This window comes from Adiantum capillus-veneris, chromosome 27 (assembly GCF_014529385.1).
Source record: "Adiantum capillus-veneris isolate H3 chromosome 27, ASM1452938v2, whole genome shotgun sequence".
Lineage (NCBI taxonomy): Eukaryota > Viridiplantae > Streptophyta > Polypodiopsida > Polypodiales > Pteridaceae > Adiantum > Adiantum capillus-veneris.
In genome coordinates this window covers 79,240,363-79,351,619 of record NC_140957.1, presented here as the reverse complement: position 1 = coordinate 79,351,619, position 111,257 = coordinate 79,240,363, and the positions used below count along the sequence as shown (strand labels likewise).

Genomic DNA, 111,257 nt, shown 5'->3' with positions numbered 1-111,257 from the left:
GAAAGTAGTAAACTCCTTAAGCAAGGATCCAGCTATGTTGGCATCCAAGTTTGGTGTGCCACTATTATCTTCAAACCAGCTGAACTTGTAAAATTGTCTCACAAAACAAAAAATTTGAGTGATCAACATGCTATTGCTTATGCTACTAGCTTGGGGTATGGTCGTGGTCATTTCATTAGCGGAGTTGCAGCAAAAGCATACATATCAAAGCTACAAAAGGCCTACTTAAGCTTATGGGTAGGACTCACTTTAGATTTATCAAAAAATATAAAAAATAAAATCAATTTTTTATCTAATCTAGCATATTTGTTATTGCAGGTGGAAGAAAACAACCAGTAAGGGATTGGCGTGCGCGTTGATTCAATTACCTGGAATATTCACATACATCTAGAGTGGTGGAAATGTGTTAAGAAGATTTTGACAAAAACAATGTGTTGGGCTCTAGTATTCCGGCCAAAACAATGTGTTGGGTCCAATTATTTGAACATGAACCAAATATGTACACTTTTATATTTCATCAACTAGATGTTATTCAGCCTTGGAAAAGAAGTCTCTCTTTTATCTTTGTGGTTGGAGCTCTTTGTACAAGATTTCTTCTGTGTATTGAAGAAAAATATTTTCTTTTGTTGTCTTCTCAAGGTTTAAGTCTATATATATCATGGATATAAATAATGTTGGTGCACAGTGTGTTAATTGAAAATAATATCTCTTCCATTGACCATCATGCCTTTTTTTGGAACAGGAGATTCTGAAGCATATAAATTTGATTTCAAATGTACAAAGCATTTACTATTGAGGTGGCACATGTCATTGAGGACTCATAGGCCTAGAAGGAAATTGATTCCACCACCCTTAGATACTATACGGAAACAAAGAAGAGTATTGATCCTTGAACTCAATGGTGTTTTACTTAAGACCATTGAAATGCAACATGGTGATGTATGCCCAGATTGGGGAAAACATATGCATCTCGTTGAAGAGAGTACAAATGTGTGGCATTTTATTGGCAAAGATGCATTCACTTTCCTTGATTTTTGCATGCAATGGTTTGAGGTGTGGATTTGGAGCACTAATAGATTGCAAAGGACTCGTCATATTCTTGAGTTATGCTTTCCACAACACCATCAAAAATTTAATGTCATAGCAGGACAGGCAGCATGCCAAAAGACAGATCTTCTAATTGGATATCGATTTGTATACCACAAGAACTTGGATGTAGCATAAAGAATTTTTCATGATCTGGATGGAAATAATACCTTAATTTTTTACGAGGCCCTTTACAGTGTAATGTGGAATATGCCCGGAACCTACTTGATTTTTCCAAAAATGTGGAATCAATCAAATGAAGAGCTTGAAAGTTTTTTGGAGAGAACAATCACTGCATGGTTACTTGGTTGGATCTATGCAAGGGACAAACGAGAGTATACTTGCAATATGTTGGTAAATGAAGCAGCTTGTGATAGAGAAACCTTGTACGTATTGGAGCAATACATGAGAAAACGCAAATTTTAATGATGTATTTATAGTCATTGAGCCTCTTGACATAGTATCATTTCCTCATATGAGTTGTACAATACTTGGATCCATGTAAATATGTGAATTGAATTTTATTTTTTATCTTGGTGTTTCTAAACACCACACTATTTTGAGGTCCCTTCAATTCTAAAATTTGTTTTTGATTATTGTAGATTCTTTTTATGAGTGTTGATATAGCCAATTCCTTAACGTTAATGTCTCAAATCTGAGCTACTGATTCAAAGAACTTTTTCTACTTGAATAATGTAGTATAATGCAAATTGAGTTAGTGCCATGCTTCCCTCATTCTTTTGATGTCATTGTAGTTGATGCATATAAGTATGTATATAAATACACATATCCCTATAGATATGTATTAAGGGGTATATGAAACATAGAGTGTAACCATGAATAGATGATAGCTCAAACTACACAAAAATACTAAGTTTTTTAATAGCGTTATAAGAAATGGGACTTGAATAATTCCCAAAATTCCTAAATAGGTCTTCAAGAGGGTAGCCCTTTGCGCCTATTTCTCTTCATCACCGTCTCTTGCTGCTATTTGGTTTATTATCTATTTTATATTTCCCTTTATTTGGTCTTGTTTCCGTCTCTTATTTGATCTCTTTCTCCTTATCATGCGTGGCTTTCTTATTGGCCAAGATATCCACATCTTACTGCTCAAATGTTGATAGCCCAACCTTCTCCATTCGCAGGCAATGGCTAAGGTTGTTGTCACTATGGTGGTGCTAATAATACCTGCTCTTGATTATTTTCCTCCCCTTTTCCTCGACTGCATCCATATAAGGGATACATCCCTCCTCACTCTCTTGGTGGTTCAGGATAATCGGGGGTATAGTGACCCTCTTCACCACAATTGTAGCATCTTCCTTACAGCTTGTGTCCCCTCCCTCTCCCAGCTGGCCACTCTTCTCTTTGATTTCTATCTATAATGTTAATCCTCAACTCTTGCAATTTACGCAAGATCATGCAAATCCCTTGCTGTTGTAATGGGATCAGGATCTTGTACCACTCGCTCCACTTTGTTATACATTGCCATAGGAACTATTGGTTGCACCATCAGTAGCTCAACATGCATCATACCTTGCTCCCACCTTTGTTTGATATTTTTACTCTTGGTCTTGCAATTTCCATTACTCTTTCAAATGTAGCATGTTCCTCTTGATCGACCTTCTCCCATACACTTGGATGTGGGTAGTCCATAAATTTTGATGCACTTTGAAGAAATCCATTGGAGGTACTTGGGATGCCACCTCTAATTGCATCCAAAGTCCCTTGAAGTGCTGAAAAACTCTTGAAAAGTTAGAAAGAATATCTTGTTGCAAACCTATCAAGCAAACGTATCAAAAATTGCTTGCCTCACCTACTCCGATGTCTGCTTTTTGTCTTCCTCCAATCCTTTAAACCACTCACGAGCTTCCCCTTTTTGTGCAAGAGGAAACACATGAAGTTTTGATTCATCATTTATAATATGCATGCCAAGGGTATGCCACTCAAATTCAACAATCCAATCCTTCACATCTTCCTTTCCTATAAACATTGGCCTACTAGATGCCATCTATTTGGAGTCGGCTCTCCTTTTCTTGAGAAATTCCACAAAAGTTGAAGTTTGGTGCTTCAACCACATTACCACCTTCTCTTTAAGGATGCCAAAACTTCAGAACAAAACCACTTCACTTGGGTGCACAATTGGAAAACTTTTGCTCCCCACCACGATCACCAAAAGATGATGGAGAAAAAGACACCATGCGCGTGCGCGCGCACACACACACACACCCTTACACCTTAACACAACACAAGGAACTCCCTTACTTTTTTGACCTCACAAACAACCACTTCCAGCCACAAAAGGCCTCTCTCAATCCATTGCAAAAGATTCACCAAAAGGCCTCTCTCAAGACACAAAAGGTTTCTCTCAAACCATTTTAAAGGTTCACCAAGCTCCACTATATTGGATTCTTTGGTGTAGCCTCAACCTTAATGGCAACAATGCAAGGTTAGATGTCATGCAAAAAGCTACACTTTCTTCCCTCAATTTCTCACACATACACATCAATGGAAAAATTGAAGACAAGGAACCCTAATTTACTCCCTTACACCCTCGAAAACAAGAAGCAAACTAGTCGCGACTATACTAGACGACCCTATAGAAACCCTCTTGTGTCCTTTTTCAAATGAGAATTACAGGTTTTTGACAAAGAAAGTACCACTCAGGTTGAGCCACCATGGCCACCATTTTTGATGTGGCAAAAAAAGCCCCTTTACACCCTTTTGGTCTTTTTTGACTTTTATATGGCCATTTTTGGCCTGTTTTGATGCCCAATGGGCATTTTTTGTGGGACGGGCCCCAAATGGACTCCAGTTTTCTTCAAATTTTGTAAACTTTATCCTTGATGCTCAAATTCAATGGAAGCATACCAATGTTTTTGAATTTTTTACCGCTTTTAAGGTAGTTCATGCATCACTACATATTGAGCACGGCAAATAGACAGTTACCGCACGTGTCTACCTTTCAGGGTGAGATGAGCATGTCCACACTTCCCACTTACATTATTTACATTCTAGAAATCTCAAAGAAATATCCTAGAGACAAAAGAATCCACTTGACACCACATCCAAGGCTCCAACACCCTGTCCAGGTATGTACATATGTGTGACTCTATTGACACGCAAACCTGACTATGTACAATCTGTACATGGTCCATCATATTTGAAACCCAAACTCACATTGGAAAATATTAGAATTGAATGTATTTATACTTATTTTTACATATGTCCATGCAAATATCCGGTACTATGTACATGCCAAAAGTAGCTTATCAACATCTTTCTTGGAATTGTTGACAAAGTTACCTAACCAATGGGCAAGAGGTTAATGATTTGATTGCACTTTTGTACCAAATTGTGGATTATGGATGATAGAGGGGCATCTCTTTCCTTCTTGAAGTAGAGGATAATATTTGTTCTTTTATACCAAATTGTGGATTATGGATGATAGAGGGAAGCAGAGGCTGTTCTTTGTTTTTTTTCTTTTCCATCCAAGGATGGAGGGTCCAATCCTAGATTTTATGGTATCTTGTTCATCCAATATGCAAAAAATCAAGTGCATGTTTGGGTGCATGTGCTAGAGTTGGCTTTGACAGATAGAGGAGCATACTTCTATCTCCATAACAACTTCTTGTTTGATCATTTAGTTTTTGTGGATGAAATTAAGTGGTGGAGCATGTGGGGCCAGATTCTTAGCCGACAATGTCAAGAGTTCAAGGAGGTTTTGTTGAAGTGCTCACTAATATCTCCATGTTCTCTCTTCACCGATAGTAGTGTGGACCTATAGATTTGGTCATTCCTTTGCCATTTTATGAGCTTGTCAGTACCAATGGTGGGAGAGGTTTACAATCTCTTGTCAGCCTATGAGTACCAGTTGTTTTCTTGATGTTCAATAGTAGATTTGTTGAGATATTTGGATCATAGGTTTTCACATAGCGTCGATAGTTGGTAGGGATATCTAGTTCCTACTCCCACATGTAGCAACATTTGGATTCTTCTTTCATGTCTCTCTTTGTAGAGCTCCGACCTTGGGGTAGGCCATTCCAATCTTTGTTGGCATGTTGCATTTTCCACATGCGGTTTTTGTTCTTCCGTTGAGTATTGGTGTCATGTCATGTATTGTCACTATAGGCTTGGACACTGCCAACGAGAAATCAATAGCAACACATGAACCAAATATGCAAATAGTTGAACTTGGAGAGAGAGAGAGAGAGAGAGAGAGAGAGAGAGAGAGAGAGAGAGAGAGAGAGAGAGAGAGAGAGAGAGAGAGAGAAGATGAGAGTCAACACAGAATGGTGGAGTTTCGTTCCCAAATGCACTCGTCCCAAAGACTAGTGCCTCTTTTGGTATTTCTTTATTATTGCTTTGCAAGGTATAACTCTCAAGGGTCCTCTTCTATGAGAGTCAAAATCTAGATGGTCTTTGAGAAGGAGCCCTCTAGGCACATAGAAACTTACAAGGGATTCCCAAAAGCAGAGCCTCAATAGGATCCGATCCAAAAGGATCCACTCCCAAAAGCTCTGACCCAAAAGCCTTGTGCAAAATTACCAGCACAAGATTGGAAAAAATTTGTATAGCAGTGCCACATGGCAGCCAACGCGATTTATGAAAGTTAGCCCAGAGTCCAAGCTTTTGACTTTTTAGAGTTTAGGCCCCTCAATTGATGCTCCATAAGTTGGATAGTTTCTATTAAATTGCTAATCTCTTCAGTTTAGGCCCCTCGACCACTTTCTAGGTTCAGTTCTTCTTGTCCGCGTGGAAACTTCTTTCCAATTGGGCATGCCATGTCATATCTTTGTGATATTAATCCCTCTTGAAAGAATTGTAATTGCCCTTGATTACACTTGCAAAACAACCAAAGGTTAGAAATTTTCTTCATTAGACACTAACTCTATGTACCGATGCACTAAATTCCACAAATCTAGCAATTTCACAAAGACATTAGTCATCACATATCGATCATGTTTTTGTCAATGATCTAAGATACAAATCATGATTGTTGTAACCTATTTATCAATCATACCTAGACCACACTGATCTTTTCATGGATGTCTTGATCTACTAAATCTTGTTATTATCCGATTCATATCCTTTCTTTTTACATTTCAATCAAGCAAACCATGCCCATGACCATGCCAACAAGATAGTACATGCAATTAACAAATCAAACACTTAGTTCACATTGAAAACTGATGCAATCTTTTAATCTAGCCATCTCATCCCATCCAGAACACTTGATGCACGAGATCACTATGCAACCATCTCATCCTTTTGGAACTCTTGATGCACTCACAATAGTATCCACTCAAATAGAAATCTTGATGCACTAGAATCTCATTTAGTTCTTATTCACTTAGCCATCACATCTAGATCTCATTGATCTTTTATAGATGTTTAGATGTACGAAGTTCAAATAATTCATTTAAAAGAATAATGTAGACATTTCATCTTGTCATCACACACTCTAACAAAACACACATGAAACAACATGTTCAATCTAGAAAATTTCCAATTCACTGTAAATATGTTCATAAAGTCATTTTGCAAAATACTATCAGCCTATCAGTATCCTTAAAATCTTAAAGAGAAATTGGTGACTTTATTTGATCTAGGAAATCTCCAACAAAGGAGTGAAGTGGCTCCCCTCTTGTACAATCTGCACCGCACTAGATTCAACCTACTAATTTATCAATAACTTTTTACATAGACAATACTAATAATCGAAAAGTGCGCATGCGCGGCTGAGCTCGCTGCTCTGCCCCCCGCCCCCCCCCCCCGCCATCGCTGCCCTCCCTGCCCTTGTGTAGCCTCATCCCCCCTCACCTCTTGCGTGTAGCCTCTTAGCCCCCGGCCCCTGCGTTCTCTACCCTGGTTGTTCACAACGTGCTGCCCCCCCGCCCATACCTGCAACATCCCACTAGTCCCCGCCCCCTTGGGTTGACTGCAGCAACCTGCCAGCCCCCCTCCTCGCTAGCCTCACACTCCTCTTACCGTGCTCACCCGGTCCCTTCTCCCTCTTCATGTTGTCAATGTAACATTTAATGCACTAATAACTTGTGTGTAGCAGAAATTGATAACATAGTGAGCATGTCATTAAGAACAAGTTCCTAATGAGCATAGAGAGAGTACTTAATTGAGAAAGCAACATAGCAATTTACATTTAGCTAATTTGGCATTGACAAATTAGCTAGGTGTAAATTGCTATGTTGCTTTCTCAATTAAGTACTCTCTCTATGCTCATTAGGAACTTGTTCTTAATGAAATGCTCACTATGTTATCAATTTCTGCTACACACAAGTTAGTAGTGCATTAAATGTTATGTTGGTATCAGAGCTATTGGTTTCTCTTTTCTTGCTCAAGAAGAGAGGTCCTCAAGCTTGCTACAAATGGTTGGTGTTATTAATTGCAAAAGAGTAAGTAGAATAGGGATTTTTCATCCTTGAAGCATGCCTGCTTTATGCAATTAACAGGGACATCGCCGAGAGCTATGGTCTTAATAATGGAGTCCTATGGGGCTTGCTTATGGCTTAACCATTATTGAGCTATTAGAAGCTTGACAGAAATCGGTGCTCTCTTGGCTCTGTTGAACCCTCTCTTCTATTCCTTGCAATTAATAATATTCGAGCCACGGGTATAGATGCTTGAGTGCTTATCTTTGAAGGTAAAGAGGAGTAGCAACTAGGGCTTGAAGTGCCAAAGTACAAATTTACACCTAAAATTTGCTAGCATGTCTGACAAAGGAAAAGAGATTGAAATGAATGTTGATAGCTTTGATTTTGCTAACGAAAGAGAAACTAATGATGCCCCTATGCTTGTAGACTATCTTGTTTCTAGGCTACAACAAGCCCTGGGCAACCCATCCCTCCAAGGTGAAGTGCTATAGTAATTGCGCACCCATGGTATTCTCCAAAGTGCTTACCAAGAAGAGAGAGTACCTAGGAAGCCTCCTAGTGAGACTTCCAAAAGAGGACTATCTCTGATGAGGGAAGAAGAAGAGGATCTGTACGAAGGGCTCAAAAATCTACTACTCAATGACTCATCTCCTTCCCAAAGGAGAACCCAAGTTTCAACGGTAGAGCCCCCATCAAAAGAATGAGAAAGAAGTGATTCTCTTGCCACCCTTGTGGAGATGGCTCCACGAAGACGGCGGGAAAAACGCTCTCCAACACCCCCTAAACGGAGAAGACCATTGCATACTTCTCTACACCATAATTCAAAGAGAGACGAGAGAAACAAGAGAAGAAAAAGGAAAGAAAGAGGTTACCCTCTTCTCCATCCTCCTCATCCTCTTCTTCTTGTGAAGAAAGTGATGGTGCAGCTATTGAACCACCTAAAAGAAGAGGCCATAGGAAATCCTATGCCGCCTGAAAGAGACCGTCCAAGCTCAAAAAGTTCAAAGAGGGAGAAAATTCGATGCGGTGTTTGGAGATGAGGGATTCATGGAGTCCTATAAGCTACGTCATGTAGCTATTTTTCAAAAGTCCGCCAGGCAATGGTGGTCTAGCCTACAAGCAAACGGTGAAGCTCCACGAACGTGGAAAGCTTAAGAGCTTCCATCATGAAGCAGTTTCTGGCTACTGATGCAAAAGACAAAGTACTCACTGAATGGCGAAGCATGAATCTCTCTCCCTACGTATCTATTCACAAATATGTAGACAAGTTTTGATTTACATCTCAAAGCCTTTGTCTTCAACATGATGGATTTTGGAGAGCAAAAACAACAATTTTGTGTGGGTTTAACTGAGGATATGGCGGAGTATGTTAACTCCCAAAGGCCATGCACCATATCTGCGGCCATACACCATACCATGGTGGGTCCACAAATCAATTTCCAACAAGGGGCTAAGAGAAATCTTAAGCCCACAGAAAACAAGGACCGTAACGGGCCTAAGGGGAAGAAAAATGTCCAAAAGACTCCCAAAGGCAACGCCAACAACAATAAAGCTAAGGAGAAGGGAGTTTATAAAGGCAAAAATAAACTCTCTCCTGAAGAGCTACACCGTTATCGAAAAGATAACCGTTGTTTCAAGTGCGGGGAGCAAGGGCATGTCTATCGTGCTTGCCCCCCATAAGAATACATGTAATGAGCCTCCTAGAGCTACGTTGGTCGGAATTCAAGAAGAGGATGCTCATCACAAAGGATCTCTTCTATGCCATGATTGGGGAAAGGTAAGAGAACATGATGCTTTTATTCTCTTTGACCCTGGTTCTACTCACAATTTCATATCCACAGAGTTGGCCACCAAGCTAGGCATCCAAGCCTATGAGATGGGAGATGCCCTACCTGTCGATGGTGATTTCAAGGGGCAAGAAGCCTCAGTCACTCCCTTAATTGGGAAATTGAGGCTCCATGTCCAAAGCTATGTGGATGAGGATTTGTTTATCTCTCCTCTCAAGCAGCACGAGGATGTAATCCTAGGGGCACCATGGTTTGATCGCATGGCTGCCAATGTTAAATTCCTTGAAAGGCAAATCTACTTTAGGTTCAGGGAAAAAGATATGTACATAGATGCTAAGGAGTTGGGTAGTACCATACCTCTTGTACATAAGAAAGCTTTCAATAAGTCAATAAAGAGCTCTATTTCGGTGTACATGATTTTTGTTAAAGATTCTCAAAATGAACCTAATGCTTTAGCAAAAGAAAATATAAATATACTCAAAGGGCCATGTCTTCAATTTAAAGTTACAATGCTTGTTTGATTCGTGGACAGAGTTATGCCATAAGAAGCCGCCTTAGCGCAAAGAAAGATCGTTCCCGTATAGCTTAATACGTAGTGGGTATTAAAGGAATTAGAGTTATCCAATTTCATCATGGGGTTTCAAGATGCTTTTATTGACGATATCCCTTGTGAACTACCTCCCAAACGAGGCAATGACAACCATGCAATTGAACTTCTTCTAGGAAGTTCACCACCTAATAAACGTCCTTATAGAGTTTCTCAAGCTCAACAAGAGGAGATTATGCGGCAAGTGCATGAGTTAGTTGATAAAGGCATGGTTAGGCCTAGCTCATCTCCATTTTGTTCACTTGTGTTATTAGTGCAAAATAAAGACGACACATATCGTATGTGTGTTGACTATAGAGCACTAAATGGGATCACTATCAAAAATAGGCTTCCCGTTCCACGGGTAGAAAACCTATTTGATAAGCTACAAGGGTCGACCTAATTCTGTAGGATTGAACTAAAAAGTGGCTATCATCAAATAAGGATAGTTAATCAAGACATTGTAAAGACCACATTTCGCACTACGTTTGGTCTTTACGAGTACATTGTCATGCCTTTTGGATTGACCAATGCACCAGCCACATTTAACCGCTTGATGGAGAAGCTATTCAGGCCTCACTGAACCTTTACTGAAGTGTTCTTTGATGATATAATCATCTACTCTAATTCATTAGACGAACACAAGCAACACCTCCAGGTAATATTTCAAGTTTTACGAGAGAATAAACTTTATATTAATCGAAAGAAAAGTGAAATTTTCTTACAAGAGATTCAGTATTTAGGTCACATTATCTCTCAAGATGGCATCCAAATGGATCCATCAAAGCTAGAGGTAATAAAAGGATGGCCTAATCCAAGGAATCTACATGAATTGAGAAGCTTTATAGGTATATGTGCATACTATAGAGTACATATAGTAATGTTTCCATCCCTTTTAGTACTCCATTTCCTTTTGCAATTTCATTTTCATATTGCTCACATTGTTGGAAAGCATAATCAAGTAGCTGATGCACTCTCAAGACGACCAAGAGTGAATGCGGTTTCCATAGCAACTCACAATGATCTATCATCTATGATAGATGAGTACGCTATTGATACCGATTTTAGAGATGTGATTTAGTCCTTGCACTAGGGAAGAAAGAAGAACCATTTACCCTACAAGATGGTTAGCTTCTCTATGGCAATTGACTATGTGTTACTAACTCACTATGTGAGAAAGTAATGTATGAATATCATGCTCCTCCTTATGCGGGGCATAGAGGGATTCAGTCTACCCTAAAAGGGATGGAAACATATTTCTATTGGCCTGCCATGAAAGAAAACATACAAGAGTATGTTTCAAAATGTGTGGTATGCCAAAAGACGAAGTTTGATAGAGGGAAGTAACCTGGATTGCTTTGACCTTTGCCAATCCCTAATTCACCGTGGGAGAGCATATCCATGGATTTTATCTTTGGATTGTCCAAGTCTATCCATGGGAATACAGGAATATGGATGATAGTAGACATGTTTAGCAAACAAGCACATTTCATACCTGTCAAAAAGACTATCAAAGCCCATCAAATGGCAACCCTCTTTATATCACAAATCTTCAAGTACCACGGCTTGCCAATGTCCATAGTGTCGGATAAGATTTTAGAGTGACCAGTAATTTTTGGAAGGGTCTCTTTGAGAATTTAGGTATAAGGCTAAACTTCTCTTTGACCTATCATCCCCAAACAGATGGCCAATGTGAAATAGCTAACCTAACCATTCTTGATCTACTAAAAATTTATGTCCCAGAAGTAGATCCAAAGTCCCAATGGGAGAAGTACTTACCCTTAGTGGAGTATGCTTACAATAACAAGGTACATACTTCAACGGGAAAAGCACCTTTTGAGGTGATAGAGGGAAGAACAAAAATTCCCTTGCTACTCAAGGTATATAGGAAGATCTTTGATGCAGATGAATATAGCCGAGAGCTACAAGAATATTTCCACAAGCTTAAGGATGCTATATCCATCTCTTAGCAAAAGCAAAAGGCTGCTGTTGATAAGCACATAAGAGCCCTAACCTTTAAACAAAATGATTGGGTCTTGCTTAAGTTTTCCAAGGCTCGATTAAGTCACACAACGGGAAAGAATCCTACGGGACACCAAAAGTACTATGCTAAGTTAGCAAAAAGGTACTATGGTCCCTTCCAGATTCTTAGACCAATCAATGAGATGGCCTATCAACTCAAGTTGCCCAACCATTGGCTCATACATAATGCTTTCCATGTGAGCCTACTAAAGCCTTACAAAGGAGAGCCACCTCAAGAAGAAATTATTGAAGACCCACCGGAGATCAAGGACCAAGAAGAGGTGCTACAATCCGAGTCCATTCTTCGACACGAAGACAAGGTATTACGAGGCGGTAAGACTATCCGATGATATCAAGTTTAAAAATTATCCTTTTGAAGATGCTAGATGGATGCAAGGCATACAATTAAAAAATAACCTAAACCTTGTCAATGCTTACAATGATTCCCTAGAGTAAGCAAATGTAAATATGTATAAATGAACAAAGTTTCTGTCTTATAAGACTCTCTATCATCCATTTTGGGATGATGTTGTAGGGTAAAATAGGGGTCCTCTACCCGCTAGCAAACGGACTAATGACTAGGCTTTACCTTCTCTACCTCATAGTCAAGGACGACTATGATTTCAAGAGAGAGGTAATGTGACAAAAACTAATATCTAATACTCCCAAATGATTTTCTCATGTTAAACTAATCATTTAATATGGGGAAGTACTAGAGGAGTAAAAGCTAGAATATTGGTAAGGCTGCCCGACCGGTCTCTGTCAGGGATCCAAAGGAGGGAAAATAGAGATCCAAAGGGGGACAGCCTGCAAAAGAGAAATGTGCTTCAATGGGGCTTAAAAGACCTAAGGTTCAGCTCCATTAAGACTTCCATAGGTTAAGGTTCCAAAAATTAAATCTTTTATCAAATGGCCAAAGCAATGGTAAATTGAATGGTCATGGGAAGACTAAAAAGTCTTCCCACATCCCTAGGAAGGAGGGGGCGAGCCCATATTGTAGGGGATGAGAGAGAAACATACACACACACACACACACACACACACACACTCCAAGGCTCCCCCTTTACACAAAGGGAATACTGGACAAATGTCAAGCTCCTAGGACAGTTGCCCCCAACCTCCCCTCAAATCCTATTGGATGGCCATAGAGGTGGACCCATGAGAATTAGGCTAGAGTAAATTAGTCTAATCAATTTAAAAATGCTTGATAAAAGAACCAATAGAAATTAAGCTTCCTAGAAGACTATTGGACAGTCACTGGACAGTCTACCAAGGGGTCCAATGAGCATCCAACCAATGGCTTGCTTGATTCCTATTGGCCAGAAGAAAAAAAGGTCCATGAGAGTTTAGATGAATTACTTAAATACCTAAAGCTCTCACAAAAGGAGAAAGGGGGACACTTGTCCAAAAGGCTATCAACTATACTTCTAATTTGTGATTGGCTAAGCTTTACAGGAGCCAATGGGAGGTCAACATGAGCATTTAGCAAGAGGGGTCGACCAAGATGAGAGAAGGGGCTGTATTTTACTCTAACATAATGCTACACACACACGCACACACAACTCATGTGTGCAAGAAGAACTCCGTCTCCTTCTCCAAGCATTGAGAAGTAGAGGCCTACACCAACAACTCTTGGCTATGGAATGCAAATTCAACCAAGAGCCAAGATTCAATGGCATGCTCATCTCCTCTACCATGCTAATTACTAAGCTAAGCTATGATATTAGAGTGATTATGTGAGGAGAATACTTATTTCTCGTAAGATACCTCTTCTTCCTCTCAATCTATCTTCATTCCCTGCTAGCTCTCGCCATTTTTGAAGGTGTGTGAGGTCTTGGGACTGAGGCTAGGGACACTAGGTGTGATTTTTCAAGCATAATTTTGTGCATGAAGCTTCCATCTTGATTGCACCAACAAGTTTTGTCGAGGAACACAAGAATTGTATCGTACAAAAGTCTCCTTTGATGGGAGAAGCTATAATACAAATTTTCAAGTATTGTCAATGCCAAATTAGCTAGCTGTAAATTGCTATGTTTCTTTCTCAATTAAGTACTCTCTCTATTCTCATTAGGAACTTGTTCTTAATGGAATGCTCACTATGTTATCAATTTCCGCTACACACAAGTTATTAGTGCATTGAATGTTATGATCAACCTCCCGGCTCACTTAATTCACCTCGCATTCAGTGACGCCCTTGACCACCCTCTCAGCAGCAGACATAGAATGGTGGCTTTGCTAGAAGAGCAAGCGACCTTGACGGCCGAAGTGGAGCACTTGCAAGCCACTTTGGTTATCTATAAGATCATTGGCACTCGGCCTAGTCGGGATTTACTTCAGGCCCGTCTTCTCTCCGATGTGGAAAAGATCACCGATATCTAGATCCTCCGGAGAGGATACTACCAGGTAGAGTTTGAGTCTGTAGATATAACAACCAAGGTGGTTTTGATGAGCCCGCTCGGCATCCGAGCAGCTCAAGCTTACTTTTGGCGATGGCATCATGGTTTTGACCCTACTACAAATGTGCTCGAGGAGGAGGCAGACTTGCCGATTTCGGTCTGTTTCCTAGGACTGACCTCCCTCTTCTCCCCAGGATTGGTTCCATGTTCGGGATAGTTTTGGAGTCTCCTCGCACTGCAGCTTCAGTTGTGGCCAAGGCCGCATTTTTACCTACTATACGGGTTCTTGTCTGCGACACACACTCCCTCCCCAAGGTGGTACTGCTACCTTGGGTGAGTGAGGGATGGATCAGACAGAGTGTGGAGTATTTGGATCTCCCAAATTAGTATTTCATTTGCAAGCAAATGCGCCATTTGGAAAAGGGTTGTCCTTGCAGGAGACCTTGACCCACAACGTATGCGCAGCCTCCAAAGGCGGAGCAAGCCAAGTAGCCAGATACACAAGCTTGTACCTTGACAGAGACCAGTAATCAGGCAGCTCACGGTTGGCAACAGGTGCCTGGTTGCTGTCGACAGGGGTGGGCTCGCACCTCCGCTCCCCCAAGGTGGCCGACCTTCTATAGCTTAGTAGCACTAGGTTCCGACTGGGAACCATTTTGACCCCCTTCAACAGGACCTGCCTGAGGAGGTCCCGCCCACTTCAGTGCCTCCAGCACCGCCTCCTCCTTCCTCATACATAGTACTTCCTTTCGATGGTGTGACTTGTGCAAGGCTATAGAGGCACTCATTTTCCTTGTTGTTTGCATGCTAACATTGTTTTGGTGACCCCACTGAGCAGCAAGGGCCCTTGTGCTCCAATTTTTATTAAATATGTCTATTCTGCATGCAGAGAATGTAAAGGGGATGTGGTTCCTTATGGACAACCGGCTATGTATGTGCAAATTGTGGACAACACTTGAGGCGGTCGTGTAATTGGATTGCAGCCTTTGGAGGGTTGTGAGGTTTTGTGAAGCCAAGCACTGGGGGCCGGGTTACCCAGTGTGAGGTGGATTAGGTACTGGAGCAATCCATCAACATCCCTTGAACTTTCAACGTCATATGTAAGTGTTTTCATGGCAATCGAACATGGCGGACGAGTTTCCACAGTTTCATGGATTGCCTAGTGAGAATGCACGGACTTTTATTGAGAAATTGGAAGTCAATTGCTTACTGCAAAATATACTAGATCAAGCTATATTGTTGCGGTTGCTGCAATACAGCTTACAAGATGAGGCAAAAGTTTGGTTACAAAATGATGAAGAGCTAGTACATGCACAAACTCCAGGGGTGGTTTTGGACTAAAATCGTGTGAAGCAAGCTTTTCTTGCACAATACAGGAACATCGAAGTACTTGATGAAGTTTGGCATGAAATTTTGGGGTACACTCAGAAGGATAATTAAAGTGTTGATAATTTTGTCATGCAGTTCACCTGTTTATGGGATAAATGGACCCAAGCTTTGGGAAATGAAATCCCTCCAGCCATGTTAAAGAAGGACCATTTTGTGGCAAACTTAAAGGAAAGACTGAAGTTCAAAGTTGAACTAAAAGCACCTGCTACCTTCAAGGAAGGAGTCACTATCGCCAGGGAGAAAGGATGGAAAGCTCAAAGACTCAATGAGTATGGGAAAGCAGCCTATGTGCAACGTAATGGTGGCCAAAAAAGAGAAAAATCAAGAAGAGACTGGAGCCCAACCTGCTCAAAGAGTTGCGAGCACTAAACAACTACAGCGAAATGTGCAAGACATGATGACCATGATGTAGGAATTATGGCTCAGTGAGGTGGTCGTGGTCATGGTCGTGGTAGAGGTATGGCCCGGTCGTGTGAAGCTCAGCCTAATTCTAATGCACGTCGCAAACAATGTGTCTTTGAGCCACAAAGGAGGTTCATCCCTACGTGTTATAATTGTGGTGAACTTGGTCATACCAGCACTTATCGTCCAAAGCCAACAAGGATGGGAAAGGTGATATGTTTCCACTTCCTCAGCAAATTACTAGCAAGGCTATTGATTATGCATAGGATATACAAGGAGATCAAGGTACTGAACAAGAAACAAAGCCTCAATCTCTAGTGGTCATTGGATATTGTGCGGGTTGAAAAGAAAGAAGCAGATATGATGCCTGTTGGCAAAAGAGAGAGGGAAGGCGATGCCGCTCCAGGTCCCAGCAAGAAGAAAGGGAAAGAGAAAGAAGGTGAAGATGCAAAAGTCAAGAGGAAGAGAAGACCTTGTAGACGGTTTGAAGTAGCAGATCTACCTTTGGGAGGAAAGTAGATTGTACTTTTGGATAGTTGATGAATATGGTGCCCAAACTTAAGAGGCTGTAAAATTAGTGAATCCAGAGAAGAGCCGAAGCATGGACAAGTCGGAGTGTTGGCTGTGGGAGAGTTAACCGACATTTGTCCTGCGGTGAACACTTGGCACAAAGGTGTGGGCATGGGAGAGGCCTACATTGATGGAGGTGCTCAAGTTTGTGTGATCACACAGTCATGTGTCGAGAGACTGGGTCTCATTACATGCGGGAGCTCTGGGTTTAGGATTTGACTAGCAAACCATGCCAAAGTGAAGTGTTTGGGGTTGATTAAGAATTTGGAAGTTGAGATCTTTAACGTGAAGGTTATAGTAAACTTTCATGTTATGCCAGCTGGCCTAGGAGCTTTTCCTCTCATTCTGGGATGACCTTGGTTGAGAGATGTTGGTGATGTGCAAGATTGGGGCAAGGGAACAATTTGTGTGTATGGCAAGAAGGGTGAAAAGAGGGTGTTTGATATGACTACCAAGCACCCTTTGGCACTAGAAGATGTGATTGAAAATGATGAATTCGAGGTTACCAGTGAAGACAGTTTGGAAGATTCGAAAAATAGCACTGCTTCTAGTTCCAGTGATGAAGGTGAAGTGTCATTCTTGTTGTTGAACGAGTACTGATTTGACACAAGGAAAAAGAAGGGAGTACTTAACAATGTTGGACAGGTTTCCAAATCTTTTCATCACTTCATATCAAGAAATAAGGGGTTTTGTTGGAGATCCTGTGAAGATTGAACTAGTTGAAGGGACAAAGCCAATAAGATAGAAATTAAGAAGTATGGGTAAGGAGCAAATGATTCTTTAAAGGAAGAAGTGGATAAACTTTTGGATGCAGGGTTCATTGTGCCATTTGATAATGCTAAATGGGTGAGCCCTGTAGTGATCACTCCAAAGAAAGATGGGTGTTGGAGAGTTTGTGTTGATTATAAGCCATTAAATGCAATGACCAAGAAAGATCCTTATCCTTTACCTTTCACTCATCAACTTTTAGATGCAATGACTAGCTTTGAAAGATACAGTGTTTGTGATGGTTATTCAGAACATTTCCAGTTTATCTTTGCTTCTGAAGACCGGAAAAAGACTACTTTTATCACTCCATAGGGTTATTTCTGCGTTTCCTGCCTTCCTTTTGGGTTAACAAATGGGCCTAAAGCTTTTGAAAGAAAAGTGGATTGGGTCCTTCTTACCCCGTTCCTTGTGGGAAGTTTGTCAAAGGATTCATAGATGATTTCTGTGTATAGAGTTCAAGGAGAGAGCATGTTCAAAATCTTGAAATGACTTTTGCAAGGTATGATGAATGTGGGGGTCAGTTGAACCCTAAGAAGTGTCATTTAGCGTAGCCGAAGATAAAGCTTCTTGGACATGTGATCTCAAAAAATGGGATTGAAGCAGATCCAGAGAAAATAGAAGCCTTATTATTGCTATCATCTCCAAAGGATACAAGACAGTTGGCCACTTTCATACAGAAGGTTAAGTATGTGTCTTGATTCATACCTTTGGCATCACAATCATTGTATCCATTGTAGCAAGTGGTTAAAAACGATAGATTGGAGTGGACATGTGATTGAGAGTCAAAGAAGTTTCTAGTACATTACCCATTATTCAAGCTCCTGACTGGGGAAAAGGAGTTTTATGTTAACCCATCAGTGGGAGATGATTCCATTGGGGCCATGTTGTTGCAAAGGGGGAAGGAATCTCAGCATATGAAGCCTGCTTGCAGACAACTCAGACATTACTTGTTGCAAAAGTCGTTCACTTTTCTCACCAGTTATTCATTGCTTCCTTGACTGTTCAATAATTCAAATATATCAAAAATAGTGACTGAAATGGGTTATTGAACTTCAGGAGTTTTAGTTCACTTTTTTGGTAGAAGAGAGTACTCGAGCTACCCTGGCAGATTTACTCACTTATAAAGAAACTCCTGTTTTGGTTAAGGAAGAGGTGGTGCGAAAGAAGGAAGTCGAGACTCTTTCCATATTCTGATGCTTATATTTTAATGGCTCTTATCGAAGAAGTCATGATGCTACTTCTGAAGGAATTGTCATTTATGATGCACAAGGAAAACTTGTAAGGAAACAAGGGCTGAAACTTGATGCAAAAAGTAACAATGAAGCAGAGTACATGGCTCTTGAAAGTGGCTTGCACATCTGTTTACATTTTGGAATTAGACGCCTATAAATCAAAGGAGATGCCTTGTTGGTCGTGAAGCAAGTATTGGGAGTATGGAAGAATAAGAATCCTAAACTAAAAAAATTATGTTTCAAGGTGAAATCATTACTCAAAAAGTTTGAAGCATGGATTTTGCAGCATATTGAAAGGTCTCAAAATGAGGAAGCTCATGACGCTACCCAAGAAATGATCACTCAAAGCATGGAGTTTGCAGTATATTGAAGGTCTCAAACTGAGGAAGCTCATGACGTTGCCAAAGAAATAATCACTTGTGTGTTTGTGTTGAGGGCTAATGCCCCATCATATCATGGAAGGGAAGTATTATCAAAGGAGGTGGATTTTCTGTTGACAGGTGCTTTACCTAAGAGTCTACCGTCATCCAAAAAGTATGCTTTTATAAGAAAAGATAGAAAGTACAAAATGCTTGATGATGTGCTTTACATAAAAGGAAGTGATTTAGGATTGTGTCGTGTGCACCTGGAAAGAGGAAATCTACAAGATTTTGGAAGAAAATCATGAGGGATCTTGTGGAGGCCATTTTTCCATGAAAATTACATTGCATAAGATTTTGCAAGAAGGCTATGTATGGCCAAGTATTTAGTGAGATGTTAACCATTGGTACAAGTCTTATTTGTCTTGCCAAAAAATGGGGAAGAGAATTTTGAAGCCTGAGTGTTTGAAAAATGGGGTCTTGATGCTATTGGACCCTTAACCATGACTAGTAAAAGAAATGCTTACATCTTGACAGTAGTGGATTATTTGTCACGTTGGGCAGAAGCTAAAGCTATCAAACAGATTATCAGTAATAAAATGGGAAAGTTTGTATATGAACATATATGATGCAAATTTGGTGTGCCACTAGAACTACTTTCTGATAGAAGACCGGGATTTAGAGGAGAGCTGTTTGATTTCCTATATGCAAAGAGCTTAATATACAACACACGTACAGTCCTCAATGAAAGGTTCAATGGAGAGTTGGTGAAAATCTTGACAAAGATGACCCAAAAATATGGGAAGACTTGAGATTCAGAGTTGCTTTGTGCATTATGGGCTTATAAAACTGCTATCAAAACGAGCACATGATTTTCTCCTTACCACTTGGTCTATGGAAAGGAAGCTTTATTGCCAATCAAAGTGGAGATTCCTGCACTCAAATTGTTGTCATTGTGAGATGAAGAGCAAAGAGATACTTGGCAAAGAGGTTGTTGGACTTACAATGTCTGTAATTGGACAGAGTTTTGGCTATAAGATACTATGAGAAAGCATTAAAAAAAACTCAGATAAAGGTTAATGAATGTGTGAAAGATAAGGGAATTGAAAAAGGTGATCTTGTGTTGTGATACAATAGTAAGCTAGACAATACTTTCCAGAAAAAGTATCAAGTGGAAAGGTCCTTTTACGATTGTAAACAAGTTTGACAATGGCACATATCAGTTGGCAGATTTGGGTGGTGCACAACATAAATACCGTGTTAATGGCTATAGACTGAAGAAATATCTAGCACGTTCAATGACAATTGTGATAGATGAGATGTTATCAATGGAGGAAGACAATGTAAAGACTAAATTTGTGAATGAGGTTAAAGGGGGTGCACCTCAAGCACCTTAGTCAGCAAGCATGACAAGCACCTCAAGCACCTTAGTCAGCAAGCACGACAAGCACCTCAAGCACCTTAGTCACCAAGCATGACAAGCACCTCAAGCTTGGGCCGGGTTCCCACCTCAAGCACAGCCCTAGCTTGCATAAGGTTTAAGGACTTTTAACACTAACCTTTGGAGGTCTTTAATGAAGCTAACCCTAAGGTCTTTTAAGCTTCATTAGATACACGTTGTTCTTTGATAGACTAGTCTAAGGCTAGTGAAAAGGGATGTTGTGCCAATCTATTTTCAGCAGAGGGCCTCTCTCCAGATGCAATCACCTACGTATGAATTCATGTGGCTCTATGCAAGATGCTGATGCGAAGCGAGGGCCTCTGTCCATATGCAATCACCTATGCATGCATCTAGAAGGAATGTGACTCTACGCAAGATGTTGATATGGGCTTAAAAATTTACTCTGATATTATTAGTGAGGGGTTGTTGCAAAAGATTGTTGTGCTTGGCAATGCCTTGGTTGATATGTATGCCACATGTGGTGCGCTTTGTAAAGCACAAAAAGTTCTTGAGGACCTATCCAGAATGTCGTCTCTTAGAGTGCATTGATTGCGGGATATGCACAACAAAAATAGGGCCAGAGAGCTCCAGACTAATTTCAGGCGGCGGATGCAAAGCGAGGACTTCTCTCCAAGTGCATTCATATACACGTGCATCTTGAAGGCATGTGGCTCTATGCAAGATACTGATATGGGCATAAAAATTATGGTTGATATTGTTACTCAGGGGCTATTGAAAAAGGGTATCTTTCTTGACAATGCCTTGGTTGACATGTTTGCTAAATGTGGTGCCCTTAAGAGAGCACAAAAAGTGCTCGAGGAGCTTTCTGTTCGGAGTGTTGACTCTTCGAATGCACTGATTAAAGGATTTTCACACAAGGGTAGGGCCAAAAAGCTCCAATCTGTTTTCAGCAAATGCATAGTGAGGGCCTCTCTCCAAATGTAATCGCTTATGTATGCATCTTGAAAACATGTGGCTCTACGCAAGATGATGATGTGGGCACAAAAATTCACAATTGTATTGTTCGTTAGAGGCTAGTGAAAAAGATGTCGTGCTTCGCACTGCCTTGGTTGATATGTATGCCAAGCATTGATTGTGGGATACACACAACAAGAGCAGGGCTAGAAATCTCTAGGTTGTTTTCAACGGATGCAAATGCCTTTGTCCATATGAAATCACCTACGCATGCATCTTGAAGGCATGTGGCTCTATGCAGACGCTAATATGGGCTTCAAAATTCAGTCTATATCGTAGTCTTGGGTTGTTGCAAAAAAAGCCATGCTTCGCAATGCCTTGGTCGATATGTAGGCCAAATTTGGTGTACTTTAAGGGAGAACAGAAAGTGCTCAAGGACATTCTTGTCTGGAATGTCCTCTCATGGAGTGCAATGATTACGAGATATGCGCAACGAAAGCATGTTGAAGGCATGTGGCTCTACACAAGATCATGATATATGCATAAAAATTCACATTGATATTGTTAGTTAGGGAATGTTGAAAAAGATGTCATGTTTGGAAATGCCTTGGTTGACATGTTTGCTAAATGTGGTGCACTTTAAAAACTCACTTTTGATATTGTTAATCCAAGGGTTGTTGGGAAAAATGTCGTGCTTGGCATTGCCTTGGTTAATATGTGTTCCAAATGTGGTGCACTTCAGAGAAAGTGCTTGAGGAGCTTTTTGTTTGAAACATCCTCCCTTGGACGTATGGATTGCGGGATATGCACAACAGGACCAGGGCAAAAATCTTTGCGCTATTTTTAGCCGATGCAAATCGAGGGCCTCTCTCCTGATGCAATCATGCACGTGCACATCTTGAAAGCATGACTCTATACAGTGTTGGTATGAGCATAAAAATTCACGTCCATATTGTTAGTCAAGAGTTGTTGAAAAAGATGTGCTTGGCAATGCCTTGATTAACATGTTTGCTAAATGTGGTGCAATTTAGAGAGCACCGGAACTTCTCAAAAAGCTTCCTGTCAAAAGCTGGAATCCACCGATTGCAAGATTTTTCCCATAGGGGCAGTTTTTGGCAAATGCAAAACGATGGCCTCTCCTGATTGCAAGATTTGTTCCACAATGGCAACACTAGAAACCTCTAGGTTGTTTCCAACAGATGTGAATTGAGGGCTCTTGGAGAAAGATGTAGTGCTTGGCCGTGTTTTGATCAATATGTATGCCAGATGGAGCACCCCAAAGACTGTGAGTTTGTGTATGTGTGTGAGCTTATGGACGGACAATCTGACAGATTCAACCTACCCTAAGATCAAGAACATCAAAAGTAATGCAGGTAATGGTAGGCATGATAGAAAAAGTGAATGTGACAATCGACATGTTGACTAAAGTTGTGGAAGGGATGACGATGACACAACACATATTGGTGGAAAGGTGATGCAACAATGCAAGGGAGGTCTAGCAACTGATCCATCAACATTGTGCTTCAATGCAGACGACCAATAACAAAGGTATACTTAAATTTCGTGTTTTGATTTCCTTTATGTGATCTCAAAATTCTTAGATTACATCATGTATACAATAAAGCAATAAATTTATATCATTTTTATTGGAAAGATTTCAAATGAAGGTGGCAAAAACTTGTTATGCCAACAAAGGGACACACGGATAATACACCAACACATGGCAACATGGAATGATATATGTCTTTATAAAACATTGGTAGTGAGTTCTTCCTTGTATAATTATAATATTTTTACAATAAAAAGTCCCTCCAACATCGGAGAAGCAATGTAGACTAGAAATGCAGGTGACAACGACTTATTGCACATGGGAAAGGTTGTAGGGTTAGCAAATATGACAAATATACAATAGCCATGCACCAACGGTGTTGTTTTTTGCTTTTTGCCTTGGCTACTGCCTCAACCCCTGTGGGTACAATGCTAGTTCTCACACAAACTTTGCTTACACTCACAAATAGGCTTTTTTTAAAGGTCAAAGTCCTTGACAACGAGATTCTAGTGCTTGGCATGGAAGGCCCATGCATGTCTAGAGCACAAGACATTTTGGATCGTGTAGGCAATTTTTACGACAGATTAATGAGGCAGCAAATAATTCTGTGCAAAACAACCGACCCTACATGTGGACTGTGCCAAGAGGAGATAGAGAGTGTGAGGAGCACTATGTTTGAATACAAAGCATACACAACCATCAGAGAAAGAGAGATTCACATAGCAGCACCCAACATGTTACACACACACACACACACACACACACACAGACACACACACACACGCACGCACACACACACACACACCCAGCCAGCTCCGTCCCACATGACATTGTAGGAGTACATTTTGTTCTCATACTACTACGGGAGTGACCAGACCATTGGCTTTATCCACAGAATGAAATGGATAAGCAAGAGGACATTATTTACAAAGCTTGGATGGAATCTAGAGCTCCAGTCAAGCAGGGCAAATGAAAGAGGCACTATGCCTCGCTGATGTTGCGATTGTTCTCACAGAGCATGGGATAGACCAACCCCCACCTCTTTAGTATTAAGTGCCTCCCCATGTAATGTCTATCCCTGTATTCGACTATAATTTCTTGTAGGTTTCTCGACACACTAATACCTAAGTTGTATCATATACGCTCTTCTAGAAAGCCACTTTGCATGCCTTTTCTGTACGTTCTCTCTGCAGGTGCCATGGTATCAACAGACTATCGTGGTAAGGTAGGAATGTTGAGGTTGCCAATTGACGTGGTGGTTGAAGCAGATTGCTTGAAGACCTCGTCGGCATTGTGAACCACGACAGCACCAGCTTCCACCTGCTCAGAACAAATATCTTTGGAAGACGCACTGGAAGAGTCCTTATTCCCATCATTACCATGATTAGCCTCCTCCAAGGCACGTGCTATATGGCGGAGCTCATCAGCAACGGTGCTCATAGATGGGCGGTCAGTACCCTGAATAGAGAGGCATTGAAGAGCAAGAGCAGCAACTGCCATTATAGATGAGCGCACCTGCACCTAAGCAAAAAGCTCATGTCAACTGGACGTGTGTGCACACGTGCGCGTGCACATACACACAAAAAAACACATCCATGTACATAGACTTACACATACACACATACATTTACACATTAAAAAGTGGCATACATTATATACACACACACACACACATATTACACACATACATAAACATTTGCACACTAAAAAGTGGCATTACATTACGAACACTGTCAAAAATAAAAGATATATCTACCGTCATCCCATCCAACGCCTTGTGACTTGATACAGTTGACGGCTCTATAAGGAAAGGATCAATGAGCTCTTCCACTCTCCCGTCTTGCATGCACTTTATGAAGAGAACAGATAGACTTGTAACTTGGGGCTCCCGACACCTATCAATAGGCTTCTGGCCACTGATAAGCTCCAGAAGCATGACACCCAAGCTGTATACATCACTCTTATCCGTTAGTTGTAAAGTTTGAAAATACTCCGGATCCAGATAGCCAACTGTGCCTTGCACAGCCGTTGACACATGCTGCATTCCTTCGGGGACAAGACGAGATGCGCCAAAGTCTGCCACCTTCATCCACAGCATCTCTCTCTCTCTCTCTCTCTCTCTCTCTCTCTCTCTCTCTCTCTCTCTCTCTCTCTCTCTCTGTGTGTGTGTGTGTGTGTGTGTGTGTGTGTGTGTGTGTGTGTGTGTGTGTGTGCGCGTGCACGCGTGTATGTGGAAAAAGATAACTGACATGCTATTACTTGACCCCCCTTGGAGTGGCCAAAATGGTGCTGACCCCAAGGGGAAGTAAAAACTGTTACAAGAACATTGTAGGCAATCATAAAGGCCACACCAAAACTTGAAAATCTGACAATTCTATAAACAAGAAACCCCTCCTGATGAGGGTAAAAAGTGCCTTGGCAACATCTGCACCGAAAAGAGGCATCTCCAAGCCGCTATGAAGAGGAAAACCACCCAGGCAACATATGAGGCGTCTCTGAAAAGGCCCAAGACAACATCAAGGATGCATTGAGAAGCAACTACTGCACAGGAGGGTGAAGGATGAGCCACCAGCGAGGAAGAAGCAAACCATCCTCATGTCAACCGATAGGTAGCCGCTAAAAAGCACCACTGAAAGATGGTCCAGCAAGGTCGATGTTGACACCAACAAGGCCACCAGCTAGTGGAGGATGACTGCAACAGCAATGTGTGGAAACCACCGGTCCAAAAGCGTGAGTGGAGACTCTCATCCCAGCCAAACCCAGCAAGCCACCTTCGTAGAGAGCAAGCAGCAACACATCAAAGAGAACTGGGGCAGCCTCTCCCAAGAAAAAAAAAAACAAAGACCAAACAACAAAAATAGCAAACAGAAAGCAAGCAATAGACTCATACTCAGGTGCACACACCCACCCTACCGGGACATGAGAAAAAAGGAAAATTCCCTCTCGCAGAGACACGCAAACCCCCAACCACTCACACACCCTCTACCAAGGAATTCAAGCACACCCATACAACTAGTATAGAGCACACACAACGAGCATAAAACCAAGCCAAACAAAAAGAAACGAAGAGAAAAATGGGAAAACGGAGGGAGGTTGCCCATGCAGAGCAGCAACTCGTAGTGGACAGCTTGGTCATGCGAGCAGCAGCAGGAGCAGAGCAAGAACGCTTAGCACGTAATGAACAGCGTGTCAGGAGCGAGGAACTGCGTGCAGACTGGTAGCTCTCTCTCTCTCTCTCTCTCTCTCTCTCTCTCTCTCTCTCTCATACTTTATGGTTATGGCCTTTAGTAGCCTCAGCTATGTTGTATGCGGTGCAGATATGGGGACCTTCTGTAGGCCAAGATGGTTGGAGACGTATGGAGAGACCCTTGGTATCTATGATCTCTCGACTGATCAGAGCCAAGACCTCCGTACCCCACGCTATCATTCGAGCAGAGCTAGCTGCCCCTCCTATGGAGATTGAGGCGCTTACCAGATCAGTCTCCTTTGAGCACAGCTTGTGGGACACTACTCGAGACAGATATGCTAGACTAGCCCTCGAGTCTTCCAGACAGTTAGCTCTTCAAAGGGACACTTCATGCTGGTATGCACAAATGACATCATGGTTTCAGATGCATGGCTTCACCATGGACAGGCTGCCCCCTTTCCAGTACTCTCTTCAGACATCCTCGATGTCTCTTACACGGGTGGAGATTACTAGACTCATTCGTCAGTACCTGATCCAGTAGTATACCAGGTGTTAGGTCCAACGGAATGAATGTTTGCGCTTTGCTCAAGATGAGTGCTCCAGCCTGTGCTCAAGGTTCCTTTTTGTTCTTATCGAAGGTAGAGCCTTCCGTTCTTAATGAGAGAGTGCTATGATCACAAACAAAGTGAATGGACACTATGTGTGCAAGTGTATGAGACTCAGAGATAGAGAGAGAAGAGAGATACGACACCAGAGACGTTGTAAAACCCTCCTCCGAAGGCCCCACTCTCATCGGCGAGAGTGGTCTACTTATGATTGCACAAACCGGTACAAACTGAATGCATGTGACTGATGCAAGTCTAGGCTATGTCAACGATGACGACGGGGATGGCGACACCGACCTAAGGGCTGAAATCTGCAATCTTTTATCTGCTGTCCAAAAACGCTATGGGCTGAAATCTGCGACTAGTCCAAAAACACTAATTTTGGGGTTGTTTCTGTGGGTCTTTGTCGCTGAAAATCTGCAGGTTTAGGGCTGAAAACTGAGGTTCTTAAGGCTGAAAACTGATGGTCTTTTCGGGCTGAATCTGCTACTCTTTTAGGACTGAACTTGCAGGCTCTTCATGGCTGAAAAATGCTGCTCATACCTGCAGAAAACGCTAGGCCAGAACTGATGTCAAAAACGCTAGGTTGCTGAGCTTTGCAAAAACGCTAGCTGACGGAATCTGTGGCGATGGTATCCTGATGCAAAAACGCTAGTGGCTGGAACTGCCTTGCGAGGATGCTTGTTGAAGAAAACGCTAGATCTAAGTCTTGCTTGGAGGGAAGTCCAACAAGGGTCTTGTTGAGAAGTTGCATGCTGAGCTTGGCTCCTGTTGCCTCTTCTGCCATTTAGTGCTAGTCTAGGTTTGCTTATATACAAACTTACTCAATTTTCCCTACCTACTTTCCAACAAAAGTCACTTAAAAATAATAAGTGGGTCTACGAATAGACTCACAAAAGTGCCAGATCACTTCTAATCTAGACTAACTGGACTGAACTGAACCCTGGTTATGTTGTAGCTTGTCTACGGACACATAGAGTTGGAGTGTCATGTGACGTCCCCTCCTTTTCAAAGTGAGGTACTGGTACCGAACTGTATGGCGTCGAGGGAGATCGCCGACAGCATCTGGAATCCTAGAAGGGACTCTTTGCCGGCCCACTCTGATATGTAGGTCGTGTGGTACTTGAACTTCATAAAGGTCTGCAATGCCTTCTTCTTTGGGCCGCGCCGAAAGCGACACAAAGTCTTCTATGGCTCCTTCAATGCTTCAACTTCGTCGAGAGTCATGCTTCTTTCTTCTTCAAGAATCTCCATGGCTGAAAATTCCTGAAACCATTTCCAACACAAAACCATGAATATACCTATTCCATGTAAAGTGAGTGGAAAAAATCTTGTCTTCCTTAAAGACTGTGCATACAATGTAGATGAACCAATAGACGGAGTGCCAAACCGTTCACCACACACAAGCAAACAATGAGATCGAATCTTGTGTTTCTGATCTAAATCAATCAACTGTGGAAATTCACAACGGAAATGCCCATGCTTGGTGCTCATACTTTTATGTGCTCTTTCTACAACCGTGTCTTGCCAAGGAAGAGACATGGAATGTGACTTCCTTGAATGCATACTTTTCAGCTTTTCATGAAAAATCCGCATATACTCCTGCTCATCCACCATGAGTGAAACGTGCTCAACATACAATATGTCATGCCTAGTAAAAGGGATCACATAAAGATGCTGACGAAAATACAGGAAACGATCACGAATGAAACACTCGAACAATGCGTGCGTATCAATCATGCGAACACATAATACTTCCTGTGAGGGTTCTTTGGACCTAGGCTCGAGAGCCAAGATCGATCGTTCGTGAATGATCAAATCGTCCTGTGGGGGTTCTTTGGACCTCGACTCGAGAGTCAAGATCGGTTCTTCGTGATTGATCGAATCTACTACGAGGTTAGCTTCGCTAGAAAAAGCATCCACTAACACATCATCCTTGTGAACAATCACATCATCTTCATGCAACTAATCATGCTTGTGAGAAATCACATCTTGATCATGCAAATCATCATGCTTGTGAGAAATCACATCTTGATCATGCTCATCATTAACATCCAAATCATCGTGCAAATCATTGTCACTCAAATCATCATCATTCAAATCATGTGTGCCATGCTTGGGAGAAGAAGAGACTAAGAGAGTCTCCTTTTCCCGAATCTCTTGCATCTGTTCCTGCACTTGAGAAAAAAGTCGCAAGAACTCTTGCATGCGTCACTCGCTCTATTCTTGTCCTGCCTTTCTTTCTGCTTCTCTTTCTGCTTTGTCTTCTGCGTGCCTGTGATCCATTTCTGCTTTTCTTTCTGCGTGGCTGCGATTCATTTCTGCCATTCTTTCTGCATTTCTTGCTTCGCGTTCTACCCTCTTTTCTAGAAACATCTGGTCTAAAGCCTCCATAGGAGTTAGTGCAATTCTTGACGTAGATGGGGAAGGGGGAGGATTGGAAAAACCTCCTGGTGGGGAAAATTCTTCTTCGCCTCTCTCATGCTCATCACCTCCAAGCGAAGTATCCATTCCGCTTCGAGTGATGACCATCCACTGAAGTCGTGGGTTCTTGTGGTCTTGGGTTCTTAAGTTCACGAGGAACTTGGATTCTTGGGGGTCTTTGAGTTCTTGAGGGTCTTGAGGTTCTTTTTTTCGCTTGCAATTTGTGTTCGAGAAGGATCTTCTCTTCACCCGAGTTCTGCTCTTTTCCGCGGGCGCACCCTTAGCGGCCTTGCGCTCACACCAAGGTTGCTTTTTCCCGCCTCACGTCGATTGGCCGGCCGCTAAGTGCACGGTTCGCTCTCAATGAGTGAAAAGAGACACAAGGGGAGGCTGGACAAGCCCTTCTTTCTTGGGTTTCCTGTCACTCTTCAAAAACACGACACGCCCAAGCAAACTTGGGTTCATGCGACCTCAACAAGCAAAAAAAATTATTGTGATTCTTGTGGTTCTTTCCTTGAGTGATACAGAACACTGCCAAAGCTCTGATACCAATGTTAGGTACTGCAGAATAATGAATGTTTGCGCTTTGCTCAGGATGAGTGCTCCGAACTGTGCTCAAGGTTCCTTTTTGTTCTTATCGAAGGTAGAGCCTTCCGTTCTTAATGAGAGAGTGCTATGATCACAAACAAAGTGAATGGACACTATGCGTGCAAGTGTATGAGACTGAGAGATAGAGAGAGAAGAGAGATACGACACCAGAGACGTTGTAAAACCCTCCTCCGAAGGCCCCACTCTCATCGGCGAGAGTGGTCTACTTATGATTGCACAAACCGGTACAAACTGAATGCATGTGACTGATGCAAGTCTAAGCTATGTCGGCGATGACGACGGGGATGGCGACACCGACCTAAGGGCTGAAATCTGCAATCTTTTATCTATTGTCCAAAAACACTATGGGCTGAAATCTGCGACTAGTCCAAAAACGCTGATTTTGAGGCTGTTTCTGTGGGTCTTTGTCACTGAAAATCTGCACTTTTAGGGCTGGAAACTGAGGTTTCTTAAGGCTGAAAACTGATGGTCTTTTCGGGCTGAATCTGCTACTCTTTTAGGGCTGAACTTGCAGGCTCTTCATGGCTGAAAAACGCTGCTCATACCTGCAGAAAATGCTAGGCCAGAACTGATGTCAAAAACGCTAGGTTGCTGAGCTTTGCAAAAACGCTAGCTGATGGAATCTGTGGCGATGGTATCCTGATGCAAAAACGCTAGTGGCTGGAACTGCCTGGCGAGGATGCTTGCTGAAGAAAACGCTAGATCTGGGTCTTGCTTGGAGGGAAATCCACCAAGGGATCTTGTTGAGAAGTTGCCTGCTGAGCTTGGCTCCTGTTGCCTCTTCTGCCATTTAGTGCTAGTCTAGGTGTGCTTATATACAAACTTACTCAATTTTCCCTACCTACTTTCCAACAAAAGTCACTTAAAAATAATAAGTGAAAAATGTCAAAAATAGGGAAAATAGGCTAAATGCACTGGAAAATTCCCCTGAAGGATTCTGATGGATTTTGATGGGAATGCTTATGATCATGTTGTGTGCAACCAGAGGATATGCATCTACACTAAGTGACTGGGCATGCACAGTCTACGAATAGACTCACAAAAGTGCCAGATCACTTCTAATCTAGACTGACTGGACTGAACTGAACCCTGGTCATGCTGTAGCTTGTCCACGGACACATAGGGTTGGATGTGTCACGTGACGCCAAGAGGAGATGGATAGAGCCGCCACAGGAGTTGGGTCCGAAGACGGCTTTCTATAGAGAGCATCTTCTCCACCTCACAGGAGATGGGTTTGTGATTCGATCTAGCTACATGGATACACATATGTCTCATGGTTTGCGGTGTGCCATTAGTCAGATACGCACATCCTCACATCAACTGGAGATTGAGACTGGTAGATTTAGAGGGATACCAGCAGACAACAGGATATGCCGTTTATGCCAGCTAGAGCCAGAGACAGAGCTACATTACATATGTCATTGCACAGTGTACTATGAGATTCGGGGTGTTTCCACTGCTTATTTAGAGAGGGTTTCGGTCCTTTCTCTAGGGTCATGAGTTATGAGGATCAAAGATGTCTTGGGCTGTATCTTCTTGAGTTACACAGATTTAGAGACACTTTACTAAGGAGAGCTAGAGAGAGAGAGAGTCCCAAAGACGGATTATAGATTTCTTTTCACTAGATATGGGACAGCCAGAGGAGCAGCCATCATTGTAGAGCTCCGCTCACACTCATTCGACCACTACCGGCACTCTCATTGACCGAGCACTGGAGCTACGGAGATCCAGACGGCCACGATTGAGGAGAGAGGCTACACAGCATCGACGGAGACTACAACAAAGGATTCGAGCCATACTCTCTCGACATCCAGAGTGCAGATGAGGATGGATCCTACTAGTAGTAGTATTTTTGTTCTAGTCTTTTTGTATCCAGACATGGTATTAGATTCACAATTTTGTAACAATTTGGTCTCATAGGTCATTTTCGCCTTTTGAAGACGTCAATATAACATTTCATCTGTGTGTGTGTGTGTGTGTGTGTGTGTGTGTGTGTGGGGGGGGGGGGGGGGGGGGGGGGGGGGGGGGGGGGATAGCTAACATTCTATTACTTGAGTCCCAGGGTTGACACGTACAGTCACATATGACGGGTACACATACGAAGACGTGTGGTACTAATCGAACTAAAAAAATTAAGACGTACGTTGACGTAACATACGATGCAAAAAAAAATCATGTCTTTACACACTACAAGAGAGACTAAACCAAGAAGTTTTCAAACTCAGAAGTTAGAACATGATAGATCATATGAGTCATGACATAGATCTTAGTACTTAGTACTAAGTACTTGCAACTTAAGTCTTACAAGTTAGAACATGAAAGATCTGCCCATGGACATTGGAACAGCAATGTCCGAAAAAAGAAGAATCATGATCTCCAAAGTGGTGACCGCCATAGTAGATCCGCTATCCGAGCCTCGCTGCACATAGGTCATGGTTGTTTGAGCCAATGCAACCATTGGGCTCTTGGTCAAATGCAATCAAAATTGCAAAACGATCCCACCCCACACCACAAACACACCACCACATTATAAAAATAAAATAAATAAATAAATTTTTTAAAAAACGGACAAGTCATCTACGAAACGTACGAGTCGTACGGTACAGTACGGAACATACGGATTGTCCTATACGTCGTACGACGACAACCCTGTACTTGACCCCCCTTGGAGTGCCCAAAATGGTACAGACCCCAAGTGGAAGTTAAAAACTGTTACAAGAACACTGTAGGCAATTATAAAGGCCAGAGGCGAAAACTTGGAAAACTGACAATTCTATAAACAAGTCAATGGAAAAAACCTCTCCTAATGAGGGTAGATAGTGCCTTGGCAACTTCTGATAGGGGATAGAAGGAGAGGGTATCTACCAGAACCTCTGAAAAAATAGGCACCTCCAAGCCGCTATGAAAAGGAAAACCACCCAGGCAAAGTGTGAGGCATCTCTAAAAAGGCCCAAGACTAACATCAAGGATGCACTAAGAAGCAACCACTGCACGGGAGAGTGAAGGATGGGTCAAGTTGAGGAAAGCAGCCACCGGCGAGGAAGAAGCAAACAACCCTCGTGTCAACATGCTTTTCATGTGAGTCTCTTGAAACCTTTCTAGGGTGAGGTGCCAATCGACAGGAAGCTTGAGGAGCAACCTGAAATAGAAGAGAGTGAGGAGATTCTTGTTCCAAAATAGATACTGGCTCACAAGGAAAGGAACGAGAAAGGTAAAGTGAACGACAGTTCTTAGTCAAGAACTATCCGGCATTGAATGCGAAGTGGATGCAGGAGGAGGACCTAGCAGATACTCCTCAGATATTAGAACTTTACCTTGAGATTTTTGGTCTAGCTTCGACTATTTCGAGAGATCTCATGGATCAGCAAGGTTGAATCTAGTGCAGACAGGACTGCACAAGAGGGAAGTAACTTCACTCCTTTGTTACACTTACCCAGGTGGAATAAAGTCACTGATTTTTCTTTGGATTTCAGGGATACAAATGGGCTGACAGTATTCTGCTGGATGACTTTATGAAATAAGTACTTCGACATGGGAATTCTCGAAATGATTTTGATTGATGGATACTCTTAACATGTGACTGTGTTCGAGTGCAGGTTTGAAAGACGAAATGACTATTGCATTTCGTCTTGAGAGTCTATAGACATGATTGCAATAAGGATTAGTTAATCCGACATCATTGAGGTCCTGTGTGGATCTAGATGCGATTACTAAATACGTTGCCAGGAATCATGGTCCTAGATCTCCATGAATTCTCTCTATGATTTCATATGAATGTGACGTGAATGTTTAGTGATTATCATCTTTGTGCAAGTGCTAGATTGGTGTCATCTAGTGCGTCAGTACTTAGAGTCACTGTCTACTGAACTGGTTTATGGCTTATGTTTGTTTTTGCTGGCATAATCGAGGGCGATTATAATTCTTTCAAGGGGGGTTATGTCACAAATAACTGATGACGTGGTATCACTATTCTGGACACCAGAGTCACCTTATAAGTTGTTCCAACTTCTAGGTACCTGGCGACAGGGCCCAAGGAATATGAGATTAAAAAACGCTCCCTGGACAACTGTACGAACACCCGAAAATCGCGTTGACATGCTGACGTGGGTAGGCCGTACGGAAATCTAGAAAACACGCTGACTGTGCTGACGTGGCAGTTGTACGAAACTCCACGATTTGCGCTGGCAGCTTTTTGCGCCAGTTTTTACACCAAATGCTTTTGAAACTTGCAGCTTTTGAACTGATTGCTTTTAGGGCTCTGCTTTTGGTATCCCCTGTACTGTTTAAAAGAGCCCTTAGGGCCTCACTCGACAGAGCATATGGACGCACAGTCTGAGAGCAGAGGTCCCTCGGGAGTTGTACTTCGCAAGATCAATGATAAAGAAATACCGAAAGGGGCGCCAGACATTGGGGCCAATACCTCTGGGCACGACGCTCCGTCGGGCCGTGTCAACTCTCTCTCTCTCTCTCTCTCTCTCTCTCTCTCTCTCTCTCTCTCTCTCTCTCTCTCTCTCTCTCTCTCTCTCTCTCTCTCTCTCTGCCCTAGCAACCCGTTTTCGCCCTGTGTCACAAGACAGGCACCACGTGCCCATAGAAAAGAACAGACTGAACAAACTTTTAGTACTTTAGTAACAACTGAAACTGAAAGAGAGAGCACACGCGACGCGGAGTGGCGGAATTCCACCCCAGAGAGTATTGGCCCCAAACCTTGGCGCCCCTTTCGGTATTTCTTTATATTGCATCATCAAAGTAAAAGCCGGTACTCCAAACTTTGCACCTTCTCCAGAAAGCATGCCAAAGAATGAGCCCTAACCTCATATTTAAAGGCGCTAGGCCCCAAAAGCAGTTTACAGTAAAAAGCCTTCAAACTCAAAAGCATCTAGTCCAAAAGCAAAGCCAAAAAGCTACCAGCGTAAATCACGGAAATCCGTACAACCTACCACATCATCAGCTAGCGCAAAACGCAAAAATCTGTACAGCTTGTAAAAAGCCTTCAAACTCAAAAGCATCTAGTTCAAAAGCAAAGCCAAAAAGCTGCCAGCGTAAATCACGAAAATCCGTACAACCTGCCACGTCATCAGCTAGCGCAAAACACGGAAATCCATTCAGCCTGTCACGTCATCATGTCAGCGCAATTTTCAGAAATCTGCCACGTCATCAGTTTGTTACATCTCCTCTTCTTGAAAGAGAGTAATCGTCCGCGATTACAGCATATCTGCAAAACAACTCGAGTTAGCTCAAAAATTTCCAAGGGTCATTCCGAGGGACATTCCAAGGGACAATCAGTTTGCTCTTTTTGTTAAGGAGTTCACTTCTCCTTTCGGCTCTTTTGATCAAGGAGTTAGCTTCTCCTTTCGGCTGTTTTGATCAAGGAGTTAGCTTCTCGTTTCGTCCAGATCGAAACTCTTGATATTCCGGCATAGTAAAATTAGCCATCACACCCATACCGTATTGATCTTCCACGGGTGTCTTGATGCACTAAAATTACATACCCAGGCAATCTCATCCAATTAGGAATACTCAGTGGTTGACACATCACAATGCAACACAAATGCTCACATATGCATGTTACAAGACATAGAAACATAAAGCCACCGATGAACACTCCTCCCACATAACCTAACAAGGTCCACGCCGGGAGAGATTCAACGACTCTCTCATCACTCCTCCGGCAATAACCTAAAAAGATCCGGGCCATGAGATATAGAGACCTTTTACAACCAAACGCCCCCCAGACCGCAGCCTACATCGTTTGGAGGTGCTGAGAGTAACCACTGCTCAGACTTCTTAATACTCCTCTCGCATACCATCCAAGTCCGAGCCGGGAGTCGCAACAACAATACTCCCCCCGTAAATAACCACAAGGGTCCGGGCCATGAGTAAATTAAAAAAAACAACACTTTTTAAATACTCCATACTCCCCCCGCAAATAACCACAAGGGTTCGGGCCATGAGTATGAACACGCATTCTCAACCTTATTTCTCACTACTCCACCTGGGAGTAAAATCACCAATCATTGAAACCAGTATTAAAACCAGAGTCGATGTAACAGACTTGGATACTCCAAGTCAAGAATCAACCGCGACAGCACCAAATAACCACTTCAAAACAATTCCCAGATCACAATAGATTTGCACTAGCCCGGCGGAGTTCCGTGCCTAGAGATATTGGCCCCAAAGACTGGCACCCCTTTCGGTATTTCTTTTTATATTAATCAGATAAAAGTACAAGAGAGTGGCTAGGGTTTCATTCTCAGACTCTGCATCCAGATGCTCTGAGAAGTGAAGCCCTCACCACGTATTTAAAGGTACAAGGGATGCCCAAAAGCAGAGCCCCAAAAGCTTTTAAAATAAAAAGCATAAGAGCTCAAAAGCTCTTCTCTCTCAAGTTCTCCTTTTTTTTGTTTAAAAAAAGGCATTCTCTTCAAAAGAGAAAATCGCGTCGCTCATCATTTTTATTTTATTTTTTTAATTTGATTTTTTTTCAGCCTCCGCGATTTTCGGAAATTAGGGTTTTTGGCAGAAATTAGGATTTGCAGGAATTTTAGGGTTTCTGGCAAAAATTAGGGTTTCTGTTGTCCGCCACGTCATCACTTTGTGACATACCCCCCTCTTGAAAGCATTGTAATCGACCGTCATTACGCTTGCAAAACCGACAAAAGCCATAAACCGTCTTAGCAAACACTAACTGTTAGTACCTAAGTACTAGGAACACACATCTAGCACATGTACAAAATTGACAGTCACATCACACGACATCACAGGACATCACCAGACATCTCAGGACATCACATGACATTCAACATTCATTCGGATCTTAGACCATGATTTATCGGCAATGTAGCTAGCAATCACATCTAGGTCCAATCGGGACCTCATCGATGTCCGATTGACTAACCCCTATTGCAACCATGTCTATTCGAGATCAATCAGACCAAAATGCTGCAGTCATTTCATCTATCAGTTCCTGCACTCACAAGAAGTCAAGAACAAATCAGTATCATAATCAGGAATTCCATTTCATAAAGTCATCCAACAAAATATTGTCAGCTCTCAGTATCCCTGAAGCTCAAAGAGACATCAGCGACTCTAGTATCTAAATCAAGGCATCTGTTGACAAAGGAGTGGAGTGACTCCCCTCTTGTGCATCCCACTGCACCAGATCTCCGGCCAAGCTGAAATCTGGGTTCCATTTGGAGTAGACTATGCTAAACCAAAAGCATCGAGGTAAAGTTTCACAATCTGAGGAGTATCTGCTAGGTCCTCCTCCTCCATCCACTTCACATCAAGTGCAGGATAATTCTTGAACTTAACCAAGAAAAGCCTTCGGACTTTACCCTTATTCTTCGTATCCTTATGTGCCAAAATCTAATCAGGAACAAGGATCTCCTCGTTCTCTTCCACTTCGGGTTGCTCATCAGGCTCCCCATCATCAGGCACATCTCCTTTAAAAGGTTTCAAGAGACTCACATGAAATGCATTGTGAATCCTCCAAGTATCTGGCAGTTTCAGTCGGAAGGAGACTTCATTTATCTTTTCAGTAATCTGGAAAGGGCCGTAGTATCGCATACTAAGCTTTGGAAAAAGCCTCTCCTTTCCCTTTTTCTTTCGTAGGCGTGCCTTCTCAAAACGTAAGAGCACCCAATCATCCTCCTTCAATTTCATGTCGCGACGATGGCGATCCGCTGCCTTTCGTTCTTGAGACTTCTGCAAAGTCTCGCGAACCTTGGCAAAAGCCGTATCCAGATCTCGCGTATATTCATCCGCTTCAAAGATCTAACCTTTCGTGCTCAGGAAAGATGGAACCTTCGCAGCACTTTAAACAATCTCACATGGCGTCTTCCCCGTCAAAGAGTGTATCGTGTTATTGTAGGCAAATTCCACCAAAGGTAAGTTCTTTTCCCATTGAGTCTTCTGATCTGAGATACAAGACTTCAATAAATCTAAAATCACTGAATTGGCAATCTCAAATTGCTCGTCAGTCTGCAAGTGGAACGATGACGAGAACTGCAACTGCGTGCCAATGTTCTCCCAAATTGCCTTCCAAAACAAACTCATAAATCTGGGGTCTCTGTCGGAGACAATCGTCTCAGACGTGCCATGTAATCGGAAAATCATCGTGATCATTCTGTGTTCTTGGGAGATCAAAAATGAAATCCATTGCAATACTTTCCCAAGGGTGGGTGGGTATGGGTAAAGGCTGTAACAATCCCTGTGCTTTATGCCTGTCAAACTTGACCTTCTGGCATACCAAGCAACTCCGCACAAACTCTTTCACATCCTTTTTGAGTCTCGGCCCAAAGAAGTATCTCTCTACCCCCTTCGTGGTGGTAGCAATGCCGCGGTGACCCGTAAAAGGTGGACAGTGTCATTCAGTCATAACCTTATCCCTCAACGGCTGTGTAACGCACAACAGAGTCTTTTTCATCAAGTAGCCTTCCCGAAGGGAGTATCCAGCTACTATCTCCCCATCCCGTATCCGTGTGAAAATATCTGCAAAATCTGTATCTGTGGCATACTGATCGACCATATCCTCGAAGCTCCTATGATGTATCGCGGAAATAGCCAGAACCAACGGTTTCCGAGCCAAGCATCTGCCACCACATTCTTCTGTCCCTGCACATGGACAATCTGGAAGTGGAACTGTGACAAGATGTTCGCCCACCGCATCTGCTTTTTCGAAAGCTGCTCCTGTGACAAGAAGTAGCGCAAACTCTGATGTTCTGTAAAGACAGTAAAATCCGCTCCGAGTAGGTAATGCCACCACTGAGTAAGAGCATGGATAACCGCCAAAAGCTCCTCATAGATCTGTGTTGTCATCTCCGGCCTAGAGAACAAACGGCTCTCGTAAGCTATGACATGGCCTTCTTGCATCAAGACCGCACCCAGACTACTACCACAAGCATCACAATATACTTCAAATGATGTCTGCAAGTCCGGCAAAGTCAAAATAGGTCCCGTAGTCAATTTCTCTTTCAATGTCCGAAAGGCAGTCACCTCTGTGGGTCCCCACGAAAAAGGTACTCCTTTCTGTGTCAAGGTATGCAAAGGGGAAGCAACCTCTGCAAACTTTCTACGAGCCGCCTGTAGTACGAACGCAGTCCCAAGAAGCTTCTAACTTCATGGACATTCCTCAAATCGGGCCAATCACGGATGGTCCATTTGCACTCCTGATACTAACACAATGTGTCCCAAAAAGTGTATCTCTGGTAGGAAAAATTCACTTTTCTTTGCATTAATCACTAATGTGTGATCTCGTAATGCCTGAAAGACATGAAGCAGATGATCTCTGTGTTCTGCCTCATTCTTGGAGAAAACAATGATGTCGTCAAAGAAAGTGCCAACAAATAGCCTGTACTCTCGAAAAATCCTGTCCATCATCCGGTTAAATGTCGCAGGTCCATTGGTTAAGGCAAAAGGCATCACCAAAAACTCAAATAACCCAAAAGTCGTCCGAAAAGCTATCTTGTAGACATCTCCTGGCACTATCCTGATCTGATGATATCCACTCTTCAAGTCAATCCTCCTAAAGCACGAGGATCCCTGTAACCTGTCAAGTATATCATCGATCCTAGGAATCGGAAATCTGTTCTAGATGGTGATTTTGTTGAGAGCGCTATAATCGATGCATATTCTCCAAGATCCGTCTTTCTTCAAAACCAACAACACTGGAGAGCAATACGGTGAAGTACTAGGCTGGACAAGACCCTTTTCCAAGAGGTCTTTCACCGGGTTCATAATCTTTTCATTCTGTACTCGGCTCACACGATAAGGTGGCCGATTCGGTGGCGTGCTTCCAGGTATCAGATCAATGGTTTGATCTTCAAGCCCTCTGAAAAGCAATCGGCATGAGTGTAGAGAAAAATCTTGGCGTTCTTTTGATCAGGTCAAAACATATTCAACCTTTATCCAGCGTTCAGTTCTCTCCCAAAAGAATGAGTAAGAAACTGAAGTTTATCAAGTACAATCTCTAAGCCCTTCATTTATCAAAGTAGCTTTCTCAGCCCGGTAGTCAACCACGGCGTAGTTCTTGTGGTACCAAGGGATCCTGAGTAGAACGTCACTCGCCTGCCCTGAACACCCCTGTCATTGCAAACAAAGTTTGCCAATGCTCGGTGTAATGGCAACATCCCATCCGGGTGCCAGTCGAACTACCTCCGCCTGTGGCGTCAATCTGTCGGGCATAATTCCAAATCGAGCCACCAATTCCAAGTGAAAAGAAGTTGGCCTTGGCTCCTTCAAAAGAGCTTTCCGATCCTTCACTTTGCCCCAAGAGCGGCAAAGTTTGTACTTTCATTCATTATCGGTGCAGGTCCCACGCCATGTGGTACCAATTCTGCTTTTCTATGTGTCTTTTCTGCCACATTCCTCAGCTGCTCTCGAACTCTCAGGCTTGTCATCGTCTTTATCATTCTGTTCTTTCTGTGCCTTTTTAGGGCACTTCGCGGAAATATGTCCATGTTCCCCGCATCCAAAGCACTTCCCCTCTCTGATGAAGCGAGCTCTCCCCTCGGGAGTAAGCTTGGGTTGTGCATCCTTTTTCTATGGGTTGCTCTTTTTCTTTCTACTTTCATTCCCAGAAGTCTGTTCGGCTCGTTGTGTCATGGCCTTATCTGTGGGGTAGGTCAAACTGCCAGAGTGAATGGCAAAGCCCCGCTTCGCATGACTCATCAACTCCTGAATAGAAGCTGACTTCTATTCCAAGCAGTGATCTCGGATCTCTGTAGGTAGACCCAAGATAAACCGCTCAATCTGTTCTCTGAACGAGATCTTCTTGAATGAAGAGGCGGGTAGAAAAGAGCTCCAGAATCTTTCACAATAAGCATTGATTGTATCTTTCTTGGTCATCCGAAGATGGTTCCAAGCAGCTCGTATATCTCGTTCATATTCTTGCGTCAACCAAGAAGAAATAAAAAGCTTTTCAAATTTCAGCCATTTAACTCGCGCACTCTTGTTCAAAAGAAGCGTGGACCACCAAGTACGAGCATTTCCCTTAAGGTAAGAGGTAGCTCTCCGAATCTTGGAGTGCTCTGAATAGCGTCCTCCCGCGAAAGCGATATCAAACTGCTGTATAAAAGACAAAGCCTTCGAAGCATCGGAGTATCCCGAAAAAGTATCAAACTTAAGTGCTTGGCCACCTTCCTTAAACTCTCGGACTTTCTTGCTTTTATCTTCGAGAAAGTCATACTGGTTGGCTTTGTAAAGATTCTTCTTGTTCGCATAAAAGTTCCCGTTGTCAGAGGTTGAACTGTCCGTAAACAGTCCTCTGTAGAAGTGTCACTCTCTGGGCGAGACTTAGACTTCCTTGCCTTTTTCTTGCCCTTTCCGAAGCGTTGTTTCTTGCTTCGCTTTTTGCTTTTCCTGTCTTCTTCGCTCAAGTCTGAAGAGCCAGAAGATCTGTCAGAAGAAGAAGAAGAAGAAGAACTGGGTAGGCCTTCAAACTTGACGCGCTTCTTCAGTTTCTTTGCCTTGTCGAATGTCGACCGACGACCCAAATATCCCGGGAAGTCAGTGCCTTTCTTCTGCTTTTTGCCGTGCTTTTTGTCCTTCTTTTGCACGTCGAAAAGCTCAGCAATCCGTGCATCAACCACGTTCTCTAGTTCCTTCTCCGTATATTTCTTGGAGGCAGAAGATTTCTTGAGAGCGGGTTTCGGGAGTGGTGTTGTGGTTCTCTGCCACTTTGTCTGTACCTCTTCCAAAGAGGTCTGGTTCATATATTTTGCCATCTTCGGGTCCTTGGCAAAATTGAGCATCATCTTTGTTGCATCACCAATTAATTGACGACGCTCCATCTCTTGCTGCTCCGCTTAAGTAGGCCTAGGCGGGCCATACTCTCTGTCTGAATCTTCGTTGTGATCCCAGCCCGCATCTCCAGATACAGAGGGAGTCAACTGATCATTGCCAAAAGCCATAGGTGCCGCGGAAAAAAAAATTCGGGGATCCGATTTCCCGTAGAAGAGAAATAGGCCGTGCTCTGATACCAGTGTAACAGACTTGGACACTCCAAGTCAAGAATCAACCACGACAGCACCAAATAACCACTTCAAAACAATTCACAGATCACAATAGATTTGCACTGGCCCGGCGGAGTTCCGTGCCTAGAGATATTGGCCCCAAAGACTGGCGCCCCTTGCTGTCACAAAGTGATGACGTGGCAGACAGCAGAAACCCTAATTTCTGCCAAAAACCCTAAAATTCCTGCAAACCCTAATTTTTGCCAAAACCCTAAATTCCGGAAATCGCGGAGGCGGATTATTAAAAAAAAAAAACTTTTTTTTTTTTTGGAAAATGATGAGCGACGCGAATTTTGCTTTTGCTTTTTTTTATAAAAAAAAAGAGAAAAGACTCTCTAAGAGAGAGAGAGAACTGATGCTTTTGATTTTAAAAGCTTTTGGGGCTCTGCTTTTGGGCATCCCTTGTAACCTTTAAATTAGTGGTGAGGGCCTCACTTCTCAGGGCATCTGGACGCACAGTCTGAGAGTGAAACCCTAACCGCTCTCTTGTACTTTGATGATTGATTAATATAAAAAGAAATACCGAAAGGGGCGCCAGTCTTTGGGGCCAATATCTCTAGGCACGGAACTCCGCCGGGCGAGTGCAAATCTATTGTGATCTGTGAATTGTTTTGAAGTGGTTATTTGGTGCTGTCGCGGTTGATTCTTGACTTGGAGTGTCCAAGTCTGTTACAGTGGTATCAGAGCACAGCCGATTTCTCTTCTACGGGAAATCCGATCCCCGAATATTTTTTTTCCGTGGCACCTATGGCTTCAGGCAATGATCAGTCGACTCCCTCTGCATCTGAGATGCGGGCTGGGATCACAACGAAGATTCAGACAGAGAGTATGGCCCGCCTCGGCCTACTTAGGCGGAGCGGCGAGAGAGAGAACGTCGCCAGTTGATCGGCGATGCAACAAAGATGATGCTCAATTTTGCCAAGGACCCGAAGATGGCAAAATATATGAACCAGACCTCTTTGGAAGAGGTACAGATGGAGTGGCAAAGAACCACAACACCACTCCCGAAACCCGCTCTCAAGAAACCTTCTGCCTCCAAGAAATATACGGAGAAGGAACTGGAGAACGTGGTTGATGCACGGATTGCTCAGCTTTTTGACACGCAAAAGAAAGCCAAAAAGCACGGCAAAAAGCAGAAGAAAGGCACTGACTTCCCGGGATATTTGGGCCGTCGGTTGACATTTGACAAGGCAAAGAAACGGAAGAAGCGTGTTCGATTTGAAGGAGTACCCAGTTCTTCTTCTTCTTCTTCTTCTGACAGTTCTTCTAGCTCCTCGGATTCGAGCGAAGAAGACAGAAAAGGTAAAAAGCGAAGCAAGAAGCAACGCTTTGGAAAGGGCAAGGCAAAGAAGGCTAAATCTCGCCCAGAGACTGACAGTTCTACTGAGGACTCGTCTACAGACAGCTCAGATTCCGATGACGGAAAGTTTTATGCGAACAAGAAGAATTTTTACAAAGCCAACCAGTATGACTTTCTCGAAGATAAAAGCAAGAAAGTCCGAGAGTTTAAGGAAGGTGGCCACTCGATCAAGTTTGATACTTTTCAGGATACTCAGATGCTTCGAAGGCTTTGTCTTTTATAGAGCAGTTTGACATCGCTTTCGCGGGAGGACGCTATTCAGAGCACTCCAAGATTCGGAGAGCTGCCTCTTATTTTAAGGGGAATGCTCGTACTTGGTGGTCCACGCTTCTTTTAAACAAGACTGCACCAGTTAAATGGCTGAAATTTAAGAAGCTTTTTATTTCTTCTTGGTTGACTCAAGAGTTTGAGCGAGATATACGAGCTGCTTGGAACCATCTCCGGATGACCAAGAGCGATACAGTGAATTCTTATTGTGAAAGATTCTGGAGCTCTTTTCTACCCACCTCTTCATTCAAGAAGATCTCATTCAGAGAACAGATTGAGCGGTTTACCTTGGGTCTACCTGCAGAGATCCGAGATCACTGCTTGGAACAGAAGTCAGCTTCTATTTAGGAGTTGATGAGTCATGCGAAGCGGGGCTTTGCCATTCACTCTGGCAGTCTGACCTACCCCACAGATGAGGCCATGACGCAACGAGCCGAACAGACTTCTGGGAATGAAAGTAGAATGAAAAAGAGCAACCTAGAGAAAAAAAAGGATACACGACCCAAGCTTACTCCTGAGGAGAGAGCTCGCTTCATCAGAGAGGGGAAGTGCTTTGGATGCGGGGAACATGGACATATCTCCGCAGAGTGCCCTGATAAGGCACAGAAAGAACAGAATGATAAAGACGACGACAGGCCTAAGAGTTTGAGAGCAGCTAAGGAATGTGGCCAAAAAGGCAGATAGAAAAGTAGAACTGATACCACATGGCGTGGGACTTGCACCGAATCAAATGAATGAAAGTACAAACTTTGCCGCTTTTTTTTTGGGGCAAAGTGAAGGATCAGGAAGCTCTTTTGAAGGAGCCAAGGCCAACTTCTTTTCACTTGGAATTGGCGGCTCGATTTGGAACTACGCCCGACAGACTGACGCCACAAGCGGAGGTAGTTCGACTAGCACCCGGATGGGATGTTGCCATTACACCGAGCATTGGCAAACTTCGTTTGCAATGACAGGGGTGTTCAGGGCACGCGAGTGACGTTCTACTTGGGATCCCTTGGTACCACAAGAACTACGTCGTGGTTGACTACCGGGCCGAGAAAGCGACTTTGATAAATGAAGGGCTTAGAGATTGTACTTGAAGAACTTCAGTTTTCTTACTCATTCTTTTGGGAGAATTGAACGATGGATAAAAGTTGAATATGTTTTGACCTGAAGAAAAGAACGCCAAGATTTTTTTCTCCACGCTCATGCCGATTGCTTTTGAGAGGGCCTGAAGATCATACCATTGATCTCATATCTGGAAGCACGCCACCAAATCGGCCACCTTATCGTGTGAGCTGAGTACAGAATGAAAAGATTATGAACCCAGTGAAAGACCTCTTGGAAAAGGGTCTTGTCCAGCCTAGTACTTCACCGTATTGCTCTCCAGTGTTGTTGGTTTTGAAGAAAGACAGATCTTGGAGAATGTGCATCGATTATAGCACTCTCAACGAAATCACCATCAAGAACAGATTTCCGATTCCTAGGATCGATGATATACTCGACGGGTTACAGGGATCCTCGTGCTTTAGCAGGATTGACTTGAAGAGTGGATATCATCAGATCAAGATAGCGCCAGGAGATGTCTACAAGACAGCTTTTCGGACGACTTTTGGGTTATTTGAGTTTTTGGTGATGCCTTTTGGCTTAACCAATGCTCCTGCGACATTTAACCGGATGATGGATAGGATTTTTCGAGAGTACAGGCTATTTGTTGGCACTTTCTTTGACGACATCATTGTTTTCTCGAAGAATGAGGCAGAACACAGAGATCATCTGCTTCAAGTCTTTCAGGCATTACGAGATCACACATTAGTGATTAATGCTAAGAAAAGTGAATTTTTCCTACGAGAGATACACTTTTTGGGACACATTGTGTCAACAGCAGGAGTGCAAATGAACCCGGCCAAGATAGAGACTATCCGTGATTGGCCCGATTTGACGAATGTTCATGAAGCTAGAAGCTTCTTGGGAATGTGTTCGTACTATAGGCGGTTCATACGAAAGTTTGCAGAGGTTGCTTCCACTTTGCATACCTTGACACAGAAAGGAGTACCTTTTTCGTGGGGACCCACAGAGGTGACTGCCTTTCAGTCATTGAAAGAGAAATTCACTACAGGACCAGATTTGACTTTGCCGGACTTGCAGAAGTCATTTGAAGTATTTTGTGATGCTTGTGGTCGTAGTCTGGGTGCGGTCTTGATGCAAGAAGGCCATGTCATAGCTTATGAGAGTCGTTTGTTCTCTAGGCCGGAGAGGACAGCACAAATTTATGAGAAAGAGCTTTTGGCGGTTATCCATGCTCTTACTCAGTGGCGGCATTACCTACTCGAAGCGGATTTTACTGTCTTTACAGACCATCACAGTTTGCGCTACTTCTTGTCACAGAAGCAGCTTTCGGAAAAGCAGATGCGGTGGGCAAACATCTTGTCACAGTTCCACTTCAAGATTGTCCATGTGCAGGGACAAAAGAATGTGGTGGCAAATGCTTTGTCTCGAAAACCGTTGGTTCTGGCTATTTCCGCGATACATCATAGGAGCTTCGAGGATATGGTCGATTAGTGTGCCACAGATACAGATTTTGCAGATATTTTCACACGGATACGGGATGGGGAGATAGTAGCTGGATACTCCCTTCGGGAAGGCTACTTGATGAAAAAGACTATGTTGTGCGTTACACAGCCGTTGAGGGAAAAGGTTATGACTGATTGCCACTGTCCACCTTTTACGGGTCACCGCGGCATTGCTACCACCATGAAAGGGGTAGAGAGAGATTTCTTTTGGCGGAGACTGAAGAAGGATATGGAAGAGTTTGTGCGCAGTTGCTTGGTATGCCAGAAGGTCAAGTTTGACAGGCATAAGGCACAGGGATTGTTACAACCTTTACCCATACCCACCCGCCACTGGGAAAATATTGAAATGGATTTCATTTTTTTGATCTCCCGAGAATACAGAATGATCACGATGATTTTCCGATTACATGGCACGCCTAAGACGATTGTCTCCGACAGAGACCCCATATTTATGAGTTTGTTTTGGAAGGCAATTTGGGAGAACATTGGCACGCGGTTGCAGTTATTGTCATCGTTCCACTTGCAGACTGACGGGCAATCTGAGATTGCCAATTCAGTGATTTTAGATTTATTGAAGTCTTGTATCTCGCATCAGAAGACTCAATGAGAAAAGAACTTACCTTTGGTGGAATTTGCCTACAATAACACGATACACTCTTCGACGGGGAAGATGCCATGTGAGATTGTTGAAACTGCTGCGAAGGTTCCATCCTTCCTGAGCACAAAAGATTAGAAATTTGAAGCGGATGAATATTCGCGAGATTTGGATACGGCTTTTGCCAAGGTTCGCGAGACTTTGCAGGAGTCTCAAGAACGACAGAAAAAGGCAACGGATCGCCATCGTCACGACTGGAAACTGAAGGAGGATGATTGGGTGCTCTTACTTTTGAGAAGGCACGCCTAAGAAAGAAACAGGGAAAGGAGAGGCTTTTTCCAAAGCTTAGTATGTGATACTACGGACCTTTCTAGATTATTGACAAGATAAATGATGTCTCCTTCCGATTGAAACTGCCAGATACTTGGAGGATTCACAATGCATTGCATGTGAGTCTCTTGAAACCTGTTAAGGGTGATGTGCCTGATGATGGGGAGCCTGATGAGCAACCCAAAGTGGAAGAAAACGAGGAGATCCTTGTTCCTGAACAGATTTTGGCACATAATGATACGAAGAAAGGTAAAGTCCGAAGGCGGTTCTTGGTTTAGTTCAAGAACTTTCCTGCATTTGATGCGAAGTGGATGGAGGAGGAGGACCTAGCAGATACTCCTCGGATTGTGAAACTTTACCTCGATCTTTTGGTTTAGCATAGTCTACTCCAAACGGAACCCAGAAACTCAGCTTGGCCGAAGATCTGGTGCAGTGGGATGCACAAGAGGGGAGTTACTCCGCTCCTTTGTCAACAGATGCCTCGATTTTGATACTAAAGTCACTGATGTCTCTTTGAGCTTCAGGGATTCTGAGAGCTGACAGTATTCTGCTGGATGACTTTATGAAATGGAATTCCTGATTATGATATTGATTTGTTCTTGACTTCTTGTGAGTGCAGGAACTGATAGACGAAATGACTGCAGCATTTTGGTCTGATTGATCTCGAATAGACATGGTTGCAATAGGGGTTAGTCAATCGGACATCGTTGAGGTCCCGATTGGACCTAGATGTGATTGCTAGCTACATTGCCGATAAATCATGGTCTAAGATCCGAATGAATGTTGAATGTCATGTGATGTCCTGTGATGTCTGGTGATGTCCTGTGATGTCGTGTGATGTGACTGTCGATTTTGTACATGTGCTAGATGTGCGTTCCTAGTACGTAGGTACTAACAGTCAGTGTCTGCTAAGACGGTTTATGGCTTTTGTCGGTTTTGTAGGCGTAATCGCGGTCGATTACAATGCTTTCAAGAGGGGGATATGTCACAAAGTGATGACGTGGCGGACAGCAGAAACCCTAATTTCTGCCAAAAACCCTAAAATTCTTGCAAACCCTAATTTTTGCCAAAACCCTAAATTCCGGAAATCGCGGAGGCGGATTATTAAAAAAAAAAAACTTTTTTTTTTTGGAAAATGATGAGCGACGCGAATTTTGCTTTTGCTTTTTTTTTATAAAAAAAAAGAGAAAAGACTCTCTAAGAGAGAGAGAGAACTGATGCTTTTGATTTTAAAAGCTTTTGGGGCTCTGCTTTTGGGCATCCCTTGTAACCTTTAAATTAGTGGTGAGGGCCTCACTTCTCAGGGCATCTGGACGCACAGTCTGAGAGTGAAACCCTAACCGCTCTCTTGTACTTTGATGATTGATTAATATAAAAAGAAATACCGAAAGGGGCGCCAGTCTTTGGGCCAATATCTCTAGGCACGGAACTCCGCCGGGCCAGTGCAAATCTATTGTGATCTGTGAATTGTTTTGAAGTGGTTATTTGGTGCTGTCGCGGTTGATTCTTGACTTGGAGTGTCCAAGTCTGTTACACTTGCGGTATTTCTTTTTATATTAATCAAATCAAAGTACAAGAGAGTGGCTAGGGTTTCACTCTCAGACTCAGCGTCCAGATGCTCTGAGAAGCGAAGCCCTCACCACGTATTTAAAGGTACAAGGGATGCCCAAAAGCAGAGCCCCAAAAGCTTTTAAAATAAAAAGCATAAGAGCTCAAAAGCTCTTCTCTCTCAAGTTCTCCTTTTTTTTGTTTAAAAAAAAGCATTCTCTTCAAAAGCGAAATTCGCGTCGCTCATCATTTATAATTTTATAAAATAAAAATAAAAAATCAACCTCCGTGATTTTCAAAAATTAGGGTTTTTGACAAAAATTAGGGTTTGCAAGAATTTTAGGGTTTTTGGCAAAAATTAGGGTTTCTGTTGTCTGCCACGTCATCACTTTGTGACAGTCGAACAATTCAAATCGGCACCAAGACAGGTTCAAAACAAATACCATCCATTTCAAACAAATTCCAAACAAGATCACCAAACAAGTTCTCAAACAGATTTCAAACTTAAAAAGCAATCTCGTCATCAATCGAGCTCGAAAAGTCGATTGACTTTTCATCCTGAAACCTGCACCAAAAATTAGGGTTAGATTCTTTCCATAAGGTCGTAGCCGAGCACAGCATGATCCATCAACTCTTGAACAAACAATGTTTCTTTGGCGGCAATGGTAGTCCCAAGATAGCAATCGCATTGGATCTCCAAAGTCATCTGCTCGTGAAGAGAAATCTACTGAGAGATGTCGAGAAATTTCAAGTTATAATCTGCTAGGGTTTCCATGGCAAGCATTTCATGATACCCCACTCCGCCTGAAGTTGCACTCCGAAGGAAGATGTCAGAAACCATATAGCTTCGGGCAAAATTTTTCTTGAAAGCTTGCCAAGTACTTGGAGTATGCTGCTTGGTAATTATCATCATCTGCATGGCACTGCCTCTAAGAAAAACAACAGCTCGAAACAAATCTTGGATCCTTCTCTTGTAAGTGATCTTAATGGCTTATGCCCTGGAAGACATGAGCGGTGAAGACGGGAGCACACCCGATACACGATGAAGTAAGGGTGGAAGTGGCTAATAGGTCCGGATTGGAGGGCGAATATACCTCAAATCTGCTCTTTTGTAGGACCGGTACGCTTTCAAAAAAGCACACGCCTGGTGCTCTAATACCACTGTCACAAGACGGACACCACGTATCCATAGAACAGAAAAGACTGAACAGACTTTTAGCACTTTAGTAACAACTGAAACTGAAAGAGAGAGAGAGCACACGCGACGCGGAGTGGCGGAATTTCACCCCAGAGAGTATTGGCCCCAAACCTTGGTGCCCCTTTCGGTGTTTCTTTATATTGCATCATCAAAGTACAAGCCGGTACTCCAGACTCTGCACCTTCTCCAAGAAGCATGCCAAAGAATGAGCCCTAACCTCATATTTAAAGACGCTAAGCCCCAAAAGCAGTTTACAGTAAAAAGCCTTCAAACTCAAAAGCATCTGATCCAAAAGCAAAGCCAAAAAGCTGCCAACGTAAATCACGGAAATCCGTACATCCTGCCACGTCATCAGCTAGCGCAAAACGCGAAAATCCGTACAGCCTACCACGTCATCATGTCAACGCAATTTTTGGAAATCTGCCACGTCATCAATTTGTTACGCTGTGCAAACCATGTCCCCCGCTGGGCGAGGGCAGCCCTTGGGAGGGCGTTAAGACCTTAGCCCTGCCCCCTTGCCTCAGTTCGACAGGCCTGTGTTGCCGCTTGTTGATGGTGCTGCTCACCTCGGCTGTAAGGTGCAGCGGAAGTGAATGTTGAACTTTGCTCAAGATGAGTGCTCCAAACTGTGCTCAAGGGTTCCTTTTACTTACGGAAGGGAGAGCCTTCCGTTCCTTTAGTGAGAGAGTGTAATGGACACAAACAAAGTGATGAACACTGTGAATGAAGGTGCATAAGACTGAGAGATAGAGAGAGAAGAATACGACACTAGAATGTTGTTAAAAACCCTCCTTTGAAGGCCCCACTCTCTATGGCGAGAGTGGTCTACTATTGATTGCACAAATCTCTACAATGCTTGGACTTGCCAACGATGTTGACGATGATAAGGACGACGACGAGACGGGCTGAAATATGAAAATGCTAAAGGCTGACACAAATCTTTATCTGCTGAATTCTGACTCTATGTCTGTGACGATGTCAATGGCGACGATGCAACGACGACGCACTGAAAACGCAGATGCTGAAATCTACGTTTTTCGGACTGAAACTGCAAACTTCGATGGATCTGACCATGCGGCGAGGATTTGCATCTGCTAATGCTGGGTCTGATCTGCAATGTAAAACGCCAAGGCTGGTTCTGCCATGTAAAAACGCTAGGCTGGGTTCTTGATGGAAAAACGCTAGGTCTGTTGTGTTGCAAAACGCTAGCACTTGATGCGAAAACTTGTTGGCATGCAACTAGATGAGTCCAAGAGCGCGGCAGAGCACTTGTCATTATTCACAGGTACTTTGTCGCAGTTACAGGATTCTGCCTTGCCCCGTTTGATGATAAGCTAAAAGCTATCTTCTTGATTTTGACCTTACCTGAGTCATGGGAAACTTTGGTGGTTTCGTTGTCCAATAACCCCAATTTGGCCTTTGATGGTGTTAGGGGTTCTATCTTGAATGAAGAAATCAAGAGGAAAGCAAGTGGAGAGGGAGGCAGCTCTGCCAACATGGTTAGAGGCAGGACAGAAAAGAAGAATACTTATGCACAAAGGAGTAAGAGTAAGAGTAAAGAAAGAGGAAATGCAAGCAAAGGCAAGGGTGATGTGACTTGCTATCGATTTGGCAGGAAAGGTCACAAGAAACCCGACTCCAGGTACTATAAAGCTGAGTTAGAAAGGAAAAAGAATGGCGGAGACGAAGAGAAAGAGAAGAAGGAAGTCAAGGCAGATGCACAAGATAGCTCAAAGGACAAAGAGAAGGCCAATGTGGCTTCTAGTGTCGTGATTGAGGAGCTGTCAGATGTGGAGGACATCTTGTGTGCCACTTTGTCAGATGATGATGCTTATGACTTTGATGCCTCTCTAAATGTTCATTCACAGGACATGCAGATTCTTGGTGATCTTATTGATGCTTTGTTGACTGTCAATCATGCATTGTCCCAGACTTGGATTGTTGATTCCGGTGCTTCATTTCATGTGACTCCTATCAAGGAGTGTTTCTTTACTTTTGATGTAGGCAAGCGTGGCCATGGATACCTTGGAAACAATCATGCATGTTCCATTGAGGGTATTGGCACTGTGCATCTTTCCATTGATGGCACAAATGAGCTTGTCTTGCATGATGTTAGATATGTGCCAGGAATCAAGAAGAGTCTGCTTTCTGTTGGTCAAATGGATATGTATGGTTACAGCATCTTGTTTGAGAGAGGATCATGGAAAATGACCAAAGGCTCAAGGCTGATTGTAAGGGCACACAGAAAGGGACACTTTACTGCATGCATGGAAAGGCCGTGTTGGGCAAGTTTATTGCATTGGCTGAAATTAACTCTCACATGGAGTTGTGGCACAAGAGGCTTGGCCATATGAGCCAAAAGGGCCTTTCTAAGTTTTGTACTTTGAACAAGCTTGATGCTAAAGGCACAATGTTAGGTGCAACGGAATGAATGTTGTATTTTCTCAAGATTAGTGATCTTTACTGCTCAAGGTTCCTTTTAGTTCTTAGGGAAAGAGAGAGCTTTCCGTCTTGTAGAGTGTTGTGGTCACGAACAAAGTGAGTGGATTGTGCGTGCAAGTGAAGGAGACTGAGAGAAGGAGAGAGAAGAGATACGACACCGAGGGGTTGTAAAACCCTCCTCCGAAGGCCCCACTCGTCGGCGAGAGTGGTCTATTCTTTGATTGCACAAAGGTGTACAATGCGTATGCAATGGACAATACAACTTGGTCTATGCCGATGACGACGACGATGACGATGACGACGACGACGATGGCTGAAATCTGAGATCTTCTAATCGCTGAATTTCGGGACTGTTTCGGTGGCTGAAAAGGACTGTTTTGGCTGCGTTTTTATGGCTGAGATTGGGGGATCAATCTGCAACCAATCTGTGGGGAATCTGCTACTGTTGATCTGCTGAAAAACTGCGTTGTTCTGCTGTGTTAATGCTGAAAATCAAAAACGCTGGCTGATTTTATCTCTTGCCAAAAGCGCAAGGCAAATCTGGGTCAAAGAACCAAAAACGCTGGGCCTTGGGCTGAAAACGCTGAGCTTTTGCAGGGGTTGTCTAGCGTTAGTAAAAGCCTGCTGCTGCTGGTAACTAGGGGAAAACGCCAAGCCCTTGGGAATGATGGGGATGGCTACTGATGATGAAAACGCCAAGGATGAGGGAGGTATGGCGATGGGGGGTCTTGAGGGGGGTACTGCTGAGAAGTTGCTTGTTGAGCGGGAAGCTCCTGCTGCCTCTTCTGCCAGAAAGTGTGAACTTTGGTTTGCTTATATATTAACTTAGCAAAATTGCCCTACCTACTTTTGTTGGAAAGTCACTTAAAAATAATAAGTGAAAATCCCAATAAATAGGAAAATAGGCTAAATGCACTGGAAAATTCCCCTAACTGATGCTAATGGAGTCTGATGGGAATTCCGATGATCATGCTGTGTGCAACCGGAGGATATGCATCTATGCTAAGTGACTGGGCATGCACGGTCTATGAATAGACTCACAAAAGTGCCAGATCACTGCTAATCTAACTTGATCGGACTGACTGAACCCTGCTGTGGTGTAGCTTGTCCACGGACACATAGGGTTGGGATGTGTCACGTGACATCCCCTCCTTTTCAAAGTGAGGTACTGGTACCGAACTGTATGGCGTCGAGGGAGATCGCCAACAGCATCCGGAATCCTGGAAGGGAGTCTTCGCCGGCCCACTCTAATGTATGGGTCGTGCGGTACTTGAACTTCATAAAGGTCTGCAATGCTTGCTTCTTTGGGCCGCGCCGAAAGCGACTCAAAGTCTTCTGAATCTCCTTTCTTGCTTCAACTTCGTCTAGAGTCGTGCTTCTTCCATCTTCAAGAATCTCCATGGCTGAAAATTCCTGAAACAATCTCCAAGACAAAACCATGAACATACCCATTCCATGTAAAGTGAAGGAAAAAAATCTTGTCTTCTCTAAAGACTGTGTATGCAATGTAGATGAACTAATAGACGGAGTGACAACCCGTTCATCAAACACATGCAAACAATGAGATTGAATCTTTTCTGTTTGATCGAAATCAATCAATTGTGGCAAATCACAATGGAAATGCCCATGCTTGGTGCTCATACTATCATGTGCTCGTTCGGAAACTGTGTCATGCCAAGGAAGAGACATGGAATGCGACTTCCTTACATACAAACTTTTCAACTTTTCATGAACAATCCGCATACATTCGTGCTCATCCATGAGAGAAACGTGCTCAACATACAATATGTCATGCCTAGTAAAAGGGATCACATAACGATGCTGACTAAAATGCAAGAAACCTTCACGAATGAAACACTCGAACAATGCGTGCGTATCAATCATGCGAACACACAATACTTCCTGTGAGGGTTCTTTGGACCAAGGCTCGAGAGCCAAGATCGCTTCTGCGGGATCTATCGAATCTTCTTGTCGGGGTTCTTCTTGAGTGGATTCTTTCTGAGGGGGTTCTGTTGACCTAGGCTCGAGAGCCAAGATCGATCCTTCGTGAGTGCTCATATCTGCAACGAGGTTAGCTTCGCTAGAAAAAGCATCCACTAACACATCATCCTTTTGAACAATCACATCATCTTCATGCAATTCATCTTGCCTGTGAGAAATCACAGCTTGATCATGCAAATCATCATGCTTGTCATTGTTATCCAAATCATCATGCTTATCATTGTCATTCAAATCATCATCATGCAAATCCTGTGTGTCATGCTTTGGAGAAGAAGAGACTGCGAGAGTTTCCTTTTCCCAATTCTTGGGCATCTGTGCCTGAGTTGGAGAAAAGAGTCGCAAGCCCTCTTCCCTTCTTGCTTTGATCTCGCGATCAAATTCTGTTTGTCTTGCTTTGTTCGCTGCTTGTCTTTCTGCTTCGGCTTCTGCGTGTCTGCGTTCCATTTCTTTGAATTCACGATCAAATTTGGCTTGTCGTTCTTTGGCTTCCAAGCGTGCTTGCTCGTACTCACGCGCTATGGCTGCCATTCTTGCGGCATGTCTTACTTTGCGTTGTAAAGTCTGTTCCATACACAACAGCTTTAACTCCTCCATTGGAGTTAGTGCAATCGTTGCCGTAGATGGTGAAGGGGGAGGGTCGGAAAAACCTCCTGGTGTGGAAAATTCTTCTTCGCCTCTCTCATGCTCATCACCTCCGAGCGAAGTATCCATTCCGCTTCGAGTGATGACCATTCTGAAGTCGTGGGTTCTTGTGGGTTCTTGTGGTTTGGGTTCTTAAGTTCTCGAGGAACTTGGGTTCTTGGGGAGTCTTGGGTTCTTAAGTTCACGAGGAACTTGGGTTCTTGAGGTTCTTGAGGTCCTTGATTCGTGAGAATCTAGGGTTCTTGAGGTTCTTGAGTTCCTGGGGTCCTTGATTCGTGAGAATCTAGGGTTCTTGAGGTTCTTGAGTTCTTGGGGGTCTTGGGTTCTTGGGGTTTTCTTTCGCTTGCAAATCGCGTTGGAGAAGAATCTTCTCTTCACCCGGGTACCCCTAAGTTGATGCCATATAAAAAATCTGCTCAAGGAATTTTAGGAGGTTGGTTAACTCTTGAAGAACGAGCCGAGTATGCACAAGACAAAAGATGTTTTGAGTGTCACACTAAAGGTCACATGAAACGAGATTGTCCTAAGAAAGAAGACCCTAAAGAACCCACAAAATCCACATCATTTGTGAATACACTCAGTGAGCACACTAATGTGTCTAAAGTTTCTCATGATCATGTCGATGAGTCTCTCATGTTGTGTTATGGTCTTTTGAATAGTACACGCATTGTGATCTTGTTTGATTTGGATAGTATGCATGATGTGATTAGTGCCTCTCTCGTGAAGAGCGCACGTTTAGAAGCTCTTACCATAGATCCCATAGTGATCTCTAGATTTGTTGCTGGCATGCACTCTTCTATCACGCATGAATATTCTAATGTGACAGTTCGTTCAAAATGTCGTTTTTCGTCGTCGTTTTGTAGTTTCTCCTCTCAAAGGATGTGATTTGATTTTTGGCATTAAGTGGTTTAAAGGTCATAATCTGCAAGTTAGTTAGAAAGAAAACACTCTCTTTCTCGCAGTTGAAGGAGCACCTCCCGTGGTCCTTCGCTGTGACAAGAACATTCCTTCTTTGCCATTAGTCTCTCACTCTCATGATTCGAAAGAGGTTAAACCACATAGTATGATTGTCTCTCTCAGTACACAGTCCCATAATCTAGAAAAGCATGAGTCATTGCATGAAAAGAACTCTTTTGCTGTCATGTCTTCTCTGAAGAAGACACACATTTTTTGCATAACAGAGATGTAAATGTTTGCAAGGATGATGGTTTAGATAATGATGTCTCTAGAAAAGCTAACCTCATTGCACATACAATCAGTCACGCAGGACCGATCTTGGCTCTTGAGTCGAGGTCCAAGGAACCCACTCAGAAAGTATTGTCTTTGCATGATTCGTCAACACGCATAGTTCGAGTTCCTCATTCGTGACGGTCTCTTGTCTTTTCGTCACCGTCTTTATGTGTTCCGTTTTCACAGGCATGCCGTATTGCACGATGCACATAATTCACTCACGGATGAGCGCGGATGTATGCGGATCACTCTAGAAAGGAAAGAAGATTGGTTTTCAAGGAATTCACATTGTTTCCTGATTGTCCATTTTGTCAATCGCTTTTGCATGTTTATTCCTTGGCATGACACACTCACAGAAAGAGCACGAGTACGATTGTCCATCGAGCATTGGCATTTCCATTGTGATTTGCCACAGTTGGTAGATTTAGGTCGAAAGGTCAAGATTCGTTCTCACTTTTTGCGTGTGTTTGGTGAATGGTTTGGCACTCCGTCACTTTGTTCATCTGCATTGCATGCAGAGTCATTTAGGGAGAATGGTATTTTTTCAATCACTCTACATGGAATGGATATGTTAATGGTTTTGTTTTGAAGTGGTTTCAGGAATTTTCCTCCTCGTAGATTCTTGAAGAAGGTGGACCCACAACCATAGACGAAGTTGAAGCATTGGAGCCGCAGCAGTTCATTCTGTCGCTTTCGGTGCGGCCCAGAGAAGCAAGCATTGCAGACCTTCATGAAGTTCAAGTATCGCACGACCCACGCAACAGAGCGGGCCGGCGAAGAGTTCTTCGCAAGATTTCATAAGTTGTTGGCGCACTCTCTCAACGCCATACAGCTTGATACCCGTATCTCACCTTGACAAGGGAGGGATGTCACGTGCACATCTAACCCTACGTGTACGTGGACAAGTTGTTCCTACTTCTAGGGTTTAAGAAGCCTAGGAAGTGTTCTAGCACCTTTGTGAGCCTGTGTCCATGCCGTGCATGTCCAAGCACTAAGAGTAGTTGCATACCCTCTGATTGCACACAACATGATCATTGCCATCTTAGTATTCAGTACCCAACATGAGCATTTTCCACCGCATTGACCCAGTTTTGCAACAGTGTGTGAAACACCTCTTATAAATCATTTTATTAAAAGTGATTTTTGGAATTCTTTTTTGCAAGTTTGTTGGGAAGCTTGCCCTACCCAACATATAATTCCTATAAATGAAACCCATTGGGCACTCAGTAGAAGCAGAACACAGAAGACAAGCTTAGTGCACAAGTGCAGAGTGCAACCAGACAGCTTGCCCCAACGTTTTCTCACAAGATCAGCCAGCGTTTTTGAAGATCCATCCTCAACGTTTTCAGCCTTCATCAGCATCTCAGTTTTCAGCCCTTACCTCGCAAGAACCAGCTCCCACCTGGTTGCAGATCCTCGCTGGTTTCCCCGTCAAGACGCAAATCAACCTAGCGTTTCCGAATTTCAGCAGATCAGCCTAGTGATTTCAGATTTCAGCCAGATCAGCCAGTGTTTTTGCATTTCAGCCCTAGCCCGGCAAAGCGGATACACTATGCAGATCCAGGCCACAATACCGCCACACTAGCACATCCCCAGCAGACTATCTAGCGTTTTCAGTTTTCAGCCTTAACGACATCCTCGTCGACAACATCGTCGTCGTCGACATCATCGTGTCGTCATCGCAGATCCCTATCTTGACGACGACACATTCGTCGCCATCGTCGCAGATCTCAGACTTGACGACGACACCTTCGTCGTCATCGTCACAGTCTCCATCGTCGTCATCGACATGGTCATCATCAGTACCACAGCATCTAGAAACATTGTACCAGACTCTGTGCAATCTAAAGCAAATACCCTTGGAGGGGGGTTTGGGACCCCATCTGGTGTCGTCCCCTTTTCTCTCTCTCTAGTACTCAGTCACAGTTTCCATTTGACTCACATGTTTGTTCATTGCACATTCTCTCATTAAGTCAAGAAAGGCTCCCCCTTCCCATCAATAAAAGAAACCTTGAGCAGTATTGTTCACTCATCCTGAGCCATACACCATCATTCAATTCCGTTGCACATTACATCCACGATGAGGGATACCCAATTCTTCTTTTATAAAGCCCTTGTGGATGCACATGCCGCCTCCACCATCATCTTCTCCCTATCAAGATGAGTGGTGCGCAAGCTCTCTAAAGTGGGAGGGACATATGTGGGTCCAAACTCTCCAATCTTCTGTGCCATTTCTTTAAAATATGGAGACCTTTTGTCAAAAAAATAGTGTACATTAGTGATATACATTGTACAAACTAAAGATTAAAGCTTAAGCCTTATAAGTTATAGTCTATAGAGCTTACCGTACTGCATTGAAAGCAATATGGTCGTGGTAGAAAATTCTTGCCACGGCCACATCTACCTCCTCTTTCAAGGCCGGTTTCCAGCTCTCTACAAGAGTTGCTTGCCGCTTGGGTGGACGAGAATGAGGGAAAGACGACGATGAAGGGTTGGTAGAGGGTGGAGGTGGGCGGTCGCAGTCTGTGCCGATTGATGCACAAAATGATGCCGAAGAAGGGGATGTCGATGCTCGGATGAAAGCCGCTGTGGCCATCTCCCTCGGATTCACCGTGCGACGCTTGGTGCCATTCTTCTTGGCCTCTTTGATACCCTCGAGTCTTCTCAAGGTGTAGGAGCTTTTGCTTCTCCTCATCGGACATGGTTTGCGAGCAAAATCGATGCCCTTTTTTCGTAGAAAAAGTGTGCGCGCACCTTCCTCATGGAACCATTGCATTCGTAGCCACAACGGCGGCACTTCCATGGCTTGCTTCCACCTCCAACATCGGACTTGGGATCAATCACCTCACTCCACCATGTCCATGTGAAATTGGCGCAGAAAGAGGGTTGAGAAGCCGCGGTGGGGCCGGAGGGAGGAGAAGGAGGAAGGCTTAGAGAAGCGTCGGATCCATCTTAATATGCCATAGATGATAGATATTAGAGAAAGCTCGCCGCTCGGAGAGAAGGAGAGAGGGGTAGGCTTCAAGGAATCGAGCCTCAAGGCTCCAAAGTTTCGACTTGGAGAGAAGGAGAGATGGGAGAGATGGGAGAGAGGAAAGGAGAGACTCGAGAGGGGAGGGCAAGGCTCAATGCTTGGGTATGTAGTACGAGGCTATGGTGACTATGAACCTTGAGGGTTGAGGTGAAACCGGCCCGTAGGGCAGTAGACTTTGGCTTTCACCCGATTCTTTACTTGATAAACTTTACTTGAAGTTTATAACACAGAGAAACTTCACGAATGACGAGGAATTACACTTCAAACAAAACATGGCTTGGTAGCTAGAGCGCTTCCAAGCAAACGACAGCCTGTAGGCCCCAGCCTACATACTGGCGCCCCTTTCGGTATTTCTTTATTCTTATTACACTTGAGAAAAACCTGTAGACTTCTACAAGCTGTCCCACTTTTATCGGGCTGAAATTCCCTACTCTAACTTGATTTCGATAGCACAACCACCTAAAAGTCTCCATGGACAAAATCCCAAGTAAACAGTGACTTTCCACGCAGTTTAGAGCACTTTATAAAACCTGGCGAGAAATTACAGCACGCTGAATCTTTGTTTTTGCGCCAAAACACCTGTTCGGTGATTCCCTAGCTTCCCCGAAGCTCCTAGGACCTGTGGGCATCAAAACAAGCGAAAATCCTGAACCTGCAAAAAATTACAACAAGCTGTGATTCTGTTTTGCGCTCCGATTTGCGTGTCGATCACTCTTGTGGGTAGCCCTCGAGCTTGCCCTTTGAATTAGACGAGATTCCTCGCGGGAAATCTCTCTAGATTGACCCGTACTAACACCCACTGCTTTCCCAAGGCTCCCCTGGCGATAACTTGAAATTTAGATGCGAAACCTTGAACCTGCAAAAAAAACACAGCAGGCTGTAATTCCCTGTTTCGCATTATTTTGAGCGGAGCAAACACGTCTACGCATGTCTCAAAAGCTCTTGCACGCAATAGGACAGTTCCCCTATCAACTGGACAAGTTTTCACACGAAAAAACTCTCCGTTTTCGCATTCCTTCGCGATGGAACTGTGCGTACTTGAAGGAGATAGCAATTAGTTAATCCGGTTCCTATATAGAAGGCTCTTGCCTTGGCATTGTGGCAAACACGCATAAAACCCCCAGAACTGTACATGGTCATCTAAGAAGCCCAACTAGAGGGGCATTACCATATGTGCAAAGGGGAGAGAGGGATGTGCAAGAACAAATCATCACGCTATATAGAGCAAGGGAAAAGGCAAGCTTTCCATTAAAGCTTTGAGCACCTACACCCGCTACTCACACACGCTCTGTAGTCACTTAATAAAAATCAGCCTCTAGTCTCATTTTTGGGCGCCCCCTCTTGATATGACCTTCTGGAGAAAGAGTTGACGAGCAGGTTGCTCTCCTACTGCCATGTGTCCAGTTTGCTCCTTATGGTTTAATTCCTAGTACCCACCAACTTATAAAGTCCTGGCGAGGGGCCTAAATGACTTTACTTGAGACTAGCCACTTCTTTACAAGTCGGATTCCAGAGCCGATCGGCCAACCATCTCGTGGCTACTTGGCCTTGGCTCCTGCGGGTGAAACTCTCGGCCAGCAGTTGTCTCACTCTAGCCACGCAATGTCTGGGCATTTGTGATTTAAACAAGAGGGTCCCAAAAATTAAATAAAAATCAAGGGAAAGAAACCAACGAATATATATATATATATATATATACACACACACACACACATACATATATATATATATATATATATATATATATATATATATATATATATATATATATATATATATATATATATATATATATATATATATATATATATATATTGATATTGGTTAGTCACAATCTCGTGACATGAGGCCTTGCCGCCTTGGGCCCGATGGCCATGGGAAAAAGAGGGGAAGGAGAGTCTTGGCCCTTGGGCAACGGGTAGCCTTGGGCCCGATGGCCATGGGAAAGAGGGGAAGGAGAGTCTTGGCCCTTGGGCAACGGGTATGTAGTATCATGTATGAGGCTTGCCCCATGAGCCACTTAGTCTTGGCCCTTGGGACCTTGGGTCCTCTTACATAGAAAGCCCCTCCCCTGCCAACTTCCAAGTGAAACGTCCCCTAGGGCCTAATTCCCGCCCGCTGTCCATACGCCCCCTACCTGCGTCTCATACGGATCTGCCACTAGGGGCGCGTGTCTCGGGACGTGTCCTGCCCCCGCTCCTTGTGATGAACATCTCAACGTCCCAAATTCACGTCTCGTTCAGCGACCTGACGTCCTCCGTCTCATCCCCACCGTTAAGGCCCGCGTCCCCCCATCCCCTGTTTCTATGCAATAAACACAAGGAGAAACACGCACGCAAAACGCACACATATGATTGCTGTAATTTTCTATACATAACCTAAAATTATGCAGGTTCCAATGCCAAAATGGAGGCCTTTTTTGAGATGGAATTGCTTGCGAATACGTAGGATAGGTAGAGAAGAATGAGATTCTATGAATGCTTTGCTGAAATTTACCCTAGCAGAGGTGATTCGAGACTGATAACAAAGAATTTTAGCCACTTCACTCAAGAAAGAGAACGTAGGTTGCAACTTTTCAGGACAAAACTTCTAGAGAATGTGGCTATGGATGTGAGAGCCCTTGTTCTAAACTATGGGAGCTCAAAGCTACGACATACGTCCAATGGTCTGCTCTCAAGCTTCAACGGAGAGCTCCATCGCATAGGGCATACTCACATTTGGGGGGTAGGTGCACTGCCAACCTCTCAAGTGAGAGAGAGGCTACTCTCATATAACCTGCAGGAGTACGACAAAGAGGGCAATGTCCTGACAAATGGAACTTGCTCTCTTCAGCGGAGTCTTCATCTACATATGATGATGATTTTTGAGGATGGGGCCATCACCCATGTCACATGGGCTAGCTAGCTATTGAGTGCTCTTTGCTACTATATAGACTTACCTTTTGAGTAGGATGGTTTCATTTATGACATTTGTATGCTCTATGATGAGCCTTTTGTTATAGCTTGGCCCTATAGGCTATCACCTCTTGGTACTTTGATGTTTTTAGTATTGGTGTGTTCATTCTTATTTCAGATCTCATTTGAGCTTTGATATCCCTGTTCAATCATCATTGTTGTCTTAACTTTGAAGTCTCTTGAAGTAGTTACACAATATGTGGTTGTCTTGTAAAACATGTCTTTGAATGTCTCTATAAGTTGTTGCCTTCTCTCTTGTTTTTTAAATTTAATGTCCTACAAAATTTAGTAAATTGAGGGTTTTTTACAAGAGTGTGTATTTTTACGTACATAAATATTTTATCTAACCTGCACATAGCTCTGCATACATCAGCATGGCAATTGTCCAATTGATTCTGTAAATGTCGCTTCACATGCAGCAACTTCAAAGATTGCCTTGGAACGGTTACACAAGCAGACACTAGACAACACAAATTCTCCATTCTTCACAAATCTGTTGCCAACTCTAGTGGTCAATCCCTAGCTTTCACCACTTCCACTAGTAGTCATGTTGTGCTCTTCCTTCCCAAACACCATCCAGATCAAAAACGCTAAGGCTCTAAACCATGTCAAAGTGAACATCGTGAAAGGGCATTTAGAGTGAAAAAGAAGAGACAAAAAGTTTGAGAGACACAGAGACCAAGAAACATACAGACGCACACAAGAGTGAGAGACCTCAACTTATACAAGCAATGAATTGATGATTGCGATAGGCACAAGGAGTTTCTGCATGCATGCATGTGAATTTACTAATGTATACATGTATGTGCATGCCCACATACACATACACGCATATTTAAATACTATAAAAACTACATGCATACGTACATATGATCTATCCATACATATGTACACGCGCACACAAAAAATAGATAGGTAAGTATGTATAACATGTAACACTTATGTACTACACATTTGTATATGTCTGCACAAATACAATTATGCACACAAATATTTAAAAATCATGAATAAGTAGGTCAATAATGCATCTGTGCATAAGCATGTACTTACATACTTTTATATGAGTGGACATTTGTATACTATGTGAATTGGTATGTCTAATCGGAATAGAAGTACCCATGTATGTATGCGAGTATGTATTTATATATCGATGATGAATGCATGTGTATATGAATGTGTTTGCTTGCATTAATGTCCATCACATAGTGAAAAGGCTTCCTTAAGTGTTACCTTAGCATCCAGATTGTCATCGAGTAAGACGTTTGAGGACTTAACATCACGATGCAAGATGGGGGGGAAGGCAGCAGCATGAAGATAAGCAAGTGCCTCTGCGGTTTGCTTGGCCACTTTAAGTCTTTGCTCCCAACCCACAACACCTGCAACTTTGGCATCCAAATTCTGTCTCACGGTTCCATGAGACACATACTCATAGACAAGCAAAGGCACTGCTGTCTCCATGCAACATCCAAGAAGCCGGATGATGTTCCTGTGATTGATATGCAGCAAAATCTTGAGCTCATTCAAGAAATCCTCATTTTTGCCTGTGCCGAGGTTCGCCTTCTTGATGGCGACAAGCTGTCCATCTGCCAAGATACCCTTGTAAACGGTGCCGAAACCACCAATCCCAAGTTTCATATGCTCGGCATAGTTCTCTGTGGCCGACTTTAGCTCCTCTGCTGTAAAGAGCCTGCTCTGCCTCCTGCCCCCGGCCTTCGCTATGACGTCTTGAAGCTGCACGCCTCCATTCTGCAGAAAGTATTTCCGCTTTACCCTTCGCTTCCACCATACTGCTAAGACTGGCACCCCACATATCACCAAGCCCACAAAGACAATGGCTACAAATTACAGCAAGAGGATGTTTTAGAATTTTTGTCGTATATATACTGCACATGTATTTTATATGTATATCATTGTATTATGTATACACATACAATATATGCATATATATATATATATGAAAATATAAATATGTGTGTGTGTAAGAGTATGTAAAATACATACATGTGTCGTTTGGAGAGAGAGAGAGAGAGAGCACTCCTTTTTAATACTTGCATTACACTCATACGCACTCACACACATGTTTTCACGCCCATGTCACCATAATTGACACATTATTGTATACAGACAAACAATACCAATGCTCTTCCTATAACTGAGAAAACCTTGGCTGAGATTGCTATTAGGAATAACTAATCTTGATTGTTGAAGTTTAATGTCTTTTTCAAATTGCATACCACAAACAATAGCGATGACCATAGGTGAAAAAGTGCAACCAGATCCGCTTTTTAAGCCATCCCCAACATGAAATATTGAATTGCACTTGCATGTGTAAGCTCCTTCTTTTTCGTGGCATGTACTTTTACCAATAGTGCAATTATTCAAAGAGGCACTCGCACATTCATGTATATCTGTATGGCAATAATAAATGCATGAGTTCTCAAAAAGCTTTTTTTTTCAAATCTATAATACATAAGTAACATAAAAACCAAGCCTCTTGAAGCTACAAAATACTTGTGGTGGATACTCTTGCCAACCAATGAAAGTTTAGTAACTTTATGGTTTCTAAGCAAAACCCGCTTTTCAATTGATAAGAACAATTAATGATGTTTTGCATAATGCTACAGCAAGTTGAATCAATGTGGCTTATTCTCTATCGTCCATGCCTTGATATACATATTCAAGGGCATGTTTACAACACCTAGCAAAATTAATAGCTACTCTTAGTTTTTATCTGGAAGGAAATCCCCACAACTCTTTATGTGCAAGGGGTCACAAACTCTTGACATATATAAAATTCATACTAGCATGGCATGGGGCATGCGCCTCAACAGTATATACCACGGGATATTGAATGAAGTCTATGCAGTGGGATCCATGTCACTAAAGTGAGGAGGCATGCTTCTCATGACACGTCAATGTTGTCCGAGTTGTTCAGATTTACTTTTCACATCGAGTTTACTTTTGCCCTTGGCTTTCCTTTTTAAGTTCTCTTTATAGGAAAGTGGAGTGGCTAGGGGGACAAGGAATCCCATGTCGTCATGTTATTTGAGTAACAAGTTGCCAAGCTGGAGGTCCTGTGTTTGAAACTCAGATGCAAGTGGGGTGGGTGAACTTGTTGACTTTTTTGGCTATTCATCAATCTCGAGATCCCCACAAATAGTCATCCACCCATCAATGCCACCTATCTGAGGTCATTAAGACCGCACGATTTATAGTGTCGTGGGTGTGAATCTTTTTTGCTAGTCTATCTTGAGTCTTTCAACAATCTCTCTCTCTCTCTCTCTCTCTCTCTCTCTCTCTCTCTCTCTCTCTCTCTCTCTCTCTCTCTCTCTCTCTCTCTCACACACACACACACACACACACACACACACACACACACACACACTAGTATACTAGTCATAAGTGGTCTTTTTAAGAAAAACTCCCCCCCCCCCCCCCCCGCCCCATGGTTGCATAATAAAGACAATCTGGGACTTGGTCCCCGCTTAAACCAAAGCGTGAAGTAATATCATTACAAGGGGGAGGCAACCCCTGTCCACTCTCGATCACCTTCCCTAGGCTATGGCGCCTACAGGCTCGCGCAGATTGAGGGCGACCGATTGCATTCAAAACTGATGGCTCTGGGAGCGTGCATGACATCCTTTATAATGAGGATAAACACCTGAGGGAATGGTGTTAGCTATACAAATGGCCATTTTTTGTTTGTTTCTACCGCAGCGTTTTGTGGTAAGGTACCTGAGCATGGGTTTTTGGTTATGGGTTTTTGTAGTAAGGAACCTGGTTATGGATTTTTGCATGGTTGGCTTCATTTGGGAGCGTGTTGATATAAACACGGCTAACTGGTTTCTTTCAAACTGCTGGGTCGGGGCATGATTAGCATGTGCCTTAAGGCCCCGTATGCATAGATTGGGATTGAGCTACTGTCAAACACATGCTTGGACTGTCTCTTGCTACTGGGTGTTATACTGGCTCTTTCTCGAGCAGTTGCAGGTTTGTAGCTACTGGTTGTTTATGGCGCTACATGTTGCGCGCTATTGGCTGTAATACTGGCGTTTGTGCGTATACTGGTTGATTGGGGCTCTGTTGTTAACTATTGTAGGACATTAATTTACATTTTTTAAAAGCAATATGACATATTGCATGACGTGCAGGGTTGGAAGTTATGTGTTAAAAACAAGTTGTGTTAGCTTGGTGCGATAAATTGTTGGGCTTAATATAGCTGGGCACTTGTAATTTCATATAAAAACAAATGGTTGGGGTGTTACTCACTGCATCTAGTACCTCTGGTTGATAAACAAGTAAGGTATCTTACTCAGTCAAGGGCCGGACACTGTCGTTCTTTAAAAATTGATAATGACTTGTGGATATTTTGACATTATGAAGGTAAGTATATAGCTGGTATTTTCAGCTTTGGCATAGCTTCCAAGCTATGAATTCAAAAGGGGATTCCATATTAATAAGAGGGAGTCTTGCTACCCTGCTAACTGGCTATGCTAGTGGTTTCAGCTGATATCGTCTCTTGCCAAAAAATAAAAATTAAATGATTATGCATCTTATACAGAAAAGGTCGTACATGACCTATCTTTGTCTAAAGGGATACCAATGATACCATGGGATTACTAAGTTTGAAGGTAAGTATATGGTTGCTATTTTTGGGCTTAAGCATAGCTACCGAGCTATGGATCTTGAAATGTTTGGACTCTTGATGGACTTCACCACTCGCATTAAAAAGTAAAATATACCACTCATTTTTTTTATTTTTTTTAAAGGACTACTAAAAAAAAAAACCTAGCTTGTCTAAAGTAATTAAATCTGGTGTTACTCACTGCATCTAGTACCTCTGGTTGATAAACAAGTAAGGTATCTTACTCAGTCAAGGGCCGGACACTGTCGTTCTTTAAAAATTGATAATGACTTGTGGACATCTCAACAACTTCTTCTTCTTCACTAACTCAAGATAAGAGGTCTACAAAACATAAAAGGAACCTAGTACAACGGGCTAATAAAAATCGCTAGTGAGTGAGGTGAGTAGATAAGTGTGCCATCACTCCAGTAGGTAGACCAACTCGGTGCAGTACGACTGTAGTATCAGTCAATGTGGAGATATGCGTATTCACCAAGGTACATTAGTGATGGTGCAGAGCTTCTCTGCTCCGAGGGGTATCAGGCCTAAGGTAAGATAGGCCGAGGCGAGGGCCAGAACTCGTGTGCAGTATGGGGGTCTATATGCAACTAAGAGCTAGAGGGCCAGGGGCCTATATATAGTATGGTTAAGAGGTTATTGTGTCAGAGTCTTACACTGGCATCAAAGCTTAAGGAAGAGCAACTATGGAGGAGGGGGAAAGCTTTGCATGAACGTTGCATGATGCATGCTCTCCCTCTCTCTCTCTCTCTCTCTCTCTCTCTCTCTCTCTCTCTCTCTCTCTCTCTCTCTCTCTCTCTCTCTCTCTCTCTCTCTCTCTCTCACATGTCTCTCCCTTTCATGAGAGGTCTCATGGCAGGGGTGGAACTACATGAAATTCCTCCTAGCTACAAGGTACAATCGCTTGGAGCTCACCGAGACCAAACCCTAAGGGAGAGTACATCGTGCCATGGACCTTCATGAAATAGACATCTCTCTCTCTCTCTCTCTCTCTCTCTCTCTCTCTCTCTCTCTCTCTCTCTCTCTCTCTCTCTCTCTCTCTCTGGTTTTGCCATGGCCCAAGGGGTATTTACTTCTTTTGAAGGTGGTTTCAAATGGTGGGTGCCCAAGGCCACCCAAAATTTATCCTACTTTCAACTAAGGGTGCATGTCCACCCCGAACACACATCCTTCCATAGCCACCAAGGCAAGGCAAATCCTTCAAAGTGAAGGAATTTTGCCAATTGTCAGCGATCATCAAATTTTTTATGACCAGCATGCATGTTTAGGCCTCGAAATTTTCTTGTACACAAAATTCTAGTTTGAGGGAAAGTATTCCAATTGAAGTCATACAAGCAGACAATTTGCAACATTTGGAATTTCTTGCAATGGGAATTTAGGAAGCCGACAGGTGTCTCTCTCTCTCTCTCTCTCTCTCTCTCTCTCTCTCTCTCTCTCTCACTCCCTCTCCCTCTCTCTCTCTCTCTCTCTCTCTCTCTCTCTCTCTCTCTCTCTCTCTCTCTCTCTCTCTCTCTCTCTCTCTCTCTCTCTCTCTCTCTCTTTCCATCTCGCAATTTTGGGTGTAAGGCAATGACGATATTGGTAATTAGTTTGAGAATTATGGAAGCTTGAACGTCCTGGCCATGCTGTCCAAAGCAAGTTGCTTGAGGTCATTTATGACGTAAGTAATAGATTTCAATTTTGTTTATTATTTTCCTCAATAACATGTTGTATCAAGGCACAAGCAAGGCTTGTGCAAACAATGTTGTTATCAAATCCTTGTACAAGCATGTCTTGTCACAAGCGTAAGACCCAACAAGGCTGGACCACGTAGAGGTTTTTGTTTAGAAAACTTTGGCTATCCAATGACCAATGATTGGCTTGAAGACCAAAATCAAGCACGGCTTGAGTACGAAATGGTCTCGATTAGAAGCACGACTTCTCACCATAAATGGCACATGCCGTGGAACTTCGTGGGAGAGGTTTCCAAAACCTTATATTTTGATGCAACGGCAAGGCCACCCGGTAGTGCTTGAGAATCTCACGAAGATCGGCACAGCCGGTGGCTGGACTTGATGAAGGCTGTCCAGTATGATCGACCATTTGTTCGTCTTTGAGACGTCGACAAGAGTCTCTCTATTTCACGTCTGGATTTGCATTCTTGCTAGGATATGGTTCCTAGGCATTTTTTTTTTTGAGTTGCAGTCCAGATCAAGACAACCCTATATGGTCAAGGGCAACGGAAATCACGCTAAGAAGGTACAACTTACTTAACTTGCAATTGTTTTTCTGCTTCTCAATACGATGTACAATTTGACAAGATTTACATTGTTATGACATCTGTAGTGACCAAGAGTATCTGTTAGCTATGAGCAATGGTAGCATCCAAAGTGGGGCTATTGAGATGTATCATGCAAAGATAAGACTTCCCACATTTGGAATATGCTATGAGCATATGAAGTTAGGGGAGGACTTGGAAAGTGTATGTAGATTATTTCATTATGTGCCAAGATGACGTATATGGTGCATACGACAACTCTCTCTTGAGCAGTAGATATGGCTATGAACTAGATTCAAGTGAGTTTTTATTTTGAAAACTCAAGACAACTGGCCACAATAGAGTAACCATGCTAGGAAATTTCAAGTTTTCTTGTTTTTCTACATTTTAACCTTTAAGCCGACAAGGATTTCCTAAATTGTACAAAGAAAAGTGCTTTGACAACATTCATGAGAAGCAAGGCTTCTAACCCATGCCAAGATCTTGCCGTTGACTTTGAATCAACACCATTGGCACAATTGTGGAAATTTGTCAAAGTGAGGGTATAAGCTCAGAATTTACGTATGACAACGACAAATTGTGATGTATCCATGCCCGCTTGTGCAAGGACTTCTGGTATAAGCTCAATCTATAGGGGCCATCATTGTCACCAAGGGTTTACACCTGTGCGTGCACAACATGCTAGTGAGGTAGTAGTGAGGTAGACATAATTCCATCTCATTATTATTTACGCTTTTTCTATAACACTAGCTACTCTATCAAGTACGAGCTAAGTTATTGATGTTTTAAAACATTTTTTAATTTTGTTTATTCAGAGGCAAAGTGCCATATTTAAGTCACCTTGGTACAATCACGACCACATACAAGGTAGGTGGGTCAAGATGTGACTTATGTTACCTCTCTCTACAAGAGCCTTGTACAAGCACACTATTGTTCGCTTCCTTGTAGCCAAAAAAGATCTCTCTTTCTCTTTTCTAATTCTTTGTAGGAAAAGTAAAATTAGGCATGATTTTACTAAAATCTTTCTATGTCGATATGGGAACAAGAAGGGCTCAAAGCCATCTATTTTTGAAGGGCTAAGAGTCCTCTATTTTGGAATGGCTAAGAGCCATTTGTTTGTAATCCATCAATGATTGCTTTCAAGACCAAAAAATTCTATCCAGTTGAGTACCCATCGATTCTTTATGTGTGAAGATCAAGTTGAGTTTTTGAAAGTCTTAAACTCGTAAAGGCTTATCTCTACCAAGGTGTATAGATGAAGAAAGCATTTTGGACAACACGACTGTTTACAAAAACCCAAGATTATGAACTTTTAGGTCTACAAAAGATCGAGTTGTGAATATGATTCCAACTTGAGCCAATCTCCTATTTTGTTTATAGCACTAAGAGTGTCTATACGAGCACAATTTTAGGGGAAGACCCAGCTCATGATTACTTACTAAGTGTTGATGATCAATTCTTGGAACCTTCACACTTGCACTTTCAAGGAAAGATGTCCACAAGCTACCAAGGGATAGTGGACAAGTTCAACTTTGACTTCAATCACTGTTAGACACAGTAGACTGTGTTGGTCATTGTTGGCTGCTAGTTTGTGCACTTTTCATGCAAAGTCCAAGCAGTTGGACATTGCAGAAGCTAACCAAGGGGTTTGGATTGCAAAGGCAGCACCCATGGTTTTTCCAGTTGTTTCTTTTAGGTTTGGAAAGTGCTCATGGCTACAGGTAAGTGAACATTATGTTCAACCTCCAGGTATGCATATGATTTGGTTTTTTCCACTTTCATACATTTTTCTCTTCAGAGACATGTCAAGGTCATGTAAGAGCAAAGAATTTTAGACCTATATATAGTGTTTTCTTTGGCACATGTTGTCACATGGGATACAAAATGGCATAGGAACTCGAGGAGTTTGTTTTAGCCAGTGTGGAACAAAGTATATGAGGGTCCCTCTCACTCATGTCAGTGAGTGTTTGTAGTTACCTCCACACACAAGTACATCTTGTACTTGTTAGATGTCACTTCTTCTACCATCATTTTCTGAGACATATTCCACATGTGGAGCATATGAGTCTCTGGGACTGACATTGGCACCCGCTATTTCAATTATGTGTCGCGACAAAGTTCCTAGGTGCTGGTCAAATCCGTTTTATAGACCATTTTGAGCATGTAGTATAATGAACAATTTTAGTTGCCAAAAATTGTCGAATACTTAGAATAACTTCTTAAGGTTACAAGTACTGCTAAACAACATTAATGGATGGTTGTTCATACATGTAGCAAGGCTTTGTTCTGCTGATGAACATGTTTCATTGGTACCTAGGCGTGATCGATTTTCACATTCCTTTATGGCACAATGTTAAGCCAAGGGCCAGAATGAGCACCTATATGCAGGTTCAGATCTATTTTTGCAAAGGCTGATTTGGAGCGACATACATATTCACCACATTAATTGCTTATGAATCATTTTGCACTCTTTGTGCAGTATCTCTATGAGATTATTTTTTGATCTACCAATCACCAATAGAGGTCATGACTTGGTTTGGGTGCTTGTGGATCTATCAAGTTAAGCAAGATGGTTATTCATATCATTGTTGTTACCTAGAAATAATGTAAGGAATTTTGATCTACCAATCACCAATAGAGGTCATGACTTGGTTTGGGTGCTTGTGGATCTATCAAGTTAAGCAAGATGGTTATTCATATCATTGTTGTTACCTAGAAATAATGTAAGGAATTTTGATCCCTCTTTACGAGTCATTTTGGAAGCGTGTCTGTAAATAGTGGGGAAACACAGCTCAGTATTGTCATTTTTCCAAAGAGGATAGGCAAATTACAAGTGTAATCTTGTGCTAAAGGATATGCAAAGCACGTACGTCAACACCAAGAAATCCAATAAGAAAGCATGTTTGTGATTAAGTTAGTCTCATCATGTTGAAGTCACGTTCTCAACCTTGAACACAAGTTATGGTGGGGTTGTTTAGTAAAGATTGATGACAAGTTAAGGACTTATACTTTGCTGATGAGTTATATTAGCCAACTACTTTCATGGAAAGTGAAAAGAAAGCCAATTTACTTTCATGGAAAGTGAAAAGAGGTACTCTTTTGGATACATCTTAGTTGTGATAACTCGTTTAGTATACTCAAGTGAGTTTTCAATGGAGTCTATACACTATGTTATTTATGGGCCGGTTACGCAAAGTGGTTGCAAAGAGACAATAGTGTGGACAATCAAGATGTTATTCTTGATTTCATTGAATCTCCTACTGGATCATATTTTAGCCAAATAAACAGCTAGATCCATGAAGAATGCCACTGTTGAAAACATTAGTCTTCTTATGAAGATACCACCACTTTTGTTTTCGAGGATGAAAATGATTCTCTAAGGGGGGGAGTAATGACAGGCCTAAGGTAAGACCGATCGGGGCCAAGGGCCAAAAATCACATGCAGTATGAGGGTCTATATGTAGCTAAGAGTCAGAATAGTATGGCTGGGAGGTTATTGGATGTGCAGTTACCTAGAGTCTTTACAAGTGCCTTTATGAAAATATCTACAATCTGCTCATCCGCTGCCTCGTACTCAAGGTCGAGGTCGCTTCCTAAGACCTTCTTTTTGATGAAGTGGTAGTGTACCTCAATGTGCTTTGTCCTAGCATGAAACATTGGGTTTGGTGCCAAGTATATGCTACTGAGGTTGTCACAATAAATGACAATTGGCCTTGCACTTGTACTCCAAAGTCCTAAATTAGCAATTCCAACCATGGTTGCTCACATGCTGCCACTGCAACGCCCCTGTACTCTGTCTTTGTATTCAAAAGAGAAATGTAGGTTTCTTCTTGTGTCTCCATGTGATAGTAGTACTCCCAAATGGAAACATGAATCCACTGGTAGACCTACGATCGTATGGACTACCAACCCAACCCGTATATGTGTAGCCATATAGCTGCAACTCCACGTCAAATCCCTATAAAAGAATGCATAATCCAAAGTAGCACTCAAATAGTGCAATATGCGCATCACACATCCAAGTGTGGTTTCCTAGGAGACTGCATAAATTGACTCACCAATCTAGCTGTTTAGCTCAAGTATGGACGTGAGATACTCAAGTAGATTAAGCTACCCACAATCTTCATGTACATGGTAGCATTATCAAGTACTATCATTCCCCAACTTCAAATTCTAATATAAGGACATTGCAATTGGCTTACAATCAGCCATACCATGTTTTTTCAACATTTCCAAAGCATATATTGTCTTTGTGATAGCCATACACCCTCTTCTGTGAGAATAATTTCAATGGCCAAAAATATCACAAGTCTCCCAAGTATTTCATCTCAAACTCTTGCATAAGTAGAGCTTATACACCCTCTACCTCATCCACATTATCACCTCCAATGATTAAGTCATCCACATATATGCATATCACCACAATTCCTCCCTCATTCTTCTGCACATATAATGAATGATCTACATCTGACATTTTAGAGCCTAATGAAATGAGGAATGCCACATCCTCTCATACCAAGATCCAAGTGCTTTCTTCGAAATCCATACAGTTCTTTCTTTAACATGTATACAAGGTCACGTAGCCTCATATATGCATAACCTTGTGGCTGCTCCATATACACAATTTCCTCCAAGTCTCCATTCAGACACGCATTCTTTATCCATTTGCTTCAGCACCCATTTTAATGCGACAGCCATTGAAATAAACACACAAGCTATAGCCATCTTGGCTACGAAGTTGAATGTATCCTCATAATCAGCATCCCATAAGTCTATGCATAACCTTTGGCCACAAGCCTAGCATTATACTTGCTCACAATGCCATCAACATTATGCTTTATTTTGTACTAACCCATTTACATCCAATTGCCTTTTTACCTTGGTAATGGCACCAATTCCCATTTTCTATTTGCATCAAGTGCAACCATCTCTTCATCCGTAGCTTGCCACCATTTTTCATCTTTGTTAGCATCCTCAAAACATGTGGGTTCTACCTCCTCTATAATCTTTGCCATATATGCACAATGACGAGCTACATATCTATCATAAGTCAATCTTTGCACATGATTTCTTACTCTTTTAGACCTGCGTGGTCCACGATCACTTCCAAGAGCCTTATTCCATGCTTGCATCCTTCTTGCACCCAGAGTCTTCACAGAGGGTATGCCAAACTCCTCATCTACTATTGCCATCATCATGACCATTACTCAAATTTGGCAACTTAGGGGCATCATCGACTTTTTCCTTCCCTTTCATTGATGCATTTGAAGAGTTAGCATGACTCACTCTTTCATGCAATCTACCACACCATGGATACTCACCATGACCTTCACTACACGACCCTTGCGGCCCACTCAAGCCTTGTGACTGTGCTCCTATATTTTCTGCAGCCACATTCTCTCTTACATGAGCCCCCAAATCATCTTTTACATCAGTGTACCGACTTTCCATTTTATCGAAAACAACATCCTTACCCTCACTTTCTCCGTGACAAGATTGTAGCACTTGTATCCTTTTTTCTCAAGAGAGTAGCCAATGAACCACATTTTTTTGCTTTCGGATCAAGATTACTTCTTAGCTCACCTAGCACATGGACATAAGCAATATATCCAAACACTTTAAAATCTAATACATTTGGTTTTTCACCATTCTCTTCAGGTGTCATATCATGTTCTACAATAGTAGGGGTCCGTTCATAATGTAAACACCTATAGCAATAGCCTCAACCCAATAACAATGAGCCATGTTATTATCATTCTTCAACTCTCTAGAAACCTTTGCAATGTGCTTGTTCTTTTGCTCAAAACCACCATTTTACTACGGAGTATACCTGCATGAAAACTACCTTTGAGCTCCATGATTTTTCAAAAAACCATTGAATTCATTGGAGAAGCATTCTCCCCCTCCATCTGACCTCAGGCACTTTACATGTTTCTTAGTCTGAAATTCTAAAAGTACATAAACACCTCACTTTTTTGTTGCATTAGATAGACCCATACCTTCTCGTATGGTCATCAATGAAACTCACATAGTATCTACATTCACCCATAGATGCAGTCTTTGCTGGACCCATACATATGTATGCACTAAATCCAATGCATTCTTGCTTACATGCTTATCATGAGAAAAGGATGATTTTACCTCCTTTCCAACTTGACAAGCTTCACAAACTTTCCACATTTTAGCAACTTTACATGCTAACAAACCTATAACCATCTCTTTAGTTTGTGTCATTTTTAGCCTCTGCAAATTTACGTAACCAATACGTTTGTGCCAAATCTCATATCTGGAACAACACTTGCACCACGTGCAAACATGGCAACATTCATCTTAGACACATTTACATCCAAATTGAACACTCTTCCCACTTTATTTCCTTGTGTAACTAGCCTTCTATTCTTCTTATGATCTTCGACAAAGAGACCATCGGAGTTAAATCTGACCCGCAAATCCTGCTCAACCATTTGTCCAATAGATACCAATAGATACCAAATTCTTTGTAATATTGGGTACATGCAGTACATTAGCCAGGTACTTCACTTTGTCATCTGTCATAGACAATGACACATTTCTTGTATGCATAATGGGATGTGCAGTATCATCCCCAGTCTCTACATAACTAGGACTTTGCAAAGTCTGCACTTGCTTGAACCACTCACCATGATTGGTCATGTGATTCGACGTACCAAAATCCACATAATATACATTATCAATGGATTTTGCCACATATTCAGACATAGATCATGTGTTGCACCATAAACCTCTCAGGCTCATCTACATTTCTACTAGTGGTTGCATAATTGTTTTGCTACCTCCTATCTAGACAATCATGTTCAAAGTGACCATGTCTTCCACAACCCCATCATATTGTGTTTTTATGTTGAAATGTAATGTTGCGCTGCACATTTCCATGACCTCTTGGACTCCCCCTGCATTGAAAGTTTCCTAGACCACCTATGTTCTTGAAGGTGCCGCGGGAAGCGTGTGCGAGTGCAAGTATGAGAGCCGCGAGAGAGAGAGAGAGAGAGAGAGAGAGAGAGAGAGAGAGAGAGAGAGAGAGAGAGAGAGAGAGAGAGAGAGAGAGCGCTACTATTGGGTGGAGCACACAGCAATGTTATCTTGTTGCAGCTCCTTATTCTCTTTTGTATTAAAGAATAAGTGTATTTGGTTAAGTTAGTATATGGGTTAGTAATAAGTGGGATGTCCGGCCAGTTGGCCTGAATCCCAACAAACTCCCACTTGAAGGCCAACGCAGCCCAAGTGACATAGTATGTACAACCGTGAAGCAATCTAGTGGCTTCAACCTATACCCATCAACTTACTGCAATGTGTAAACCGCTCCAAAGCTAAGCCTTTTGTCAAAGCATCTGCTGGGTTGTTGTTAGTGTGTACCTTGACCAAATCAATGAGCTTTTTGGCCAAGAAATTTCTCATGAGATGATACCTAACTTCAATGTGTTTCAATTTGGAGTAAAACAAGGGATTCCTTACCAATGCAAGAGCACTCTGACTATCACAATATATCATTGGAGTCTCATCAATGCCAAGATTTCTGACCAAGCGAGATAACCATACAACCTCTTTACCTGCATCTGACAACGCAACGTACTTTGCTTTTGTAGTGGAAGACAACGTACAATCTTGAAGACATGACCTCCAAGATATTGCTGCTTTAGCAAATATGAAGACATAGCCAGATGTTTATTTTCTATTGTGGACACAACCCGCATAGTGTGCATCCGCATAACACACGATGGATGCATCACTGTTCTTGAACCGTAAACACCTACTGACCATACCTTTGAGGTACCTAAGAATATGCTTCACTTCTTCCCAATGCTTGCTGCCAAGATTTTCCATATATCGGCTCACCACTCCCACTGCAAAAGCAATGCCTGTCCTTGTGACTACCATAGCATACATGCGACTGTCCACTGCCAAAGAATATGGTACCTTAGCCATTTTTACTCGCTCAGCATCAGATTTGGGTGCATTGTCCTTGCTGAGTTTCAAGAATGCCTGCATTGGGGTACTCAATGCTTTCCCCCCTTGCATATTGAAATGCTGCAAAACTTTCTCAATGTATGTTTCCTAAGATAACTCAAGAATACTACGTTTGCGATCTCTTTGATTTGCATGCCAAGAAAGTGTGTAGCATCCCCTAATATTTCATTGCAAATTATTGCTAAGTGTTTTCTTCAAGTTGGAAATCTCTGCAATGGATTCCCCAACTATAAGCATGCATCAAATTTATGATACCACTGCCTTGAACCCTGCTTTAAGCCATTAAGTTCCTTTTTGAGCTTACATACTAGCTCCTCACGAGATGCTTTCTCTTGAACAAACCCTTCAGGCTGCTGCATGTAAACATCCTCATCTAGATCCCCGTGAAGAAATGTTGTCTTCACATCCATTTGGACAAGTTCCATGTCCTCAATTGCTACAAGACAAAGTACAGTTCTAAGCGTTTTCATCTCGACCACAGGCGAGAAGATTTCATCAAAATCGACTCCCTTTTGCTATTTGAACCCTTTGGCTACAAGTCTAGCTTTGTACTTTGGCTAGAAGTTTAGCTTTGTACTTTGGATTTGGATCACCTGAGGTAAACTTCTTCTTGTAAACCCATTTGCAAGGTAAAGATTTCACATCATTTGGCAGTTCTACCAAGTCCCAAGTGTCATTAGCCAGAATTGAGTTATACTTAGATTCCATAGTTTGCTCCCACTTTACCACATCATCCGTCATCATGGCTTCTTGGTAGTAGCTTGGCTCACCGCAATTGGTCAACATGATGTAATCAAGACCTAGCTCAAAACGTGCAAGTGGATGAGAGACTCTTATAGACCATCTCACTCTTTGACCATTGCTATCTGCTCCCTCTGGAGCATTGCTAGTGTACATCACTAGCCTGCTAAGTTGATTTCATTTTCTCTGAGGCAACATCCTCAAAAGTGACTCTTCGAACCTCTATTTTCTTGATAGATTGTTTATGCATCTTCGACTAATTGAAGATCACATCTGAACTATGAATGACTTGGCGAGATTCTGGGTGCGAGAGATGATATCCCATCTCTCCATCTGCACCATATCCGATGAAAAGACATTTGTGTGACTTTGGCTCTAACTTATGTCGAAGTTGTTTAGGCACGTGAGCATAAGCTTCACAACCAAAAACACGTAGATGGTCATAGTGGGACTTCTGTTTAGACCATAACTCTTTTGGAATCTCATAGTTCAATGGCATACTAGGCGAACGATTTATGATGTGCACTGCTGTCAAGACGGCTTCCCAAAAGCCTTGTGTGAGATTTTCCATAGAAAGAATGGCTATGACTCTTTCCTGAATCGTATGATTCATGTGCTCAAAAACTCCATTTTGAGCTAGTGTGTATGGTGTAGTACACTGCCTTTTATTCCCCCTTTTAGCACAGAAATTGTCAAACTCCTTGGAGACATACTCTCCATCGTTGTCAATCCGCAACCTCTTAAGTTTCTTGCCAGACTGATTCTCAATGTGCGCCAAAAAATTTTGGAATACAGGAAGAACTTGATCTTTATGTTTCAAACGATATGCCCACACCTTTCGAGTAGAGTCATCTATGAATGTCAAAAAATAGCTAGCCCCCCCTAGAGTTTTGGTTGACATAGGACCACAAACATCACTATGTACTAAATCTAGAGGTTCAGCTCACTTTTGACCCAATGATAAGTGGACAAACCTCGTTTGTTCCCTATGAAGAAGGAGCCTGCAAGGGGGTCTATGTAAGTTCTATCTTTGAATGAGCTACCTCATATATGTCCCAATTTGGATGCATCGCATACGAGGAAGTGCATTGGATAGGCTTATATTGATGGAGGTGCACAAATATGCTGATCACTCAATCTTGTGTATGAAAGCAGGCACTCAACATGGTGAAGAATGCAGGTTTTTGTATAAAGCTTGCAAACCAATCAAGGGTGAAGTTCTTGGGAGTTATAAAGGACTCGGAGGTGGACGTGTTTGATGTTAAAGTGCTGGTCATTTGTCATATTATGCCCATGGGTATTGGTGCATCCCCTCTTATACTTGGAAGACCATAGGCAACCAAAGCTATACAGGTACCATCACTCTCCACAATAGAAGGGGTGATAAGATGAGGTTTGACATGGCTACAAGATATATTTGGATGCTACTTTTGATGAGAGATGAAGAAGATTACTCAAATGAAGAAGAAGACAATGGGGGTGATGGCAGTGAGATGGAAGATATCAACAATAGTGATGTAGATGTTTCCTCCCTGTTTCTTGAAGAACAACATGATGAGAAACAACTATTTCTTGGCCTTATGGAGAATAAGGACATCTCTGGTCCTTATGAGAAAATTGAAGAGATGATGCAACCCAAAGTTCAAACTAATGTCAAGAAGGAGCTGATTCAAAGCATGCTATCTTTGGATTTGACTAGTCCTGAGAAGGGTGAGTATCTTGCCGTGATACAACAATTTTCCAATTTATTCATCACTTATTATGAGGAAATTAGAGTCTTCAAAGGAGAGAAAATCCACATTCTAATCAAGGAAGGATCTCAATCCATACGCCAAAAGCTAAGGAGAATGGGAAATGTACAACTTAATGCTTTAATTAGGGCTATCCTTCTTCAACGAGGTAACAAATCCCACTACATGAAGCCTATGTATTGTGCTAGCAAGGTGAAACTAGGCATGGAAAGAGGCTATACTAAGGAGGAGCTCATTATGGTGAGTGTAATTTATGTATGTAGAAGGTTTAGGATCTTCTTCCCAAACCTTTCACATTTCTCACGAGCTACACTCTTCTACCTCAATTGGTGAGTAGCCCTACCTTATCAAAGAGACTCATGAAGTCCATGGATTGTGGAGATACAGGAATTCCAATTCTCTTTTCTTGTTTAGCAGAGTACAAGGGCAACATTGGTTGATTTTCTTACTTATAAGGAAAGCCCTCTTTTTATTAAGGAGAGCACACTGAAGAAGCTACATGTAGAAGCTCTTGACATAGACAATCTCTATCTATTGTTTTTGGATGGCTCTTACATGAAAGAGTATGGTGAAGCTTCATGAGGTATTGTAATTTATGATCCTCAAGGTGATTTGGTAACAAAAGGAGTTTGAGGCTTATGGCACAAAGCAACAATGAAGCTAGATATGCTACTTTGGAGAAAGGACTCAACCTTTGCCTTGAGCTTGACATCCATTGTGTGAGGGTAGGAGGTGATGCTCTTTTGATGGTTAAGTACTTGGGGTGTGGCAAAGTAAGAATCCAAGGCCAAAAAATATGTATTCTAGAGTGAAGAATCTACAGACTTAAGCGTTTTGAAGCTTGGAGTTTAAGGCATGTGGACAGGTCTCAAAATGAAGAAGCACATGACAAGCTTCAATTGGCCAATTGTATGTGATAAGGGCTGATTCTCCACTTTATTTGGGAAGAGAAGCTTTGGAGAGAGAAGAAGAATTTCAACAAACATGTATGCTTCCATCTGAGTTGGAGAAATCAAAGAAGTATGCCTTCCTTCATCATGTCAAAATGTATGTACCGCTTGGTGATGCCTTGTATATGAAAGGGGTTGATCTTGTGATGATAAAAGTACCTTGGAAAGAGAAAATTTATGAAATTTTAGAGGAAAATCATGAGTGTTCTTGTGGTGGTCACTTTTCTTCAAACATCACATAAAGTCTTGCAGGAGGCGTATGTATGGCCAAGCATTCAACGGGATGTTCATCATTGGTACAAGTCTTGTAAAGAGTGCCAAATCATGACAAATAGGGTTCTCAAATAAAAAATTAGAGGCACTAGTGTGGCTTATGATGTGTTTGAGAAGTGGGGTATTGATGACTTAGATGGTACCCGACATAAGGCACGTGTAAATGGTTACAGGTTCAAGAAGTATGTTACAAGATGAATGACTGCGATTAAGGATGAGCCTTATTTAGGAAGAATTTTTTGATCATATGGCTGATTTTGAAGATGAAATGAAGACTCCCTCATCTGGTTTACAAGATCTCTTTTTTGCTACTGATCATGAATGATCTAGCATGCTAGGTTGGGCGCATATGGAAATGGACATGACTTTCGATATCAAAAGGGTATGTGGGGTTTTTTGTAAATTTGTACATATGGACATGACTTCCGATGTCAAAAGGGTATGTGGGGTTTTTAGCTTGCTTTAGCAAGCATATGTACATGCAGGGTAAGTTGCTAGTGTAGCGCCAACTATCAGTTTATTGTAAGTGCCTGTTAGTGAGTCTTTTGAAGTGAGACTTGTATATAAATAAAAGTCATGTAAAATTACTTTTAAAAAAAGCCAAATTAAAAAATAAATAAATTTTGGGTTGTTGTTCCTCCTTGATGCTTTTGGATGCAGCTTTTTGCCCTCGCCTTTCCTTCTCCATGTGTAGTTGTATCGGGATAGCTCTCTATTCGCGTCAATTTTGCACATAGCGGCCTGTAGAATCAATTTTGATCATCTTTAGCTTTCTTGTCAGTCGTTTTCAAGATTTTTCCCAAGCTTTAAAGTGCCCCAATTGGAGTTATGCTCCTCAGGTTATGACTAATTCTCTGCAGCATTATGGCTATGGCAGCCTAGTGGCATATTGATTGCAGACAGATTGGGAGGGCATGTATTTATGAATTGTGGAGTTGATGTTGATCGGGTTATTGTAAGTGCCCATGAGTGAGTTTTTTGAAGTGAGACTTGTATGTAACTAAAATTCTTGTAAAAAATTAAAAAAGTTTAGCCAAATATAAAAAATATGCACATTTTGGGTCATTGTGCCTCCTTGATGCTTTTGGATGCATTTTTTTGCCCTCGCCTTGCTTTCTCCACGCGTAGTCGTATCGGGACAGCTTTCTCTTTGCATCAATTTTGCACATAGCGGCCTGTAGAATCAATTTTGATCATCTGCAGCTTTCTCTTCAGTCATTTTTCAATATTTTTTCCAAGCTTTAAAGTGCCCCAATTGGAGTTATTCTCTTCAAGTTATGACTAGTTCTCTGCAGCGTCATGGCTATGGCAACCTAATGGCAAATTGTGTGCAGACAAATTGGGAGGGTTGTGATGTTCAATTGTAGCCCTTGTCTTCATATGCATTGGCCGATGTGTGTGCTGTAAATCTGTGCTTGACAAGGTTTTGCTCCTATATGCTATGGTCCTTTGGGTGGGCGTGTGATTGTAAATTCCCAAGGGAGCATATGCCTTTTGGTTTGGGTATACTAAGATTTGTTTTGGTATAATTTTTGGTGCTGAGATTGAAGTTTGAACGCTCTTGGGCTATAGAGCTATAGAGGTGTTCCACTTTTTCTTTTGCCCAACAACGTCTTTATTTGCACAACACTCGTACCTTCCTCTGGTAATGTACGTAGGTGTTGTCTCATGCTCTCCATCAATGTAATATTAGTAACATCTACCCATAAAGAAATTTGTCATTCTGAACTTCCAAGCGTGGAAGTTGTTCTTGTTTAGCTTCTCACTGACAATCTGGTTAAGCCCATCATTGTTGGTCGACATGTTTCCAACCCTTCACCAAGTCTCTGAGCAATCTGCTCAAATTACCACCTATAATTAGAAGCTAATACATACACATGTTTCACGGTGTCAAATAGTATATATGCACACTATAGTCAAACCGAAGCTTTATGCACCACCAATATGCAGATCTGTAGAATCCCGAACCTTAGCATTTTTGCGTGCAAACACACTGTAACTCCAAAACGAGGATCAAAACATGCCCAAAATGAAATCATCCTGTACAATCTGTATCCAAAGGACTGCATATAGCCGTGAAATGCACAATCTCCAAAAGGAATCACCTCAAATGGACATCGTTGATGATGGCTCCCAAAAATACCGAGGCAGTTTCCTAGGCTGCTCCTGCTTGTTGCTCCAAGATCCTCAGACACAACCAAGCTTTGATACCATGTCAAGAGATAGAAAAGTCTAGAGCTTGAGCTCTTGCAAGTGCGCATGCGTACACACACACATATTCATGCAAAATATTGTACTTCTTCTTCTTCACTAACTCAAGATAAAAGGTCTACAAAACATAAGAAAAAATACAACATAAAAGGAAACTAGTACAACAGCCTAATGTAATCGCTAGTGAGTTAGGTGAATAGATAAGTGTGCCATCACTCTAGTAGGTAGACCAACTTGCTGTAGTACACTTGTAGTATCACTCGTGAAGATATGTGTATCCACCAAATCGTGCCAATGATGATGACTATCGGTGGTAGTAATCCAAGAGTCGTTTATGTTGAACTTGTCATCTCAATAGGGACTAGTTGTCGCAACATTTCCAATCAATAGTTTGAGTTTGGGACTAGTTGTTGCAACCTCTCCAATCAATAGTTTGAAGACTATCACTCAGAATTTTGAACAATTATAAAGAATTCTGAACAATTATAAAAGCAAGTGCCTATGAAAGCACAAGGGTAGGGGCAACTCCATGTTCCACCACTAGCTCAACCTCCTATGGCCCCAAGACAAACAACAATTGGTGCACCATAGAGGGAAAATGGACCAATCTTGAGACAAAAGAGTGCTATTTTAGGCCAAAATATGATGGGAATGTACAATATGTGTCCATGAGGGAGTAGGGGTAGCCTGTTTACAAGTACCCACCAAACCGAGCACATGGCTATAGAATAATTGCAGGAATGGAAAGATCTTAGCTAGTACTAGAGCAACAACCTACAATACCACACAATAATCCTATTCTAGTCAAAATAATAGCGACAAATGCAATAAAGAAAGAATACTCACATGCACTTATACATGTAACTTCCTATGAAGAGCATAGTTTTGCATCAAGAGCGATAGAGGAAGGTTGGTAAGACCCACAACCTATCCCAATCTATGAGCCAATGTACTACAAATTACTTTGTAAACACTCTTGTTTACTTTATTGCCAACCAGGGGACTAAACCACCCATTATGAGAGATTCTCTACCTCATCAAAGAACTAGGGGGTCCCATAAATGTGGAGGACTTGATGACTGGAAAAATGAGTGTCCACAAGAAAAAGAAGGATTGGTGCCACCACTAGTCTATTGCACGGAATGTACAAAATACCTGAAGATTGCCCAAAATACCCTAGTGAGAAAGGAAATATGCCTATGAATTTGGTTGAAATGATTTGAACAAGCTCATTAGAGAGAGAGCCCACGATACTTATCAAGGTAGTAACAAGGGCAAGAGGGAAGCTGCAAGAACAGAGAAACGAAACAAAACACTCAGGTGAAAGTGTCAAGGCTTCTCAGAGATGCAAAGAGATAGAAGATAGAGGTAAGAGGTGTTACCATATACATGTGGTAGTGATGTGTGTGAACACACTAGGACCGCCGGGGCATTCTTTCCCTCTTTAGGAGGTTTTTCCCCCTGAGCATTGTATATACGCCCATCACTCTAGGGCTATCCATCTTTCCACTGCACACTAAGTAATACACTCTCCATTGTGTGCCTTGAGCTTCCTTCGTCTTCTCCAAGCTGTGTGCGTTTCTCTGCAACCCTAATTCCAACAATTGGTATCAGAGCAGGTTGCATCCTCCTGGGCTTAGTCGCCAGCTGCTCCAGCACACGCTTGCTCACTTTCTCCAATTGCAGTGAGCTCTAGCAAGCGTTCACAGGTCGACAAATATTTTGGGAAGGCTCGTAGAGCTTAGTCTGCTCAGGTTTTCAATTTGGGCTCATTTTGGCCTCCGTTTCCACTACAGGCAGGTTTGCACAGGCAATTTCGTCATTTTGTGCAGAATTTCTGTCAGTGCCGTTTTTTGCATAACAGGTGCCTTACAGTCTTCTACGGTCTGTTCTATATAGCACGTGTTGTTCCCGTTGCGTTTCTTCTATTTTTGGGCAGCTTTCACATCAGGTGCAGCATTTACCATGGCTGACAACAACAACACAGATGTGTTCAAGATGTTTGCTGTTGAGGATAGGTTGGATGGGGACAATTACCCTATGTGGGCTTATATGATGCAACACGTTCTTGTGTCAAAGGGCGTCTGGAATATTGTGCAGGGCATTGATGTACATCCTGGTTCTGAGGATGTAGGCGATGTTGAGGATGTTGCATGTCTTGCTGCAAGGATTGCTGCTGTTAGAGTTGTTTTGCCTACGATAGAATAAGCTCGTTGGGATGTTAAGGATGCGCAAGCTCATGCATTGATTGCGTTGTCTATGAAGTGCACCATTGTTCGTCACATCCGCTGAGCGAAATCTGCAAAACAGGCTTGGGATATTTTGGCTGGTCTTTATGCAAGTCGCAATGAGGCTAAAATTGCTTTGCTACGTAAAGAGCTGGAGTCGAAGATTATGCATGAGGAAGATGATATGGACACTTTCCTTGCTAGTGTCAAGGATATCAATGAACAACTTATTTCTGCTGGAGAAGTCATTTCAGATAGTTTCCTTGTGCAGACTGTTCTTGATGCCTTACCAGATTCTTACCAGACTTTTGCTAGTACTTGGAGACTTATGACCCAAGGAAATCGAGAAGTTGTCAAGTTTGATGCATTATGCACATTGCTGTTGCAAGAGTCACTTTCAAGAAAAAACAGGACTAGGCAACGTGCACTTCAACAGGCTTTTATTGCTTCTCAAAGAAAGGGTGGTAACAGCAATGCAGCCACTTCTTATGGTTCTTCTGCGAGTGGAAATTTTTTTGTTCCTAATCCTTCTGCTAGCAGAAATTCGTTTGAAAATTCTGGTGATAAGGGCAAAAAGAAGATATGTTGCCATTATTGTAAAGCTAAAGATCACTTGATCAAGTCGTGTCCTAAGTTGAAGGCCAAAGAGGCTAAGAAGAAAGAGGGTGGTTCCACTGGAAATGCTGGTATTACTATAAATGCAGCCATTGTTGAGTCTTCTGTGAAAGGAGACTGTGTTGTTGATGTTGATGCAGAATGGGCTTTTAGCGCAGAGTGCACTTAAAATCCTGCTGTCCATGATGCATGCTTGTCAGTTGCTGCAGATTCACATGTGTGGTATTTCGACAGTGGTGCTAAAAAGCACATTACCTCACATCGTGAATTGTTCACCTCTCTCGAGTCTGTCCCTCATGGGAATTCTGTCACTTCTGCCAACAATGCCTCTTATCCAGTTCAGGGAGTTGGAAAGATTGTGCTTACTGCTGCTAATGGCAGTTCTTTCACACTTGTTGATGCACTTTATGTACCTGGGATCAAGAAGAATCTCTTGTCTGTATCCGCACTTGCTAGACTTGGACTTGTAGTCAAATTTGTGGACGACAGATGTACAGTTCATGATCTCAGTTTTGGTGATGAAATTGTTGCATCTGGCCTCTTGTGCCGTGGGCTCTATAAGCTCACTTTGTATGACAAGTGTGGACAAAATTTTGCAAATGTTGTTGCAGATTCAAGGGCTATTTCAGATGCAAAAATTTGGCATGCATGTTTTGGTCATCTGAATTTTGCTAGAGTGCTGCGTTTGCAGAAATTTGAGATGGTTGCTTCTTTGCCGCCTCTTGAAGCACCTATCAAACATGTTTGTGAAGGCTGTATTTTGGGTAAAATACAACGTTCTAAGTTTCCAAAGGATGGTTCAGTTCGGGCCACATGGAGGTTGCAGCTTGTGCATAGTGATGTTTATGGGCCCATGCAAACTCCGTCCTTGGGAAATTACCTGTACTTCGTGACTTTCATTGATGATTACTCCAGGCATGCATGGGTATTTCCGCTTAAAGTGAAGTCCGAAGTTTTTATGTGCTTCAAACAATTTCTGGCTATGGCTAAAAATGTCTCGAAATGTACTATGGGCACCCTCCGTTCCGATCGAGGGGGGGAGTATATGTCTCATGAACTTAATGCATTTCTGGCTAGTCGTGGGATAAAACACCAATGTATAGTGCCTTATACACCTCAGCAAAATGGTGTTGCTGAGAGGAAAAACAGGGAACTGACGGAAATGGCACGATGTATGGTCAAAAGTCAAGCTTTGCCGCATTCTTTGTGGCTTGAGGCCACCATCATGTGTGCCACTTATGTACTTAACAGGTTGAAACGCAAGCGGGATGGTGAGATCGATCGCCATAAGGCTTGACTTGTTGCAAAGGGTTATGCACAACAAAAATTATGAAGAAAATTTTGCTCCCACTTGTCGTATGACTACTGTGCGTTTTCTATGTGCATTGGCAGCTCATTTTGGTTGGGATGTACATCAATGAGACATTGTTACTGCTGTCTTGAATGGTGACATATTTGAGGAAGTTAATGTAACGCAGCCTCGCGGTTTTGTCATAAAAGGACAAGAGGACAAAGTGTGCAGATGTAAGAAGGCTTTGTATGGGTTGAAGCAATCTCCTCGTGCTTGGTATGAGAAAGTTGACACTCATTTGGTTAAACGAGGCTTTCGTAACAGTCCAACAAAAAGCACACTGTATGTAAAGCGTGAGGGTGATGTACTTCTCATTGTGGTTCTTTATGTCGATAGTTTGCTAATCACTGGACCAAATGAGAGACATATTGCTGAATTTAAGGCTGATTTGTATGCTACTTTCAAGATGAAAGATTTGGGGCTGCTGCATCATTACTTGGGTATATAGTTTAAGCAGTGTGATGGTGGTATTGTCTTGTGTCAGAAAAGTTACATAGAGACATTGCTATGTAAGTTTGGACTTGAGGATTGAAAACCTATTGCCACTCCCATGGAAACAGGTTTGAAGTTGACTATACATGATGCTGGCGATCCTACTGATGTCACTCTTTACCAAACTACTCTTGGCTCTTGGCTGCCTCATTTATGTATGCAACACGAGGCTGGATATTCAGTTTGCAGTCTCACAGGTCAGCAGATTTATGCATAGCCCAGGGTCTAAGCAATGGCAGGTTGTCAAGAGGATTTTCCGCTACCTTAGTGGCACTTTACATCTTGGCTTGTTTTATCCCAAGGGGGATCATTGCCGCTAGATTTACATGCTTTTTTGGACTCAGATTGGGCTGGTTGTTTTGACATGCGAGTGTCCACAAGTGGTTTTTGTTTCATGCTTGGCAGTTCATGTATATCATGGTTGAGCAAGAAGCAACCTACTGTGGCCACTTCGAGTTGTGAGGCTGAGTACAGGGCAGTCTTCACAGCTACGGTTGAGTGTGTATGGCTCAGATGCCTTATGGATGATTTGGGTGTTGGACAGGACACTGCCAACACTATCTACACTGACAGTTAGAGCGCATTGGCAGTTGCGAGGAACCCAATTTTTATGCTTGCACAAAGCACATTGAGGTGCATTACCACTATGTCAGGGAGAGGCTCTCAGCAGGAGAGATTAGCTTGGCTTATGTGCCAACACAAGACAACCTTGCAGATCTTTTCACAAAGGCATTGTCTTGAAGCTTTCCGCAAAGCTTTGGGCTTACTCCCCTTTGTGGACTGATCATGTCCTCAGGGCATGGAACTTCCCTTTACTCACGTGCCAGCTCTCGTTCACCGCATCACTCCAGGGGGGATTTGTTACCATATACATGTGGTAGTGATGTGTGTGAGCACACTAGGACCGCCGGGGCATTTTTTCCCTCTTTAGGAGGTTTTTTCCCCTGAGCATTGTATATATGCCCATCAATCTAGGGCTGTCCATCTTTCCATTGCACACTAAGTAATACAATCTCCATTGTGTGCCTTGAGCTTCCTTCGTCTTCTCCAAGCTGTGTGCGTTTCTCTGCAACCCTAATTCCAACAAGAGGAAAGGAAACGAAAACTCCAAGGTCAAGCAGAGACTAAAGCTCAGGTGATTGTCAAACAACGAACCAAATCGCAATCTATAAAGAAAGCAGAATCATTAGCTAAGTCGACAAAGTGTGTTTTGGTAGATAAAATCTATAAACTATAAATGCAACCCTAGAAGCATGTCAAGCAGGCCTGGACACTCACAAAAAGCCAATATGTGACCTTTCGAGCTCCCTGGTTCCAATCCTTATAGTCCTTTATCTGCATAGTAGTTGCACCTTGCTTTGGTGATGTTGGTGCTGTCTCATGCTCTCTATCAATATACTCCCAATACCCTTTATCCATAAGGAAATTGATCATTCTAAACTTACAAGCATGGAGGTTGTTCTTGTCTATCTTCTCTTTGACAATTTGGTTAAGTCTATCATTGTTAGATGACAAGTTTTGAGTAGCTTGCTAAAAATAGTCATTTACCACCTATAACTAGAATATGCGTACATGCACCTGCTTCACAATACTAAATAGTATTTATGAACTCTATAGCCACAATATGCGTACATACATTTGCTTCACAATATGCAATAGTATTTGTGAGCACTGTAGCCAAACTGAAGTTTTTTGCACCGCCAAACAATAGATCTATAGAAGCTTGAAACTCAACGTTCTTGCATGCGAATGCACTCTAACTCAAAGATAGAAATCAAGGAATGGAAATCTAGCTATACACTCTTAGTCCAAAGGATTGCACACGAACCTGAGATGCACAATCTCCAAACAGAAGCATTTCAATCGGAGATCGTTGGGTGATGGCTCCCAAAAATATGGAGATTGCTTCTTCTACTGCTCCCGCTTGTTGCTTCAAGCTTCTTAGACAGGATCAAGCTTTGATATCATATTAAGAGATAGAAAAGGGGAGAGCTTGAGCCCTTGTAAGTGTGTGCGTGCATACACACACTTGCACATGGAGTCAAAACCTTCTTCTTCTTCTTCTTCACTAATTCAAGATAAGAAGTCTAGAATGCATAAAAGAGAAAGTACACCATAAAGGGAAACTAGTACGTTGGTTTAGTGTGAACCGCTAGTAAGTGAGTTGGATGGATAAAAGTCATTACTCCAATAGGTAGACCAACTCCGTGTAATCCAGTTGTAGTATGTGTATCCATCAAAGCATGCCGATAATGATGATTGTTGGTGATAGTAAGCCATGAGTTGTACATGTTGAACTTGATATTTCAACAATTTTGAATGGAAAACTAAGCAAAATGTCATGTCATGCAGATTAAGAAACAAGGAATATATTGTTATGTGGGATATATGTATTTGTTATGCATTAATTGAAGGCATGTACTAAGTTTGAATGGAATCTTAGTTTTGTATGTAAGAGCCAAAGCTACCCTACACGAATAATTTATTTAGGTAGGTAGGTAGGTTGGCATGCATGTCTCATTGAGGGGAATCTCACAAGATACCTAAGTTTGGGTAAAGAAAAAAGAAAACCTCTCTCTCTTATTAAGTTATGGAAAAATTACCAAAATACCCTCTAATTTGTGAAAATTTCCAAAACACCCCTCCAATTTAAATAATTCCCAAAATACCCTTGTATCTATTTGGTTGGATTTGTTCAAGATTTTCTAGTCTTTATTCCTTTTTGGCAATGAGTTCCGTTTTTGCTTGCTTAGAATGTAATTTGTGAAAAATTGCCTCGCACTAAAGGGAGTTATGTCTAAAGATAATGAAATACACAATCAGTCTTCTTATGAAAAGCTACAATTTTTTTATCAGTGGGAATTTTGGAAAATTTGAAGGCATGTTGGGAATTTATAATGGGATTCTAAGCCTTGGGAGGAGATATTTCCCTCTATCTGTGTGTGGACGTGCCTCCTCTTCCGTACTCGTGTCACAGACAAGTGTTTGGCGCAGATAAAGGTCGGCTCAGGAATGTCCTCTCTCTCTCTCTCTCTCTCTCTCTCTCTCTCTCTCTCTCCCTCCTTCCTGAAGCTGATGATGAACTCCGAATGCCTACAGGATATGTGTGTGCGCGCATGCACACACTCGCTTGGCGCATGAAGCTGGAGACGTGCTAGGTGGGCGTGAACGCGATGGAGCAATTGTGTCCGTGCATGAACTACAGGGGCCAAGAAGGGAGCTCCTTCATTAAGGCCACAGGCGCACTACAAGGCCGCAAGGGATGATGCAGGCGAAACTAGCAGCTCGTGCACTCTGAGGTGCAGGCCGATCAGCTACGATGATCAGGGGGAGGATCATCATGCTCAGAGACAACGTTCTCTCTCTCTCTCTCTCTCTCTTCCTTTGCCCGTGCAGGTGCTACTTGAGAGTTATGGGGAGAGAAGACAAAAATAGATACAATAGATTGCATCTGGATGGTCTGTGTGTGTGTGTTTCCCCTTGCAAGCACACAAGGTATAAAGCGAATGCAGGAGGGGATTAGAATCTGTGTGTGTGTGTGTGTGTGTGTCCTTGCGAGCACGAAGGGTATAGAGCCAAGATAGGTAGAATGATAGTCAGTGGAGCCTTTGACAAGAGATGGAATTCGGCCGAACAAGGAGGGTGTAGGAGGATCTCTCTGTTCATGCTTGGCACTGTAGCAACCCACAATGGAGGCCGAAGTGATTCACAAAGGGACAGGGGGTTTGCCTTTTTGAAAAGGAGCGGATAGAAGAGATTCGCCTTAATAAAGGGAGACCAAGTAGTAGGTAGGGGATACCCATTTTGAGAAAAAAAAATTGCATGAGAATTTCCGAAGATGCTGCTTTGATATGAGTACTTTACTCTTAAGAAAAAAGATGCATGCAAAAAGACACTCGACATGTGGAGCGGCTCTCTATCCTGCTTGATGTTGCTTGGTTGCGCACATGAAAGCGCCTCTCTCTCTCTCTCTCTCTCTCTCTCTCTCTCTCTCTCTCCCTCCACATCAATTTGATGCCATGGACCTCGAGGCACAACATGGGCAGGGGTAGGGACTTTGGCAGAAAGAAGGAACGAAGAGGAGATGAATAACAATGGGGAAAAAGGGTGACACGGAAGAAGCAAGAGAGGCGAAGGGGCGTGGGTGGGCTATCACGACTTGAGAGGGGCTTAAGCCAATCCCTCATGAAGCATGGCCTTGATCTATCATGCAGGCCATGCCCTACAAAGCTATCACCGTCATTTCCTTGGTGTCTTGAAGAGGCCATGAGAGGGCAAGGAGGAGACGGGGGCCTTCAATGTTAATGCGTGTAGGGAGGAGACAAAGGCTTCAAGGTGGCAACGCGTCGTCGATTTGTAGAAGAAGGCAGTTAGCGTAGGACATATGAGAGAAAGATAGAAATTGACGCAGAGCTAATCACAAGGGAGGGGACGAGAGGAGGCAGAAGAGCAGAGGAGGGGTTGAATAGTAAAGCTAAATATGGGAAGAGGAGAATATTCGAGACTTATTGGTGTATAATTATATTTAAAGTCGAGCAAGTATGTGCCCACGATTCAGGAAAAAGGAAGTCGTGACGAATCTTGGCAGATGCAGGCGGAAAAAGGGCAGACTGCAGGTGCCGACAGCAGCGCACAGGGGGGGGGGTAGAGAGAGAGAGAGAGAGAGAGAGAGAGAGAGAGAGAGAGAGAGAGAGAGAGAGAGAGAGAGGGAGGAGGAGGAGGAGGAGGAGGAGGAGGAGGAGGAGGAGGAGGAGGGGGGGAGATGCGAGGGCGACGCTGGGGACTATGGGTACTGAGAAGGTAAAATCGTTTTTTTTTTTCACTTTGTGAATCGCTTGAGACAACAGCAACCACTGGGTCTCGGGTTGGCTAGGGGAGTTAACTTAGACGTTCATGCTCACGTTGCGAGTTCAAATCTTTCATCCTTCTTTTACTAGAGATGAGTCCTAGAATAGCAGTGGAACTTGAGGATGGGATCGGAGGAGGTATCCCACGCAGTATTGATATAATAAAGACTGCACCAGTATGAGAGCAAAAGTAGGTCGATACAATTTTGAAAACTAAAACCTTGAAGAGAGTCGAGACAGATTCTGTGGTGACTCACTTTAGCCACTGCCAAACATGTCCTTTGCATGCATGCGTTCATGCCCCCTATTTTTTGGAACGAATGCACCTATTTTTTTGCAGGCAGATGTGGATCTCTCTCTCTCTCTCTCTCTCTCTCTCTCTCTCTCTCTCTCTCTCAAAGCATACTCCATCCAAGATCAATGCTATCAAACTAAGAAGGTCGCCTCTTGGAGCGCACTACTTGCAGGGTATGTTACAGCAAGGACATGAAGGTATGTGAAGGTCAATGCGTTTTTAGCACGATTAGATTGCAAAACGGTAGGTTCGAAATGATGGTCTCCCTTCAAATGCGACAAGGTTGTGAGAATTCCACGATCAAATTGCTTGGCGATTTGAAAAATTGTTGAGTGACTCCTGCTCGAGATGGTCGAGAGGAGGTGTCCGGGGAGGACGAGTGAGGAACATGAATAGGGAGAGGCGTAGGAGGACACGAAGAAGATATCTTAGAGGGTATCTTTTGAGAAATGCAATTCTATTAAAGGAGAGACACTAGGTCTGTTCAAAGTAGGTTGTTAGAAAGCATTAAGAAGTAAATGGTAACATTTTGGACACACTTAAAAAGAGATTGTTACTAAATCTACTTGAAAACATGGACATACTTATGTGTAAAAATGATGCAACTGCATTTATAAGAGAATGAGATGTTATCTAATAAGTTGTAGATGCTACCTGCACAACCAAGTCCTTGCGCATATCCATCACCCTGAAATCCATGTTGGCAAGAGCAATAGTACCCAGGAACTTGCGGCACAATGGTTGGGTTGGAGTGGTCGGAGCATGCAAACTCAGGACTTTGTTTAATGTCTTCAATAGATTGGTTTGATGGCAAGGCCCAACCGAGTTTTACTCCATAGGTTTGCCTCGAAAAGTTTGTATATTTGCCAGGGTAAAAGATGGTCGAATACATATTGCTGCATGAGCTCATTGGGGTGTACCCTAAACCGGTCTCCACATATCCAAGCTCAATATAAATCTCTCGAAACGATGTCCCGCTAATTAAGTGAGAGGTACAACATGCGGGACCTCCACAGCCATGCCCTACAAAGCTATCACCGTCATTTCCTTGGTGTCTTGAAGAGGCCATGAGAGGGCAAGGAGGAGACGGAGGCCTTCAATGTTAATGCGTGTAGGGAGGAGACAAAGGCTTCAAGGTGGCAACGCGTCGTCGATTTGTAGAAGAAGGCAGTTAGCGTAGGACATATGAGAGAAAGATAGAAATTGACGCAGAGCTAATCACAAGGGAGGGGACGAGAGGAGGCAGAAGAGCAGAGGAGGGGTTGAATAGTAAAGCTAAATATGGGAAGAGGAGAATATTCGAGACTTATTGGTGTATAATTATATTTAAAGTCGAGCAAGTATGTGCCCACGATTCAGGAAAAAGGAAGTCGTGACGAATCTTGGCAGATGCAGGAAAGAAGGAACGAAGAGGAGATGAATAACAATGGGGAAAAAGGCAGAAAGAAGGAACGGAGAGGAGATGAATAACAATGGGGAAAAAGGGTGACATGGAAGAAGCAAGAGAGGCGAAGCGGTGTGGGTGGGCTGTCACGACTTGAGAGGGGCTTAAGCCAATCCCTCATGAAGCATGGCCTTGATCTATCATGCAGGCCATGCCCTGCGAAGCTATCACCGTCATTTCCTTGGTGTCTTGAAGAGGCCATGAGAGGGCAAGGAGGAGACGGAGGCCTTCAATGTCAATGCGTGCAGGGAGGAGACAGAGGCTTCAAGGTGGCAACACGTCGTCGCTTTGTAGAAGAAGGCAGTTAGCGTAGTACATATGAGAGAAAGATAGAAATTGATGTAGAGCTAATGAGAAGGGAGGGGACGAGAGGAGGCAGAAGAGCAGAGGAGGGGTTGAATAGTAAAGCAAAATACGGGAAGAGGAGAATATTTGAGACTTATTGGTGTATTATATTTAAAGTCAAGCAAGTAGGTCGATACAATTTTGAAAACTAAAACCTTGAAGAGAATCGAGGAAGATGATGTGGTGACTCACTTTAGCCACTGCTAAACATGTCCTTTGCATGCATGCGTGCAGGCCCCCTATTTTTTGGAACGAATGCACCTATTTTTTTGCAGGCAGATGTGGATCTCTCTCTCTCTCTCTCTCTCTCTCTCTCTCTCTCTCTCAATGCATACTCCATCCGTGATCAATGCTATCGAGCTAAGAAGGTCGTCTCTTGGAGCGCACTACTTGCAAGGTATGTTACAGCAAGGACATGAGGGTATGTGAAGGTCAATGCGTTTTTAGCACGATTAGATTGCAAAACGGTAGGTTCGAAATGATGGTCTCCCTTTAAATGCGACAAGGTTGTGAGAATTCCACGATCAGATTGCTTGGCCATTCGAAAAATTGTTGAGTGACTCCTGCTCGAGATGGTTCGAAGAGGAGGCGTTCGGGGAGGAGGAGTGAGGAACATGAATAGGGAGAGGCGTAGGAGGACAGGAAGAAGATATCTTAGAGGGTATCTTTTGAGAAATGCAATTCTATTAAAGGAGAGGCACTAGGTCTGTTCAAAGTAGGTTGTTAGAAAGCATTAAGAAGTAAATGGTAACATTTTGGACACACTTAAAAAGAGATTGTTACTAAATCTACTTGAAAACATGGACATACTTATGTGTAAAAATGATGCAACTGCATTTATAAGAGAATGAGATGTTATCTAATAAGTTGTAGATGCTACCTGCACAACCAAGTCCTTGCGCATATCCATCACCCTGAAATCCATGTTGGCAAGAGCAATAGTACCCAGGAACTTGCGGCACAATGGTTGGGTTGGAGTGGTCGGAGCATGCAAACTCAGGACTTTGTTTAATGTCTTCAATAGATTGGTTTGATGGCAAGGCCCAACCGAGTTTTACTCCATAGGTTTGCCTCGAAAAGTTTGTATATTTGCCAGGGTAAAAGATGGTCGAATACATACTACTGCATTGGTTAATCGGATTAGGAGTCTCCGGATACTGAACAAGAATAGCAATATCTCGAAGCGATATCCCGCTAGTTAAGCTGGAGTTGCAACATGCACGACCTCCACAGATTGGGTTAACCTCATCCTCTCCTATAAAGAAGTTTGCAACAAAGAGATAATTGAACTTGAGAAAAAAAAATATATTTGGTAATCAATTAAGATTTAATATTGTTTTTGAAGATGATGTCTAATTTACAAAGATGAAAAATAAAAAAAAATAGAGGATGGGTGTGCTCGCGTGCGAGTGTGTGTGTGTGTGTGTGTGTGAGAGAGAGAGAGAGAGAGAGAGAGAGAGAGAGAGGGGGGGGGAGAATAAAAAGAAGAAGAATATTTTCAACATCATAGGAACAAATCCAGAAAGACCTCAAAGATTCATTTGATGACCACCAAACTTTACGTGGTCTTAAGCTTTAAATAGTTTGTGTGTGTGTGTGTGTGTGTGAGAGAGAGAGAGAGAGAGAGAGAGAGAGAGAGAGGGAAGTTTTACCATCACAATCCAGGAGACCTCACAGATCTATCTAATGGAATTTGAACTCAAGACCTTTATTTAGAAGAGAATTGGGATAACCAATCTATATATATATATATATATATATATATATAAAAAGAGAGAGAGAACACGAACCTGGGCAAAGCACATAGCAACCACCGATCTCTATCTTTGATGACTTCAGCTTTGACATAGAGGCATCTGAAAGGAGCTCACCACTAGCAATAACACCCAATACGGAACAACCAAAGCTACCAAAGAGGTTATCGTCAGAAAAGAAGAAAGGTGAGGGGTAGGGAGGAAGTGCCAAGGTAGGTGGTACTGTGGAAGGGATACATGAGCCATTGGGGAGTGTGGTGAAGGAGGCATTAAGGCCGGTGGAATCCACAATGATACCGTCAAAGTCTATGTGCAATACTCTTCTAGGGACCGCCGCATTCGAGTAACCAGACGCGGTAATGTTGTTCAAATATAAGTAATTAGTAATGTTAGTGATGTTGTTCAAATATAAGCGCTCTTGACCTTGGGAGAGCTGGCAGTCGAGGTCGAAGGAAGAGTCATACGATGGGCAGTGGGTGTTGTTGCTGAGTTTGAATGGATAGCTTACCCGCACACCGTCGCACATTTGGTTCAAGCAATCTTGCTGAGAGAGAGCTCGCCATCGCCCACTACATGAACTCAACATTAACGCGACAAGACTCATCATGATCATGAACCAGCTTGGCCAGCTGCCCCTCGGCATAGCATGCACCTGCGCAGGTCTCTCTCTCTCTCTCTCTCTCTCGTGTAAGGGCGCGACAAACCTTTAAACGGGTCATTATCGACTCCTTTAAACGGGTCATGTATGGACTCCTGATAGCGGAAGAAGACTCGTCAGGAACCACAGGAACTGCTCGAAATAAACGATAAACCTTGTCGATTTTATGCCACATGGCCCAAGGAAATGGTGGCAAACCTATTTTCTTTCTTTTTCTTGAGCACCGTAAATATTGCCTTTTGGGGATTTTGACCTGGGAAAAGGGGCTCTTTCCTAATGTGTGTCCCTATACTGTATAGAGTCCAATTCTCCTCCCAAAGGGACCTCATACCATGCTAGATGCAATTTGGGGCAATGGACTTTCGGTCCCCCTCTTCACACTCACATTCCTTGCTCCCAAATGCACTTAGCTAGGTATGCGATCCCCCCTCACAATGTAGTTCATGATGTTGTCAGAATCCGCAACATCAGAATGATAATGGATTGTATCATAAATTTTTGCATACATGTTGACCTCAACTTGATTATATTTACCCATTTGTTGGACCATTAACTCTTAGTAGGATTGGTTGGATGGTTTTCGATCGCTCATTTATTGCGTGTCATGTTTTGTACACATTAGATTATGACATGCTTGATTGTGGCCATGATTGCCCGTGGCTTAATCCATACTCACACGCGGGTCATCATTCACACATCACATATTTTTGGCTTGCTTATGGGTGAAGGTCGTCCAATTCTAAGTGTTTGATATGTGTCCCTCAAAAAAACCTCAAAAGTCTTGAAAGACAGAAGTCATGTTCTTTCAAATGCTATTTCGCAAAGGTGCATTCATTTTTTGGAATGCTAAAGGCCTTAGTATCTATACTAGTATGTGACCCGCACGTTGTTGCAGCTAATTAGAAGCTAGCTAGGATAAGTCTGTGACACTTTCTTCCCTTTTCTTTCCCCAAGGTGGCAACATGTTCAAACATTCTCTATGCATCGATGAGGTAGTGCCAAATAGATTCTAGATGCTTCATTATTAACTAAGATCATCCTCCAAAGCTACGATAAGGCAACTATAATAACTAACTTTTAATAGTGACATCTCATATAGAAAAATGGAGGAGATGCCCTCTGAGAAGACAATCCAATGAAAATCCACCCACATCAATGTGTTTATCCTTATAACCTTTTTGAAACATAAAGTAATTGTTGGATGCTTTACGTTGCTATATTGTTCCATTCAGCTGGTTATTCTTTGATGTTCATTGGTTCGCAAATGACTTAGAGGTGATACATTTTTTTGCTCGTAGCATGGCCTAATTGTTGTAGGATCTATAGATGGGATGTATAACCTTGGTGTACATGGTGTATAATTTATGAGGATTTGCAGACTTGCATATCACATAATATTTAATCATAATTTCTAAGATTTTGTTGTTCAATTAGCCAAGAAAGCTAACGCATGAGTTTATATATATATATATATATATATATATATATATATATATATATATATATATATATATATATATATATATATATATATGAGAAGAATGTAATGTAGAAAAATACCAAGGGGTCTTAGAAATCAACTTGACAAGTCAAACTCAAGATTTGTTACTCAGAGAGAGAGAGAGAGAGAGAGAGAGAGAGAGAGAGAGAGTTTGCAGAGTGTGCTCTTGATGGAAGTGCCTATCTTTATGAGGCTACTATCATTTTCTCTCCATTTAGTTTACCATGGGAAAATTTTAATCCTTTAGGAGAGAATTTTCATTTGGTTTTTGGGTAAAGTTCCAGGTTGTTTCTTCAGTGCCCTCAGAGTCATCACCATTTGTATTATTTCTTAGAATTGGTTTAAAGTAGTACAAAGTAGCCTCTTCTCATTGAGAGAGAGAGAGAGAGAGAGAGAGGAGGAAGAAGAAGATACGTATCTTCTTCTTCTTTTCTCTCTCTCTCTATCTCTCTCTCTCTCTCTCTCTCTATGTATCTATATACATGTGCATGCAGTCGACCCATTGTTTCAAATGCTATTTCGCAAAGGTGCATTCATTTTTTGGCATGCTAAACGCCTTAGTATCTATATGGGTGAAGGTCGTTTAATTCTAAGTGTCACTCAAAAGAGCCTCAAAAGTCTTGAATAGAAAGGAGTCATGTTTTTTCAAATGCTATTTCTCAAAGGTAAATTCCTTTTTTAAGCATGTTAAAAAAGGCTTTAGAGAACAAAGGAGTAAAAATTTTATTCATAGAAGTTTGATCCATGATGTAACATATTGTTTCACTAAATTTTTTTATTTTGAATTATATAGAGTCATTTAATTTAAGGACTTCACAAAAGATTCATTTTATTAAATTGTTTTATTATTCTTTATTTTTTATCAAAATGTATCTTTTTTCGTAAAGACATTAGAACATTCTTTTGTTTTAGTTTTTCGATGTATCTTTTTATTTTATTTTGAAATGATAATGTGCAATGTGCATCTTTCACCTTACTATTTAAGTGAAGCCTTTTTGGCTTTCTAAAAGAAGCCTTAGAGGAGAGTTGGGTTTAAGCCTTAGAGGAGAGTTGGGTTTAGCATACTTGAAATGTTTTCAGTGATGATGAAGACTTATCTTAAATGTTATTTTAGTTTTAAAATAGTAAATGAATCTTTTTATTTCACATTTCATTTCATATCGTGACATATTTTGACTTTTCTTGGATTCTATTCTTTTAGAATGTTAAAGTGAAGCTTCGCCCTGCATAATTCACATTTCATTTCACTGTCTCACACGGCTTGACTTTTCTTACATTCTATTATAACTTAATTCTAGTCAATATTCGAGAAAGTCCCCTTTATTAAGCTCTTGTCAGTTGAGTTTTCTGCTCACAAAGAAGCAAACCGGAAATACTAGCAGAAATTTAAAATTTGCATGTTTTGTGAACTATTTTCTCACATATTTCACTGGTTTTTCTTCCCTTTACCATGGTTTGCAACCGGCTTGTCTTAATTTTCGATTGGTTCAAGGCTAAGATGAGGCAATCCTCTCCAGGAGGAACACTGATTCCAGTTGAAGTCAGCTTAATGATTTTATCACTTTCTTATTGTTTAAGAAAGCCACCGTGACCCTTTCACTTGTTTAATATATAAACCATTCATGATTATTGGATTTATAATGAATAATATAATGTATATTTTTATTTTATTATTTGATTTTTTATCCAAATGATAATGTGCATTGTGCTCCTTTCACTTTATTGGCATGCTAAATTTAGGCTTTAGTATCCATATGGGTGAAGGTTGTTCAAATTTGTTTGCTTGACATATGTCCCTTTAAAAATTACGCATAGGAGTTCGATCCATAATGTGAAGTATTGATTCAATATATTATATAAAAAAAAACTCTCACTTGTGAAGAGTCTTTTTATTTAAAGACTTCACAAAGATTCATTTCATTAAATTATTAAATTGATTTATTATCTGTATGCTTATTAAATCTATCTTTTTAAATAAAAGCATTAATATATTCTTTTTTTAAAAGTTTTTAATGTGTTTTTATTTTATTTTATTTTCAAATAATAATGTGTAATGTGTACCTTTCACCTTATTAATTAAGTGGAGCCTTTTCTAATATATAAACCATTCGTGATTATGGTTGGGTTCACGAGAGATGATGAAAGACATTCAAAAAGGAATGTACCTTCACCATGGAGGTTGTCCATTAGCACAAAAAAAAAAAACTCTTCTCTGGACCCACAAAAAATTAGCACTGCTTTCCCCCCCCCTCTCAAAAGAGCAGTTCTACCATCCACTTTCGACACAAAACATGGATCGGTGTGATTGAATTGAATCCAACAGCTACATACTCAACAACACTACCACTACATTACAGCTCACTGGACGCCAGAATCGTATAAATAAAATTTATAGATCTACCTCCGTTCCTTGGGAATAAAGAGAGAGGTGAAAGAAAGAGTACGACCGTTGACTCTTGTTGTGAATTTAGCTTGTGTATGCACAATGAATAATACAAGGTATTTTTTTATTTTTTATTTTTTCTTTTTATTTTTTATTTTTAAATGATAATGTGCAATGTGCATCTTTCACCTTCTTCTATACTATATATAATGCAAGTTAATTTTTTCTAAAAAGGAGAGGGCATCCACATGTCTCATTTCAAAGAAAGACTTAATTTTTTTTTGGTTTGTAATGCAAAAGTGAAGAGTAGGTGGTAAGTACTAATAACTATGATGGTTAAAAATGAAAAGACACAGTTTTGAGTTTTGAGTTGTGAGTTATGTCAAAAAGTCAAAAAGCTTAGAACTTCATCTATATCTATATTATTTATAGTCCTTGGCAAGGCCATGGAGTTTCACTGGAGCCGGTGTTCAGGTGTTCAGGAAATGTCAATTTCACAAACATATAAAATTTTCTTTATGGTAGATTCAAAGAGGAAATTTTCCAAAATAATCAGTATTGTTGGCTTTCTAAAAGAAGCCTTAGAGGAGAGTTGAGTGAGGCATACTTTCAACATTTTTAGTGATGATTGAAACTTATCTTGAAATATTGAATAGTTCTTTTTATTCACCATTCATTTCACATCTTGACATGTTTTAACTTTTTGGCTTTCTAGAGAAGCTCCAGAGGAGTGTTGGGTTAGACATACTTTCAATGTTTTTAGTGATGATTGAAACTTAGCTTAAATGTTATTCAATTTTAAAATAGTAAATGGATTTTTTATTTCGTCTTTCATTTCACATAGTGACATGTCTTGACTTTTCTTGCATTCTATTGTTTTAAAATGTTAAAGTGAAGCTTCACCTTGCATAATTCTAGTAAATCCTATAGATACACACACACACACACATATTGATGAGTTCTTTTCATTGGCTTTCTAAAAGAAGCCTTAGAGATGTGGTGGGCTAGACATACTTTCAATGTTTTCCGTGAAGATTGAGACTTACCTTAAATGTTATTTTGGTTTTAAAGTATTAAATGAATATTTTTATTTTACCTTTCATTTCACTTCCTCACATGGATTGACTTCTCTTGCATTCTATTCTTTTAGAATGATAAAGTGAAGCTTCAACTTGCATAATTCTAGTAGGTTCTACACACACACACACACACACACACACACACACACGTACGTTTGACCGCTTTAAGCAACCTCTCTCTTTCTCTCTCCCTCTTTATCGTGTGTCCTCTCTCTCTTTCTCTCTCCCTCTTTTGGAATGTAGCCTTCATCTCGCAGCTTGCACCACGTGTAAAAGGGACTCCCCTTCGCCATATTATGTTAAGTAGATACACACACGCACACACACACAATATAAATAAGTAAATATATAATATATGTTAATGAGTTTTTTAATTATATATGTAAATTTATTTATCTATTTATACACACACACACATATATAAGTAAACCATGGTAAAGAGAAGAAAAACCGGTGCAATGATGTCAAAACTTAGTTCAAAAATCCTACAAATCTCAAAGCTTGCTATTATTTTTTGTTTGCTTCTTTGCAAGGATACTGGATCGCTTAATAAAAGAGACATTCCCAAACACTGCTTTACCTTATATAATTCTAGTTAAACTCAATTGATGATTTTATCATTTTCTTATTGTTTTAGACAGCCATCGTGACTCTTTCACTTGTTTCACATTTCATTTCACAACCCCACATGGCTTGACTTTTCTTGCATTCTTTATATTGATTGTAGTCAATATTCGAGAAAGTCTCTTTTATCAAGCGATCGTCGATCGAATTTCTTCTTTACAAAGAAGCGAACCAAAAATACTAGCATAAATTTGCAAAATTTTTGAACTATTTTCTCACATATTTCAATGTTTTTCTTCCCTTTATCATGATTTGCAACCGGCTAGTCTTGATGATCAACCTAATCAAGGATAATGTGAGGCAATCTTTTCTCGAACATTGATTCTAGTTAAACTCAACCCAATGACTTTATCACTTTCTTATTTTATTTGAAAGCCACCATGATCCTTTCACTGGTTTACAATGCATCTCTATTTCTTAATTTTTCCAAGTAGATGTTTTAATTTTCCCCCTCCCTTCAACGAATTGTTTTGACTTTTCAGCTCGCTCAAGGCAAATCTATCGACCATTGACTCCAACCTTCAAATTTGAAGGGTGACTACTTCTATTTTTGTAAAGGGTTGCTCAACTTTACATTTTGAAGGCCATAAAGAACGCAGAGCACTACATGGCATGCGCATGCTCGAATGGGATCAAGGGTGGAGGTGACATATTACGACATGCATGCATTGTAGACCATGCGATTCACACACGAATTTACAAATCAGCCTGCACTTACAATGTAATGCATTGGAGTACCATGATCTTCAGTAAAAGCATGTGAGCATGGTGGTTAGAGTCCATGCCTTGAATGGGGCAAGTCGTGGGTTCGATGTGCAAGGTGCAAGACAATCTTGACTGGCTCGAATTTACTTGCTGGCCCGAATTTATTTTTTTGCAGTGAATTTACTCATCAACAATTTAAATATGATGATTCGAATGACCCCCACCATCCATCCCATTTGAATGTGCCCGTGCTAGATAGTGCAGAGGATAAAGAACTCCCTTTTCCTTTCCATACAAATGCACGTCTAGCCTTGAAATTTATACTTGAGCTTCAAAAGATGTAGACTTCCAAAGATTCCACGCATTGTATAATGTTGACATAAAATTTCGCACTTGGCATCTCCATGTATAATTGTCCTTCTAGCATGGAGAATGTGCACATTGCACATTGTAGCTTTGTGCAAAGGGACAGAGTCGAATGGTCTCGGAGTTGAATTGACGTGTGTGTGTGTGTGTGTGTGTGTGAGTGAGAGAGAGAGAGAGAGAGAGAGAGAGAGAGAGAGAGAGGTCTCGAATAGGACCTACCAAAAAATAGTTTTTTAATCGAGAAAATCTTAAAATGAAAAATTGCACAATAAAAATCTTTTGAATTTTAAGTTGAAATTTTAAAAATTGAGGATATTTACTACTTACAAAATTTTGTTGATTCTCTTCAAGGCAAGCTTGAAATCCAGTCAGAAATTTGCAATTTAAGTGGTAAAAATACAATAAACTTTGGCTTATTGCAAACATTGGAAATATCAAATACCTCAAAATGGAAGAGCATAACAAACATAGAAAAGTTGAATGCCCAGTATAGCCATGATCACTCTCTCACCACCTTGAGGACATGCTATGCCAAGAAAGGATGGGCACACCTACTGAAAATTGTTACAACCTCCCATGGGGCACTGATGTGTGTGTGTGTGTGTGTGTGTGTGTTGATGCATGGTTTTTAGGACCCCTTCTGAAGATGCAATAAAGGCACAGTCAGTTGTTGGGGAGATGAGGATACTCTAGTCCAAGGGATCTCGAAAGAGAAGAAAAATCTACTTCACAAGCACCAAAGAGTAAAAAGTGCCATGGACAGAAGATACGTGGGAACGAGCCCTTATGCATGCCTACAACCTATATCTTACTGAATAGCCCACTCTAGGTGTGAATTTCTAGTGAAATTTACACGAGGATGTTCGTGTGGACTCACAGCGCAGCATACTCCGTTTTCACTTTTTTACCGACAGTAAATATTTTTTACCTACAGTAAATATTTTTCACCTACATGGTAAATACAAATCACTTTTTACCTACAGTAACTTTTTTTACCCATGGTAAATATTTTTTACTGCACCATAAGTATTTGGTAGGTAACAGTTCACTGTTACTAGAAGCAGTGATTGGGCATCAACAATGCAGTTACAGGAGGAGAAAAGGGGAAAATCTTATGGTAAAGGTGAGTCAACAGGGATAAAGACTTTTGAGTTGAAAAGAGACATGCTGATTTTTTCAAAGAACACATGTCAAAAGAAGCCATGGTTGAGGATTTTTTGAGAATTTGATATTCAGGAGGACCCAACAGGTCCTCTCCTGACATGTGCAGAACCTCCAGTTTCAACAGCCACCTTACCTGCTCTTAAATGCTGGTCAAGGCCTTATCCCCATGTGTCACAATCAGAAAAATCAGCATTTACCCTCCCCTCTCACATCACTCTAGAGAATATCTTGATGGTGACATATCAGGTGACCTCAATCTGTTGACCACCCTAAGCAAAAAGTAACCCCAATCAGCGGATTTAAGCATGTTTATCCCTAATCCTAAACCCTCTCAGAAACCTATATAAGGAGGCCTTCTCTCACTCAAAAAAACACTTCACCCACTTCACCAAGCAACGAAGCTATGACGACATTGCTCACAACGAGGAGCTATGGATGGAGCTCTACTCTCTCTCCCTCTCTCTCTCCCTCTAGTATGCTACATTACTAGCCCTAAAACCTAAATAAGGAGTCTTCTCTCATGCTCCATGGCCACCATCCTCGCCATCATTCTCTAAGGTATTGATGTGTTGCTAGTAGGATCATACCTACTTGCTGGGTTGATTGTTTTTGACAAGGGGTTATGCCATCCTTGGCTTGCTTCTCTATATCCTTGTTATGTATGATCAGATGCCGTTGTATTGTTAAGCTGATGTCTTGTGTATATATATGCTACATAAGGTCCCTAAGCTTCGTTTCTATGTGTTTTGCCATATGTTTTGATGCCATCATAATGCCAGAAGTCTCACTTGCCTATGTGCACTATGTGTGAGGTCCCTAAACCTCTTAATTTAGGGTGGTGCCCCCCTTTGTTTTGTTCTTTGCTTGTTTGCATGAGGCGTGGTTTGTGGAGTGTGCACGAGTACAGAGGCCACCCGATTGCACTGCTCTTTTTCCCGCTATCATTTTGGTGCCCCCACTGAGGAGGGCTACACAGACCTTCAGTCCACAAGCAATGAAGATGTGCAATCTACAACATGGACGAATGGCGTGAGGAGTTTGCAAATTGGAGAACAGAAGAGGAGGAGGCTTTAGATGCCTTAAAAGCTTTCATCGAGGTCTTGTTACCAGGTTGCAGTGTCATTGAAATTCAAGAAGTAAGTTCTTCTACATGCCTTGTTCGTGATCGTCGCCAACGAAGGAGAGTAAGAAGAAGAGCTTGATATACCTCTCCTCTCAACCTATGAGTGCTCCAGAAACCTTCAACGCACACGAGCTTGAAATATTCTACATCAACATACACGAAGGTACTGTGACACACATTAAGGGAAGAGAAAGCATCACCAGACCTCTCTTTCCTGAGGAGCCGACTAAGAGGAGGAAGATCACCTCTACACCTAAGTGGCCCAAGGCCGCAGCGCGTGCTCAAGCGTAAGGTAACATTTGGCTTAATCTCATTAATAAGGGATTACATGACCACTACAGGCAAGAAAAAGGCTAGTGAGCAACCAACTTCAACCTCCAACTTGCAACCACGACTCTCACCCCTAAATCCTCCTGAAGCAAAGAGGCGAAGGCTTGCCTACAAGATTGCCGCCCGTCTGCGAGTGCTCCCAGTGCACTTTGTGAATCCAGACATCACCAATCCCAAGCCAACCTCCTGTCTGCGTGAAGATCACTTTGGATATTGTCCAAAGTGCTTTGGAGACCGGGTGAAAAGCCTCCCTGCCCTACCTTTGCTGCTAATTTTCAAGAAGTTATCTGAATCTAAGGAAACTATCTTAGTTGATGATGTGCTACACATTAATGGTGTCACTTTCATTCGTCATGCTGATTATGGTAATAGCATCCAATTGTTGCTTGCTAAAAGGCTCAGCATTGTACAAAGTGGTCCCATCACGCCTTACGTCTTCACAGATGCATCAGGAAGAGTCGAAGTGATCCGAGGTGCTGACCTTCTGTGGCTGATCAGGCTCATTGGTCCCAAGGTGGTGCAACTAAGCTAGGCTCTTGTGTGTAAGTATGGATGCCAATAATGAGAATGATGATCCCCGCATGTTTCCTTTCCATTTTGTGCGTCATATCAGTGTGAATATTTGTATTGATAGAAAAATCTTTTATCAGCAAAGAATAGCCCTGTTGTTTGGAGCCGAGAGACTTGGGGAAATCTTGCGCTCTCCTCATCCTGTCATTCTACCCTTACTAGACTATTACCATTCCTTTGATGTGTCGATCTTCATCCTATTTTGAGCTAAGTTGTGCTAAAGCTCCAAATTGTAATTACCATACTCTATTTTAAAATAAATTGGAGCTGTTTACTCTCTCACTTATGGCCTTCCCTAATTTTTATGGTAAGCCTGGGGAGGTTGCTCCAGACTTTTTGGATAATTTGGAAATGGCCTTTCTGGTATCGGGAAGGGATGACGAAGCTACTAAGTTAAGGGCCTTTCCTTTGGTCTTGAGGGAAGGTGCAAAATTATGGTATCAAACTTTGGCACCTGAAGAAAGAAGAGACTGGGAGTCCTTAAAGATGGCTTTCATCGAAGAATTTCGCCGCCATGAGCCTCCAGAGGAGATATGGAGACAGCTCTTAGAGCTACGCCAAACATCACCCAATGACTATAGAAGCTATGAAGGAAAGTTTTCCAACCTGTGGGAGAAATGGTGTGCATCAATAGGTGAAGGAGAAAAGGCACCAGAATGCCTAAAGAAGGACTGTTTCCTGGCAGGGCTTTACCCCATCCTTCGAGAAAAGGTAAAAGGTAAATTCCCAGATACCTTTGATAAAGCTATGACTTATGCAAGGGAGAAGGATAGGAAGTTAAAATTCCAAGCTCAACTACAAGGGGGAATGGAGTCTCCACCGCTAGCTCAACCTACGGCAAGGGTAGTAGTAGGGACAGGAGCAATAGACCAAGAGTCCTCTCAACAAGAATTACTTCAACAAATCACCAATCAACTAGAGAGCCTGTCCATCAATCTGGTTCAAGGTGTAAGGGCTCCCCAGCCAGGAAATGAACGAAATAGACAAGAAGGACAAAGGCAAGCACGTGAGTACATTTGCTACAACTGTGGAGAGGTAGGTCACGGCATGTATTATTGCCCCCATCCACGACGCTATCAAGGAAATGGTAATCAAAGACGGCCTCCTCGCCAGCAAGTCACTCCTCCTCGAGCTAGGCCACTAAATGGACAAAATGCACACGTGGCTCCACCAATCCAAATATTGAGACCCCCTCCTCCACCACCACAAGCACCAACAGAGATCCCTCCACTACCATCGGGAGGGGAGGACAGGGCTGTCTCTGTCATAAGTCTTGACAATGGTAAGGATAAAGGGAAAGAAAAAATGGAGGAAGCTGTTGCCATGCCAATAAAGAGAGTTAGGAGACAAAGAACTGATGAAATGGAAGCTTCAGAGCCGGATAAAGGGAATGAGGGTTCCTCCCAAGTGATAGGAGACAAGAAAAGGAAGAGTAGGTCAAGGAGGCACATAGGAGTAGAAGACTTTCCACTTGGGGTAGGATCCATACCTTACGACCTGGTAGCAGATGTGAGTAAGCAAGGACCAAAGATTTCATGGCAGCAACTCCTCCACCTTTCCCCAAAGATGCGTAGAACCTGGTCTAAGATGGTCAGCACCAGGAGGGCTAAGGCAAAGTCAGTTGGGTCTATTAGTGCAAGAGGCATGAAGGATATCGTGCCAGTCATTGATGCAGAGATTAAGAGTCAGCGAGTCTCCAATGTGTACGTAGATGGTGGAGCCGAGATTTGTGTTATGACAGAGAAATTAATGCACAGGTTGGGTTTGGAAGTAAACGAGCAAACTTCCTTACAAGCTAAGATGGCATATAATGTAAGGGTGGCTTGTGTGGGAAAGGTTAATGGAGTAAAGGTTTCAGCTTTTGGTGTGGCAATCTCAATTGATGCTTATGTGATCCCAACTAAGGGGGAGGGCTATCCGCTAATCCTTGGAAGACCTTGGCTTATGGCTATGAAAGCTAGGCAAGATTGGGAGACAGGTTCCCTTGAGTTACGACCAAATCATAAGGTAGGTGGCAAGCAACAAAAAATTGTGTATGACATGAAGCAGGGTAGACAACAAGACCTAGAGATGGAGACTTCTATGGATGAATGGAGCACAAGCAGCTGCTCTTCATCTGAGGATGAGTCATCTGAGGAGGATGCTAGCTCTTTGGAAGTCATGGGTATAATACTGCGAAACCCAGAAGGAGAAGGTGGTCAAGACTCTCTAAACAAGAAAGAATCCACAGGCTTAGAGGAGATGCTAGCTAAGGACCTACTAGAAGAAGAGAGAGAACCCTATTTGCAGGTACTAAAGAAGCATGCTGGCCTCTTTATAACTGATTTCTAGCACATTAAAGGAGTGACGGTAACCCAACACCATATCCAATTAAAGGAAGGTGCTAAACCAGTGGTGCAAAGGCTAAGGAGATTAGGGCTAGTGCAACAAGATGCACTCTTAAAAGAAGTAAAAAGATTACTCAAGGCAGGATTTATCTACCCAGTGGAAGATTCTGAGTGGGTGTCTCCAGTTGTGGTAGCACCAAAGAAAAATGGGAAGTGGAGGGTATGTGTGGATTACAAGCCTCTAAACGCAGCCACAAAAAGGGACCATTTTCCTTTGCCTTTTCAAGATGAAATACTAAATGAAGTGGCTGGTCATGAAAGGTACACAGTGTGTGATGTGTACTCAGGCTACTTCCAAATCAGAATTGCAGATGAAGACCAAAGAAAGACTACCTTCATAACACCTTGGGGGTGTTTTGCTTATAGAGTTATTCCTTTTGGTTTAACTAATGCCCCAGCTACTTTCCAGAGGTTTATGAACTTGGTGTTTCAACCTTACTTTGGTAAGTCCATACGAGTCTTCATTGATGATTTTTGCATTTACAGCTCTAGGGAAGTACATCTGTCCAAGGTTGATGAAGGTTTCACCCGTTTGGCCCAATTGGGTGGGCAATTGAATAAAGACAAGTGCCACATAGGTGAGAGTAAGGTCACTCTACTAGGCCATGTTGTGTCTCAAGATGGTATTGAGGCTGACCCTGAAAAGATAAAGACATTGTTAGCTTTACCTACTCCTTCAAACGTGAAGCAACTAGTCTCCTTCATTCAAAAGGTTCGCTACATGGGACGATTCATACATCTCCTTTCTCAGGCAATCTATCCTTTGCAGTAGCTCACTAAACACACTACATTGACATGGAGTGAGGAGGGTGAAAGGTGCTTTCAAGAAGTTAAAACCATTTTGAGCTCATTGCCTGTCGTCCTACAACCCACATGGGGTGAATTATTCTATGTAAATCCTAGTGTAGGTCCAGAAGCTCTAGGAGCTGTCTTGATGCAAAGAGACCCAAAGACATCTCTCATGAGACCAGTCTACTTCTCTAGTAGAGTGATGACAGCTGATGAAAAGGGTTTCAGCGCAACTGAGCAATTGGTGCTAGCTCTTAAGTTTGCAGTGGAGAAGTTTCGGGCTTACTTACTTCCGAGACAATTTGTGGTGATCACAACTGAGGAGGTTTTTCCATATGCCCTACAACACATGGAATTGTCTCAAAGAATAGCAAAGTGGGTGGTGCAGCTTCAAGAGTTTGACTACACACTACAAGTAGAGGATTCCACCCGTGCTTGTTTGGCAGATGTCCTCACACAAAGGTGTTATGAGAAGGCCAAGAAAGAGGCACCTAGTAAGGTACCGCCTATCCCGGAGCCTGAAGTTCTACTGGGAGCACACAGTCTGTATTTTGATGGGGCTTACAAGAGGACCAAAGACAAGGCATCAGCAGGCATAGTAATATTAGGTCCAGAGAAGGAGAAGATCTTTGCAAAAGGGTTTCATCTAAAAGAGGTTCATTCTAACAATGAGGCAGAGTACCATGCCCTTGTTTTAGGGTTGCAATGTTGTCTTTCTCAGGGCATCACAAAGCTAAATGTTTTTGGTGACTCCATGTTGATTGTTAAGCAAATGGTTGGTGTATGGGCCTGTAAAAATGACAAATTGTCTGTTAAGATGAGGGAAGCAAAGGCCTTGTTGAAGGGTTTTAAAGAAGTTCGAGTGCACTTTGTACCTAGAGATCAAAATCGAGAAGCAGATGCCTTAGCAGGTGAAGAACTACAAACTCTCATAGTAGGTGCTATCCTTGTGAAAAGTCCTTTATACCAGGGAAAGGAGGAGTTGCATGATTTACTTTACTTTCTTGAGCATTGTGAAGCACCCTCTGGTATGAGTAAAAGTGAACGTAGGTGGTTGGCAAAAAAGGCTACCAGCTATAGCTTAGTGAATGAGGACTTGTATTGTAGAGGGAAAGATGCTGTCTTAAGGAGAGTTCCTGCATCCCAAGAGATAAAGGATATTTTGTTTAGTTGTCATGAAGGTGTGTGTGGTGGCCACTTTGCACAAGAGATTACTAGCAGAAAGATTTTACAAGCAGGGTTCACGTGGCCAAGCCTCCATCGAGATGTACAACATTGGTGCCGCACATGTGAGGTTTGCCAAAAAGCTGGACCAAGGCGTCTTACCCATGAAAATCAGCATCCAATCAAAACCTATGGGCCATTTGAAAAATGGGGGATAGATGCAATAGGGCCACTACCTTGCACTCAATCAGGGAAGGAATACATCATTATGGGGGTGGAGTACATGAACAGATGGGTGGAAGCTCGTCCCACAAAGCGCATCACAGCCAAG

At 42.2% G+C, this 111,257-nt stretch overlaps 1 protein-coding gene across 1 annotated transcript; it reads right to left on the bottom strand.

Annotated features, from left to right (window-relative positions):
• Positions 1–23,549: 23,549 nt before the first annotated feature.
• LOC147422260 (wall-associated receptor kinase 1-like) lies at positions 23,550–97,146 on the bottom strand. Its single transcript, XM_086502466.1, has 7 exons — positions 96,120–97,146; positions 95,555–95,581; positions 93,195–93,548; positions 64,118–64,291; positions 63,114–63,718; positions 24,648–24,974; positions 23,550–24,406 (listed from the first exon to the last, which is right to left on the bottom strand). Exons 1-7 carry the CDS (start codon positions 96,724–96,726, stop codon positions 24,104–24,106), a joined length of 2,397 nt encoding a protein of 798 aa, XP_086358592.1. The 5' UTR covers positions 96,727–97,146; the 3' UTR covers positions 23,550–24,103.
• Positions 97,147–111,257: the final 14,111 nt, after the last annotated feature.

What these genes read in the sequence shown, in the direction of transcription:
- LOC147422260 (XM_086502466.1), bottom strand. Translation starts at nt 96,726, where the DNA reads ATGCCGAGGGGCAGCTGGCCAAGCTGGTTCATGATCATGATGAGTCTT. An exon ending in GCAAGGACTTGGTTGTGCAG is followed by an intron (nt 64,292 to 93,194) that starts GTAGCATCTACA and finishes ATTGCCATACAG; the next exon opens with ATATACATGAATGTGCGAGT. An exon ending in GGTCATCGCTATTGTTTGTG is followed by an intron (nt 63,719 to 64,117) that starts GTATGCAATTTG and finishes TGTAATTTGTAG; the next exon opens with CCATTGTCTTTGTGGGCTTG.